The 116146-nt window shown below is 40.4% G+C and overlaps 3 protein-coding genes across 11 annotated transcripts; all 3 read left to right on the top strand.

Annotated features, from left to right (window-relative positions):
- The first annotated feature begins 1147 nt into the window (after nt 1-1147).
- txndc15 (thioredoxin domain containing 15) lies at nt 1148-20418 on the top strand. The gene is made up of 5 exons (XM_059990432.1): nt 1148-1321; nt 6487-7001; nt 13248-13411; nt 14883-15013; nt 17013-20418. Exons 1-5 carry the CDS (start codon nt 1252-1254, stop codon nt 17207-17209), a joined length of 1077 nt encoding a protein of 358 aa, XP_059846415.1. The 5' UTR covers nt 1148-1251; the 3' UTR covers nt 17210-20418.
- Nucleotides 20419-25191: 4773 nt separating this feature from the next.
- LOC132405537 (pterin-4-alpha-carbinolamine dehydratase 2-like) lies at nt 25192-68239 on the top strand. 4 transcript variants are annotated; one of them, XM_059990429.1, is made up of 5 exons: nt 25192-25622; nt 37164-37295; nt 62109-62205; nt 64900-64980; nt 67568-68239. In XM_059990429.1, the coding sequence occupies exons 1-4, from the start codon at nt 25521-25523 to the stop codon at nt 64956-64958; spliced, it is 390 nt and encodes a 129-aa protein (XP_059846412.1). In that variant the 5' UTR covers nt 25192-25520; the 3' UTR covers nt 64959-64980; nt 67568-68239. The 4 variants fall into 4 exon arrangements, with proteins under 4 accessions (XP_059846412.1, XP_059846413.1, XP_059846410.1 ...); XM_059990427.1 differs by lacking the exon at nt 62109-62205 and having other exon boundaries at nt 25308-25622; XM_059990430.1 differs by lacking the exons at nt 37164-37295; nt 62109-62205 and having other exon boundaries at nt 25211-25622.
- A 15061-nt stretch (nt 68240-83300) lies between these two features.
- LOC132405535 (cation channel sperm-associated protein 3-like) lies at nt 83301-113622 on the top strand. Of its 6 annotated transcripts, none has more exons than XM_059990422.1 (8): nt 83301-83831; nt 94621-97323; nt 99477-99707; nt 99877-100059; nt 105270-105410; nt 105493-105612; nt 106967-107124; nt 113291-113622. In XM_059990422.1, exons 2-8 carry the CDS (start codon nt 97270-97272, stop codon nt 113418-113420), a joined length of 1017 nt encoding a protein of 338 aa, XP_059846405.1. In that variant the 5' UTR covers nt 83301-83831; nt 94621-97269; the 3' UTR covers nt 113421-113622. The 6 variants fall into 6 exon arrangements, with proteins under 6 accessions (XP_059846405.1, XP_059846406.1, XP_059846407.1 ...); XM_059990423.1 differs by lacking the exon at nt 83301-83831 and adding an exon at nt 89577-89747 and having other exon boundaries at nt 94642-97323; XM_059990421.1 differs by lacking the exon at nt 83301-83831 and having other exon boundaries at nt 91703-97323.
- Nucleotides 113623-116146: the final 2524 nt, after the last annotated feature.

Genomic DNA, 116146 nt, shown 5'->3' with positions numbered 1-116146 from the left:
ATATGATTTAAAGAGTCCCTGAAAGTGAGCGTAGAAGATGGAATCAGTTCGAAGTTATGGTCAGTGAAGTGACTGACGCCGGTTCAGGAGCCTGATGGTTGTCGGCTAGTGGCGTGGACTCTGCATCTTCTGTTTGATGGCGGAAGTGAGAAGAGAGCATCGGCATGATGGTGAGAGTCTTTGATGATGGATGCTTTTTACTTTTGGCAGCGCTCTACGTAAATGCACTCAATGGTGGGGTGGACAATGCTGAATCCATTACATTATTTTCCTGTACCTGGGCACTGGTGTTTCCATACCAGACCATGATGCAACCAATGTGCATCTATAAAAGTTTGTCAAAGCTTTAGATGACACGCCGAATCTGCGCAAACGTCGGAGAAGGTAGAGGCGCCGTCTTCATGTGCTGTTCATTCGCTTTAAACTTGTGCGGTATCCCGACTCGGAAATAAATCACCGCCCTTCCTTTATCACCGGGTCCAAATCCCGGAGCTGCCGTCCAGACAGGTATTGAGGAAGACAGCTCTCTGAAGGTCACAAATTGTTTCAGAACTTGTCTCAAGCAAAGCAAAAAAAAGCTTAAGTAGGACACGTTGCAGATGGATGAGAATGATGGACTAACGTTTGATTGACATGGATGCGGTGAGCCGAACGGCTTGTTTCTGTGCTGTCCACCTTTATTGTTTGAATGGTGCTCATGCTGCTAACCGTCGGAGGACCTTTATTTGTAAAATAAACGTTATTCATTATAAAATGAACAAAAACACGGTGCAAAAACTTTACATTCTTAATGTTATTTGATCAATGTGTTCAGTGGTGCTAACAATTGTATTTTTCCAACCTTCACCACGTTTCCTAGCAACCAGCTACAGGTCAAACAAATTTAATGAACCGGATTTTAATTGTCATCTACACAAGAAATTTTGCAGATGCTGGTAATCCGGAGCAACAAACAAACAAACAAACAAACACTCACTCACTCACTCACTCACTCAGCGCTGGAGGAATTTGTCATCGATGGAAATAAATAGACCGTCGACGTTTCACTCTTCTGTATGGCGATTGGCTAGAACCGCCCCTGCGGAAAAGGCTGTCTGGTCGGGAACGCTGATTAGCTAACAACGCTGTCAATCAGAGGTCGTGCCGGGTGAGTGAACATCAACATCCGTTCCCAGGTGTCAGGTTGGTGCCGCAGTCAGCATGGCCGCTCGGAGCTTCGGAAGTTAGTCTCATTTGGCGTCGGGAGACAGAATGGGCGCCAGTGTGCAGGGAGTGGGTGTATTCACGCTGATGCTGATTCTCGCAGAGGTGGCCGCACAAGGTGAGTGTACGGCGGGCTGTCAGGGGAGGGAGGCCGCAGAAGGAGTTCGTGCCCTGGGCATTCTATTGCGGAAGCGCACTTCCGTTGTGGGTTCACACATCATCCAGGTTAATATAAAACGCAATTGTTCTGGAGGTATCACTCAGGACTGTGCTTCTGGTGAGTTCTGATGAGGTGTTTTAACATGGGAGCAGAATTAGGCCATTCGATTATAACCGATTTATTGTTCTCTGTTCCACTCTCCCGCCTTCTTCCCGTGATCAAGAACCTAGCAACCTCCGCTTTCAATATGCCCAACGACCTCCACAGCCTTCTGTGGGAATGAATGCCACAGACTCACCACCCTTGACTAAAAAAACTCCTCGTCTTAAAGGGACATCCTTCTATTCTGAGGATGTGCCCTTTGGTCCTAGACTCTCCCGCTATTGGTGTCTTTGTTAATTCTTTTTCGGAGATGCCGCTGCTTGATCAACTGAGTGTTTCTAATTGTTTCAGATTTCCAAAAGCAACACTTCAGATTATTTTAAAAAAATTGTGTGTTGGAGTTGCCTTCTTTTGGATCAAACATTGAATTAAGTCCTCATCTCCTTGAAAAAAAGAGCAGCGCAGTACTCCCTGATTTCCCAGCTAGTATTCCTGTTAATCTGATTACCATCTCTTTGTTTTGTGTGCAATTTTAACTGGCAGATTTTACAATTCAGCAGCCTCTAAAACGACTTCCATAGCTATCAATACTCGGGGACATAAAAGTCTGTATTTTAATGGGTCCACGCCTGTTTCAAAATTTCAATAATTCTTGAGTTCCCAGTTCAGATTTGGCATTTGGATATCCTGTGCACTCCAATGACCAGGTTTTGAATTGTTGAGAGAAATACAAAGCAATTTAAGGAACATGTCATAACAAGAAAAAAATCTTTTTAACTAATTAAATATTTTGAAGCTTAAATAATTATGTATTCAGACTGCTCAATTCTCAACTTTGACCTGAAGGACAACGTTAAGTCAAGACCAATCTATAGAATATCCTATAGAAACTGGTATTGAAAATTTAAAAGTCAGTGTAATTTAAAGGCAGAGGTAATGAGATCATGCAAATAGGCTTTCACAGGAAGTGGTAATCAACAATCCAGCTATGAGCTGAAAAAAACACAGAAATAAGCAGAATATGTGAATTGAGGCTCAATTGCAGCATTTCTGTTGCTTTGTTTATTTTGAACTCAGCTGTTAATTTTTCTTTGCTAATTGTGATCTTTAAACTGGGAGCTGATAGTCTCATAACATACTGTATGTATCACGACATTCACCCCATACTCATTTAAAAAATATTTTTAACTGGCCCAGTGGCATCATTTTGTGCTCTAACAGTGGTGTAGCCCCAAAACTAATTCAAAGTCAACACAAAACAATTGCCACTTGCCTGCGACCATATGGACTGTTATACCTGCATGATGCACCCACAGCTCCAATGATTGCTTCAAAAGTTGGACCCTTTATTTGGTCTTATATTAGCAATTAGCAAACACTGAGCATTATCTCAGTCGTCAGCAAAAGATATGACCTCTGTCAGTCCTAAGCTACGAACTGCAACGAATTAAGCAAGAGTATGTCACAAAGCTTTTGCTACAGCACCCCCCACTCATGTGACTGGTTATCATCACAAACATGGTAAACGTGCAACACAGAATACAAAGCGATAGAGAACGGATACATGGCTCCTACATTCCTTCCTCTTAATCATTATACTATAATAATTACGACTACATGGTACTAAGACATAGCAGACATGAAATCTCAACAATGTCCTCTTTTGGTAAGCAATCTGACTGGGATTGTGATCTTCTTCTAACAAACCCAAGTCTTGATTGCTTTCAGGAATATCTGTCTTGAATCGCTGCTGCCAAAGTTCACTCAAGCGCAAAACTAAAGCCCCATTAATACTGCTCTGGCTGAGCATAGTGTCTTCCATCACCGTGGTCTCCTTTCAATGGTTATAGGTTTGATTGCATAGGGTTCATCATTAAAACCGTGAATCACTTGCAATAGCTCCAGTGCCATAGGCACATTTGACCCTATCATCAGCTCACTTTCTGGTAAGTAAACATGCTTCAGGTGAGATCATTCCTGAAGATCTCTTGATGAGCAATGTTCCCTTTGTAGACAGGCATGTGTCTACATATGTGTCTGCATAGTAGGCAGTTCACGATGGTTTTCACTATTTAAGCCAGCCACCTCCAACCCTGAAAAGACAGAGCTACTCACAATCTTCTCTTGATCCATAGTGTGTAAGACAGTACGTTTTCCTTTTCCTGTCAGGTTGAGCTTGTTCATGAGCCTCACTGTGCAAAACACATCTTTGATTTTGGAAAGCATATGTAAAGAGGGTTTCTTCTTTTTGTTAACTAGCAGGAATGCAAATTTACTGATAACGAGAATGGTATTCCTTTGTAAACCAAATGGGGATTAATGTTCTTTCTTCTGAGCCTGTAAGCTTTTGTTGACGGGCTTTTGGGCAGATCGGCGCGAGGGGGTCGAGAGAGAGGACGCAATGCTCTAAGCTGGGTGAGGATCGGACCCCAAAGGGGGGTCCGAGGCCGGGAGATTCTCCGAGGAGGGGGGGATGAAGCTCGATGTGCTTGGTTGACCACTCGGAGGGTCCTGAGCTGTTTGGAGAGTTGAGGAGTTCGGAGGGTCCTGAGCTGCGAGTTGAGGAGTTCGGAGGGAATCGAATAGTGGCCAGAAGACTTCAGTAATTGAGCTCCAACGGCTGTGCACGAAGTGGTTTGGACTTTGATAAGTTTGGCGCCTTTTCTTTAATTTTCTCTTCATATATACTGTATCGTTATTAATCACTTAGTTATAGTAACCTTTATAAATTGTACTCATTTAATCGCATATGGTGTACTGTCTGTTTTTGGATGAGGTGGGGACATCACACAGCATCCACACCAGCTGATTACCCAGTTTGGCGGGGCCGAAGGCTGCTCCCCCTAGACGAGAACGAGCTGAGCGAGCCTGAGGCGACCCAGGGGGTTACACATAAGTAAACACTGTCTTGTTACCCTTCTTAGACTTCACCTGAACTGGAATTATAGGAAGTTTACAATCATGGTCACCAGCCCCAGTAAGACCATTAGGCACCAGGGCAGTACTCACTGCAGTATTCGATTCATTCATGGCTTGTCCTGAATCTTCACCCTTTTCATCAGCTCCAGGCTGAGTTTCACTTTCCGCAGAGCCACAGTAGCGGCAAAGCTGCTTCGTGTAGTTTGAGAATGAATTTGTGACCCAGTTTTGTTCACACCTTTGCTTACTGTTGACGATGTAGCATTGTATTTCCTTCCAAACACTGGGTGTGTAGCAGTCTTTATTTGCCTTTCAATAAAATCAACAATGTCAGTGAGAGTAACCTTATGGTTGTGCCTCTCTTGCAGTTTATACACCATCAATTTCCATTCTTTCCAAAATTTATTGGACAAATTATGTGCAGTAATCTTCATATTAGCAGGCATGTTCAACTCATACACGGCCTGCAGGCCTTCCTTAGCATTGCAACAACTTCTAAGAATAAAGACTGTAGTCTTGAAGAGTTTTCACGTTTTCTAGTTTGATATGTGGCCAAGAAAGAGCCCTATACATGTAAGCCGTAGCAGTTTTGTGCTCATCACCAGAATGTTCCTGTAGTAAAGTTTAGGCCTTTGGATATGCTTTCTCTGGGCCGGTCCACTGTCAACTTTTGACAAGCTCTCTAGGATAACCTCCAGTGGACTGTTTGGGAAAATACAAATGGTCATTATAATTATTGATCACACCCTGAACTACCCTTTGGGGTTCAAAACCGTGTCTCATAGACATTTGTTTCATAAATGTATCCATATTGACATTAAGTATGCTGGATTTTCTGTGTTCCATATCAACATTGGAACTCTCACCATAGAACTGCTCTGCTGGAGCACATTTAGCACACACAACACTTGGCATTTTAACTCTGGACATCTTGGCTGCAATTCCTCCTGTAACATAAGCTGCTCCATTTTTCTTTAGAGTTGATCTGCCTTTTCCCCCAAGACATGTTTGTCCCTCAATATTTGTCGTCTTGCATGTAACTCCTTTAAATCCCATTCTATTGCATATATAAACTCATAACAATACAGTATGTATCATTGCATTCACATAATTCTTTTTTAATGATTTTCACTGGCCTAGTGGTCTAACACTTCCTGTGCTGTAACAAAGGTGTAATCCAAAATCAAAACAAAACAATTGCCACTTGCCTGCGAGCATAGCGAATGTTATACTTGCATGACGTGCCCACTGCTCCAGTGATTACTCCAAAAGTTGAATCCTTTATTCGATCCTTCATTAGCAATGGGCAAACATACAATTAAGCATTATTGAGCATTATCTCAGTGGTTAGCAAGAGATACGATCTCTGCCGGTCCCAAGCTACAAACTGCAACAAAGTAAGTGAATTAATCCTTCTGCTTTTACCACGACTCCACTCATGTGACTAGTTACCATAATAATCATAGTTAACTGCACAATACAGAGTACAAAGCAGATAGAGAGATGGATAGGTGGCTCCTACAAGTGACATGATTTAAAGGTTGAATATAGTGACTCATACATTCTTTTATCTTCTGGAATTAAGTTTTGAATAACCATAGATGTAGGTAGGAAGCTTTGTAGTGGAGTTTGGTTATCGATATCGCATTAATAAAAATTTATATGATGTTGGATGCCGTTGTGTACGAGATAGTTTGTTACCTTCCACCCCAAACATGATCCGAAGACAAATCTTTCAAAACATTATTATTTCACAGGCATTGGTGGCATTCATTGTTAATTCCTGAATTGAGTGAACTGTTAAAAGTCTACCAGATAAATGGGTGTTGAATCACAGACCATACGTTCGTTAGTTTAATGGGTGTCTTTATTGAGATTATGTTTATTTAATTCCAAAACTTATTAAATTACTTGAAATCAAAGTTCTCAGCTGCTTTCAGTAGCATTAAACACAGTTCTGCATCATTGATGTAGAGCTCTAGCTGTTGTTCTAAAAAACCTAATTACATTTCCCACAGGTTGAATATTAACTACATAAAAATATTGATGTATTGTTTATTTTTGAGCCCAATTTCTAATCAAAAGAATTTTTATATTTATAGCTGCAGTCCAAAGAGATGCTGATGCTTCAAAACTTTTGACTACTGAGGGGAATGAAGTAATTTCTAATTCAGTCAGTGATGCACAACTTGAAGAAACAGATGGACAGACTAAAAGGAAAGCACACTTTCCAACAGCAGAAATGGCTGATGCAGTCCTGGGAAGTGGAATTACCTCAAATGAAAAGGCTTTACTGACTCTAATGCAGAATATTAGAAGTGAACACCCTGCATTTGAAGGCAGAGACGCTCTCTGTACTGGCCCAAGTGGAGAAAAGGGCGAATGTAGTGTTCCAAAGGAAATGTTTCCTTCGTTTTCATATATCTCGTCCAGTAGTCAGGAGGGAGAGCTACTTGAAAAGAAAGCCACAAATGTCATGGAACCAGCAAAGACTGAAAGCACAGCAGTGGAAGAGTCAAATGTCACTGGAACAGCCAAAGCACCAAAAGTAAACTGTGAAGAAAGAAATATCACTGGATTAGATCGCTCTATCGTACAAATCCTTAATGGCTCACAAGTAAGGCAGATTGTCATTTAATTATATTTGGTGTATTTGCTGTTAGACAAATTCAGCACAGGCAGCTGCATAACACCCACAGGGTTGTGTGATTTCTTTGCCATGTATGTAATAGCATTCAGCCTATACATTTACTTTGTAAATAAGTTATTTTAACTTTTACACTTTAAAATCTAGAAATGTGTCTCTGCTAGTTTCTCTGTTCTGCACATATTCTCTGCCAAACAAAATAACAGGGTGGAAATTTGGATTTTTAACTGTTTTTATTTTGCCCTTTTCTGTTTGCAAGCATTTGGTCCCAGCTTAGCTATGCTGTAAGGCTGGAAATTACAGACACTTGTACTACTTTGGTGTAGTTAGTTGAAGCTTAACATTTTAAATTTCTGATTTATTTGCATAGCTTTTGCCCGTGTGCACATATATTTGATACCATTACACAATAGTTTACCATACTTGTTCTCCCCAGTGAATCTGTGTCATTGGTAGTGTCACTGAAGACATCAAAGTAAAGTGCAGTGGTTTTTCAGTAGCTAGGGACTTTTAATTGAAGTTATCTAGTGTGTTTTGAAAATATTATTGGCAGAAGGAAATTCCCTACTAAGCTATTTGACAAAGGAAACTGTGCTACAGTGCTGCTTGGATCAGAGAATGAGGGTGCAACGTAACTGGGGTTAGCAGTAAACTAGACTTGGATGTTGTGCAAAACTATCCAAATTTGAAGAACTGAACACTTTCTTTCTTCGGAAATTGTGCTCCAAAATGTTCTTTGTGGGGAATTTAGTATAGTAATTAGTAGGTTACCTGATTTGTAGTAAATTAGACTTTTAAAATTGCCTGGTTTATTGGCCCATTGATTTTGACTTTGAAGTTTTACTGCTGACAGAAATAAAAGAGCAGATTTTGTGCTTCAGATTCTGGCGGCCCCTCCAGCTTTTCAATTGCCCCAGATTCACTGCTTTTATGCAAGTTGTTGCTTGAATATTTGAAATACTCCCTACTGTTTAATTAGTGGAAACTGGAGCTGTTGTATTAAGCAATAAAAAAACTTATTATTCCTCATTGATCTTGAGGAATTAATCTGCATTACGTTTCTATTCATCTCTGTACCTTTTTGTGGAATTATTTCCTAAATTAATTGGGAAAGTTTATAAAAAGAGGAAAAATATTGGTGAAGAATTTTGTATTGCCGAGGGAGGATGTATTCATATTCTTTGATATTCAAGGTCCCTATTGAAGTCTGGTCTTACCTGTGTGGCCATGGACTGGTTCGCCAGTGTTTTCTCTCAGAGGGCTAAAAAGCAAATCATCCAGTGTTCATGCTTTCTGAATTCTTTTCCTTTAGGAGTTTTATATTGTACAGATGGATCCTAAAAATTATTTGTTTCTAAATTGTAAGCAAATCTTATGACTCATCTTGATAAGTTTTCATGATGTTTCCTTCTTAATAAAAGTAATTAAAATATGATGATGTTGAAGTACAAATACGTAAAGCGTCAGAATCTGGTATTTTCTTTATTAGGAATGTGCTATACTAATATGTTGAAATTTATGGACTGTATCGATTTTCTCAGATTATTTGAAGTTTACTGCCACATCAGAATCTTAAAATCAGCTTTTATGAGCTTGTGTTACAAGAGCTCATTGGTGAATTAATAAAGACTACCTGCTTAACATAGTGAATACAGGCATCAAAGTGCTGTAGTATTGAGTAATGTAGAATTTTAAAAAAGTGCTTTTCATTTAACTTCTCTTTGTACTGATAGCTGATTATCACAAGTGCAAGGTATTCAGAATGCTAAGTATGATGTACATGTATGAGCGCTTGTAAAGTCAGAATTTGAGCAGCTGTAATATCCTCTTACTCAGTGTCCTTCATTTGCTTACTGGGCTCAAATTAAGAACAGCCATTTTCCCACCTACAATAGGGATACCAGGTTACAACAGATCGAAAAGGCTCAGATAGGAGCAGGGATCATGATTCATCAATGCTGTTGCTTCTGATATATTAACTTGCCAACTTGTACCTGCTAATTTCTGTGACTGGTTTGATTAACTTGCAGTAGAAGTGTTGTAGGGTGAAATCAAAACAAAAAGTGCTGGAGAAACTCAGCATGTCTGGTAGCACCTGTGGAAAGAGTTGTGTCAGGAAGCAACTCTTTCCACTGCTGCTGCTTGACATGCTGAGGTTTTCCAGCATACCCTGCTTTAATTTCTGATTTCCAGCAGTTGCAGTACTGTAGAGTAGCTGGTGTAACTCAGTGAGAGATCAACATTGTAAGATGCTAAGACTATGTAATGTACCTGTAAAACCAGCCTATCTTTCTTAAAAGGAAAGGTTAATTGAATCTTTGTTGTACATAAGAATTATGATTATCATAAACTTCTACAGCATCCACTCTTCCTGTCATTTGCGAATTTACTATCCAATCTTTGTACATTTATATTCAAATTGTTTACTTACAGTGCCTATAAATGGTATTCACTCCCCTTAGAAATTTTCTTTTTTATTGTTTTACAACATTGAATCACAGTGGATTTAATTTGGCTTTTTTGACACTGATCAACAGATTAAAACAACTCTTCTGTGTCAAAGTGAAAACAGATCTCTACAAAGTGATCTAAGATAATTACAAATATAAAGCACGAGATAATTGTTTAAGTATTCCCTCCCACCCCCCCCCCCCCTTTAATATGACGCACCAAATCATCACTGCTGCAGCCATTTGTGTGTCAATTGATTGTGGTAAAAATACACCTGTATCTGGAAGGTCCAACTGCAGGTGAGTCAGTATCCTAGCAAAAACTACAGCATGAAAACAAAAGAACACTCCTAGCAATTCCATGTAAAGCACAAGTCAGGAGATGGATACAAGAAAATTTCCAAGTTACAGAATATCCCATAGAGTACAGTTAAATCAATCATCAGGAAATGGAAAGAATACAGCACAAGTGTAAATCTGCCTGGAGCAGGCCGTCCTCAAAAACTGAGTGAATATGCAAGAAGGAGACTAGTGAGGGAGACCTATGACAGCTCTGGAGGACTGTTGCCCAGGTGCTTCACCAGTTGCAACTTTATGGGAGAGTGGTGAAGAGAAAGCCTCTGTTGGAAAAAAACTCATGAAATCTCAACTAGAGTTTGCCAAAAGGCACGTGGTAGACTCTGGAGTCAGCGGGTAGAAGGGTCTATAGTCTGATGAAACCAAACTTGAGCTTTCTGGCCATCAGATCAAATGCTGTGTTTGGCCAAACACCACACATCATCAAAAACACACCATCCCTACCGTGAAGCATGGTGGTGGCTGCGTTGTGATGTGGGGATGCTTCACTGCTGCAGGCCCTGGAAGGCTTTTGAAGGTAGAGGGTAAAATGACTGCAGCACAATACAGGGAAATCCTGGAGGAAAACCTGATGCAGTCTGCAAGAGAACTGCGACTTGGAAGATTTGTTTTCCAGCAAGGTATTGCCCCCAAGCATAAAGCCTAAAGCTGCACAGGAATGGTTTAAAACAACAAATTTAATAACCTGGAGTGGCCAATTCAGAGTCCAGACCTCAATCCGATTGAAAATTTGTGGCTGGACTTGAAAAGGGCTGTTCACTCACGATCCCCATGCAATCTGACAGAGCTTGAGCAGTTTTGTAAAGAAGAATGGGGAAAAATTGCTGTGTCCAAATGTGCAAAGTTGATAGAGATTTATCCACACAGACTCAAGGCTGTAATTCCTACCGAAGGTCCATCTACTAAATACTGAGTTGAAGGGGGTGAATATTTATGCAATCAATTATTTTGTGTTTTATATTTGTAATTAATTTAGATCACTTTGTAGAGATCTGTTTTCACTTTGACATGAAAGAGTCTTTTTCTCTTGATCAGTGTCAAAGATGCCAAGTTAAACCCATTGTGTATTAATATTGTAAAATAATGAAACATGAAAACTTCCAAGGGCGATGCATATTTTTTATAGGCACTGTAAATTGCAAACTACAAAGGTCCCAGAGCTGACCCCGTCCACATCTCTACAGTAAGGCCTCCAGTCTGAGAAAGAATACTTCAACATTATCCTCTGCTTCCCAGTACTAAGCCGATTTGAATTCAATCCACTACCTTCCCTTGGATCCTATGCAATCAATGATCCTGCCATGAGGGACCTTGTCAAATGGCTTGTTAAAGTCCATATGGACTGCCACTCAGGCTGAAAGAACCTCTTACAAGCCTCTGACATCATCACCATTATCCTGAGGATATCTGGTCCGTGTCTTCAACCTGGAATGAAGGGCACTCCAGCCCAATTTTACACCACCTGAGTAGTGTCAGTAAATACAAGTATGAAATTATCTTTCAGCATCCTCCACAACCACCTGGTCAGTTGACGTTTCTTGGCTATCTGATGATAGGGTGAGAGAAGAGGCATGGTTGTGGGAAGAAGTGCAATTCAGAGAAATAACATGGTCATGAGAGAACACCAACATCCTGAAGTCCATTCATGACTGTGTCCTTGGCAACAGGCACACTGTGCTCTTTCCTAGGATAGTAAGATGAGTGCTCTTTCCTTGGGTAGCATGATAAGCCAGCTATACCTATCACTCACCAATTAACAGCTCTATGCCTATTTTATTTGTACTGAGGGAACTGTGTCAAGGTGTGCCACAGGGTGATTGGATTACACATGGATAGTGCGAACTGTAAAGTGCAAATGTGAGAACTATAATGGCATTAGATGCACAAAGGAGATGATGACCTACGAATGTTGGTTCCTTACCTTGATTAACAGTGATTGGTGACAGCCTGGTGATCAAGGGGTTGTGGATCGCATGGGTGGCCTCAAGCATTTTAAAGATTGCACTCACTGAACTTAACTACACTGAAATTATTGATCTTCTTGATGCATTGCTTTCAGCTTTATGGGACTTGACCCCAGGGTCTGTCTATTATGGCTATCCAAACTCATTGGATTCTAAAAGGTAGTGCGGGGATCCCTGGTCCCTTGTTAATAAAAGACAACTCTCCTCCTCATTACCAATAACTTCAATGTCGTGCTTGAAAATCTCAGAGTCAGCTGTCCCCAACATTACGTCATGCATCAAAATGTCCCAGTTAATGCAGAGACATCTGATTAATGTCATTCTGCATGGCATGAGAAGTCATGTCTGACAAATTTCAGAAATCTTTGAAGAAGTAACTAAAAGAGTAAATGAAGTTAGGTAGTGAATTTTGCCCGTGTGGACTTTAACAAGACATATGACAAGGTCCCTCATGGCAGGATCATGGATTGCATGGGATCTAAGGGAAAGATAGCAGATTGGATTCATACTTGGCTCAGTAGAGGATGATGTTTGAGGGTTGTTTTTCAGACTGTAGGCCTTATTCTAGTGGTGTGGATAGGGGTCAGCGCTGAGACCTTTGTAGTTTGCAATTTATATAAACAATTTGGATGTAAATATATAAAGAATGGTTAGTAAATTTTCAGATGACTCAAAGAACAGATGCTGTAGAAGTTTATGATAATTGTAATTCTTATGTACAATATAAATTCAACAAACCTTTCCCTTTTTTTGCAAATAGTTTCTGTTTGAAATGAGTTTTATGGCTACAGTTTTCTTTTTAGACACTTATAGTACAACATTTACACTTGCTTCAGACAGAAGGTGACTTCAGTGCCAGATTCCAGTGATGGGTCCTTTCTAAAGTGTAGAATTATATTGAAGTTTAGAATTTCACTGTGCCTTCAGAAATCCCAGTAACATTCAGTGAATATGACTGCACTTTTCTTCTCGTTCTGTCTTGTACCCGTTTGGAGAGATAAAGACTGAGAAAAACTCCCAGTCATGCTGGATTATTGGTGGATTGCCTCTTGATGTTTCTGTGTCTGTGGTTAGCCATTTTGGAGATGAGGCTTGATGTCAAGGCAGAGTCCTCGGTTGTCACACCACTTCCTGTGGTCTTCAGGAATCAATTCAGTATTGGTGAATTTACTGTATTTCCATCAGCTGTGGATTGATCCCTTAAGTAGATATTATAGATTTCATCTTTCCTTATGCTTGGGTATGCACTTCAAATGATAGTTAGCCAGAGCATGAATTAGTTTGTAAATGAAGTACTATATTTTCTTACTCATTGAGTATTTCAAAAAGCCCCTGAAGGTATACAAGTATTAATGCCGAATGTAATCTTTTCAAACAGAATGTTCTATCTTCTGATTAGTCTGATATTGCATTATGGCCAGTAAAATGTATATATGTAATTACAGGACCTCATGGAATTTCTGAGTGCCAACGGCAGTGACTGTTCTGTAGTCCTGTTCTACACACCGTGGTGTCGATTCTCTGCAGACCTTGGTCCACATTTCAATGCATTACCACGTGCTTTTCCTTCCCTACAATTTCTGGCACTGGATGCATCTCAGCACAGCAGGTATAAACAGCACCATGTTTTGTTGGAGATGGACAGAATTTTATAAAATTGATTAAGATACAGTAATCTTAATTCTTCTGTATAACGTTGCATTGTATACAATTTAAGTCAGTAATAGTTTATAATATACAGATTTTTATTTTTCATGCTTCTAAATGCTCTTTGAACATAAAATATGTAAAACACAGAATTATTTGTTACTTGGCCATTTATGTTTAGCCTGATTTTTTTGAACACTTCAGGAAAATCATGTTTATTTTTTCATTTCAATGTGTCCTGGAATGAGGCCAGTTTTTTTTTTGTTCAGTGTTGGGATATAGTTGGGAATGTGTTTCAAGGCTATAACTGTGTTTCAAAATGTGACAAAGTAGGTTCAACTAGATTTTACTTGAGGGCTCAATTGTTGTCTAAACTGTATAATTCTAATGAGGCATAACCTGAAGGAAAAATACAAATTTAAAGATCTGACATGCTCTCGGTCCACTATTTTCCATTTCCTCATGGGTACAGGTACACTATAAAAAAAGTGTATAGAATAGGTTGGTTAATTCCTGAACCCATCTGACATATAACACAAAAGGAAAAACAGAGATAATTTGTTATATTTTCAGAGAAGTACAGGAAATCTAGTAAACTCACTGAGGAGTTTAAATCATAAGAGTAAAATTATCAGTTTTGTTTCTCAATTTTGCTGAGGACTTTGACTTTGATTTCCAGCCTTGTCTTCATATTATTCATTCTGACTTTTTCCTTACCTGTTTAACTTCTGTTCTGGGATTGTAGATAAATATCCACCACAAGCCCTCAGCTATCTTGACCACACAAATATTGCCTCCCCACTAATTGTTTCCAGATTTCCTATGTCTGCGGTATTTTGACCACATGTCACCCATCTCTCTTCTGACAAGGACTGTATTCAATTTGCTCAGTTCTTTCATCTCTGTCATCTGTTCTGATGATCACATAATCTTTTCCCACGCTTGCTATGTGTTCTCCTTTTTCCTCAGCCTGGAATTTCCCTTCAGTTGTGCCCTTGCTATGTTTTTTCTTCCCAGATATTACTAGGATTCCTCTTGTTTTCCACTTGCCAGCGTCACATTTAGTGGACCATCTTTTGCCAGAAGCAAGCACAATAATTCCTCCCTTTTCGTGTTCTGCGAGGATCATTTCTTCCTCACAATGTGCTCTGTCCATCAGTCTATTCCTCCCATTTTATGGGATAGCAAACAAAATATAATTCATTTTATCTCCTTTCTCATTAACAGAGGCTCCAGGCAAAGTTTTACTTGTACTACTTTACAATTAGGGTACTTGCTCTTTTCAGTTTCTCCTGTATTTTGTAGAAATTAAATGCAGATGGATGACTGTTTTTTTGCTCTAGGTGTACTCTATGTGAATATAACACATACACTTTGATACTCAAAAATGGATTTACACCTTTGGATTAATTATTGCATTTCTTGCTTTTAAGTCTCTCTACTAGGTTTGGTACAGTTGCTGTTCCTAACATCCTGCTGTTTCAAGGTGTCAAGCCAATGGCAAGGTTTAACCATACAGACAGAACTCTTTCAACCCTGAGGGCATTCATCTTTAATCAAACGGGTTTGTATAATTATGACTGTTATAAATCATGCATGGGTATTTACAGGTTATAATTTCAATGTAAATTTTGTATAAGAGCATATTTTAGAATATGGATGTGGTTATGTCAAATAGTTTAAAGTATTATTGTAACTTCTAGGTTCAGAAGTGTCTTCGTTAATGAGCTGATGCATTGTATGAATCTTCTTCTCCAAGACCTTTTCAGGCACTAGCCTCACCCAAGTTTGTTACAAAGTACAGCAAATGGGAGATCCTTTATGAAGAATTAAAGGATCCTTTAAGAACAAGTAATTTTTTCCCCCATCCTTCTCAGTCAAGAATGTTGTTCCCACATAATAACTTTCCTGTTACAAAGCACTAAACTGATGGTTGGTAAACTGCTCCTTAGTGGACAGCGAGGAAGGGAGGAAGGTCATCAGAGCTCGTGGTGGGATCTGGACCGGCTGGAATAATGGGCTAAAAAGTGGCAGATGGAATTTAATCAGACAAGTGCGTGGTTTTGCACTTCGGTGAGAGCAACCAGGGTAGGTTTTACACAGTGAATAGTAGGGCTCTGAGGAATGCGGTAGAAAAATGGGATCAGGGAATGTTGTTATTTTTCAGTCGTTAAGCAGAATCTGACACTTCATGACCTCATGGACTCCTGCATACTAAGCCTTCTTGTTAGAAACTGCCTCTCTAGGATCCCTCAAGGTCATACACATTGTCTAAGTGATATTATCTATCCATCATAGCCTCTGTTGTCCTCTCCTTCTTTTACCTTCTGTGTTACCTAACATGAGAGTCTTCTCCAAGGAATCCTGTCTTCTCATGATGTGGCTGAAATATGTGAGCTTTTGTCTCATAATAAAGCCTGACTGTTTCTTCAAGTACTGACTTGTTGGATCTTCTTGCTGTCCAATGAACTTTAACACTTTCCTCCAGCATCCAAGTTCAAAGGCATTGATTCTTTTGTATTCAGCCTTACTAACAGTCCAGCTGTCAGAGCCATACATCACAACTGGAGATACCTTAGACTTGACTATACGGATCTTCGTAGGCAATGTTATGTCTCTGCCCTTCAGTATTTAATCTAAATTTGCCATTGCTGCCCTCCCCAGAAATAAGTGTTCATAATTCATTGGAAGTGGTGTCACAGGTTGATAGGGTCATAAAGGAAGGTTTTGGCATATTGCCGTCATAAATCAATGTACTGAGTACAGGAGACGGGATGTTATGTTGAATTTGCATAAGATGTGGGTGAGTCCTAATTTGGAGTATTGTTTGCAGTTTCCTACAGGAAAGATATAAATAAGGTTAAAAGAGCACAGAAAAAATTACAAGAATGTTGCTTGAACTGGAGGATCTGAGTTGTAAGAAAGATCATAAGGTTGGGACTTTATTCCTTGGACCGTAGAAGATTGAGGAGAGATTTGATAGAGGTATACAAAATTATGAAGGTTAATGATAGGGTAAATGCAAGGAGACTTAAGGTTGGGTGGGACTACAACTAGAGGTCATGAGTTAAGGTTGAAAGGTGAAAAGTTTAAGAGGAACACAAGGGGAAGCTTCTTCACTCAAAGAGGGTTGTGAGAATGTGGAATGAGTTGCCAGCGCAAGTGGTGCATACGAACCCAATTTCAACATTTAAGAGAAGTTTGGATGGGAACGGTATGGAGGGCTCTGGTCCCAGTGCAGGTCGATAGGACTAGGCAGTTTAAATGATTCGCCAAGGACTAGATTAGCCAAAAGGCCTGTTTCTGTGCTGTACTTTTCTATGACTGTGACTTCCTTTGTACTGCCTGTTCATACAATGACTTCTTCCTTAAACCAATTACCGTGTTAATGTTTAATTCCATTTACTGGTTTCTATAGTAAATTGGTAACAGAAATTAGCTTTGTACTCCTGAGAAGTAAAAAAGAACATGTGGTACAGTTTACAAATTCTCAGTTAAAGAATGTCTGTTATGCAAATATGCTGTAGAAATCTACATTACAACAAATATGACCTCCTTTTCAGGTATTGAAGCAAATGGCACAGTTGAAGTAACAGAAGAAGATCTTATTGGTCCACTTCCCAGTGTTGCAGTGAGAGGCATTGACTGGCTTCTTGTCTTCTCCATAATGTTTGTCTGTAGTTTTCTAATTTATGGTACAGTTCAGTCAGATAGTATCAAATGGTTAATCCCAGGACAAGAGCATGAACACCAGGAATGAACTCTTACAACGAGCTAGTTACAACCCGGAGCAAAGAGCAGCTACACTGGTGCTCCACACTATTTATGAATAAATGAGTTAGCTTTTTATCACATGTTGCTGCTTTGTGTGGGAATTTATGTAAGTATTTGTCACTATGAATAAGCTTAGTGTTTATCAAATGACCAATAGTTTGGCGAGTCATACTTCCATATGGTTAATTTTTGTATGACAAATTTATTTAAGTGCAGCATATAGAATGAATACCTAATGCCAGTTTTAACTTGAAGTGTTTCAGATGAGATACAAGTTAGTAATAAGTATATTTGAAATTAATTATATTGAGGATGGAAAATTGAATCCTATTTAAAGCTGTACAATGGGCACTATCACATTTAATCTTGCAGTTAAGAATAGAACTAAATCCATTGGATTCTCAAAATCAAGATCAGTTGAGTTCCTCACACTTAAGAATTAGAATCAGTTTTAATATTACTGACATATGTTGTGAAATATGGTGTTTTTGGCAACAGTACATTGCAATACATAATAAAAAACCTATACATTAAGAATTATACTGTATTTATGTGTATGTTGTTATGAATGTACCACAGCTCTGAGGGGCCGAAGGGTGCAGGGTAGCCCCCTCCTTTGTGAGAATCGCAAGATCACTATTGAGTCAGTTCAGGAGATCCAGGACCCAGGAGAGAAAGACATGCAGAATTCACAAAGATTGGAATGTGACCTGGCCTCCCAGAGGGGACCCATTGATACCGGCTATTGTCTCTTGGAGACGGACTTGTGTATTGCATCCTGTGCGATGCATTGAAGCCCCAGGCAATGAACCGAGGGGGAGGTTGGTGGAGAGATTGCATCATCTCAACCTGATTGACATCTGAGACCCTTTGAGTCAGGATAAAAGAGGGTCTGGGGAACAGCCCCTTCAGACGCACCAGAAGAAACGCTAGCGATCCCGTAATAGCGGAAGCCGGTGGGGAGGCCACGTGCGTTCGGTTCCATTTGCCCCGGAACCGGTGTCCTTTACCACGGAAGAACGGCTTTTAGCTAACAACGGGGAAACCAACTCCCAACGACTCTCGAAGGATTGACATCATAAAAGCACTGGGCAAGTTTTAACCCGTCTTTCTCTCAAACCAAAACGCTGCAGCTTGAACGAACTAACAGTGACTTTGATATTTCCATCGGACAATACATTATCCCCTAGACAACGATAGAGCTATTTCTTATTGATTATTATTATACCCGCGCTTTTAGATTTAGTATTGACGACGTATATTTGTATGTTTGCATTGATATTATTTTGTGTATTTTTATCAATCAATACTGTTAAAATAGTACCATCAGACTTCAACGGACCTCTCTATCTTTGCTGGTAAGTGACCCAGTTACGGGGTTTGTAACAATGCATATATAACAATATATCTTATTGTCACTTATAGTTTCTTTAATATATATATAAATAAGTACTGCAAAAAGAAAAAAAAATAGTGAGTGTCCATTTAGAAATCTGATGGCAGTGGAGAAGAAGCTGTTCCTAAAGCATTGAGTATGTATCCACAGGCTCTTGTACCTCCTCTTTGATGGTAGTAGTGTGTAAAGGGCATGTCCTGGGTGATAGGGGTCCTTAATGATGGTGCTGTCTTTTTAAAGGCATCACCTTTCGAAGTTGTCCTCAATGCTGGGGAGGCCAGTGTCCATGACAGAGCTGAGTTTACAATTTTCTGATCTTGTGCAGTGGCGACCAGTCAGAATGCTCTCCACAGTACATTTGTAGAAGTTTTTGATTGTTTTAGTTGACAAACCAAGTCTGCTCAAACTCTTAATGAAATATAGCCACTGTTGTGCCTTCTTAGTAATTGCAACAATACGCTGAACCCAGAGATGTTGACAGCCAGGAACTTGAAACTGCTTACCCTTTCCACAGCTGATCCCTCGATGAGGATTGGTGTGTGTTCCTTCGACTTTTCCTTCCTGAAATCCACTATCAATTCCTTGGTCTTACTGAGATTGAGTGCAAGGTTGTTGTTGTGATGCCACTCAACTAGCTGATGTATCTCACTCCTATACTCCTCGTCACCACCTTGCCAACAATAATTGTGTCATTGATAAATTTATAGAGCCATTTGAGCTTTGTCTAGCCACATAATCATGGTTGTGGAGGGAGTAGAGCAGTGGCCTAAGCACACATCCTTGAGGTGCACCAGTGTTGATAGTCAATGAGGAGAAGGTGTTATTTCTGATCTGCACTGACTGTGGTCTCTCAGTAAGGAAGTCAGAGATCCAGTTGCAGAGGAACATGCAGAGACCAGGTTTAGGAGATTATTACTGAGGGTATGATAGTGTTGAATGCTGAGCTGTAATCAACAAGCAGCAGCCTGACATGGATATTGCTCTTGTGTGGAGAGCCAGTGAGATTGCATCCATTGTAGATCTGCAGATCGGCAAATTGGAATGGGTTGAGTTCCTTGTGTTATGAATGTACCACAGCTCTGAGGGGCCGAAGGGTGTGGGGTAGTCCTCTCCTTTGTGAGAATCGCAAGATCACTGTTGGGTTGGGTCAAGGGGCCCAGGAAATGAGAGAGGGACGTGCAGAATGTCTTGTTTCCCCGGCAATGTAAAGCTAGGGGACATGGCCATTGTCTTTTGGAGACAAATTTGTGGATTGAGATACTATGCTACGTGAACGCCCTCAGGCAAAGTGGGCTGGTTGAGGGAGAGATTGCATCACCCCCAACCTGATTGACATCTACGACCCTGTGAGTCAGGATAAAAGAGGGTCTGTAGGAACAGCCCCTCAGGTGCACCAGAAGAAACGTTAAGTGACCACGTAACAGCAGGAAGTCATCTGAAGGAGGCCACGTGCATTCAGTTCCGTTGCTGGAACTGGTGGCGGGAACCACGGAAAACGGCTTTTAGATAACAATGGGGAAAGCCACTCCCCTGACTCAACGGATTGGCATCATAAAAGACTGGGCAAGTTTAAACCGCCTCTCTCTTAAACCCAAAACGCTGCAGCGTGAACAAACCAACAGTGACTGTTATATTTCCATCGGACAATACATTAGCCCCTAGACAACGATAGAGCTATTTCTTATTGGTTATTATTATACCCGCGCTTTAGATGTAGTATTGACAACGTATATTATCTGTATGTTTGCATTAATCTTATTTTTGTGCCCCTTTATCAATAAATACTTTAAAAAATAGTACCATCAGACTTCAACAGACCTCTCTATCTTTGCTGGTAAGTGACCCAGTTACGGGGTTTCGTAACTCTTGCTTGGGCAGGAGTTGATTCTAGCTATGATCAAACTCTTAAAACACTTCATCACAGTAGCTGTGAATGCAAGTGGGCGATAGTCATTGATGCAGTTCACCCTGCTCTTCTTGGGTCGCACTTTTGAACCAGGTGGGAATACAATGCTTTGGTCTCCATAAATAGTTGTGTCTGTTCCCTGCTGGAGAGTGAGAGAGGGAGTAAAAGATAAATAATTCTAGAATTGTTTGAAGAATGCCATGCACAGATCAGAACATTGATAAGAATGCAAAATGTGAGAGTAATCTAGTGAAAAATATAAAAGCAGTTTGTGAAAAGGAAAAAAATAATTGGCAAAGTTAGTATGAGTCCTTTAAAGATTGAGAACAGGGAAATTGCATTAGGAGATAAAGACGTTGCAGAGAAACAAGTATTTTGTGCTTATCTTCATAGAAGGAAGTGCAGAGCAAATGAGCTTTGTAACATTAGTATTAGAGAAATTAATGGGACTGGAAAATGATATACACTCAAAACCTGAAGAACTGCCTTTCAAGTAAAATGCTGTAAGATGGTGCCCAGCTGCGTTCTCTGTGGAGACCTTGACTCGGACTTAGTTGTTTTTTAAGTTTGGTTTTGGGGACAGAAATGCAAGTTGGGATCAGATTTGGGTTTAGAGACAGGAATATGTGAGAGTCAGAGACTTGGCCTCTGGTCCACGCTCTGCATTCAAGTTCTGCAATGTGGACATGGTGAAGAAGGATATCAGAGTCCAGGCCTCCACACTGTGCTCAATAGCAAGCAATGTGGATTGTTGATGAAGGACATCCCTCCACAGTGTGCCTAAAGGCAAGCAATAAGGATGGGTGATATAAGACTTCCATGGCTGTTGGGCTGTCCCAGGCTGGTGGGTCCTTGGAGCAGATATCCATGCAAGCAGGAGGCACTAGGTGCATCCAGAGTTTGATCCTGGAGTTCAGGGTCCTGTTTTCCTTCTATCACCTCATAATTATGACCCCTCTAATACTTTGGTGATTGTGTAGACTCGGTCACTGAACATCATCAAGAAAGGAAAAGGGTGCAGGTAATTATTGCTGAGATAAAATATCAGCCATAATTTTATTGAATGGTAGAACATACATGCCTACTGCTATATTTTTTGGTTCCTTAGGCTTTTTTTTTTGAAAAGTAAAACTATCTTTCCAGAATCTTAAAGTTTACAGAAGACATAAAATGAGGAAATTTAGTGAGTAGCAGCATGGGAAGGTGTGCAAAGATGACATTGGTGAAATATGTGGCAGAATGAGCAGAGGCATTATGGACTAATCAGCATAATTTTTGAGCCCAAAGAATCTCAAATTATGTTCCAGAGGAGGCATAACTGCAGATGCAGGGAAGGGTGGCACCACTATTGTTAGGGTACTGGTAGGGTCAGGGACATATGAGACACTGGTGAGCCTACTAGCACCACAAACTATGAATGAAGTACATAAGAACATGAGGAACGAGCAGAAGTAGGCTGCCTGGCCAGTCAAGCCTGCTCCACCATTCAATAAATCATGGCTGATCTAGCCATAGACTCATCCCCACCTACCTACCTACCTTTTCCCCAAAACCCTTAATTCTCCTACTATGCAAAAATTATGGGGACAAAGTGAAAAACTTGAAGGGATGTTTGAATCCAGTACATCAGTGACTACAAGCTCCACTCATCCAATCAAAAACTAGGGGGAGTGATTCCCATCCTGCTAAAGACTGGTAAAGAGATGCAATTTCTGGGCTTCTTGGGATGTTGTTGGATCACCCAGTGCAAGAATGGCTGATGGGAGAGTTCAGGTGACATTCAAGCAATTGAGCTATTACTGTTTGGGGTATAATTGCTGAGTTCAGGCATTGGGCCAACACAAGAGGTTTTTCATGGTGGCGTCCTTCTCTTCCTCTACAATATTTGTCATCTGATCACTGAAGGGTAAATTCCTGGGTTTCATGGCCAGAAGTATGAGAATAACCGAGTGAACTGTGAGGTACTCCAGAGGATGGGGTGATGCAAGAACATAGAATTAATAGTATTTACTGCATGTTGGTGTTTAAATGGTTTTCCAGTGAAAATGATAATTGTTGCAATTAAAGGGGCACAACTTGAATGAGCATTTGTGCAGTGCAGCTCCATTTGTGGGTTGCAATACCATTCTGAAAGTATGTCAAGGAAAGGAATTTCAGATTCTCAGTGAAATATTATACCTAGTCCAGTATAAGGAGGTAGAATCACAGGTACCACTGATCAAAGTTCAAAGTAGATTTATTATTGAACTACATATATGTCACTATATACAACCCTGAGACTTGTTTTCTTGCAGACATACTCAATAAATCCATAAAAGAATAACCATAATAGAATCAATGAGAGACCACACCAACTTAGCATTCAACTCGTGTGCAAAAGACAACAAGCTGTGCAAATACAAAAAGAAATAATAATAATAATAATAATCAAACAAGCAATAGATATTGAGAACATGAGATGAAGAGTCCTTGAAAGTGAGTCCATAGGTTGTTGAAACATTTCAGTGATGGGGCAACTGAAGTTGAGTGGAATTATCCCCTTTGGTTCAAGAGCCGAATAGTTGAGGGGTAATAACTGCTCCTGAACCTGAACCAGAGCTAATTGCACAAAATTTATTTATTTATTTAATGAGATACAGCACGGAATAGGTCCTTCTGGCCCTTCTAACCATGCCACTCAGCAACCCCCAATTTAACTGTAGCCTAATCATGGGACAATTTATTATGAACAGTTTACCTACTAACTGGTGTGCCTTTGGAATACGGGAGAAAACCTGAGGAAAGCCATGCATTTCATGGGGAAGGCATACAGACTCCATGTAGATGATGCCAGAATTGAACTCCGAACTCTGATGCCCCAAACTGTAATAACATTGCATTAACCATTATGCTACCATGGTGCCCTGATACTGATGGGAAGAACAAGCTATGGGCATTCATTTCAGCAATTCATTATTCTGATGCAGCATTTGTGGCCCTACAAGAGCTTTTAGGGCAGTGCAAATATCTTTTCTCTTACTTGTTTCTTCCCCCAAGCTATCAGACTCCTCAATACCCAAAGCCTGGACTGACACCTTACTGCCCTATTGTCTTGTTTATTATTTATTGTAACACCTGCACTGTTTTGTGCACTTTATGCAGTCATGGGTAGGTCTGTAGTCTAGTTTTTTTTCTCTCTGTTGTTTTTTATGTAGTTCAGTTTAGTTTTCATACTGTGTCATGTAACACCATGGTCCTGAAAAAACGTCATCTCATTTTTACTATGTACTGTACCAGCAGTTATGGTCGAAATCACAGTAAAAGTGACTTGACTTGCCCAGTAGCACGATTGGATGCAAGGCAAATGTTTGTTTGGGAGGCAAATGCATCTGTCATTATCTGAAAAAAGGTTCCCACTTCCTTTAAACCACAGCTGGAGGAAGAGCTTTGTCTGTTAGAAGTTAATAGGATGTTGTTAAATACTGGGCAATCCCCTCATTAATGATCCCAAAGGGAGATATGATATTATATCTATGTGGACAACAACATGTTTTACTGCCCACCATACAATATCGTATTTTGTCTTGGTGGGTCCCCTGATTGATGGTGATGACAGAGGGAGGTAGGCTCTGTACCAAGTGATTGTTGTGGAATACAATTCCACAGCTGCTGATGATCATAACTGTATCAATGTAATGCCAACAGAATTATTCTGGAGCAATGTCAATTAGCAGGGCTGAAGGGCAACAAAGGAAAGGAAATAATGAAGTATGAACATCTTCATAAAGACTTTATAAGACCATAAGATATAGGAGCAGCAGTAGGCCATTCAGCCCATCGAGTCTGCTCCAGTAGTCAATCATAAGCTGATCCAATTCTTCTGGTTATCTCCACTTCCCATACATAGTGGACAATAGATCTATGATGAAGCATTGATTGAATAGGACAAGGGTCAGAAGGAGATGGAAGACCTAGAACCAAGTGGACAACACACAGTCTTCAGAGGTGAAGCAAATGAATCCAGGAAACTTGGAATGGACACCAGGGATGATTGACAGTTGATGAGATGTCAGAGGTCAAGAAAACCAATCTGATTGAGTGAATTTGAAATTGGTTGAATTTTTAACTATATACTTTAATGAATAATTTCATGTTTCCTTTTAAAGGGAAAAGGGAGAGCAAGTATATTGTATGTCTGTAAGAAATAATTGTAGATATTTATAATAAATTCGATGACATTAAAATATTCACTCCTCATAGCTCTATTTTCAATAGCCACATTTGTAGCAATGAGGACATTCATAAATACTATTATACTACTGCCAGATTGTTGTCAAGGTAGGTATCTTAACCAGGGAAGGGTAATAACGCTAAAGCTGTTTTGGCAAATTGAAATAAGCACATGGAAAATTACATGAATTGCCTTGTTTTGCACTAAGATACATATTGGGAGATTAGTAAGCAAGTATTGAAACCATGCACCTGCCTTTTTACATACCTGTGAAGGTTTAATATGCAGTTTCAGTGCCAAATCAGAATTTGTTACATTCCCACATTAGGACTAAGTAATTTTCAATTCTTGCTAAATCAAATTATATCCCTTTCGGTTACTGAGAGTAGTGCAATTATAAATGCCTACTTGCTGCTTATTAATAACCTGACCCGATTACCCAGTTTACTTTTGGACTGCTGATGTACGCCGGAGATTCTCGGTTTGTTATAGGTGGAATTTAAAGTGCAATTTAAGCGATCCACGCTTGGCTCAGGGACGAAATGTACGTTCCAATTATTCCTTGCACAGGGACGAAAATATGGCACATCGCACTTATAAAATTAAATCGGTTTTCAACTTTTAACGCACTCTTACGCGCAATGGTAAATATAGGCTGGCTTTATGCTCTTGCAAAAGGAATTGAGCGTTCCGCCGCGGACCGGCCCGGCCCGTGACGGGACTTTGCTCGGTAGAGGCGGTAAGCGGAAGGAGTAACCCAGAGGCCGTAGGTTATTTCAGGAGTGATGAGTTGGTTAATGTTCAGTCGCTCGGCGGGGCCCAAGGTGTTTCCTGCTCTCTTCTCCGTGCACCCTTATATTGTCGTCCTCACGCCGTCTTCAAATATGGTACGTACCATAATAAACCGAAGTGCACGCACAATGAAAGCGGGGAGTGGAGTCCAGCACTGGAAAAGCTAGTAAGGGCCTCACATAGCGACTGTTGCAAATGAACTTTAGAAGGAATTGCCCGTATAGGTCGGTGAAAATGTCACAACAGCGTCCTCTCTGTTTTTCCTTTGTAGCCTTGATTTTACTCGTAATTCGGACTGTAGAGCCACATTGCATTCAGCCGCCGGGTGAACGTAACGGGCGTTAGAGGGCCCTTTTAGACGCTTCTATGGCTGGTATCCTTAAGACATTGAGCGAGAGAGTTCAGGGAAAGTGTCGGGTTTGATTCCCCTTCCAGTCAACTGATCGATCAGAGAAGGGCTGGAATCGGGCAATTACAACTCCAGGTTATGCGACCACTGATGCCCGGCAGACAATCTCTGAGGAGCATTGATAATGGCTGTGGTCGCTCGTCTTGTAAAAACACTGCCCAGAAGAAGGAAATGACAAACCACTTTTGTAGAAAAAATTGCCAAGAACAATCATGTTCATGGGGAGACCACACCATACGACACGACACATAACAAACGAGTGAATTTCACCTGACTCCTTGGTGCTTCCAAGGCTGTTTATAGCTTTTGCTGTCTTTTTGCCTAGAGCTGAGTTTAATTTCTGTCTTCTCATTGCTATAATGTGGGCTGCAGAGCTGACGGAACATCCTGCTTTTGCCCCTTCCAGACTATACTGCTATACACTTCCATTGTAGCCTCTTATTTACAACTATGTTCTGTATCTCTCTGCTTATGGAGTGACTGCTCTTCCCAAACTACAAACCCCATTTCCAGAAAAGTTAGGATATTTTCCAAAATGCAATAAAAACAAAAATCTGTGATATGTTAATTCACGTGAGCCTTTATTTAACTGACAAAGTACAAAGAAAAGATTTTCAATGGTTTTACTGACCAACTTAATTGTATTTTGTAAATATACAGAAATTTAGAATTTGATGGCTGCAACACTCAACAAAAGTTGGGAGAGAGGCATGTTTACCATTGTGTTACATCACCTTTCCTTTTAATAACACTTTCTGAACGTCTTGGAACTGAGGATACTAATTGTAGTAGATTTGCAATTGGAAATGTTGTCCATTCTTGCTTGATATAAGACTTCAGCTGCTCAACAGTCCGTGGTCTCTGTTGTCTGATTCTCCTCTTCATGATGCGCCATACATTTTCAATAGGAGATAGATCTGGACTGGCAGCAGGCCAGTCTACAAAGTCACGCTGTTGTAGCCCGTGCAGAATGTGGTCTGGCATTGTTCTGCTGAAATACGCATGGACGTCCTGGGAAGAGACGTTGCCTTGATGGCAACATATGTCTCTCTAAAATCCTAATATACACCTCAATGGAGTCAATGGTACCTTCACATACATGCAACTCACCCATGCCGTGGGCATTGATGCACCCCCATACCATCACAGATGCTGGCTTTTGCTCCTTTCGCTGATAACAATCGGGATGGTCATTTTCATCCTTGGCATGGAGAACTCGACGCCAGTTTTTTCCGAAAACTAGCTGAAATGTGGACTCATCTGACCACAGCACACAGTTCCACAGTCTTTTGGTCTATCTGAGATGAGCTCAGGCCCAGAGAACTCGCCAGCATTTCTGCAAAGAGTTAATGTATGGCTTCCTCCTTGCGTAATACAGTTTCAAGTTGCATTTCTGGACGCAGTGATGGACTGTGTTAAGTGACAATGGTTTTCCAAAGTACTCCCGAGCCCAGGTGGCTATAATTGTCACAGTAGCATGACGGTTTCTTAGGCAGTGCTGCCTGAGGGCTCGAAAATCATGCGCATTCAACAGTGGTTTCCCACCTTGCCCTTTACGCACTGAGATGTCTCTGAATTCTCTGAATCTTTTCACAATATTATGTACCGTAGATGTTGAAAGACCTAAATTCTCTGCAATCTTGCATTGGGAAATGTTCCTTTTGAACTGACTAACAATTCTCTCACGAATTTTGGCACAAAGGGGTGAGCCAAGACCCATCCTTGCTTGCAAAGACTGAGCCTTTGATGGAGCTACTTTTATACCCAGTCATGATACCTCACCTGCTACCAATAAGCCTGCTTAATGTGGAGTCTTCCAAATCGGTGTTAACTTGAATATTCTGTGCACTTTTCAATCTTATTTTAACTCTGTCCCAACTTTTGTTGAGTGTGTTGCAGCCATCAAATTCTAAATTTGTGTATATTTACAAAATACAATTAAGTTGGTCAGTAAAACTATTGAAAATCTTTTCTTTGTACTTTTGTCAGTTAAATAAGGGTTCACGTGAATTAACATATCACAGATTTTTGTTTTTATTGCATTTTGGAACATATCCCAACTTTTCTGGAAATGGGGTTTGTAGTTTCTGATTCTCTAAGGCAGGAGTTCTGAGACCCCTTGGTTGGTGGTAAGGCTCTGTGCCAGGCTGGGAATACCTGCTCTAAGGTCATGCATTTAGAATTTTCATTTCACTTCTAATCTTCACCTTGCCAACTATTTTTGTACTCTGATAGCTTACACATCACCAGTTGCTCCTTTTGCTCTAGATTGTTGCGGTTATGGATCCCTGAAACCCTTGCTCTCGAGTTACCACAACAATCCTTTTTATGGTATCTTTGCCAAGTGCATCTTCAACCTAATCTTAAATCTGCCAGCTTTCAGTATTTTCTTTTGACGATGCCTTTGAAGGTGGGTTCCAATAATTACTGTAGGAGAGGATTAGCTGCTATTAGCATCTTCCCTCCAGCAGTTTGCTTATTTGAAATTTGAGGTCATAGGGAGAGGGCAGGGAAGTTGGAAGTGGATCATTCACTTCTCAGTGAGAGCCAGAAGTATTTCAGAAGCTTGCCTTTTCAGTGTATATTGCTTTAGATACTGGATTTGTGTATCTAAAGGCTTGCCAAATAATTCAGATTGTAGAATTCTTTTTCAAAGATTATATTGGAAATGATTTACACAATAACCAGATTGTACAATGTACTTTTGTAGTATCATTGCAGCCATTTATATTTATGAAATACTTGATTAATTCAAAAGTAGTTTTTAAGCTTACATTGAATTGTTATAAGCATGTAATCATTACATTTCGTAATCAGTTCCTATGTTTTGCTTTGCACATCTTTTGCTCGATTAGCACTGTGACAACAATTGGAGTCCAAGTGTATAATTTTAGATGGCATGAGTATTGTTTACTATGCTTGAAGATGAAACTGGATAAGCAAAAAGAGTGTTGAGTTCCCTGTCTTCCTTTAATTTATGCCCCACAAATTAAGAAAAAAGACCCAAAATGCTTTAATTATCTGCTGGAACAAATTTATTTTGAAATTCAATATGGAAGTCTGGAGCTTGCTAGTGTCATACTGGGTGCACCTGACTCTTTTAATAAAGAAAATAAAGATTACGGTAAGCATAATCTTTAACTGGAATCATCTTTTATTTGGAATTGATTTTAGATTTCTTTCCCATTAATAATGCAGACTGTATTCTTCTGTAAATGTCCTATAATATTTGGTATTGATATGGCTTGACGTCAGAAATTTCCTGAAGTTTAGTAGAATTAGCCATTCCAGCACATAGAATTTGCACCCTACCTACCTTCATTTCCGTCATATCTTGCTAAATGGACAGAGCAGAATATGCTATTCTTGTATATGGATATCTATCAAAACAAAGACTAGTTTGAAACAGTGGTTTTCTTTTTAAATGTAATATACATTATGGACAATAAAGCACATCCTCTCCGTGACCTACTGAATAAGCAGCAGAACACCCTTTTGAACAAACTCATTCAGCTCCACTATCACAAGGATCACTACAGGAAATCTTTCCTACCAAATGCAATAAGCATATACCACGGGTGATTGATAAGTTCATGGCCAAAGGTGGAGGGTGTCAAATTTAGAAAACGCAGCACATTTATTTTTCAACATAGTCCCCCCTTTCTATATTTACACACTTAGCCCAGCGGTCGTGGAGCGTACGGATCCTGGACCTCCAGAAAATGTCCACAGATGGGTGATTTATAGGTTCATGGACTAAGGTAGACAGAGATGGGTTATACAGCTCTCGTTACAACTCTTTGAGTGATTATGCAGAAAGTTTGAAGTTAACGCATCTCCTTTTACATTAGGCCACAAACTTATCAATCATTCCGATGAGTTATTAACTAGTGAGCTATTAACTTAAAACTTTCTGCATAATCACTGGAAGAGTTGAACTGCATGTGCATGTAACAAGAGCTGTATAACTCATCTCCATCTACTTAGGCCACGAACTTATCAATCACCCCTCAACAACAGTTCATCTCTGTCTGACAGGAGAACACAGCATAGTACACTAGTCTCTGTTTTATTATTTTGTACATTATTATTGTACATCATTGCATATTGGTAAATTATTGTGTATATTATTCTGTACTTTATTAGTTGATATTATTATATTTATTATTGCTAAGTCTGTTTTTAAATGTTGCTGCTGTAATGAAATAATTTCCCAGTCAGAATCAATAAAGTACTTATTGCATACTGTGAAGTCATTTTAGTTTTACAGGGTGGCTAACCACAACGTTTCCCAGCACCCCATAACTTAAAAGTCCTTTGAGGATATCTTATATCAAGGAATATTGAAATAGGTTGTTAGATGTAAATGTCAGAGTAGTATTTGCATATACTTGGTAAATAAACTGGTGACTTAGTAATTGGGAAAAACCTACATAGTTCACAGCCACTGACATTGAGTTGGGGTTCACTTTATGAGTCTGGTCTGACATAGTGATGTAATTACATCAAGTTTGGTTACCTCGCTTTGTGCTCAGGTTTTGGAGTACAATAAATGAATTGTTAGGGTTTTTCTTAAACATAAAACGCCTCATATCTTTTTATTTGCGAAAACCTACAGTGGAGTCAGAGTTAGTTCTGCTGCCACACTGCTTCAGGATTTGATCCAAAACTCTGACTCTGCACTCAGTTGCTCAAGGACAGTTCTCCACCCCTCTGTTATAAGACTATTGACTGGTTCTCTAGTACAATAAGCTGTACTCTTGACCTCACAATCTTATGTTCTTGTGCCTCTTTTGTTTAACTGCACTACACTTCATTCTGCATTGTGATTGCTTTACCTAGTTCTACCTCAATGCACTGTGTAAGGATTTGATTTGTATGGACAGTTTGTAAGATGGGCTTTTCACTGTTACCTCATCAGATGAGACAATAATATTCCAATTCCAATTGCAATTCCTAATTCTGCCACATTGCAGTCAAGTTGGGAGTTAATAGGTGGGTGGCAGGAGCACTTGAAGGAGGTGGGAGGTGGATAAAAGCAGGAAATTAGCACCTGAGAGATCTAAAAAATAGGTTGTAGGGAAATAAACATAGGCGTGTTTGGGGAGATTTGTTGGGAATGCTCTGAGAGCTGATAAGTTGTCACTGGACTGAATGGGCTCATTCTGTTGTAAGAGGGCCACAGGCTGATGAAGTTGCTTGATAAAGCAATCATTTTAACTTCTTTGAAATATAAAACCAATCTCTGCCCAGAGACAAAAATAACAAAGCAATCATTGACTATGAAAGGTATTTTTTAGAGCAATCGCAGAAATAGGAAGCTGTAACTAACCATAATTTTGTAAGACTAGGACCAATAACTCAAATAATTTTTGTTTCCTGTAGTTTCAAGAAGATAATAACAAACCATTTGAGCTGTTGTTTTAAGGTGATGAGGAAGGAAGCCTCTTTCAGTGGCTGTTGTGGTTAAAATGATGAACTTGCTTATATCAAAATAAAATAATTTATTGCATCTGCTAGTTTCATCCACACTGGAGGAATTATATGCAGATTGGGTGACTGCTGAGTGGCATACTAGTGTTCAATGCATGGGGTAGACCTGATCTCCTAGTTGTCTTGAGTTTTCAATTCCTGCCTGTAAAGCAACTTGGATCCGCTTCAATTTGTGTACCAGAGTAACAGGCTGACAGCTCTTCACTCAACCGTGGAACAGCTGGACAGCCAAGATGCATACGCCAGGATGAACTTCGTCGATTACAGCTCAGCATTCAATACCATCATCCCCTCAAAGCCAATCAATATGTTTCACGGCCTTGGCCCAATACCTCCTTGTGCAGATAGATCCTCCGTTTCCTCACCTGCAGACTGCGGTCAGTTCAGATTGGCCACAACGTCTCCTCCACGATCTCTGTCAGCACAGGTGCACCACCAGGATATGTGTTTACCCAGCCCCCTGCCCACCATTCTATTCGCTTTACACATACAACTGTATAGCTAAGCACCACCCCAACACCATATCCAAGTTTGCTGATGACACTGCTGTCATGGGCCGAATCAAAGGTGGTGAATCAGCATATCGGAGGGAGATTGAAAATCTGGCTAAGGGGTACCACAACAACAAATGGCAGCAAGACCAAGGAGCTGATTATTGGCTTCAGGAGGAGAAAGCCAGAGGTCCTGATGGAGGATCTGAGGTGGTGAGGATCATCAACTTCAAATTCCTCGGTACTATCAATTCAGAGGACCTGCTGTGGGCCCAGCAGGTAAGTGCAATTACAAAGAATGCATGGCAGTGCCTCTACTTCCTTAGAAGTTTGTGAAAGTTAGACATCTTGAATTGCTATAGATGTGTAGTGGAGAGTTTATTGACTGGCTGTATCACAGCCTGGTATGGAAACACCAATGCCCTTGAACAGAAAGTCTGACAAAAAGTAGTGGATATGGCCCAGTCCATCATGGGTGAAGCCTTCCCCACCACTGAGCACATCTACATGGAGTGTTGTAGCAGGAAAGCAGCATCCATCATCAGGGCTGCCCGCTACCCAGGTCATGCCTACTTGCTGCTGCCATTAGAGAGAAGGTACAGGAGTCTCAGGACTCACTCCATATTCAGGACATATTAGCCCTCAACCATCAGGTTCTTGAACCAGAGTGGATAGCTTCACTGAAATGTTCCCACAACCTCTGGACTCCCGTTCAAGCACTCTTCACCTCATGTCCTTGATCACTACTGCCTGTTACACCGCTGGTGTTTAGGACAGCAGTGAAGGTCCTTCATCCTGTCAGTAGCTCGTTTTCCCACTGTTGTTCAGTCATGTAAGTTTCGGAGAGAGGCCCAGAAATACCATTGCACTCAGATGTGGAAGGAGTCTTCATTGCTGTTTCTGTAGCAGTTTTGTTTTACCAGTCAGGGTTGTTAGCCCTGAGCTGAACCCCCTGAATCTGGAGGATTGGTGGACCACTCTTGGTCTGTCCTCTACCATTTTGATCTGTTTGGCATGGGTACCTTACCAAGAGTGAAAGCACAAAGCCCTGGCTTCTGCCAACGTAGTGCTCTGGATTATTGAAACATGCAGACTTATAAATCCTACGACAAGGCTGTCATCCTCTTGGAGGCCTTTTCTTGATATTTATTGTCTGTTTGTTTAGTATTTCTTTCTTATTTTGTATTTGCACAGTTTGTTGTCTTTTGCACACTGGTTGAATGCCCAAGTTGGTGTGGTCTCTTATTGATTCTATTGCACTTATTATTCCATTATGGGTTTATTGAGTATGTCTGCAAGAAAATGAATCTCAAGTTTGTTTATGGTGATGTATGTGTACTTTGATAATCAATTTACTTTGAACTTTCAACTGCCCACCCTGACCTTTATTGTCCTCCCCTATACTGTTCCAACAAGACCCTACGTAAGCCTAAGGTATAGCACCATGTCTCTGATCTGGGCTTATTGCAGCCACTGAACTTCAGTGCAGGACCTCCTCAGGTTACGGCAGGACTTGGTTCCTGTGAGCTGTCTATAATCTGAATAGTTCCCATTGGAAATGCAACTGCAGTGCTCCCACACGGCAAAAGATGCCTGCAGTAGCCAGCAAACCCATTCCACCAGTCTCCCAAATATCTATTTGTATGTTTTAGCCTTCATTATGTCAAGCTGTGGGGAGGACCTGTATTGGATCAATTATCTTAAGGGCTTCACTTCTGTATTTATATCTAGCCTATTATTATATTATATTATATCCAGCCTATCCAGTCTCTGCTTACAACTTGGCCAACAGTCCTGGTGACGTACTTTGCTGCGCCCTCTGTAGCTTAGTCACAGCCTTCATGTAGCTGACCAGAGCTTCACACAATACTCTTAAGTGTGATCTCAGCAATCCCTTGACAGCTGCACCTTGATAACCCAAATCATGTACCCCAGCATGCTATAGGCTTTCTTCCCAACTTCTGGGAAACTTTGTACTTGTCCCCAGGGTCTTGCTAATCAATAATATTCTCCAGGGGCCCTGTCATCCTCTACATGTCCTGGTCTGTTTTAACTTTCCAAAACGTATCACTTCACACTTGTCTGAGATAAAGTCCCTCTGCTATTCCTTTGCTCACTTTCTCGAATGATCTAGATAACTTTAGTCATCCTCTTTCACAACCCACTAGACTAGTAATTTTGGTGATCTGTATTCTTATCCAAATCATGAATATAATCATTAGTGCAGCAAAAAGTAACATAATAATGACTAGGGTTATTCTAAACAGTGGAAGTTTGATTGGAGAAAGTGTTCTAAGAAAGATTGTTAAAAGGTGAAACAGACTGGAGGAAGTGCTTTATCATTGAATGTAATCTATCACTAGTGTAATTTTAAATGTTAGTACTTAGGGTAAAGCTAGCCCTTTTGATTCAAGAGCCCAATGGTTGAGGGGTAATAACTGTTCCTGAACCTGGTGGTATAAGTCCTGAGGCTCTTGTGCCACCTTCCTGATGGCAGCATGACCTGGGTGGTGTGAGGGGTTGGTGGCGGGTTGGTAGTCGCTGATGGCAGATGCTGCTTTTCAGCAACAATGCTACGTGTAGATATGCTCAGTGGCGTGGAGGGCTTTATCCATGATGGACTGGGCTGCATCCACTGCTTTTCATAGGATTTTCCATCCAAAGGCACTGGTGTTTCCAGGCTGTGACGCAGACGATCAATATAATCCACCACACATCTATAGAAGCCTATGTCAAACCTTCACAAACTCCTAAGGAAGTAGAGGCACTGCTGTACTTTTCTCATAATTACATTTATGTTCTGCGTCCAGGACAGGTCCTTTGAAATGTTAACACTGAGGCATTTCAACTACACACATGTATACGGCTAAACGAAATGCTGCTTCTCTGGGACCAAGGTGCAAATCACAATGCATATATCACATAAAGCACATAATAAAAAATATTCAGTACATGTCCAAAATGACAAATTACATAACAACATATAGTTAAATAAACAACAGTATGCAGCTACTGGCACTTTCATGAATACTGTGTACTGTGTGGTAGCGGTGTTCAGAAATCTCACAGCCTGGGGCAAGAAACCTTACCCAGCCGAACACTCCTTGTTCTTGTACTGCGATACCTCCTGCCTGATGGTAGGAGATTAAAGACATTTTGGGATGGCTGGGAGGAATCCTTGAAATGCGGTGGGCTCGGGCTCTGTGAATGCAATGCCTCTGGTTTATGTCATGGATAGGTGGGGTGGGTTTGAGAGAGACTCTGATGACTCCCTCAGCAGCCCTCACGATCTGTCACAGGGTCTTGTGGCCAGTTGCCTTGCAATTCGCATACCAGACAGTGATGGAGCTTGTCAGAATACTCTTGGTGTTTTGGCTTAAGAGTGGGTGAGGTATTAAAATTGGTCTCGCAAGTCCTTTACGCTTGTCTGCATTAAATTCTGTTTTCGAGCTTAAAATTTTTTCCAACTTACCTTCATGTAGGTCACCGTATCCTTTGTTATTACAGAATTCGATGCTCCAACATGGTAGCACTATGATGTATCTTGAGTAAAATCTCGTTCTCTACATTAACTCTATTATCTACTTAACACACTCACCAAATTCCCTTCCAGGTGATTTGATTATCTATCACTGTAGGCTTTGCCAAATATCCTTGTAATAAACTATATTTCCAAAGCTGGGCGATTATAGCAAAAATAATATTAGTAGGTAATCATAAAGGAAATAATATTTTGAGCCTACTTGATATTTTCAAATATACAAAGGTGTTATCCAAAGTTAAAGCAATAGATTATGGAGATTTAAAAAAAAACTGAACTTAATTGCGGCTGAATTCTGATTTGAAATGATTTGCCATCTTGTGGTGAAGTTAAGAAATTGTAAGAAGAAAGACCTGCTGCTGGAGCAGTTTAAAATTGATCAAGCCTTCAATGACAAAGTGCAAATAAATTTGTAACTTTTTTAACTGTTCAGGTACAAACATATTTGTATATTTTCCTGATGGAACGTGGGTAACCTGAAATACTTTATTGTAAGTAGTTCTTTCCTGAGCACTGTCGGCTTGCTATCCTAGTAAATTATTTGCTCTTCTCCAGTTTTATGTTTTAAGAAGTCTGGAGTACTGTATATTGCTATTTCCCAAGTACATTCCCAGCTTTCCTACTAAAAGTTGTTTAAATATCTCTAACAGGATTCTGATTCCTGTCATCGCACAGAAATTACCCAAATTATTTGATATTCTCGGTAATCGTGTGATTGTGGTGCGTTATTACCTTCTCCGCTGTATAATAGGGGTACAGTACGTTACATACCTATCTCCAATGTCTGTGTGGTTCTGTTCTTGCCTATCCAGTGATAGGCTGAGCCTCTCTAACAAAGGCTTTTCTGCCACATTCTAATAATCTTTCCCAACCCCCAAAACATATAAACTGTGCCTTTGTCAAAATGAGAGGGGCCAGTCTTCACAAGCACAGCTGGACTTTTTCAGTTGTCTCGATACTGTTTGATTACTTGTCCCTGCTTTACACACAATTTTTTTTTCAGTTAAACATGGGGAGAATCAACCTATTAATCCTCAGCTTTCATTAGCAACTCCACAAGACACACATGTTAGATGGTGACGGTTAGGCCAGTTTGTAATGAGGGTGTGTAATTCGACATGAGTTTAAATCCCTATCCTTTATCACAAAGGTTGCCTGTTCTTCTTGAGTGATACCATGGGGTTGAAGCTGATCACTGGGTTATGAAGGAGTTGATGAGGCCAAGATGGGGCTAGTATACTGTGCATGGGTGTAACAGGGGGTTCTTGACAGGGCAGGTTTGTGCGCAGTTTTGGAGGTGGCACACTTGTCCCGCCACTTATGCTGGGCCTCTCTATGCACCTTCCAAAGGGACTCTGGATTCTCTGTGATTCTGTTAAGTTGGTAGAAATGTTACACACTTCACATTCTGGTCTGCACACAATGGGACGGTTGTGGAGGCTTTGGAGAAAGTGCGGAAGAGGTTCACCAGGATGTTGCCTGGACTGGCTGGCTATAAACTATAGGGAGATGTTGCACCAACTTGAATTGTTTTGTCTTGCATGTTGGGCACCGAGAGGGCAATAAAATATGAAGGATTAATTATGTGGAAAATTATTATAAGATAGATGGTCAGGGTCTTTTTCCATGGTGGAAAATATTTTTGAACTTGTAATGAACCATTCCCAACTTCATGATAGTCTTGTACCTTGTCTTGTTCTAGGCTTCACAGAGCCATTGGTTAACTCCAGAAGAAAGGGAACAACTTCTGCCCGAATTAAAAGCAGCAGGTTGGGAAGATGTTGAAGACAGAGATGCACTTTGTAAAGAATTTTCATTCAAGAATTTTAACCAGGTACATTTTTTAGTATCACATAATAGATATGTGGTTTGGCAGTCATCATTCCAACATAGATTTTGTTTTTTTTCCCACAGTTGCAAAGCTCATATAAACAGGGCTTTTAAAGATGCTTTCTTTAAAAAGAAAGCCATATCCACAACTTGGCTAGTGGGCTGTGAAATAATAATTGGTTAAAAACAAATAAAGTCTAGTGTCTGAAATTACTCCAGATAACTTTATGGAATGAAAGCAAATTGAAAGTGCCTTATTTTCTACTGAAGGGGGACAAGAGTGTCAGAGTTGGATGGATGCATGTTCATTTCCCATTTAATTCGACCATAAGACATAGGAGTAGAATTAGGCCATTCGGCCCATTGAGTCTTCTCTGCCATTTGATCATGGCTGATCCATTTCCCTCTCAACCTTACTCTCCTGCCTTCACACCTTGACTTACCAAGAACCTAGCAACTTCTGCCTGAAATACATTCAATGATCTGGCCTCCACAGCCAACTGTTGCAGTGAATTCCATAGATTCACCACCCTCTGCTGAAGAAAATTCCTCTTTAGCTCCGTTCTAAATGGATTTCCAATTAGTGCATTCTGTTAGAATAAGAATCTAATTCATTGTGTTTCCTATCGATTCTCTGGATCTAAGACATACTTGGGGGTATGTTTGTGTTAGTTGATCTCACCAGTGGCTTTATTTTCCTTAGTGTTTGTTATGCTGGAGATTAGTAACAGCAGAGTCCTGCACCTGACTTATGCTTCATAATGTAAAGAGGAACATTTGCAGAGGATTAAATTTTATATAATATTTCTATGGCACAGGGAAGATTACTTGATTCCACAGGAAAACTGGGCAAAGTATTTGAGGGTTGTTCCTGTCCATGGGACTGCAACCTTTCAGATGAAATCGGAAGCTTCATTTTAAAATATTGAAATAAATTTAAGTAAATCTTAGCTAGCAATTATGTGGCACGAGACATAAAATCTTGTCTCTTGCTAACAGCGTGCTGTAGTTGGATATTGATCACTTAAAGAATTACAGAGGTTTCAAAGGTACATTTAATGTCAGAGAAATGTGTACAATATACATCCTGAAACACTTTTTCTTCACAGACGTCCACAAAAACAGAGGAGTGCCCTCAAAGAATGAATGACAGTTAAATGTTAGAACCTCAAAGTCCCCCCAGCTCCCCCCTCCCACGCATAAGTGGCAGCAAAGCACCGACCCCTCCCTCCACCAGCAAAAATAAAAGCATCGGCACCCACCACTGACTCAAGCCTGAGCAAAACAACAGCAAAGACACAGACTTGTGGTTACCTCAGAGACGGCTTGTTCACCTGATAATTCGACATTTCACAGGCTCTCAGGGAAAAAGAAGTGTCTCCATTTCACAGTGAGAGGCATAACAAACAACAGCTGGTTTACGATGTTGAAAGTCCATTGCGTCGCTTTTTCCGAGCTCTATGCCGAAAGCTCTCGGGTCTCTGGGCACATAACCAAAGATCTTCCAACTCCCACGACACACCGATTTCCTGCCGGGACCCCGACCTTTGATCCGCTCATCTCCAGAGCCACGAGATCCCGCGCCTCCCAAGGTGAGCTGCTCTCTTGGGCTGCAACCTTGGCATGTCGGATAAAGAGCAGTCGTGAAACCCCGAGAGCAGGTCCCATTCCTGCAAAGAACTGTAGTCAGCGTGCAACTCCAGGTCAGGGTCTTCAAAAGAACCCTGAAAAGGAAAAATAGAGATATTAAAGATGGAAATAGAGCTGTTTCTGAAGATGCAAGCAAAGGAGTCGCCGTTCAGTGCCATCTTAACTAAGCTCTGTCCTCTTTTTCAATATCTTATGAGACCAAAAGACATAGGAGCAGAATCAGACCATTTTTCCCATCGCATCTGCTTCATTTCTTCATGGCTGATCCAATTTTGCTCTTGGCCCGAGTCTCCTGCCTTTTCCCGCATCCCTTCATGCCCTGACCAATCAAGAATCTATCAACCTTTGCATTAAATATACATAAAGACCTGGCCTCCACAGCTGCCTTTGGTAAAGAATTCCACAGATTCCCTGCTCTCTGGCTAAAGAAAATCCTCCTCATCTCCTTTCCAAAAGGACGCCCCTCTATTCTGAGGCTGCGGCTTCTGGTCTTATACTCTCTACATGCACTCTGTCGAGGCCTTTCACCATTCAATAGGTCACCTCTCATTCTGAGTTCCAGTGAATACAGGCACAGAGCCATTAAACACTGTTTATGTGACAAGTTGTTTAATCCTGAAATAATTTTTGTGAACCTCTTTTGACCCCTCTCCAGTTTCAGCACATCCTTTTTAAGATAAAGGGTCCAAAACTGCTCACAATACTCCAAGTGAGACCTCACCAGTGCTTTATAAAGCCTCAACATTACATCCTTGCTTTTATATGCTAGTCATCCTTAAATGAGTGCAAACATTGCATTTACATTCCTCACCAAAGACTCAACCTGCAAATTACCCTTCAGGGAATCCTGCACAAGAGCTTCCAAGTCCCTTTGCACCTTGGATTTTTGTGTTTTTTCTCCATTTAGAAGATAGTCAACTCTTTCATTTCTTCCACCAAAGTGCATGACCAGACACTTCCCAACACTGTATTCTACCTGCCACTTCAAAGCCCATTCTCCAAATCTGTCAAAGTCCTCCTGTAGCCTCTCCATTTCCTTAATACTACTCCCCCCACCCCCACCTAGCTTCATAGCATCTGCAAACTTTCCAACAAAGCCATCAATTCCATCATCCAAATCATTGACATTAAAAAAAATTGGACCCAATACAGTCCACTGTGGAACTCCACTAGTCACTGGCAGCCAACCAGAAAAGGCTCCCTTTATTCCCACTCTTTGTTTCCTGCCAATCAGCCACTGCTTTATCCATGCTAGGGTCTTTCCTGTAATACCGTAGGCTTGTAGCTTGTTAAGCAACCTTATGTGTGGCATCTTGTCAACGGCCTTCTGAAAATCCAAGTACACAATATCCACCGATTTCCCCTTTGTCTATCCTGCTCGTTATTTCCTCAAAGAATTCCAACAGATTTGTCAGGCAAGATTTTCCCTTGAGGAAACCATGCTGATTATGGCCTATTTTATCAGATGCCTCCAAGTACCCTGAAACCCACATCCTTAACAATCGACTCCCAACATCTTTCCAACTACTGAGGTCAGACTAACTGGTCTATAGTTTCCTCTCCCTTCCTGAATAATGGGTGACATCTGCAATTTTCTGGTCTTCCAGAACCATTCCTGAATCTAGTGATTATTGAAAGATCATTACTAATGCCTTCACAGTCTCTTCAGCCACCTCTTTCAGAACTCTGGGGTGTAAACCATCTGGTCCAGGTGATGCATCGACCTTCAGACCTTTCCGTTTCCTAAGAATCTTCTCCCTAGAAATAGTAACTTCACACACTTCATGACCCCCGACACCTGGAGTTTCACCATACTGTTCGTGCCTTCCACAGTGAAGACTGATGCAAAACACTTGATCAGTTCATCCACCATTTCCTTGTCCCCTATTACTACCTCTCTAGCATTGTTTTTCAGTGATCCGTTATCAATTCTTGCCTCTCTTTTGCACTCCATGTATCTGAAGAAGCACCATGGAGTTCTGGCCCTTTGAACTTGTGACATCCATCATCAAGTTTATGGTTGATCTTCCATCTCGGCACCATTTTCCTACAGCTTCCCCACGCACCCGATTCTATTCATGCCTTGAAGTCCACCGATTTCTGCTTTGAATTAACTGGGTGCTTTGAGCCCTTGTATCTCTCCATTTCAGAAAATCCCAAAGATTAACCCAAAGGTTTCAGTCTTAAATAGCAGCTCTTTATTCTGAGACCATGAGCCCTGTTCTTGACTCAGCTAAGCATTCTCCTAACAGCCACTCATTCAAGCCCTCTTTTTATTTAAAAAAAAAAGGAAAAATTAAGTTTCAGTGAGGTAACTTCTCATTTTTCTTGATGCTGGCAAGTACTTGCTTTATCTACTCAATCTCACTTAACACAGCAGCCCTCCCATCCTCGGAACAAATCTGGAAAATCGTTTAGATTAGGAGACTGAAACTGTACACAGTACTTTAAGGGTGGTCCTATTATTATGGGCTAAGTCACTTTTACTCCGGTGATCAAATTCTCATGCAGTCAAAACTAACATTGGATTTGTCTTTATGAGTGATTGCTGCAGCCACTTGTTCACTTTCAGAGATTTGTATACAGAGATATGTTAAAACTTCAATGTTTTTCAGCCTTTCACTATTTAAGATGTAACCTGCTTTTCTGCTTAGTGTATATTGTTGCCCACTGATTCAACTGGTTCATATTCCCTACTGTCTGTTTTCTGTCCTCCTCTCCACTCCAAGTGCCCAAGCACTGATCCCTGTAATACCCCATTAGTGTCAGTTTGCCAGCCTGTGAAATAACTGCTCTTTGCTTTAAATTTGCAATCAATACCATTTGTACATTACCTCCAATTCCACGTATTCTGAGCTTAGTGACCATTTTCCTGCATGGAACCTTCAGTAGAAATCCTCTTGTCTACTCTACTAGTTACATCCTCGAAGAACTGTGGTACATGAGTAAATGTGTTTTCATCCATGTTGATTCTTCTCAATCCCATTATTCTTTTTGGGGTAATCCTTTGTTACAACTTTCTTCATAAATTCCAGCATCTTGTTTACCACTCATATTATTTTTACAGGACAATAATTACATTCTGTGTGTGTGTGTGTGTGTGTGTGTGTGTGTGTGTGTGTGTGTGTGTGTGTCTCTCTCTCTCTCTCTCTCCCTGTGTCTCTCTCTGTCTCTGTCTCTTTATATCTCTGTGTGTTTTTCTCTCCCATCTTCTCAAATGATGGAGTCACATTTGCTACCAGCTATTTTGCAGAAAACCTGCTTTTTATTGTCAGCTCAGAAGAATGTAAAGTAGGATAAATCAGTTGATTTAAGATAAGCAACTCCATTGCAAGGTATCCCCTTTATAATATTACAGAAAGACATGACATAACCAGTGGTTCTGTACGACTGGAGCTACAGTACTTACATTCTTTCAAGCTCCGGAAAGAATCCCTCATTGTAATATTACCCCAACAATCTATATCTCTTGCATCTGGGGGAAAAGCATAACAAGAAGGACAGTGGAGGGAGGTGAAGAATCAGAACATTGGCAGTTCCATGGCGCAGCTATTTCTCATATTACCTGCGAATATGGAATTATTATTTTGCCATGGTAGCGTAGCAGTTAGTGTAACACTGTTACAGCTCGGAATGTCGGAGCTCCGAGCTCAATTCCAACACCACCTGCAAGGAATTTGTAAGTTCTCCCTGTGACGGCACGGGTTTCCTCGGGGTGCTCTGGTTTCCTCCCGCAGTCCGAAGGTGTAGGTTAATTGGTCATTGTAAAAATTTGCCCTGTGATTAGGCTAGGGTTACTGGGTGTGCTCGTTGGGTCAGAAGGGCCTGCTACGTGTTATCTCTAAAAAAATAAACAAATAAAAATTTCACTATAATCGCAAAAGAAACGTAACGGTTGGCTCACAAACAAGAGAAAATCTGCAGATGCTAGAAATACTGCTAAAGGGTTTTGGCCCAAAACGTCAACTATACTTTTTTTCCTTAAATGCTGCCTGGCCTGCTGATTTCCTCCAGGGTTTTGTGTGTAATGGCTAGTAATCACAATCATTGAATATTATTTTTGAGGAAGATGGAAGTAAATTTATTGCAAAGAAGTACAAATAAACTGATCAGATAAACATTATGAAATAAAAGTTAGGTATAAATTAACAGAAGTTCTTTTAAATTTCCACTTGTAATTACATTCCAATGATGTGATGCACCAGCTAGTGCACTGGCCAGGTAAATGTGATTTTGTTTTCTTGTAAGTGTCCGTGATTATTTAACTTGGCAGCTTTATAAAATTAAATGAAGATCGTAAACTGGATTAACTCAAAGACTGATAGTGATGGAGTATGTAAATGCAGGACCTTGAGCCTGACCAAACAAAAGGTAGCTGATGCACAATAATTAGGCCAGGACTCTATAGTCATGAATGATCCATGAAAATATGTTGGAATTTGCTGGATCAGATGAATCAGATTGCACAGATGTACACATTCCTGTAAGTTAATTCTATCAAGTTTTCACTTCCTTCTGCCTTCTTGTCCTTCACATAAGTTTTCATTTTGGTTCGGATTTGTACATTTGCCACCCCTCAGTTCGTTGGAACGGGTGAGATTTTTTACAGCCACCTGGGACTCCCCAATTTTCTTAACATGGTGCTTGTCTTTTGGAGTACAATGTGTACACATTTATGTATACACCACTGCTTCGATCAACATATCATAAGCAAATGCTTTTTGCGGGCAAATATTATGCAAACTGTACAGTTACCGTGAAGGTCTACTGTTCTATCAACACTGTTTTCTATGCATTAGTATGGCTGATTATAATTGCAGTCTACCACTGAATCTTAGCTAAAATCAATTATAATTCTTTGAGAAAAGGCGGATTATTAGTGAAGGGGTTGAAGATACTCTGAATTAAAAAAGCTAAAAGTCTACTCTGACAATTTCTAATGGTTGCAAGATTCCAAAGTATGAATGATCATTTAAAGGCTTCTCTTAAGGTGTTTATTTCTCACCTTTAAAACATGACATATCTGATTTTCATATTTTGGCCTTTAGCTCTCATATAGCTAGGAGGGCGCTTTTGTTTAAATGGAAAGATGTTTTTCCTCTAGTCACGGTCAATGGTTATGTGACGTTATGTTATGCTTAGATTTAGAGAAGATTCGTTGTTCAATTTCTGAATCTTGTCAAGACTTTCAAACATTGTGGGGACCTTCTCTGAATTATTTTCGAAAGCTTCAACTCGTTTAAATTCAGATGTTGGCTATTACTGATTTTTTATTATATGAGAAGATATTTTACCTTTTTTCTCTTTAATAAACAGCTTTGGTCTTGGTAGGGGTTAGATTGTTTTCTTTATAATAAATTAGTATATTTCAATATAACTATTGATTAACTTATATGAATACGGGGTAATGAGATTGTTATTATGAACAGATATAATGTAGTTGGTAGTTTTTAAGATCTTTTTTGACCTTTTATATATACTTTCTTGTACTCTGTATTCTTCTATGTAGAAGCTAATAAAAATATTGGAAAGAAACACGTGAAACAATCAGCCATGGAGTATAAAAACGCAAGAACATTCAACCCTGTGAAAGGTCATGCTTGCAGAATAGCTACTCAGTCTTCTTTGTCAGAGGTTCCAGAAAGGGGAGCCATAGGTATAACTTTATCGTACCTACGTTGTAATGATTATTGTACTCCAGCAGAAGGGAAGTTCTAACCTATTGCTCCCTGTACTAGAACCATCGTCAAAGGAGAGAGAGTCAGGTATTTTGCAAGTACGGGTGTTCAGAAGGATTAACGTCCTGGAGTCTTATCCCCATGGCAAATTGTTTCAGGTTTTAGTGATGGGAAATTATGCCTGCAGGATATCACAAAGACACTTTCAGCCACCATAGTAGAAAGCTTGCAGTAGTGTGATGGTGTCAGTGAATAAATCACAAAGTTGCACATCTGTGAAACTCATTGGTTTCTAATGATATGAAAATTTGAGTTTGTTTTGTGAGTTTTTGATCTCCAGCTGGACATGTGACAAGAAAAAAATAATTTCTACGCTGCCTTATTATAAAAATGTAACAAGTAGGCGTCCTTCTCAGTGCCTGTTTCAGCATTCAGTAAGATCATGACTAATCCTACCCCAGTCCCAGTGTCCCAGAACTCTAAATGTACTTGGTGACTGACTGTACACAGCCCTCAGGCAGAGAACCAATAATGTTTCACCCACTGATTGTTCTTAAACTGTGGTTATAGTGGTTGGTGCTGAAGATATAGAATTTACAAGGACCCCAGTTCTAGAATGGTACTCCCTCCATGCTGTTTCACCATGCTTACTGATATGGGATGCTGAGGCAGATGAAGTCTGGAGTTGCTCTCCTCCCAAAGAAGGAATAACATCTGTGTTGGTGATGAGGGAATTGTACAGCGTATAACTTTTCAAAGCTAACAACTTTTGATTGTTTAGTGAGGCTAAGCACTACACACAGGAAAAAGTGTATGGATTTAGATAAAGTTTGCTTATTGCTACCTTGGCCTGTATACCAAGTGCTGATCATTAATCTTAACCCAACAAAGCCATTCCATAGGTTGTCTTCATCCAGCAGACAACAGCTAATGTTATTTGGTTCTGAACCATACAAAATTGGAAGTGCTAAGTTGGGTCCTTGGCTTGTGTTGAATTGCCTGGAAGAAGGTTGCTGCGTTATTGCCTCTAGCAATACTAATGAGCTTTCCTGTAATTGCTAGCTAGTAATTTGTGCTTAAAATTAATCTACACATGCCTCCCTCAGTGACTTGTCTGCTGTCCATCATTCAGCTGAACAGCTGCCTGTGTGGAATATCAGAGGCTATTTATGAATGTTGTAAGACTAACTATAGAGTAGTAAGGACGAATGAGAAACACCATTACCAAGGAATTTTTATTGGAAAATTTTCATTTTGTATCTCTTTCATAGCTCAAAAGGATTGGCAGGACTACAATAGGAAGCCAGCCCATGCGGCTCTCATCTTACACAAATTTGGTCATAGCAAGTGAATCTTTTGCTAATTATCAAAGGCTGGGTGCTGATTGGTTGCAGGTGTAACCTGAGCAAATGGTATTTGACCTCTCACGGTAAACTAAATAAATTCAGAAATTTTAATTAGGTTTGGTTAAATTATGTAGACTAACAGAAGTCTGATAAACTATATGTGAAAGTCTTTTATCTGTACTCAGCTCGACTCGCAAAGAATTGTTCCTTTTAATAAAATGAAACCTTGAAGTTGTTTGCAAACGTACTTGCTGATGGAGTATTGCAAGATGTGTTCTGGGAGTTAACATATGCTTGTTTACAGTTAACCTTTTTGAAGTTATAATCCTCTTTTAACCTTATCACTTTGTCAATGTGCCTGCATACTGTAGATATTTTCAGTGCATTGTGTAAACAAAAGTGATTATTTCTTGGCTGATTACTTGTAGAAGTTGATGGGCCAAGTAAAAGTGAAGAACTTTTATGCTTTTTTTGTTTATGTTAATTAAGGAAAGCATCATCAGATTTTCAAAGTTTATGTTTGAACCTAGCTATCATATCTATAGATAGTTTAATCTCTGAGCTGAACAGTTCGCATTAAGAAAAATAATTAAGTTTAATACTTCGCATTAAGTATTAAGAAAAATACTCAGAAAATCTGTAATCTGCTTATCTAAAATTTGTATTGACTATTTGCATGCTCTTGGAACATAATGATGCCTAAAGCCCTTTTTTATGTGGTTCATAATTACATTATTATTTCTATGGCTGGCATTTGAAGAAAAAAGCCATGGTCTCTATTAGTGCCATGATGAGGCCATCCTCAGGGTGGAGGAGCAACACCTTATATTCCAACTGGGTAGCCTCCAGCCTGACGGCATGAAGATCAATTTCTTCTTCCGGTAAAGAAAACTGTTTCCCTCCCCCTTCTCTCTTCTTCTATTTCCCACTCTGGCCTCTTACCTCTTCTCAGCTGCCTATCACCTCCTCCCCCACGCCCGTGCTCTCCTCCTTCCCTTTCTCCTGTGCTCCACTCTCCTCACCTACCAGGTTCCTCCTTCTCCAGCCTTTAACCTTTCTCACCTACCTGGCTTTGCCTATCACCTTTTAGCTATCCTTCTTCCCCTCCTCACACCTTTTCACTCTGGCATCTTCCCCCTTCCTTTCCAGTCCTGGAGGTGGGTCAACTGTTTACTCATTTCCACAGATGCCGGCTGACCTTTTGAATTCCTCCAGGATTTTACATGTGTTGCCTTGGATTTCTGGCGTTCTTTTTATGAATAGCTGTAAATGTTAATATATGAGGAAATAATTGCCTTGAGCTTGCGCACAGAGAATCTGGGAACAAATCGGTGTCCTATTGTTCCATACTTCCCAAATGGTACACAGCAAAGAGGACATCTTGACAATTAGTCTCTTGTATTGATAAAGGATTTATAATGCTAAAGGAGATCTGTTTTGCAAGTGTCCAACGATCCATGGTGCATGATGGGATTTTCTTATTTAGTTTCGTATCTGTGGCACTTATTGCCTCTATTCTTGTGCATTATTTCCTTCTCTCTCTAATTGGTGTGACATTACATTATTTGTGTATGTTTGTTCAAACTTACTAGAATGTCAGTTCTGTGTTTTTATTACAACTATTTTCTGATGAGAGCTTTATGTGGCCACTCCCTCAAAGACACACTCAGAACAACCAAAAGTGTTACAGTCTTTTTTATTAATGTCTCCTTTCTGATTGTGAGGCAGTGCTGATCATTAAGAACTTCAAATACTGCAAATTTACTCCATCAGTGAGTTGCTCATTGGCAAAGGAGCTGGCCTTCGTGCGGAGCTTGTTGCTGCCCACTAACAAAAATGGGGCTGAGCTGAGGCGCGATGGTGGCATTTAGTCTAACGGCGACTGGTTGTCTTGTGATCACAAGACCCAGTTGGATGCTGGGTAATGTATAATACTGCAAGTAAAGTTCATTGGTGTATGGGTGGGGGAGTTGCGTGACCTTGGTTGTAGTGAGGTCTAGGCCTCGTGCTGTGGGTTGCCGTTCAACAGAAGGGATGCTGGATCGGGGACTGGCCCCTACTGTCAGTGTGCCCTCCAGTGTTCATGTGGTGAAGGACATGCTGGATTGCTTGCATGGGTCTGCTTGTCTGTGGACTGCTGAGAACTGATTGTTCTTGTTGAACATACCGCCAATATACAGGACAGGTTACTTAGGAACTTGGGTTATATATATATATAGTTTTTTGTTTGGCTGCATTCATGTAAGGTTGAATGATAATTCAACTTGAACTCATCTATAAGCTAATGTTTACAGAGAGATTTTTAAGATGCAATATTTTTATATTGCAAAGTTCATTTTGGGGTTAGTAAGCAATTTGGCAGGAATCAGAACTGTTTTGCCTCTGCTTAGCTTTTAGTTTCTCCAGTTGCTGAGTCTCCGCTGTTGCAGCTGAAGAGTCTTTTCTGAAATTAGTGCCAACTGTATTGACAAAACTTGTTTGCACTGTGAGAGTTAAATGGGGCTGAGGACAAGAGATGCCAAAGAACACAGAAACATTGAAATCCAGCCAGTGTAGTATTCTGTGACTAAAAGAGGGCCTTGCTCAGAAGATGTAATCTTTATCGTAGAACAACAGGGCAACATTTGTAAACAAAGCAGAGAGTGGATGCAACCCGAGTAGAGACGAGTAGCATTCACGGTGGATTTGGTCTAGTTGCGTTTGATCAAATCTAATTTTTTGTTAAAGAAACAAGTTGGGGTACAAAGATGTCCTTTATCTAAAAAAAAAGTCCAAGTATTGTCTCTGAAATTGATGTCTGGCTGGAGCTCTGGGTTAGATATGGTTTGATGGGCTGCTTAGCCATAAGATAGAGGACTGACATCAAGATGCTACCTGTCAGTTTGCGGCAGCACTTTGGAAGCTGGATGTAGTTCATGGTGCAAACCTGTCATTAGACAAATGCTTGGGCACACTAACTCAAACGTATTATCCTTGCCACTTATGAAACAATTCACTGATGAAAGAGTGAGACAGGTAGCTTTGCAGTCTCCTTTAACTGATAAAGCAGCGTTGGATATGATTGCAATTTAAGGCCAGCTCAGGCTTTGAAGTTGGTTTTTCACAAGAATAAAATGAGATTGAGTTGTATTTTATTTGTCTTTCTTTTATATCAGCTATGTAGGTTATTTGATAAATCGGAAGATCATACTCAAGCCAGAGAATAAAGTCTGTTGCTTTACCAATACATTGTTTCACTGGAGCCCCATGTTTTAAATCTCAATCTCCAGCTACAGTATTAAGTTATTAAATGCATTCCAGAGGTAACCTGAGATGTTCCTTGTCCCTATGTGCCATATGCACATTCTAATGCATTTTCCATATGGAATGCTGTATTAAATTAAGTTACAGCTGGTCTTAAAGTGGAATCTTATCCTATGTTGTTTTATCTGTTTAAACAATTTGGAAACCCCCTATCTCATTCTACCACCAGTGAATTGTTTCACAAGGGGCAAGAATAATATTTTATTTTCCAATCTATATAATAATGATGTTTTTCTTTTTAAAAAAAAATCTCCAAAGTTGTTACAATTCCTCGGAGAAGGAAATTCGTAATCAAGTTTGAGCATACTTTACTTTGGTAATTTCTGTATGCAAAATTATCGCAGATTATATTTTTCTGTATATAATGGGAATGGCTGCAAGTTTGATTGGCGATGACTTCCTTGTAATGCCTACTATAATGTGCTTTAGTAGGACCAATGGACCAGCCGCTAGAAGTGTAGGTCAGCTTTGGAGTTAACAATAGACCACTCTTTAGCACCTGTAGTTCAGCAGTGGTCACATACAGCTGATCTCTTTCGTCAACGCACACCTTCAAGTAAAGCATGTAAAAAGTGAAGGGATATAACCTTTCCCAGCAAGTCATTTATTTTTACTGAGTAGGTAATCCAGGGTTGGAGTTTTGGAGACTCCTCAATTTTACCTTTAGCTAATATTCCTGCAGTAATTTGGCACAACTACAACTCAAGCCATTGGATTCAGAGAGAGTGAGCAACATAACAGTATGGTCATTTTATAGAAATAGCTCTGAACTAGGCTGACATAGTGGCTGCAGCCCACATCCATTTACTGTATAACAGCAGAGTGGTTAAGTTTAGCCATTATGGTTAGTGGAGTCACTTGATGTCATGAGCCTAGGCACCACAACTGTGTAGAGATATGTATATTAATGAAGGAGATTTCCTTTTCAGGATACTTCCTGAGGGATCAGAATCGGAATCAGGTTTAATATCACCAGCATATGTCATGAAATTTGTTAACTGGGAGTGCTCATGGGTTCAAAGTCCATTTAGGAATCGGATGGCAGAGGGGAAGAAGCTGTTCCTGAATCACTGAGTGTGTGCCTTCAGGCTTCTGTACCTCCTTCTCGATGGTAACAGTGTGAAGAGGGCATGTTCTGGGTGGCGGTGATCCTTAGTGAGGGATCCTGCCTTCCTAAGGCACCATTCTTTGAAGATGTCTAGGATACTACAGAGGTTGGCACCCATGATGGAGCTCACTAATTTAATAAGTTTCTGCAATTAACTTTGATCTTGTGCAGTAGTCCCCCTTCCATACCAGACGGTGATGCAGCCAGTCAGAATGCTCTCCACAGTACATTTGTAGAAGTTTCTGAGTGTTTTAGTTGACAAACCAAATCTCCTCAAACTCCTAATGAAATATAGCTATGGTCTTGCCTTCTTTAGAGCTGCATCGATATGTCGCAGCCTGTTTAGTTCCTCAGAGATATTGACATCTAGGAACTTGTAAGTGCTCACTCTCTCCACTTCTGATCCCTCTATGAGGATTGGTTTGTGTTCCCTCACCTTAGCCTTCCTGAAGTCCACAATCAGCTCTTTGGTCTTACTGACGTTGAGTGAAAGGTTGTTGCTGCAGCAGCTCTCAACTAACTGGTAAATCTCACTCCTGTACACCCTCTCATCTCCATCTGAAGTTCTGCCAGCAATGGTTGTATCATCAGCAAATTTACAGATGGCATTTGAGCTATGCCTAACCACACAGCCATGGGTGTAAAAAGGAGAGCAGTGGGCTAAGCGCACACCCCTGCGGTGTGTCAATGTTGACTGTCAGCAAGGATCTTTGATAAAGATCTTTGCAGGTTTGTTTTCCTGAGCTGTTCAGTGGAGTGAGCTGAAACTGTGACAATCAACTTCACCTCACACTAGTCCAAAAGGCACCAGCTAAACCGGATGTAGTACTGAGCTATAAGAATCCCAGGTTCCCGAGTTCAATTACCAGTGACCGTGAGGGAACCAGTAATCATCTGTCAGATGGGTAGAACATTACAATGAGCATTAATAGCATTGCATCTGGTGCTGATTGTTTCTCTGAAATATCTACTAAAATATATATTCACCTGGACACAATTTAGGCACAGCTGTCTGATGTGGTCAGTAAGCCTGCTGATAGATAGAAACATAGAAAACCTACAGCACAATACAGGCCCTTCGGCCCACAAAGCTGTGCCGAACATGTCCTTACCTGAGAAATTACCTAGGGTTACCTATAGACCTCTGTTTTTCTGAGCTCCATGTACCTATCCAGGAGTCTCTTAAAAGACCCTATCGTATCTGCCTCCACGCTGTCTGCGTAAAAAAAATAAATACCCCTAACATCTCCTCTGTACCTACTTCCAAGCACCTTACAACTGTGCCCTCTTGTGCTAGCCATTTTAGCCCTGGGAAAAAACCTCTGACTATCCACATGATCAATGCCTCTCATCATCTTATATAACTCTATCAGGTTACCTCTCATCCTCCGTCGCTCCAAGAAAAAAAGCTGAGTTCACTCAATCTATTCTCATAAGGCATGCTCCCCAATCCAGGCAACATCCTTGTAAATCTCCTCTGCACCCTTTCTATGATTTCCACGTCCTTCTTGTAGTGAGGCAACCAGAACTGAGCACAGTACTCCATAAGTGGGGTCTGACCAGGGTCCTATATAGCTGCAACATTACCTCTCGGCTTCTAAACTCAATACCACGATTGATGAAGGTTGATCAAGATTGATCAATACACCGTATGCCTTCTTAACCACAGAGTCAACCTGTGCAGCATCTTTGAGCGTCCTATTGACTTGGACCCCAAGATTCCTCTGATCCTCCACACTGCCAAAAGTCTTACCATTAATACTACATTCTGCCATCATACTTGACCTACCTACCAAAATGAACCACCTCACACTTATCTGGGTTGAATTCCATCTGCCTCTTCTTAGCCCAGTTTTGCATCCTATCAATGTCCTGCTGTAACTTCTGACAGCCCTCCACACCATCCACAACACCCCCAACCTTTGTGTCATCAACAAATTTACTAACCCATCCCTCCACTTCCTCATCCAGGTCGTTTATAAAAATCACGAAGAGTAGGGGTCCCAGAACAGATCCCTGAGGCACACCACTGATCACAGATCTCCATGCAGAATATGACCTATTTATAACCATTCTTTGCCTTCTGTGGGCAATCATTTCTGGATCCACAAAGCAATGTCCCCTTGAATCCCATTTCTCCTTACTTTCTCAATAAGCTTTGTATGGGGTACCTTGTCAAATGCCTTGCTGAAATCCATATTCACTACATTGACTGCTCTACCTTCATCAATGTGTTTAGTCACATCCTCAAAAAATTCAATCAGGCTCGTAAGGCACAAACTGCCTTTGACAAAGCCATGCTGACTATTCCTAACCATATTATGCCTCTCCAAATGTTCATAAATCCTGCCTCACAGGATCTTCTCCATCAACTTACCAACTACTGGTCTATAATTTCTGGTCTATCTCTACTCCCTTTCTTGAATAATGGAACAACATCCTCAACCCTCTAATCCTCTGGAACCTCTCCTGTCCCCATTGATGGATGCTGCAAAGATCTTATTGCCTAGATGCACTTTAGCCACTTCAGTTAAATACAGAAAGATTTATTTCTAGTTCTTGAGGAAATAAGTAATAAAAGTATTTCTATCTTTATTGAAATCTTGTAGTATTTAAACCTACCTAGAGAGATAGAATAGAGATTAACTTTGGGATCGAATTGGATGGATTGGAGATTAATGTATATTCAGAGACATGAACAGATTTTTCATTCTACCTGTTGTCATGCTGCAGTTGGGAAATGCTGGTGAAGTACTTGTTTTTGAAGATTTATCATGATCTGGATAGCAGTTGGCAGTCCCTGTAAACTATCCCATCCCTACCACTGGTATGTCAGGTGTAATATAGAAAAAACAATGTCAGTTACAGTAAGTGTATCTATGTATATTAAATAATTAAAATAAAATTAGTGCAATAACAAATAACATTTGTTTATAAAGTTGTGAGATTAGTCAGCTTCGTCATGGGTTCAATGTTCATTTAGGAATCGGATGGCAGAGGGGAAGAAGCTGTTCCTGAATCACTGAGTGTGTGCCTTCAGGCTTCTGTACCTCCTTCCCAATGGTAACAATGAGAAAAGGGCAGGTCCTGGGTGATGGGGGTCCTTAACAATGGACACGCCTTTCCTTGAAGATGTCTTGGATTCTATGGAGGATGTCTATGATGGAGCTGACAAATTTTACAACTTTATGTACTGTGTCTTTCGGTCCTGTGTAGTAGCCCCCATGCCCATACCAGATGGTGATACAGCCTGTCATAATACTTTCCACAGTATATTTATAGAAGTTTTTGGGTGTTTTAAGTGACAATATCCTCAAACTCCAAATGAAATATAGCTGCTGTCTTGCTATGTTGGGACCAGATTGAATCGTCAGAGATCTTGATGCCAGGAACTTGAAATTGCTCACCCTCTCCACTTCTGATCCTTCTGTGAGAACTGGTTCATGCTCCCTCATCTTATCTTTCCTGAAGTCCACAATCAGTTCTTTGGTCTTACTGACGCTGTGTGTAAGATTATTGTTGTGACACCACTCAACTAGCTGGTATATCTCGCTCCTGTGCACCTTGCCTCAATTTGAGATTCTGCCAACAGTGTAAGTCATCAGCAAATTTATAGATGGCATTTTAGGTAAGCCTAGCCACACAGTCACTGGAATAGTGGGCTAAGCACACATCTCTGAGGTGAGCTAGCATTGATGATCAGTGAGAATTAATACCAGTCTGCACAGATTGTGATATTCCAGTTAGGAAGTTGTGGATAGGAATTGCAAAGGTCCAGGTTACGTCAGCTTATTGATCAGGACTGTAGGAATGATGGTTTTAAATGCTGAACTGTAGTCAACGAATAACATCCTAACATAGTTGTTTGTATTGTCTAGGTGATCTTTGGGCTGCGTGAATAGCCATTAAGATTGAGTTTGCCGTAGACCTATTGTGCAATAGGCAAATTGCAGTGGGTCCAGGTCCTTGCTGAGGCAGGAGTTGATTCTGGCCATAACCAACCTCTCAAAGCATTTCATCACTGTAGATGTGTTTGCTACTAGGCGATAGTCATTAAGGCAGCTCACTCTGCTCTTCTTAGCCATTAGTCTAATTGTTGCCCCTTTGAAGCAGGTGGTATCTTCTGACTGTAGCAGACAGAGGTTGAAAATGTCCTTGAATACCCCAGTCAGTTGGTTGTCAAAGGTTAGTTATATCTTGTGAAACTTGCAGTACACACAAAACAATATTTCTGTACCATATATTTGGCTTTATTTTCCCATCTCTTGGGGCCTTTCAGTCCATCTCATTCTGCCAAGGAGAACTGTGCTTCTGAAGTCAAAACAAAGAAGGGGAAATGATCATTAGGTCAGCAGCATTTGTGGGGAATGAACCAAGAGCTAATGTTTCAGGCCTCTGACCTTCTGCTGAAAGGTTATTAACACAAAACATAAACCCTGTTCTTGACCCACAGATGCTGCCTGACTAACTGAGTTGTACCAGCATTCTCTAATGCCTCCCCCCACCTACACACAGATCTCCCACACTCACAATTTGCATCTTTTTGTTTTATTTTGATTAATCCTCTTGGTGCTGTTGTGCATGGTGCTTTGGGGGGCATTTGCAAAAAAAATTATTGGTGTATTATTTCTTTCCATCTTTCTGTTTTTCTTTCTCTGCCCACTACTCCCACTCCTGCTGTGTAGTGTCTGTCGTAAATCAGACAGCACAGCCTCCTTTCCACTGGCAATCATGGACTTGAAATCAATATCCCAACACTTCAGGATGCCCAATGTTAGAATTTCACTGTGGGATATTTGACTATTATTAAAAAGTCCCACAGTGTCGTAGCAAAGCTAAACCAAAATACATCTGCTTGGACTGATTTCCCCCTTGCAATTTTTTGATTATGGTTCTGTTTCTGTAACATTGAATTATTTTGTCTGATTAAAACACCCAAATTGCTTCAATTATATCCAGAAGATTCAATTATATGTGAAAGACTGCATCAGCATTTTTCTTGCTTGGTTGGTGTTTTGATCACAGATCCTTAAGCAACCGGTAGCCAAATTTTGACTCTTCATGATTTAAAATATAGTCCTTCAGACAAAGTTCAGATGAATAATGATGCATCATGACGGAGCATATAATAAAACTTTTTGCAGCTTCTTAAATTTTCATTTAATCAACGTTGAAGAAGTACAGATTCAGGCCAAATTAAGGACAGTTTGGTTGCCGGAATCCTACAATTACTTTAATTGGGTCTCAAGACAGATACCATGCAAAGTAATTATACTTAATGATAGATCACCTGACGAGATGTGAAAAATGTCAAACATCATTAAGTATGAAACTCAAATTTAGGACTGTATCCAAACTTTCCTTTTTATAGGCATCTAAGCTCAATGAAGTTGGTATGTTTGTACACTGCAAATATTTAAAGGATAATAAGACCCACTTAAATAATAGAGTACTAATTTACCTGATTAGTGTTGGAATTTGTCTAGAGCCCATTGGTTGAAAAAAGACCCTTCTTGAGGCATATTAGACCTGAATTAATTAAGATTGCTGCAAGAATTGATTTGGAAAATTAGTCTTTAAATTGCCAGTGCTTATTTTCTTGGTGGGAGATTTTTTTTGGGAGACTTTTTCCATTGAATTCAAATATAAACAAAAATAAAGTAAAACTAATTTTAAGGAGCCGGGAAGATGCATAGCACAATTTCTCACTTCGTGAGGCTGAGGTAAATTTAGTTCAGACTTCCCTAGACAGCAGGTTCTCATATATGAAGAGATGAGGGAGCATCTTACCTAAGTTCACACTTCATTGAAAAGTTTTATGTTTAGAGAACTTGCCATAAAGGACAACTAATGGTTTTGTAATTTGGGTTATGTTATTCATGTTTACAAAGATTCATGCTTTTTAGATTTTTCAAAGCCATTAAAATCCTGGCGGCTCAATGTTCCTGAGTTTCATCATTTTGGATGTAATAGAGAAGTGGGGGGGAGGGGAGGGTAAAAGAGGTGGCGGTGTTACATCACTGATAAGCAAGGATGTCACAGCTATATACATAGGGGACTTACTGGAGGGCTCAACCTCAGAGGCAATTTCGAAGAAGCTCTAAAATAAGAAAGGTGCAGGTGCACTGATGGGATTATACTGTAAGCCAGTAAGCCAAGAGGTGAAGATACAGAGGTGCATGTATTTTGGAAAGGTTGTTAGAGTGGAATATTATACATAAGAACATAAGAAATAGGAACAGGAATAGGCCATCCAGCCCATCGAGCCTGCCCCACCATTCAATAAGATCATGGCTGATCTGTCCCTAAACTCAGCTCCATCTACCTGCCTTCTCCTCATAAGCCTTAACTCCCTTAGTATGTAAAAACCTATCTAACTGTATCTTAAATATATTCAGTGAAAAAGCCTCAACTGCTTTCCTGGGCAGAGAATTCCACAGATTCACCACTCTGGGAAAAACAGTTTCTCCTCATCTCCGTCCTAAACCTTCTCCCCTGAACCTTGAGGCAATGTCCCCTGCTTCAAGTCTCACCTACCGGTGGAAACAACTTTCCTACTATCTTATCTATGCCTTTCAAAATTTTAATTTCCCCCGGAATTGGTTGGAACTTCCTTAATACAAGAAGCTTAAATGGGGCAGGAGGTCTTCAGTATGTCCTTGAGGGGTTCTTGAGACAGTATATAGAGACTTGAACTAAAGGAGAAAAAGGAAAAACACACTGGTCCTGGTTTTGGAAAACGAGCCAGCCCAGTGATATACCTGATAGTGGGATTAGTGGCCACAACTCATTAGGTCAAAGGAAATTTATTTTCAAAGTACACGTATGTCACCATATTCACCCTGTGACTCATTTTCTAATGGGCATTCATCACAGTAAATATAAAGAAATCCAACAGAGTTGATTGAAAAGCTGCACACATACAAAGACAGGATAGCAGCCAATGTGCAAAAGGCAACAAATTGTGTAATTTTAAAAAAAGAAAAAACTGAATAATAGTAAATAATTAATAAATATTGAGAATGTGAGTTATAGAGCCCTTGAAAGTGAGTCCATAGGTTGTGGAGTTAGAACAATGTTGCATGAGTGAAGTTTTATGTTTTAAGATGAACTATCTTAATAAAATTTGATCTTGTGGGAATGTACTAATTTGGGGCAAGGGCAATTTGCACAGAATAAGACCGAAGCTAAGGAGTATTGGACTGTTGGACAAGTTCATGTTTGACATTTGGGAGTTCTTTGAAAACCAATTGATCAGAGTTCAGGATTAGCATATTCCTTTCATTCTTTTCAAATCTTTTTACTGCATTATAATCAGTTAAATGAACATATCAATAATAACAATATCAAGAGAACAGGATTACAATAATAGCTATAACACGTACAAACATAAGTTCCAAATATCATATCCAGACATGTCCACCCGATCTCTTGATAACTGAAGCAGGAAAAAGTTCAAAGGATTTGTTCAGAAGAGAAAAAACAAAAAAAAGAAAGAAAAACTGGGCTGTCATAATTTGATAATTATAATTATTCTGTCCTTGACTCCGTTCCTCCTTCCATAAATGGTTCAGTATTAGGAAAAAGGATTCAAATAAAAAAAAAAATCAATTTCAGTCGTATGTATGGAAATATTGAATAAGAGCCTCCCACATTTCCTCCAACTTAATTGAGGAATTAACCATGCCACTCCTAATTTTTTCTAGGTTTAAACAAGCTTTAGTTTGAGAGAACCATTGAAGTGTAGTAGGGGCATCAAAATCTTTCCATTTAAATAAAATGAATCTTCTGGCCATTAGCGTAACAAATGCTATCAAACATCAAGCTGAAGATGATAAATAACTAGAATCAATCATTGGTAATCCAAAAATTGCAATAATAGGATGGAGTTGTAAATGAATATGTAAAACTGCTGAAACAGGATTGGCATATTCCAGTAAGGATAAGGATAGTAAGGGGAACCCTGTTTAAAAAAATAACTTTAGTCAGAAAGAAAAAAAATGCAGCTAAAATCAGACTGGGCCCTTGTAGAAGATAAAGATTACAGGAAAATGTTCAAGCTGGTGATTACCATGGTCAAAATATGCCATGGTTAAGTCTTTGCTGAGCAGGAGCAAAGGGAATCCCAAGGCATTTTACTTGTACTAAGAAAAAGAAGCTAACTAAGAGGGTAGGTTCACTCAAGAATAAATATTTGTGCATAAAGTTGGAGCAAGTCACTGAAGTATTACATGAGTACCTTGTTTTGGTATTTATTGAGGATTGTGAATGCAGAGTAGGGTATGCTGATGTGCTGCAACACTTTGAGAGTAAAGAGGAAGTAGTACTAGGTTTTCTGAAAAGCATTAAGATGAATCAGTCGCCAGTGGCATAATGTCATATATACCAGAATGCTAAAAGAAGCAAGTGAGGAGGTTGCTGGGTCTTTGACAAAGGTGTTTGTATCCTTACCAACAATAAATGAGGTCCCAGAGGGCAGGAGAGTAGCAAATGCTATGCCTTTGTTCAGCAAGTGCTAATCCTCTGAAATGGGCGTAATCTACATTGGATTTAGTAAAGCATTTGATAAAGTCCATCGTGGTAGTTTGATTCAGAAGATAAATATGTATGGGAGCCAGGGTGGATTGCAATTTTGGATTCAGAACTGGCTTGCCCATAGAACGCAGAGAGCAGAATTGAAAGGTTATTATTCTGTCTGGAGGCTGGAGGTCTATAACCAGTGGTGTTCCCCAAGGTTCAATGTTATGCTAGGACCTTGGCAATATATATATCAGAGCTATCAGTGAAGGTTGGTCAGACTTGGATTGTTCCTCAGAGTGAATCACAAACAAGAAAAAAAATTACAGATGCTGGAAATCAAAGTAATGCACACAAAATGCTGGAGGAACTCAGCTGACCAGGCAGCATCATCGGAGGAAAGGAGACAGTCGACGTTTTGGGTCAAGACCCTTCATCAGGAGCTTAGAGAGTGGGAGGCTGAGGGGAGACTGATAGAACTTTTTTTTAAAGTAAGAGATGTAGATACGGTCAATAGTCAGGATCTTTTCCCAAGGGTAGAAATGTCACATACCAGGGAACATCCTTCGAAGGTTCGGTGGTTGTGGAGGGGGGGGGGGGGGGGAGGAATTTAAAAGCAATGTGAGAGGCAAGGTTTCCTTTACAGAGAGGGTGGTAAGTTCCTGGAATATGTCATTAGGTAGTAGTAGAATCAGGCATTTTGGTAGAGTTTAAGAGGCTTTAAGGTGGGCACCTGTATATGATGGGAACAGAGGGACAAAGGTAATCCACACGAGGAGGATATTTACTATAAATTGGCAACAAGATTGGCAGAACGTCTTGGGCTGACTGGTCTGTTGAGTGCATGTTTATTATTGAATTGTGAATATGAAGCTAATTCTCTTTTGCACAGATATTTAGGATATGAGGAAGAGGTGCAGGATTAGAATATGTGGCACCCTTGAGCTTTCTCAGCCATTTTAATAAGATCCGATCAGATCTTATCTGACTTTGGCTTGGCTCCACTTTTCTGCCTAATTACTCATAGCCCTTGAGTCTCAAATAATCTAAACACTCCTCTATCTTTCCATTTGATATATTCAATGACTGGATCTCCACAGCTCTCTAGGATACATAATTTTAAAGAGCTGCGCGTCTGTGGGAGAGGAAATTCCTTCCATCCATTGCCTAAAATAAGCAACTTACTTTTTTCCTGAGTCTCTGTTCCCTGGTTCTTGATTTCCTCATGAGGTGAAACACGCTATCAACATCCACCTTGTAAAGCCACTACAGTATCTTTTAGTTTTCAATAAGATCATCCTGATACACTTCTATAGTGTAACATGGACTAACCACACTTTTCCTCTAATACAACCTACCTGTCTCAGGAATCAGTGTAATAAGTCTCTGCTTAAAACAACATCTTGTGCAAGTAAATCGCTCTGGGTAATGAGTACTCTCGGTATGGTCTCACCCACTAGTGGAGCTTCCCAGCTTTTATACTCTGTTCTCCTTGCAATACGTTCCAAGTTTCCATTTGCTGTATAAAGTACTTGCCGTTACTGCATGTCAACTTCCTGTTTGTGTATATAAATGTCATGATTCTCTGTACAGCAGAATCCCATAGACTTCCTCCAGTTAAACTCCTTGTTTTCCCATTGTTCCTACTAAAATATAACAATCCATTTCCTACTATGATATTCCATCTACCAAGTTGAGGCCCACTCACTTAACCTACCCATATGTCTTTGCAGACTTAGTGTTCCTCTCAACTATTTTTTTTAATGTCAATCAATTTGATTATAATCTTGCAATTTCTTCATTTTATTTATTAGTATTCATTACATATAGTTGATCCCCACTAATAAAAATATTATTTTATCCTGATTTTATTCTCTATCAATTAGTCTATTTTAATCCATGTTAATGTGCTCCATGGTGCCACAGGTTTTTGGGTCATAGTTACCGAATGTCTTCTGAATTTCTAAATACGCCATCTCTACTAGCACCCCTTTGTTGGCCCTGCTGTTTGCATCCACAAAAACTCAAAGTATTTCCTTTTCATAAACAATATTTGTTCTGAAGAATTGTATTATGAATTTTCTTAACATCTTTTAGTTGCTTACCTTTCCTGTTCTATTTTCTAATGACTTTAGCTTTTCTCAAAGAGAAATATTAAGGTATTAGTCTTTAATTGTCAGCTCTCAGTTTCTACCCTTCTTTTGAATATTAAAGTTGGATTTGCTAAATACAACTACTGTTGTAATCAAGATGAAATATTATATTTATATTTAAAATTAGTTTAAAAAGAGAGACTGCCAGGAGGCATAGAAAAATGTGATCTATCAGATGTGCAAGTTTGGGGCTAGCACATTCTGCCTGATTCAGACCTGAGGCAAGGTGATAAAAATTTTTGAAACCAATTTTAATTTTTGTTGCAGGAAGAAGCATGTTTTCAGTGATTGTGAGGATGTTTCTCTCATGAGTATAAAGAACAGACTATGCTCTATTCTGTGAGAATGGATTACTGGTCTGATGGACGGGATCTTGAAATATTACTATTTTTTAAGCAATAGAGGTGCTTGTTCCAGTATTAATAGAGTAGAAAATACTCATGATTGAATGTTGTGTGTGGGTGAAGAGTGGAGATGAATGGGGGTTTATCTAAAGAATTTTAAATGGAGGTATGTGCAATATTTTTGGTTAAGAATCAGCCACTTTAAAAAAATCACCCCTGTAGTCTTGCAGTTAGAAATTATTTAGGGCAAAATGATTCATTAGAACTCATTGAAGCATTTTTATTGTGAATCAATTTTGATGGAAAACCCTTGTGCACCACATGGGGTGGGTGTATATTTAGTTAACCAGTATAAATCATCTGAAATTGAATGAGGTGAGGGATATGTCTGATTCTGATAATTAGCCTTTGTGTAGTGCTGTACTGGAAGTTAAATGCTGTATTCTTCTTGGAAGTGACCACGAGAGAATATCTGAAGAAGAGCTTGAAATTGTAAATCTGGAGTGAAGTTTTAAAAGGGAACTGTGTGAATGTGAATTCTTACTAAATTAGATTGTTATAAAAAGAGGTTGTGAATTAACTGTTATCATCTCACAGAGTTGTTTAGGACAAATAGAGACAATAAGTTGGATTTTTTTTGTCCAATGGCCACCAATGCATCTTTGTCACTTTGGGCAGAAGCTTTGCCGTTTCTTCAGTTTCTTTGTCTGCTTTTCAGAAGACTCAGTTACTAGCTCGATGCTCAACCCAGCACAGATGGAAAGCAGCAAGGATTTGGCAGGATTCGAACCTGGGACCGCTCTCCTTGAAGTCTGGTACAGATGCCACTACACCACCAGCTGGCTCACCAATGCATTGAAATTTGATCTAAATCTTATAAAGGGAAACTCTTTCAGTAATAGAGAATAGTTTGTGCTGTAAAATGGAAATTGATTCCATGAAACATTTGAAGGCTTCCTGAAGTATGTCTGCATATCAGTGTGTAATTGCTAGAAGCTTCCTTGCTCAGTAATTGCAGAGCAATCACCGCAGAGCTTGTCAGCTAGATTGAGGGGTTGCAACAAAGACAGAGAAAGATCTATTAATATGTAGTCATTTTGTAACTGAAAGAACTCTTTTGAAGACATTTTTATTTTTGGTTGTGATCATTTCATTTCAATGATTATTATAGTCACATAGAAGTGGTTGATCAGACACTTAATAGCAGTATATTGTTTGTATCATGTGTTTTTATTAAAATGTAACATTAAATATTATTTAAATAGTAAAACCTAACAGAATTAGCTTAAGTTTTGTAAAAGAAGGGTTAGGTTAAGTGACTTAAACTAGTTTAATGAAATTCTAAATTGAAACTAGCATCTGTCAAAGAATGCTTGGGCACATGTGAAGTTGATTGTGGACTGGAGGATGGAATTGTGCTGAATTTGAACGGCTGCCCGTGCTCGCTGAATACATAAACTTACCTGGGCTGGAATCAGGTGACTGCACTGACCTCCTTGCTGTATGTGGGATTATCTCATGAGGCCTCAGCAGGATATCAGTAACTGTTATTAGCTGGCACATTTGCGAATGATGCTGTTCTGACATTGAGATGCTTTTGAATTCACTTTCTAAAAATTATAACACATTCAATCTAAGAAACAATTGAAATATTAAAAAGAGTGAAAATAAATGCTTCTCCTAACCCCCTGACTGGGCATCTCCTTCCAAGTGAAACACAGAAGTACAAAACAGTAAATTACAGGAACAGGCCCTTCTGCCCATCATTTCTAGGCTAACCTTCATGCCAAACTAAGCTAATTTCCCCTATTCCCTGTCTGTTGAAAGTCCTAGACAGAGTAGACGTGTAGAGAATATTTCCAATATTTGGAGAGTCTAGTACTTGAGTGCATAACCTCAGAGTACAGAATGACCTTTTAGAACAGAAATGAGAAAAGATTTCTTTAGCTAGAAGGTGGTGAATCTGTGGAATTCATTGCTACAGATGGCTGTAGAGGCTAATTCATTGGGTATATTTAAAGTGGCGTTGATAGGTTCTTGAACAGTAAGGATGTCAAAGGTTATGGGGAGAAAGCAGGAAAATAGGGTTGAGGGGTAAAATAAATAAGTCATGGTCAAATGGTGGAGCAGATTCAATGGGCCAAATGGCCTAATTCTGTTCCTGTGTCTTATGGAAACTGAATCACTCAGGAGATTGATACAGTCACAGTCTAGATAGAACATTGAACATCTTGCTAATTGGAGATGTTTAACAATAAGCTGGGAGAAAATAACCTTGTCTTTCTTATCTGTCTAAAATGTGCTCAGACCCTGATTACTGGTGAAATGACTGATTTCTGCAACAGCTAAAAATATTCTTGTATCACATTGGTTAAATCAGAATCAGGTTTGACGTGAAATTTGTTGTTTTGTGGCAACCAGTGCAATACTTAAGAAAAAAACTGTTACAATAAGAATTTATTGGGGAGGATGTTTCCTGTGGTGGGAAAGTCTAGGACCAGAGGACACAACCTCAGAATAGAGGGGAGTCCTTTAAGAATGAAGATGAGGAGGAATTTCTTTAGCCAGAGAGCAGTGAATCTGTGGAATTCTCTGCACATGTTTTTATGCATATTTAATGCAGAGGTTGATAAATTCTTGATTGGTCACTGCATGAAGGGATACGGGGAGAATGCAGGAGACTGGTGCTGAGAGGAAAATTGGACCAGGGATGATATAGAGCAGACTTGATGGGCCAAATGGCCTAATTCTACTCCTATATCTTATGGTCTTATGGTTATATAAAAATAGTGCCAGTAGAGATTTTCTTCCCCCAAAGATGTTATAGCTGTAGAGTTGGATGTTTTAGGTGCGACGTTGAGAACGGCATGAATTGTTGGTTTTTGTTGAACTGAATTAAGCAGTGAGTTCTGCTGATTGAGCTAATCATTGCACCCCCCCCCCCCCCACACACATGGACAAAACAAAGGTCATGAAATAAAAGAGCAAACATGAGGAAATCTGCAGATGCTGGAAATTCAAACAACTCACGCAAAACACCAGCATTTTGTGTGAGTTGTCATGAAATAAAAGTCCTTTTGGCCTCAGTGCTTTTGCTTTTACTGTATGTATTTCTGTGACCGCTCCATACAATTTCAAAAAGAGCCATGTAAATTTTTTTTAAAAAATGCACTTTTTCATATCATTCAGCAACTTTATTAATTTGCACATTCACTGCATCAATAGTCATTGATTCCTTTTTAATTACGACATATAGATGCTTAAGCAAAGGTTTAATGCAGGAGATACCCCATGAAGGATGGATGTGCTCCAACCAAAAGCATTAGATTTTAAGTAAGATAAGTTTGGGCCCTTTTTTCATTTAGAATGGTAAAAGTCAGGCAGAGTTATTTTTACTGGTACCTATTATGGGTTATTAAAGTGTGCTTTATATTTAACTTTTGATAGTTTATAGAACTGGGTGTTTGTCTTGAAGTTGTTAACTTTGTTTAAACTGAATCTCATTCCAGGCCTTTGGGTTTATGACACGGGTGGCGTTACAAGCAGAGAAAATGAATCACCACCCTGAGTGGTTCAATGTGTATCATAAGGTAATGTGAGTTCTCCCTCTGCAGCAATGTATAACTCGCTACTTTCTAAGCCAGTGGTACTTGTATAGGCTCACCATGTTTCCTCAGCACACAGAAGACGTGCAATCATTATCTGCACATTCAACTTATAAGGTACTGCAAGCCCTTAGTAGTGTATTCTCAGACGTATTGCTATCTTGGTTAATGGGTTACAGCTAGCTGGGTCTCAATCCTCTTGTGCAGTTCCACATAAAAGACATCAGAAGCTTAACCATTAGTAGCACTGCAAGGAATGGCTTTTTGTGAGTCCGATACTGTTTTCAGCTCAATCAGACAACTGGCAAGTTAAACTGAGACCAGGCCAAATGCTGTCGTCGTTACAGCGTCACATACTATAATCCTCTCCCACCAGCGCTCATCCCTCAGAAATTCCTCATTCCCTGCCTCCAGCTGCCACCACAAAGATAACTTCATGCTTCTTCAGCCCTTTACTGGCTTGCACACTGTATTTGTCCATGTGAAGCGGAGAGCCCGTTTGCAAAGGAAGTTGAGAATGGCGAGGGTGGAGTGAAAAGGCAATGAAAGGGAAGTTCTTACACTGATTTAGCATCATGAAGTTTCATTCACATCTTTTTCCTGGGTCTTTTCAGCATTCTATTTTATTTTAGGTTTCCAGTTTCTGATGTTTATTTTTATTTTCCTTTCCCTGGAGAGCACATCAACCAATTTATCCAGAATTACAAACAGCGATGTGCATTGACCAGATAATCTGAAGGGATTGTGTTGTTGAGGGACACACAGTATCTCAGAAACTTGGTATAATGCCCTGCTGTCAGAGATGATGGCACGCAATTTTATGTATTTAGCGTTGGTTTCTTGATTTACTCAACAGAGCAATAATCCATCAAACAGATAACAATTCCTTCACTAACCCCATGAATTGTCAAGTTGTGTCTTGTGCTCGTGTCTCCTAGAATGCGGTGTAAACTACTTGAACTCCGAGGACTCAGTTTTCCTGTCACTGATTCACCTTAACAATAGGGTTTAGTTATAGGACTACTCAACCATGGGTGATTATTGTGATATTGTAGAACTATGTTGAATTATCCTGATGATTTCTATGTGTACACTTTCCGTAGAACTTTAGTTTTTTGTTATAATCTAGGTTGAATGGTTTTGAACTTGCAATAAGGAACATTGAGGGGTGTTACCCTGTGAAGTAAACTGTAAATGCCACTATCTTCAGGTGGAGCGAATACTGAGAGATGCATTGATTCAGATTCAGATTCAGTTTATTGTCATTTAAAAACCACAAATGCATTGCAGTTAAAAACGTTCCTCCAGAATGATATCAACAAAGCACATGACAAAATAGACTGCACCTGTGGCTATCCCTTATAATATTTTGATTGTTATAGTTGTTAAATGAAAATACTTTGCATTTTATTAGCAGAGAAAGCAAAGATCAGTTTGACTTGGATCTATGCTTTCAGTATTAAATGCTGTGGTAAGATGAAACATTATACCAATTATTATGTTTCCTTATTCAGGTTTTGAACCTTAATCAGCATTTTGAAACCATGGTGGGAGAATTAATGATCATTTGTGGTCCTGAGTGGAAAAAATACGGGCTTTAGAGTAATTTTCTTGAAGGCTCCATGATGTTAAGTAATCTGATGCAAAGGAAAATTTCCAAATAAAATTGTATTGGCTAATGAAAAGAAATTGTATCTGTGCATTCACAAATATTGTTAGAAAGAGGCATCTTTCAGAAGCACTTGTAACCACTTCCATGTGAGTCAGGAAAGAGTATTAAGTGACCGTTGGGAGATGCGGACAGAAACTAGGGATCCGGGGTTTGAACTGTCAGGGAACGTTGGAATGAGAAAGGATGGAATGCAGCAGTAAAAGTTGTTTTGTTTTATTAATTAAAGAGCAAATTTTTCAAGAGCATTAGGAGAAATTCCTTGCTGACCTTTTTTTTACATCTGCATGTGCCAAGTGCTCTGCCAAAAACTGGTACCTCTGACAATATGGGAATTCATCAAATCAGTACTGAAATTAATCCAGAACATTTCCGCAAGATTTGAACTGGGATTTAATTGCACAACCTTTTGATTTGTACTGTAGATATTTATGGATGCAAATTGGAGCCAAAAAAGAAGCCTAAAGTCACAAATTGGTATATTTAGAATAAGCAAACTTTTTTTTATCAGGAATGTTGCTGTTTTTGTGAAGAAAATAGTCACATTTTCACAGCAAGTTTTTGCTTAGCTGTCTATTTATTCAGTAGGAAAATAATAAATTATGACCTTTTCTCCTAGAAATTCCCCTGTCACATTGCTTTCTTTTGGAAGAGACTCTTGCAGTCTCTACTTGTAGCAACAACCTCAGTAATGTTTCACCAACTTGCTGTTTTATCGTCTGATGTAATAATTGCATATGATGTGTGAGATTATACAAAGTGTCTGCTCTAGTACGGCAAAAACAAGAGTCTGGGCCAGATTCTGAAATTGATTTGTCTGTATCTTTAATTAAAGTGGAATGGTGACTCAATCTTGGTTTTCTTTCCCCCCCCCCCCCCTCCCCACTCCCTTTTCCCATCCAGGTTCAGATTACTCTTTTAACACATGACTGTGGTGGTCTCTCCAAAAAAGACATCAAACTGGCAAAGTTCATTGAACAAGCTGCTGCTTCAGTAAATTAGCTCCGAATTTTAGGTCTTTTTTTTCTGTTGTTGGAGAAAATAGATTTTGCCTTTAAGCCTTTTAGTGTTGCCTTTAAGCTCAAGGTGAACATATTAAACATTCCAATTGAGACCAATAACGGAATGTGTAATTCCCACTTTAAATCAATATTTCTTCAGGAATGCAAGGTCGTGACTGCTAAAATCAGAAATGCAGAGGATAGTATGTTACTTAAGAACTCTGACCCCTCAAATCACAAGTATTACTTTTAATAAATATGCATTTTGAATTCAGCATGCTCAAATCATGAGACTTGCACCTGGAACGCTGCAGAGGACGTAGTCAAGAGTTATAAAAATTTTAAAAGCTGGAGACATTCAGCATGTTGGTCAGTTTCTCAGGAAAGAAACAGAGTTAATGCTTCATGTCAGGGATTCTTCTTCCAATTTTACTTCTCTTTTCACAGATGCAGTCTGACCTGCTGATTGTTTCCAGCACTTTATATTCTCATTTCAGATTTCCAACGTCTACTTTTGTTTATTTACTTATGTGTATGTACAGTACTGGGAATAATAAAGACTAAATAGAATATCCACTCATGTTGGGTGCATTTCTCTTGACATAAGTAAGATGGTATGAATTGCATGTCTGTACATTTCTTAGTTTTATCACAATTTAGCCATGTTATCCTTGTATAATTAAAAGTTGTGTCATTCAGATTTCTTGTAGCACTTCAGACAGCATCATGGAGTGGGAGAAGATCATTTAGGCCCGGGGCTTTCTCCTCCACTCCTTTAAAACGTGGGTAATTCTTGACCCTGGTTTTGCTTTTCTGTGTGGGCATGATATTGTTGGGTTCTTTGGATTCCATCTATACAATGTTAAATATATAGGCTCAATCCTACAGGGAGGGGGGATTGCAACAAAATCCAGCCCCAGTGATGAACTTTCTGCTCTTCTTCGGCCCATCTAGTTGGCTTTTTGTGTCTTTGCCCAGGTTCTAGATTTTCTGCTTTTGGCAAACATTAGATAGAGGTCTTATCGATAGCTGAGTCAAGGGATATGGGGAGAGGGCAGGAACGGGGTACTGATTGTGTATGATCAGCCATGATCACAGTGAATGGCGGTGCTGGCTAGAAAAGCCGAATGGCCTACTCCTGCACCTACTATCTATTGTCTATTGTCATTCTTTCAGCATCTAACCTTCCAAGACCACTCAGCCTTATTTTTCAATAAAATTGCTTCTCATTCTTTTAAGATCCAATAATTGTTGGCATAATACTCTGTGCGGAACTAAATTTCCATTGGAGTGTCTCCAATGCAAGTGTATCTGTGGGTACGGAGATGAAAATTGCACTCTGCTCTCCAGCTGTGCTCTCAACAAAGCCCTCTTTAATTGCAACGAGCCTACCTTCTGTATAACAACCGTCCTGGAATAAAAGCTTAAATTCAATTTGCTTTCCTGATTACCTAATGTACCTTTCTGTTAACTGTGTTTTATGTACAAATCTTTTTGACCACAGTTTAATAACTCAGCGATTCCATATTTTGATGTATTGTGCATTTTCCATATCTTTAGTCTGTAATGCAGAGGAACTTTTATGGTTTAAACCTCCTATTTTCCCTTCACAAACCACCACTTTTATTAATATTTACAATTTGGTCTCCGTTCTGCGTGCTGTAAAATGGGAACTGAATCGCAGTGTTGTGAAACTCTGTCACCACCTGTTCTTCACACCTTTTGTGCAGCACTGTGACAGATGAAGCATTAAATCAATTTGCCCAGTAGATTAGAGGAGATTGGAATATACCATAAAACAGTGAATAGCAAGCTGATTCTGCCTCCATTTCAAAAAGCCTCCAATTTCCCGACTAACAATTTATAGATGCTACGAAATATTTTAATCGAAAAATTATTGATGAATACTTGATCTTTTGATTCTACTCTGACCAGGTAAGAAAAGATACTTCTTAAACAACATTATGACTCCAGTTCTTCTTAAAATGAAAAAAGTATTGAAAATTCCGAGCATGCATCAGTTGAAAGTACTTTGCTGCTGAGGTTTGTGCTTGCCCAGTGGTACTTGCAGAATGTAAGTGAATCAAATCTCCTTGGTGAAGGCCTGGAAGCGCCCTGAGTGACTTGTTCTGGTGATTCGTATTACAGGATAAAGTCCCACAAACTAAACTACTGCTCCACATAAAGATTGTCAAAATTGTTGCATTTGTTTTTTTAAATGTCCCAGCCAGAAAATTGATGCTGGAACCTGGCTGGCAATTCAGCACTTCTGCTTTTGTGATGAGTTCAAAACTTATAAGTATTTGTTGTGGGTAAATGGTATCTGTTTGCCACTGATTTGTCTGCAGTTTCTTAGTAAGTTATGAGGCAAAGCTCACACACACACACACACACACACACACACACACACACACACACACACACACACACACACACACACACACTCACTCTGTTGGTAGGAGGGTGATAGTTGTTGCCAAAAACCAACAGTGTTCAGCTGCTTTCAGGTAAGAAAGTCCCAAGAATATAGTCATTGGGTCATACACACTGATGGGCATGGCAAATGTATCGCTTGGCTGTTCCACCAGTCTTCACGTTGAAATCCAGCAGTGGGGCTCAATTATGCTGATATTCCCGAGGACTGGAATATTGGAAGTTCCGTTCCATTGTCTGAGGATTAGTAGAAAAACAGTACATTCTTACTTATTCTGATACCTTAAATTATTTGGTAAAGTATTGTTTAAAGTTTTAAACTAACTTTTATAATCATTTTAAGCAAAGTAAATAATTTGTACGTTTTTCTGAGTGTTACAAAGTTTGACAGTTTTGATGTGCTGAATTGCCTACAAAAGACCATAAGATACATCAGCAGTATTTAGCCCACCGAGTCTGTTCCACCGTTTCATCATGACTGATCCAATTTTCCTCTCAGTCCCAATCTCCTGCCTTCTCTCTGTGGCCCTTCATGCCCTGACCAATCAAGAACCTATCAACCTTTGCCTTTAAAGTATACATAAAGACCTGGCCTCCAAAGTTATCTGTGGCAAAGAATTGCACAGATTCAGCACTCTCTGGCAAAAGAAAATCCTCCCCATCTCCATTCAAAAAGAATGCCCCTCTATTCTGAGGCTGTGTTCTCTGGTCTTAGACCACCCCACCACAGGAAACATCCTCCCCACGTCCTCTCTCCCCCACGTCCTCTCTCCCCCACCACAGGAAACATCCTCCCCACGTCCTCTCTCCCCCACGTCCTCTCTCCCCCACCACAGGAATCATCCTCCCCACGTCCACTCTCCCCCACCACAGGAAACATCCTCTCCACATCCACTCTCCCCCACCACAGGAAACATCCTCTCCACGTCCACTCTCCCCCACCACAGGAAACATCCTCTCCACGTCCACTCTCCCCCACCACAGGAATCATCCTCTCCACGTCCACTCTACCCCACCACAGGAAACATCCTCTCCACGTCCACTCTCCCCCACCACAGGAAACATCCTCTCCACATCCACTCTCCCCCACCACAGGAATCATCCTCTCCACATCCACTCTCCCCCACCACAGGAAACATCCTCTCCACGTCCACTCTCCCCCACCACAGGAAACATCCTCTCCACGTCCACTCTCCCCCACCACAGGAAACATCCTCTCCACATCCACTCTCCCCCACCACAGGAAACATCCTCTCCACGTCCACTCTCCCCCACCACAGGAAACATCCTCTCCAAGTCCACTCTCCCCACCACAGGAAACATCCTCCCCACGTCCTCTCTCCCCCACCACAGGAAACATCCTCTCCACGTCCACTCTCCCCCACCACAGGAAACATCCTCTCCACGTCCACTCTCCCCCACCACAGGAAACATCCTCTCCACATCCACTCTCCCCCACCACAGGAAACATCCTCTCCACGTCCACTCTCCCCCACCACAGGAAACATCCTCTCCAAGTCCACTCTCCCCACCACAGGAAACATCCTCCCCACGTCCTCTCTCCCCCACCACAGGAAACATCCTCTCCACGTCCACTCTCCCCCACCACAGGAAACATCCTCTGCACGTCCACTCTCCCCCACCACAGGAAACATCCTCTGCACGTCCACTCTCCCCCACCACAGGAAACATCCTCTGCACGTCCACTCTCCCCCACCACAGGAAACATCCTCTGCACGTCCACTCTCCCCCACCACAGGAAACATCCTCCCCACGTCCACTCTCCCCCACCACAGGAAACATCCTCCCCACGTCCACTCTCCTCCACCACGGAAATCATCCTCCCCACGTCCACTCTCCCCCACCACAGGAAACATCCTCTGCACGTCCACTCTCCCCCACCACAGGAAACATCCTCTCCATGTCCACTCTCCCCCACCACAGGAAACATCCTCCCCACATCCACTGTCCCCCACCACAGGAAACATCCTCTCCACATCCACTCTCCCCCACCACAGGAATCATCCTCCCCACGTCCTCTCTCCCCCACCACAGGAAACATCCTCCCAACGTCCACTCTCCCCCACCCCAGGAAACATCCTCTCCACGTCCACTCTCCCCCACCTCAGGAAACATCCTCCCCACGTCCACTCTCCCCCACCACAGGAATCATCCTCTCCACGTCCACTCTCCCCCACCACAGGAAACATCCTCCCCACGTCCACTCTCCCCCACCACAGGAAACATCCTCTCCACGTCCACTCTCCCCCACCACAGGAAACATCCTCTGCACGTCCACTCTCCCCCACCACAGGAAACATCCTCCCCACGTCCACTCTCCCCCACCACAGGAAACATCCTCCCCACGTCCACTCTCCCCCACCACAGGAAACATCCTCCCCACGTCCACTCTCCTCCACCACGGAAATCATCCTCCCCACGTCCACTCTCCCCCACCACAGGAAACATCCTCCCCACGTCCACTCTCCCCCACCACAGGAAACATCCTCTCCACGTCCACTCTCCCCCACCACAGGAAACATCCTCTGCACGTCCACTCTCCCCCACCACAGGAAACATCCTCTCCATGTCCACTCTCCCCCACCACAGGAAACATCCTCCCCACATCCACTGTCCCCCACCCAGGAAACATCCTCTCCACATCCACTCTCCCCCACCACAGGAATCATCCTCCCCACGTCCTCTCTCCCCCACCACAGGAAACATCCTCCCCACGTCCACTCTCCCCCACCCCAGGAAACATCCTCTCCACGTCCACTCTCCCCCACCTCAGGAAACATCCTCCCCACGTCCACTCTCCCCCACCACAGGAATCATCCTCTCCACGTCCACTCTCCCCCACCACAGGAAACATCCTCTCCACGTCCACTCTCCCGCACCACAGGAAACATCCTCTCCATGTCCACTCTCCCCCACCACAGGAAACATCCTCTCCACGTCCACTCTCCCCCACCACAGGAAACATCCTCTCCACGTCCACTCTCCCCCACCACAGGAAACATCCTCCCCACATCCACTCTCCCCCACCACAGGAAACATCCTCTCCACGTCCACTCTCCCCCACCACAGGAAACATCCTCTCCACGTCCACTCTCCCCCACCACAGGAAACATCCTCTCCACGTCCACTCTCCCCCACCACAGGAAACATCCTCTCCACGTCCACTCTCCCCCACCACAGGAAACATCCTCTGCCCATCCGCTCTATCAAGCCTTTCACCATTTGATAGGATTCAATGACATCACCCCTCAGTCTTCTGAATTTCCGTGAATACAGGCCCAGAGCCATCAAACACTCTTCATATGACACCATTCTATCCTAGAATCATTTTTCTGAAACTCCTTTGAACCCTCTCCAGTTTCAGTACATCCTTTCTAAGATATGGAGCCCCAAACTGCTCACAACACTCCAAGTGAGGCCTCACCAGAGCTTTATGAAGTCTCAACATTACATCCTTGCTTTTATATGTTAGTCATCTTTAAATGAATGCTAACATCACATTTGCCTTCCTCACTGAAGACTCAACCTGAAATTTAACCTTTAGGGAATCCTGCACAAAGACTCCCAAGTCCCTTTGCATTTTAATTTTTTGTATTTTTTCTCCATTTACAAAATAGTCAACCTTTCACTTCTTCTACTGAAGTGCATGACTATACATTTCCTGACAATATTCTATTTGCCATTTCTTTGCCCATTCTCCTACTCTGTCTTAAGTCCTTCTGTAGCCTCTCTACTTCCTCAACACTACCTGCCTCTCCACCTGTCTTCATATCGTCTGCAAACTTTGCAACAAAGCCATCAATTCCATCATCTAAGTCATTGATACATAACGTAAAAACAATCTGTCCTAACAGAAATCCCTGTGGAACACCACTAGTCATCAGCAGCCTGCTAGAAAAGGCTCCCTTTCTTCCCATTCTTTGCCTCCTGCCAATCAGCCACTGCTTTATCCATGCTAGAATCTTTCCTATAATACCACAGGGTTGTAGTCTGTTAAGCAGCCTCTTGTGGCACCTCGTCAAAGGCCTTCTTAAAATCCAAGTACACAACATGAACCAATTCCCCTTTGTCTTTCCTGTTTGTTACTTCTTCAAAGAATTCCAACAGATTTGTCAGGCAAGATTTTCCCTTGAGGAAACCATGTTGACTATGGCCTATTTTATCATGTGCCTTCAAGTACCCTGAGCTCTCATCCATAATAATCGACTCCAACATCTTTGCAACCACTGAGAACAGATTAACTGGCCTATAGTTTTCCTTTCTTCTGTCTCTATCGATGGCTGTCGGGATATTCTTGGGGTGGGTCTTGATGTTGCGTTGACGGAAGTCATCCAGTCACTGAGGTGTCACCATGCTTTGCTGCCTGGTACCTAGGGTGCAGTGAGTTTGTTCGATCAGCCCCCTGCGTCTGATCCAGTTACTTGTGGGCAGGCAGGGATGAAGAGCTTCAAGTATTGGCTCATTGAGTAAGCTAAAAAGAAGGAATTTACTTGAGGGTTCTGATGATTTAAATAGAAAGTAAAAAAAAAGTACTCTGACTGGTTTGAAGGCTGCAGCTGATGTCCCGTGCCAGAGAAACAAAGCTGAGTATTTATTTATAAACCTTTTGGCATATTTGAAAGCTGGTCTAAATCTACTCCCATTGTTTCTCTCTAAACCAGTAATCCATACATTTTTGTTTCATTTAATTTTAGAATGTTTTGTTTGCTGGCTGCATTTTTTTCCCAGTTGACATTTAATACAAAAGAAGGTATTCAACATTAGTGACATCCTTAAAAGGCCCAGTAACCATTTTACACCGGGTTATTGAATAGCAGGAGTTTCTGTCATCTTTGTGTTCTCTGCTGTATTGTGATATTGACCTAATCCCACTGAGCTGTGGGTGGTTCATCTGAAAATTACGACGAAATTTGCTTCTGAATGTGGTAACCAAATTGAGGGAGTTATTTATGCCAGTACTACAGATTGGACTAGACCTCCTCACATACTGCCTTTTTTGTGCAGTGGTTTAAGGAAGGCACTCTGTAGGGAAAAAAAATGCATTAATGAGTTAATGCTAAAAGACTGTTATTGTAAATATCGGGGAAGTGTAGCTTAAATAAGTTGACTTCATTTAGTATACTATTACACTGTTCTCATTAGTGTATAACGTGTTTCTCAATTTTAAAGTTAATTTTAACTCACTTTTAAACTGGCCTATATTTTTTTTGTGCTAATGTTTACTTAAAATTCCCATTAAATTCTCTAAATAATTGATAGGTGCTGCTTTCTTGTGGCAGCATTCCATGTAAACGAACTCACTAGTGGGGAGGGCTTTGTCTGTGACATCCACAACTTTTTGTTCTTGGTGTGTCCACGGTGCAGCCAGTTTGAATCATCTCCACTGTGCATTGATTGGGCGGGTGGGAGGGGATAAAAATGTCAAGAAGGATCTGTAGTTATGAATGCAGCAATAAGCTCATCCTTAATGAATTCAGTTCATTGCTGAGGAAGGAGTGTGACTTTCCTGCTGGATTTGTCTTCCTGCTGAGTTGCCGCCTCCTTTTGTGTCCTTGTGTGCTCTCTTCAAGTTCAAGATTTTTTTTTGTTATTCCAGTGTAGACATGTATATTGCTAAATGAAACAATGTTCCTCTGTGACCAAGGTGCAAAACACAGCGCATAAAATAATATTAACACAACAAAATTAACAGATAACTTAAAAAACTCCAAGTTACCCCAAGTGAGCTGCATTGCAATTAAATATCTATCCATGCTGGGATCAAGGCTGGGAGCAGTCAACATCTGCATTTGAACATAGTTTGATAAGCATCAAGTACTGTAGTATTGTGCCAAAAAGCTCTGCTAGACTGTGACCATTTCCAACAAGAGTCTACCCATTGACTGCAGCAATTCAAGAAGGTGGCCAGGCACCATTTTACTGAGGGTTATCAATGTGATGGTCTTGACAGTGAGACCCAGATAGATGGATTGGAAAAAGGTGGAGTCAATGAACTGCTGGAGAAAATTCCTAGGTATAGGATATTCCAGCATTTGGAAGCCCATGGCTTAATTAGGGAGAGCCAGTGGGGCTTTGTGCAGGGCTGGTTGTGTCTTACCAACGTGATTGAGTTTTTTGACAAGGTGATGAGTGAGATTGATGAGGTTAGGGCAGTGGATGTTGTCTATGTGGATTTTAGTAAAGCATTTGACAAAGTTCCTCATGGGAGACTAATCCACAAGGTCACTGTAAAATGCATGGACTCTGTGGTGAATTGGCAGTTTGGATGCAGAACTGGCTTGCACATAGAAGATACAGGGTAGAGGCTGAAGCTTATTTGAGTTGGACTGTAATTAGTGGCATTCTGCAGGGATCTGTGCTGGGACCTTTGCTGTTTGTGATGTTTATAAATGACCTGGCTGACAATATAGAGTGGGTTTGTAAGATTGTGCATGATAACAAGATTGTTGGAGATGTGGATAGTGCAGAAGACTGGCAAAGAATACAGTGAGATATAGATCAGTTATAGATAGGGGCTGAAAATGGCAGATAGAGTTTAACCCAGATAGATGTGTTGCATCTTGGTAAGGCAAATGCAAGGAAACAGTGCACTGTTAAATGGCAAGATCTTTAACAGTGTTGCTGAGCAGAGAGATCTTGGGATCTAAGTTTATAGCTCCTTGAAAGTGGTTATGCAGGTCGATAGGGTTAATGGAATGCTTGCTGTTATTAGTTGAATCATTGATTCAAATGTCAGGAGTATGTTGTAACTTTATCAACTCTGGTTAGGCTACATCTGGAGTATTGCACACAGTTCTGGTCACCCCACTACAGGAAGGATGTTGAGGCTTTGGAGAAGGTGCAGAAGAGGTTCACTGGGATGTTGCCTGGGTAGGAGGGCATGTGCTATCACAGGCTGAATGAACTTGAGTTGTTTTCTCTGGAGCGCTGAAGGCTGAGGGGAGATTGGCTAGAGGCCTATAAGATTATGAGAGGCATTGACAGAGAGTATCTGTTTCCCAGGCTGAAATGTCTAATACCAGAGGGCATGCATTGAAGGTGAGAGGGGGGTAGGTTCAAGGGCGATGTGAAGGTTAATTTTTTTATTCAGACACTGATGCCTGCAATGTGCTGCCTGGTATGGTGGTACAGGCAAATATATTAGAGGCTTCTAGGAGATGTTTGAATAAGCACATGGATGTAAGGAAGATGGAGGGATATGGACATGGAGTAGGTAGGAGTGATTGGTGTTTTTGATTTGCTTTTTAGCAACATTGTGGGCCAAATGGCCTGTTCCTTGGCTGTATTGTTCTGAGCAGAACATATACACACAAACGAGAAGCCTGTGAGGCAACCAAGGTGCAAGTGCAAAAATAAACAAGTAATGCTACTTAACACTGGGAATGTAAGTTCTGGAGTCTGTGAAAGTGAGTCCATAGGTCCTTGTGGTCTCAATCTTGACATTGATTGCCACATCTGTGTTCTTCCTGTTTTCATAATGCATGGCTTGACAGCCTCAGTCTAACCCTGGAAATAGCACATCTCTCCACTTTTTCAACATCTCTGCCCTTCTCCAAGATCTCCAATGTGTCAGAAAATGACAGACTGCTCCCATGAGGAACTGTTCTGGGTCAGACTTAACTTAAGAACAAGTAAGAGGTACTAATTCCACCTGAAATGGTGCAAGCTGGATATTGGTAATATGGGCTTCTTTTAAATGTGCTAGCAACTCTCAAAAATCAGTCTCCTACTGGGACAATATGCCAGTGAACAGTGCAATTTTGTGTTGGTAGATGACAGCAACCACACAATTGAGCTGGCTGCGATGAAGGTAGCAAGCCACGTCCCTTAAACATTGTGATCTCTATGCCTATTATGGGAGCTATTCAACTTAATCCCAGGAGACCTTATCCATCTAAAAAGGCAATTTAATATTTTTTTGGTAAATGAGATATTTCTGATGTCATTTCTGGTTGAATGCAAATGCTTTGCATTTAGTATATCTTTTCACTGTACCCCACTATGCTGAATAAGTCTGTACTAATTTATTTATTCATTTGTAACTGTCAGATAGCTTCTCAGCTATCATTAAACAGTTATCCCTTTCCTGTGTGCTCAGTGTATTTGATAGATAAAAGTCCAAATGACTTTTATTACATGTGGGGATGAAGTATTTTAAGAATTGGAATGAGCCATGCATCATAGTTTTAATTGCTTTGCCTTTTCCTTCGCATTGGATTTTTACCATTTTTATTCTTCCTCCAGTTCTATTAAACCATCTGCCCTAACAGGTAGTCATGTTAATTGGATCTCATCACGACCTAGCAGAATGTATTCATTACCACCTCGGTTTGGCAGTATGACTCAGTGAAGCAGAGCTCCTCAATCTTGATGGTATTTGTGAATTACTTTCTCCAATCCAGTTTGAAAATGGATGAATACAACTTGATATCAAATGGTAGCAACCTGAAATATTAACAGTTTCTCTCTCTTCTGTTAGCACTCAGCCCACTGATAATTCCAGCAGTTTCTGTTTTTATTATTGATGATGTCTAGTATTTTTATTGTAATATAATTAACAATTGTATAAATAACAATTGTAATATAATTATAGAAACATTTTGAATTTAAGTCTGCTGTAGATATTTAATAGAGTTTGCTTGTGGAATTTTACTGCTGCTAGTGATCTCGTTGTTAATTTCCTGTCCTCCTCATGTTCAGATCCACTTAGTGGCCAATCCCATTCAGTCTGCTGAAGCTTGACTATGTGATTTCTTCTTAAGAACCTTTATTTTAGGATTTTTTTTTTTTGATTCGGAGCAAGAAGGCTGTGAGTGGAATGGCTAAGGATTTCTGGAGTGAAGGCAGTTTTACTACTCGGGGTAAAAGAGAGGCAAGACTGCGCAGGCGCGTGACCTCAGCCAGTAGAGCGGGAAAGGTTTAAAAAGAAGACCGCCATATCCAGCAGACAGCGGAGGGAGAGGGTAGCAGAGTGATAGGGCTTTGACTCAATGGGCTTTGACGGTAACGAGGTGAGGTAGATTTACCTGTGCTAATTGCGGAAAGGAAGTATGTGTGTGAGGCCGATTTTCTGTGCTCAGTTTCAGATGTGGGAAATCCTGGAGTCTCCCAGCCTCCCGGACGGCCATATTTGCACCCGGTGTGTCGAGCTGCAGCTCCTAAGGGACCGCGTTAGAAAACCGAGTTGCAGTTCGATGACCTTCGGCTGGTCAGGGAGAGCAAGGAAGTGATAGAAAGGAGTTATAGGCAGGTAGTCACACCAGGGACATGGGAGACAGACAGACAGACAAGTGGGTAACAGTCAGGAGAGGGAAGGGGAAGAGTCAGGTACTAGAGAGTACCGCTGTGATTGTACTCTTTGACAATATGTACTCCTGTTTGAATACTGTTGGGGAGGGACAGCCTACCTGGGGGAAGCAACAGTAGCCATGCCTCTGGCACAGAGTCTGGCCCTGTGGTTCAGAAGGGTAGGGAAAGGAAGAGGAAGGCAGCAGTGATAGGGGACTCTATGTTAGGGGGTCAGACAGACGATTCTATGGATGCAGAAAAGAAACTCGGATGGTAGTTTGCCTCCCAGGTGCCAGGGTCCAGGATGTTTCAGATCATGTCCAAGATATCCTGCAGTGGGAGGCAGAACAGCCAGAGTTCGTGGTACATATTGGTACTAATGACATAGGTAGGAAAGGGAAGAGGTCCTGAAAAAAGACTACAGGGAATTAGGAAGGAAGTTGAGAAGCAGGACCGCAAAGGTAGTGATCTCAGGATTACTGCCTGTGCCACGTGACAGTGAGTATAGGAATAGAATGAGGTGGAGGATAAATGCGTGGCTGAGGGATTGGAGCAGGGTGTAGGGATTCAGATTTCTGGATCATTGGGACCTCTTTTGGGGCAGGTGCGACCCGTGGAAAAAGGATGGGTTGCACTTGAATCCCAGGGGGCCAACATCAATTTCTCCAAGTTCAGGTAATTCCCCCCCCCCCCACCTTTTTCAATTCCCCACTGTGACGTCTTGCCTCTCCAACTACCTATCACCTTGTAGGTTGTCGCAAGTAAAAGTGTGAGAGGTGTTTTATGTTTAAGAAAAATGGCAACAACTCACTTATTGTCCTTCCAACGCTGAACATCACATAATACTTCATCACGTTGGACCGGTCTCTTACAGTGAACCCCAACTCAGTGCTGGTGGATGTAAATTATGTAGGTTTCCACCAATTACTTTACACATCCCCCCAGAATTGTGAGTCTGTTTGGAGCTTGGACGAGCCGCCTGGGTGGAGGAACAACAAGCGCCTCTGGCTCATCCCAGAGGCATGTTGACACAGTCGTGGCCATGTGATAGCTGGGACATGGTAGTGGAGGCCTCTAAGTCTTGGTGGGCCAGTTTAAGCTGATCTACTAAAACACGTTTGGGTTTACCCCTCTTATGGATGATAAAAGTTGTTTCTCTGCATTCCAAAACATGGAACGGGCCATCGGAAGGGTGCCTAAAGGGATGTTGGTGTGCATCATGGTGGACGAAAATAAACGAGGTGGGATGCAGATCAACGGGAACCCAAGAGTGCTGTATGCCATGATGGGAGGTAAGAATAGGTACAAAGGAATAGAATTTGCTGAGGAGGGTGGAACGCTATTGAGAGGCCAACCAGGCGGTTATGGCATCAGGAATAAGATCACCTAGCACCCTTAACAGCTGCCCTTATACTAACTCAGCTGCAGATGACTGCAAGTTCTCTTTGGAGCAATTCTGAGCCTCATGGGGAGACGATCATACTAACACTCATCAGGCAGAGAAGCACTCAGAGCAGACTTTAAGGGACGGTGAAACCACTCACATACGCCATTGGACTGTGGGTGATATGCCGTGGGGTGTAGTAGCCTAACGCCGAGGTTCTGGGCCATCGCAGCCCAGAGGTCTGATATGGAATGGGACCACGGTCAGAGGAAATATCAGACTGGGTGCCAAACTGAGTAACCCAGGTGCTGATGAATGTCCAAGCCACGTCTGTGCTGGAGGCTGAGCTCTGGCCACCTGGTGGCACAGTCCACTATGGTAAGGCAGTGAGTGAAACCACAGGAGGGGAAAGAGGACTAACAAGGTCCACATTGACACAGTCAAACCGTTGCTCAGGGACCTCAAAAGGTGCCAATGGTGCCGGCACATGATGGTTAAGTTTTGCTTGCTGGCACTCCACACAGGTTGCCATCCAATCATGCTCATCCTTTCTAATGCTGTGCCACACAACCTTTAGCGCAGCCAGTCTGTGTGAGGCCTTCCAGCCCGGATGCAATAGGCCATGTAAGGAGTCAAAAATAGTCTGTCTCCAGTTTGCGGGCACCATCGGGTGAGGGCAACCAGTTGAGACATTGCACAGGAGAGAAACCCCTGCTTCTCTGAACTTAATGTCAGCTAACCACAGGCCTGTGACCGCTGTTCAATAGGCCTGGACCTCTGGGTCAGTGGCTCAGTCGACTGCCATACTGGCATAGTCAACCCCTATTTGAGAGGCAATCAGCCATGGCATTATTTTTTCCGCTTGTTATGTTGTATATCAATTGTGAACGTGGATATGTAGGCCAGGTGGTGTTGCTGCTGTGGAGACCAAGGGTCTGATGTTTTGGCCATCACGTGCACGAGGGGTTTGTGGTCAATAAACTCTGTGAAATGGCAACCGTCTGGAAGAAAACAAACATGGCGGACAGCTAGATACAGACTGAGAAGCTCATTATCAATGTGCTGCACTTCCTTTAATGGGGACGGAGCTGCGGCTGAAGGAGGCGAGTGGCTGCCACCGCTTCCGACGAACTTTTAGTGCACAGCGCCCACAACGTAGTCTGAAGCATCAGTAGCAACAGCTATGGGTGCATTTGGGAGCAGGTGCGCAGTAGGACCATATTGAAAAGAGTTTGTTTGGTATCATCATGTGCTCTGGTCATGTCTGTGGACTAGTCAAACACATGATTAGGGCTCCAATCACAAACAGGAGACAATCTGCAGATGCCGGAAATGCAAACAACACAGACAAAAACGCTGGAGGGACTCAGCAGGCCAGGCAGCATCTATGGAAAAGAGTACAGCCATATTTCGGGCCGTCCTGCTGAAGAATCTCACCCTGAAACCTCCACTGTACTCTTTTCCATAGATGCTGCCTGGCCTGCTGAGTCCCTCCAGCGTTTTTGTGTGTGTTACGTGTGATGCACCATCAATAACTCTCAGAGATGGGAGGCGAACGATAGGCTTTTATTAGCAGCAACAGACCATGACTAGCAGCAAGAGACCACCACACAATATCCTGGAGACTGAGGGAGGAGCAGTGCCTCCAATCGCCTTCATACAGGGGTCTGTGGGAGGAGCCACAGGAGCAGTCAGCAGAGGGCCGTGTCCAGACAGGTATATGTAGTTTACCACAATGTGATTAGGGGTGTTGCCTGTAAGCATACTATACAGGGAGAGAACAAGTTCAGCAGCTTGCGGAATGAAGTGGTGATAGAAATTAACCGCATCTAAAAGCTCCTGTATTTTTTTCAGTAATGTGGGGCAGTGAGAAACCCATAATAGTGGCTACTTTTGATGGGAGGGGTTTTGCACCATTTGCAGAGATGCGATGACTGAGGAAGTCAATGGTTGACAACCCAAACTAGCATTTAGCAGGGTTGATAATCAACCTGTGTTGGTTTAAGTGGAAGGAAAATGTGCCGAGATGAGATATATGTTCAGATTTGGATGCACTGGTGACAAGTATGTCATCCAGGTAAACAAAAAGAAAGTGCAAGCCTTTTAATAGAGTCCATCAGCTGCTGAACAGTCTGTGCTGCATTTTTCAGGCCAAATGACATGTGCAGAAGCTCAAAAAGGCCAAGTGGGGCTATCACAGCTGATTTTGGGAATGACCTCCAAGCACACAGGCACCTGATAAAAATGAATTTTATGGCTAAACCTACCAAGAAGTCTTGGATGTGTGGGACTGGGTAATGATTGGGGGTGGTGACCTCATTAAGGCGTCAGTAATTACCACATGGACAGCAACCATATGCAAGCCGGAAGCCCAGGGGCTATTCGACTGGCATACAATGCCCAGTCTTCCTACGTTGGCACATTCAGCTTCCTTGGTTAAAGGCCTTTCTGGGTCCAGGCTACACACACTCTGGCATGGGCTGGCAGGCCAGTTGTGGAAATGTGGTGCTCGACCCCATGTTTTGTGACTATAGTGGAGACTGTGGGCTTGGTGAGGTTTGGGAATTCGCCCAGCAGTCGAGTAAACTCACATGCAGTGGTGCATGCGCTTGCCAACGTCATTGTGAAGTGTTTACTGAGGGAACAGATCCGGGCATCCACAAGCCAGCAGCTCTTAAAATTGACCAACAGTCCGTGGACACGCAGGAAATCTGCGCTGAGCAGAGGTCTAGACACTTAAGCCAGGACAAAGTCCCACGTGTAACGTCACCCAGTGAAGCAGAGCGTCACCCATTGTGTCCCGTATGTCTGAATCCCGCTGCCGTTCGCGGCCTCCAGCGAGCTTTCATTGTTCTTCAATAGGCGATGCTGGCAGCAGAGTCACTTGAGCATTCGTGTCACACGAGAAGCATCGCCCCGAAAGGGTGTCCAGAATGAACTGTAGACGACCCTGGCAACTGGAACCCAGAGTGTTCACGGTCTTCTGATGTCCCGGTGCGCTAGCGCTGTCAAAACTGCAAAGCGAAGACTTAATTATATTGTAACTATTGCTTGTGTATCCTTTCATGTTTAGTATAAATTTGTAAGTTTGTAATCCCAATATATATATTGATAATAATAATAAAAAGATTGAAAAAAAAGAAAGAAAAAACTGCAGAGGTCGGCACTTCCCAGCATTTGTACCAAAGAGAATGTGGTTAAAGACACAGGCCTGGTGTTGTCTGCTTTGCAGCCGCGGGTGTCCTTGTGCTGGGGTTATCAGTGATCGGTATTTATCATGTTTTAGTAGGCTCAACACTCACGGTGCTGTGGAGTTGCTGAGCGACACTACCTCATTGAAATATTTGCTGTTGTCGGCAGTGATTTCTCACTGCACGAATTGGGCATTGGCTTGTACAAGCCAAGCAACAGCATTTTACTCCCAAAACTCTGGCAGTTTCAAAGCGACTGCATTGGACAACATATTCAATAACTCTGGAATTGCCTGAGAGCATCAGGGTTACCAATGTAGGTTTTCGCAAATAAAACTGTGTGAAGCATGTTATGTTTAAGAAAAACCATAACAACTCATTTATTGTATTGAACACAAAAAGCACACTAACAGAATTTTTTTTTTCATTTTTAGAATCCTTTTATTGGTACATAATCTTCTACAGCTATAAAATGATACAAAACTTCAACAATGTATACAATTAATAAAGCTGAAGAAAAAAAGATGATCATAATAATTAAAATGAAAGAAAAAATGTTACATAAAAGGAAAAAAAGGAAAAAAAAACAGAACCCCATCTAACTAAGAAAAAACCCCCACTAACTACAAAAAAAGGGGAAAAAAGCCATTAGGAATCAACCCCCGGAGCAATACATCTTACCATCATCTATATATATATATATATATATAAAGAAAAAGAATCGTCAAACGACAATTCATATTTATATAGAATACAATTGGAAGGAAACCATATAAAATAATTCAAATTAAATGATATTATTTGGCAAAAGAGCCCCATCTTCTCTCAAAATCGAACCGGGGATCAAAAGTTCTACTAATTTTTTCCAAACCGAGACATAACATTACTTGAGAAAACCATTCAATTAGTGTAGGGACAGAGGTATCTTTCCATTTTAATAAAATAGCCCTTCTTGCCAATAATGTAACAAATGCAATTACATGTTGATCTGAAGATGAAATACCCTGAATATGATGCGGAACTATTCCAAATAGAACAGTCAATCTATTAGGTTGTAAATTGATTTTCAGAGCTTTAGAAATTGTAGAAAATAAAGATTTCCAAAATGATTTTAATGAAGAACATGACCAAAACATATGTGACAAAGTAGCTACTTCAGTTTTACACCTATTGTAATAGTTGTCTATACTACAAAATATTTTAGGTAGTCTCTCCTTTGTTAAATAATAACAGTGAACAATTTTAAACTGAATTAAACATTGATTAGCGCATATAGAAGAAGAATTTATGTTTTTCAAAGCTCGCAGCCAATCTTCATTAACGAAGGTCATATTAAGTTCTCTCTCCTAATCTTGTTTAATCTTTAGTGAGAGGTTCTCTTTTTGTAACAAAATAAATTATAAATTCTGCTAATGGTACTTCTCACTAAAGGATTCAACTTCAAAATGGTATCCAACAAATCAGATTCTTGCAAATATGGAAACTTAGATAAATATTGTTGTAAAAAATGTCTAACCTGAAGATACTGCAGAAAATGTGTATGAGTGAGAGAATATTTGTTAATTAACTCTTCAAATGTCACCAATCGACCATCACAAAATAAATCTGTAAAAGAATGGATCCCTTTATTTCTCCATAGGAGTAAAATGGGATCAGTTATTGAAGGTTTAAATAATAAGTTTCGATATAAAAAACTATACAACTTAAGTTGTTTATAATTTAAAAAATTATGAAACTGAAACCAAATCTGTATGGACTGTTTAATAACAGGGTAAAGATTTAAATTTGGAATTTTAGAGAGTTGTAAAGGTAATGGAGCTCCTAATATTGAAGTTAAAAATGAAATTGTTTAACAGCTTTTAATTCCAAATCAACTCATAGTGGTTTTTGGCTCTTGTCAAGCCAATATAGCCAAAAACATAATTGTCTGATATTAACAGCCCAATAATACAGTCTTAAATTAGGAAGTGCAAGTCCACCATCTTTTTTAGATTTTTGTAAATGATACTTATTAATCTTGGTCTCTTATTGTTCCAAATAACAATATTGTTCCAGCATCGGCCTAAACTAGCCTCGCTTCGCTGGCCTAGCATGCCGAAAAAAAGGTCCTGAAATTATTAGTAATAACAGTGGCAATAGGATTCTTATAAATCATTTGAATCCACCTCTTGAAATTATTACCAAATCCAAATTTTTCTAATACTTTAAACAAATATGGCCACTCAACTCTATCAAATGCCTTTTCTGTGTCAAGCGAGATAATACATTGAGGTTGCTTAGATAATGGTGAATATATAATGTTCATCAATCTCTGAACATTAGAGAAAGAGTAAGGGCCTTTAATAAAGCCCGTTTGATCCATAGAGATGATTTTAGTTAAAATATTTTCCAAGTGGTTAGCCATTATCTTAGGGAGAATTTTTGCATCCACATTTAATAGCAAAATAGGTCTATATGATGAATGTTCAGTAGGGTCTTTATCTTTCTTAAGGATTAAGGAAATAGATGCTTCATAAAAAGAAGGTAAGTTACCCTTCTCAAAGGATTCATGAAATATTTCCAAAAGATATGGAGAAAGTAATCTTTCAAATTTTTTGCAAAATCCTACCGAATAACCATCAAGTCCAGGAGCTTTACCTGATTGCATTAATAAAATAGCTTTTTATTAATGACTTTTAATGAAATTTAGGACTCTGCCTTCCGCTCACGGACATGTAAGACATAGTTTCTTTCTGTCCGTCTGTAATCTCTCTTTTCAGACTTAAACTTTGAAATTTCAACATTATTCAGTTGGATTTGTAGAGCAACAGTTATAATTATGGCTACTCTAAGAAGCACCAAAAAGAACCCAGACCCAGGCAATGGAAATCCTAAAAAAGCTGGCAAGTTCTCGGAGGAACCCCCTTGGGTGAAGAGATTAGAGACTCAAATCAGCAGTATCCAGCACTAGAAGAGAAATAGCTAGAAGAGAAATTTGAAGAAAAAATTGAGTCCCTGAGCCTCGATCTTAAAGAAGTTAGTCGAAATGCGGCTGATCTTTCTTCTCATTTGGAAAAGGCTCAACAACGAATCGTCAATCTGGAAGCTCGGTCACGTCGGAATAATATTCAAATTTTTGGATTAAAAGAGAAATCAGAATCTGCCGACACACTGGATTATTTTGCTAAAATGTTTCAGTCTTTATTTCTGGAGCTTTGTTCACAACCTCCGAATATTGAAATGGCTCACAGAACTGGTGCTTTAGAACTTTTGGATTGAGGTAAAAACAGGCATATTGTTGTGCGTTTTCTCCATTTTAGAGACAAAGGCCGTATTATTGAGCTTGCAAGAAAACAAAGGTTGTTTCAATTTCAAGGTTCAGAGATTCGCTTTTTTGAGTATTTCCCATGCGAAATTGTTAAGAAGCGTGCTGGATTTGCCTCGGCCATGAGATTAACTTACCAAAAAAAGCTTTTCCCATCACTTCGATATCCAGCTAAATTAAGGCTTTTTGTCAAAAATCCTGGGGCTCGTATTTTTGATGACCCAGCCGAAGCATTGCATTTTATTAACTCTTTGCCTGACGAGTCTGAGCCTAAAGTTTGATTGTCTTGCGGCATAAAGAATGATGAAATTGGAAGATCTGATGGCTATAGAAAGTGTTTACCTTAAAATGTATTTTTATCTCTGAAAAAGACTGGTTTGGATGGTTTTAACCTCAGAAGACTTAATGGGAGAACTGTTGAAAGACTGTAGATAATTTTGAACCATCTAGAATTTTTTCTCCACAGCATTTAAATGAACTAATTGTCTTTTTTTGTTCCGTATGCTTTTGTAAAGATCTTTTAAGTAATTATTTGGATTTCCTTATGTTTTAAAGATAGATTGGATAATTTAAAGATGGCAATTGTTTTTCTTTTGTGCAAATATTTCAAAAATTGTTTTGGATGTGTTTTTCTTCCCTTATCTAATAATATGAAGGTTACTTTCAAAATTGAAGTTCGTTTTGTTTTACAAAAAAAACCATTTCCTTCCAATTTAATTATATTGAGATATATGTCGACTGTAACAAGTTTTATGTTCAATAGAGGGAGACAGAGATTACTTTTTTTCATTTTTTTTATTCAGGTAGGTGGAGTTTATATTTGCTTTCTATGCTTTTCTTGGGGCTTGTGTCGATTGATATCAACTTATTTCCGGGCTTTGTAGTTTGAGTGTTTTTTTTTCTTCTTTTTTAAATCTCCATTATGGAATCCCGGAACATATGCAAATTATTATTATTGTTGTTCATCTCCGTCATTTTCGACTACTTTATCCTGACATGCGTCTAACTACTCTTTTTAGATACAAAGTCTCATGACGATATCTAAACAGTTAAATGTTTTAAGTTAAAATGCCTTTGGTTGGAATCATCCTATTAAGCGTAAGAGAACATTTAAAATTATTAACTGATTCCAACCTAATATAATCTTTGCTCAAGAGACACATATCAGGTTATATGATAAAAATCGATTTTTTAAATCTTAGAAGGATACTCAGTTTCATGCAAACTCTCAGAGTAAAATTAGAGGTGTTTCTATTTTTATTGATTCCAATATCCCTTTTAATCAGGAGGATATTATAGTCAATATTAATGGCAGATTTTTGATTGTTAAAGGAATAATTTATAATAGGAGAATGGTTTTGGTTAATATTTATGGACCAAATGTTGATCATCCCTCATTTTTTAAAGCTGTCTTTGCTCTATTACCTGATTTAAATGAATATATGTTATTAATGGGTGGTGATTTGAATACTTGCTTAAATCCTTTCATGGATAAGTCATCATCCAAACATTAATTCCCTAATCGTTCTGCATCACTTATTAATTCCATTTTAATTGATTATGGTTTAATTGAAATTTGGAGGCATATGCATCCTAGTGTTAGAGAATACTCTTTTTTCTCAGATGTTCATAATAAATATTCGAGAATCGCCCATTTTATAGTCAACCCTTGACTTCTATTTAATGATCAGAAATGTGAATATGATGCAAATGTTATCTCTGATCATGCTCCTTTAAACCTAATATTTGAACTGAAAGATGTTGCTTTTACCAGACCATTTTGGCAGTTTCCAGAACACTTGTTACAAAGTTCAGAATTTGTTGAGTTTATTGAAACTCAGATAAAAAAGTTTTTTCTCTTTAATAATACAGGAAATATCTCAAAGTTAGTAATTTGGGATACATTAAAAGCCTATTTATGTGGTCAGATTATTTTGTATATAGCTAAACTGAAGGAACAAACAAGAATGGAATTAGATAAAATCTCTAAGCAAATTAAAGAATTAGATAACATCAATGCAATCTCTCCAAATGTTGTTTCATTTAAAAGAAGAGGAGAATTACAATCACAATATAATTTATTATTAGCATATCCTATTGAAGGATATTTGTTTAAATTGAAAAGTTAATTTTAAGTTTTTGGGGATAAAAATAATAAGCTCTTAGCTTCCGAATTAAGAGCAGCTAGAGCGAAAAGACAAATTTTAAAGATTTGTAAAAATAATAGAGATATAGCAAGTAACCATGAAGACATTAATAACATTATTCAAGATTTTTATAGGTCTCAATTTCCTGCAGATTCCTCCAAAATGAAGGCTTTTTTACATAAGATTAAATTTCCTCAAATTTCTGTTGAAGATCAACAGATGCTTGATGCTCCATTTACTGAGCATGAAATTCAGAATTTCACATAATACATCATCACATCAGACCAGCCTCTTAAAGTGAACCCCAACTCAAGGTTGGTAGCTGTGAATTATGTAACCCTTCCAATTACATTACCCTACAATCTCCCTCCTTCCCTTTCTCCCATTGTCCACTCTTCTGTCCTATCAGATTCCTCTTCCAGCCCTTTGTCTTTTCCACCTATCACCTCCCGGCTTCTTACTTCATCCACCCTCTCCCACCCACCTAGCTCGTCCTCCTTTCACTTCCCCCAACATCTTATTCAACCATCCTCTCCATTCTTTTCCAGCCCCGATGGAGGGTCTTTGTCTAAAAAGCCGACTGTTTATTCATTTCCTTAGACATGACCTGACCTGCATTTTGTGTATGTTACTCATCTGTTTAAACTCCTCCTGCAGACCAATCCTTCCAATATTATACAAGCTTTTCTTTTATGACTTTCTGTTATGTCATGTTCATGCAGCAAGAAACTACTCAACTGACATCATTGTTTTAATACTAATGTGACAAGTTTAAATACACACTTAGCTTAAATCTTGTAAATGTAATAATTAGCATGAAACTTTGTCATCTGTTGAACCCAATGCAAAAGTTTCCCAAGTGTCCCATTAAGGAACATATTAAAATTATAGTATCAAGGAGGATTTTTCACACACCTGTATAAATCCTAATAGAATTGTCTTGAACATATCTTCTGGTTCCATATGTGAGACTTCCCACAATCTTCAAAAGTTCTATTCCTCATTGTAGAATCTTTTGCCTTACTGGCTCCACAAGTTCTGCTAAAATATCTTAGCTATTTGAGCCCAACACTATCAAGACTTCTTCCTTACACATACAAATCCCTTCATTTTGAACAAGTTCAACAATATTGTATGCTTTGAAGAACATCTCCATCAACTCCACTAACTCGAGGACTTAGATACTTGCTCATAAATGTCAGGGTTCGTATTATGGTCAGGTTGGATCTGAGCTGCTACCTTAAACCATACCTGCTCAAATAATGATCGGCAAATATTTATTCCTCATCCTCAGCTCTTACCTCAGGTGCCCTTATTTCATGTCTGCATGCTGAAGTTACCTTACCACCATGGGAACACTGTCACTCAGTGTGTTTGATTACTTTGCTATTTCACGCAGCTTCAGTTCTTTTACCTCTATTCTAGCATCACCACCACCATAATGAAAATGCCTGAAGTTTCCTCACCTCCAGTGGAGAAATGTGCAGAGTAAAGAAACATTGAAACCAAGCTCCAATTCATTCAAAGTTCACCTCAGAGTGTGTATGTGTGCACAGGTTCACAAGATCAGGTTCCTCAAATGCTTATGTCACACTCATTAAGTCATCCCACACTGATGATTAATTATTTAGAAACAAATTATTTTCACTGTTAGAAAGAGGAAGAATTTGCTGTGCCTCAAATGACCTGGAACAAAATAATCTGCAAAGTCACCACCATGGCTCCTATCAGGCAAGGCCAAGACAAGATAGTATCTGAAGACTCTGTGATCATAATTTTAGGATTCAGTCGTCAGGCAAATTTACATGAACATTTTCCTCCTTGCGATAGATATGGGATTTGTTGGAAGAGTCAGCATCAACTGTCAATCCCCAGTTGTCCTGAAGGTAGCAGTGATGAGTTGTTTTGTTAACTTGCTCTAGGCCCATGGGTGATGCTCGATAACAGACTTCAGAGTTTTTATCCAGGAATATTGAATTTCCATATCAAGTTGGCACATGAGATAGAGCAGAAATTATGGCAATTTTACACTTGCTGCACTTATTGTAGTGGAGGTCAAAATTCGCTATTGAAGAAGCCTTGTAAATCTTTGAAATATTTCTTGAGGACCACACAAACTGAAAGTACAGCACTGTCTCGAGGGTTAAGTCTCCACCATGGTTGATTGCATATCATTCAGTTGGGTTGCTTTGTCTTGGATGCTGTTAAGCTTTTTGGTCCTTACAGTCAGGAGGAGGTTTTCTTCCTTTGTTTGACTGAGGCCCACTTCATGAGGAGTAATGCTGACTTGGAGACTCCCAGCATCACTTTTCCCCAAGTGTATACCATTGGGTTGCGATGCATTGAGGGTCTCTCTGCCAGTATAGAATCATAGAAACGTTCAGCACTGAAGTCATTCCCCATTACCTACATGGTATTTAGTTTACTTCCATTTGCTAGACTTGGTTTCTGATTGTGTACGTTAAGGCTCTTTAAGTACTTATCCAGATAAATGTGTTGAGGGTTTCTCTCTTCACCCTTTTAAGATGAGAGTTCTAGGCCCACACATAACCTAATTAAATTTCTGCACTGTCTCCGTTCTTCTAAAGAAAGTAACATCAGACTGGACAGTTTCTACTCATAATTATAATTCCCAATTCTGATAACATCTTGTAATTCTTCCCTGCAGCTTCTGTAATGCTAGCACATCTTTCTGAAGGAATGGTGACCTGAACTGTATACTGTAATCTCCCACTGATTGGAAGCAACATTCAAGGAACTAATTGGAAGAAATGTTAGATAACTTTCTGTCATCTCATCCAAGACAACCATGGCCTTGTCGGGTTTGGAGGCTTGTGTGCCTCAAAGACCCAGAGAGCTATGTTGGCTGGAGTCAGGGTTTATACTTTTGCTTTTGGTAGGGTGACCCATGGCAAACAGGTCAAAGGGTAGAGGCCAGACTAAGAGTGGTCCATCAGTTCTCCGGGTTTGGGGATTCACTCAGGGCTAACAACCCTGACTGGTAAAACAAAATTGTGCAGGAACAGCAATGAAGACTCCTTCTACATCAGATTGTGACAGTATTCCTGAGTCACCACTCATGGCTGACTGTATTGGAAATGGAGAGGAAGCTACTGACGCAGTGAAGGAAGCCCTGTTGCCCACCAGAAATGGAAGACCTTCACTGCTGCCAGCGGTGTAATGGGCAGAAAGTATGCTTCTGTCATCTAACCAGTACTGTAGACTTGCGGTTTTTCTTGCTCTTACTGTATACTATGTACCTTAGCTAAAAAAAGTTCTGCTTCATCCACTAAAAGTGGAATTTTCTGGTGGCCAAACATTTAAATTCCTATCCCCATTCCCGTCTGACATGTTGGTCCATGGCCTCCTCTTTTGCCAGAATGAGGCCTCCTTCAGGGTGAACTTGCTCATATTCTGTTTAGGTAGCCTCCAACATGATGGTGTGAACATTGATTTCTCCTTCCACTAATTTTTCCCCTCCCCTTCCCTTTTCTTCAATTCCCCCACTCTGAACTCTTATCTCGTCTCCTCATCTGCCTATCACTTCCTCCTGTTGCCTCTCCCCTTTCTCCCATGGTCCACCCTCCTCTCCGATCAGACACCTTTCTCTCCAGCCCTTAACCTTTCCCACCTACCTGGCTTCACCTATCACCTTCTGGCTAGTCCTGCTTCTGCTGTCCCCACCTTCTTATTCTGGCATCTTTCCCCTTCATTTCCAGTCCTGAAGAAGAGTCTTGGCCTGAAGATTTAACTGATTTTTCATTTCCATGCATGCTGGTGACCTGCTGAGTTCAGCAATTTTTGTGTGTGTTACTTAATATTGCTAACTCATTTATTGACATGTATTCAAAGATCATGCTTCTTCTTCACTTAGAATATTTTAATTTATCATATTTTCCCTTGATATATTATCCTTCCTTACATGCATTATTTACTGGATGCTTATTATTCTGAGCTTAGAAGAATGTAAGGGAGGTGATCTCATTGAAATGTATTAATTTGTACATGTGGGAGAAGTGGGTGTGAAGTTTCTCCTTGTTCTGATGCCTGCAACTGGGGACACTGTCTCAAGTTATGAAGTTGTCCATTGAGGATGGAGAACAGAAAAAATGCCATCTTTAACTTGAATTTTTAGAAAATTCTCTGACATCAGTTGCTGAGGGTACTCGAGACAAAAATCAACAGATTTTTAGATCACAAGAGGGTCACGGTATTTATGATAGTGCAGAGCTAAAAGAATAAGCTTACTCTTACTGAATGGCAGTGTAAATCTGAAGGGTCAATTGAGTCCTGTTTCTGTTTCTTATGTTCTTTACAATTTGCCCAGGTTCGAGCTCTACAACACAGTCCTGTACCATGCCCTCACTTTTTGATCTTGCTGATTACAAAGATCTATTCAATTAGTTTTTTCAAGAATCTAGATATCTGCACTATTTGCCCTACTACTGTCACTGTTAAGGGGACGATAGTCATAACTTCCTACTATTGCTGCCTTGTTATTTTTGTACGACTTAGAAACTTGTCTGGTCATTGTTTTTAAACAGCTTGGGCAATAGTACCTTCTCAACAATGTGATCGCTTCTTCCTTGTTCCTCACTTCAACCCCATGTGGCTGATGCTTTTATCTTATCATCCCTTCTCAGCACTGTAATTGTTTTCTTGTAGTTATATACCTCTATATTTTAACTCACTCCAAATCCTGAACTAGGATCAACAAGATGCTGTTTCTGTCTATCTTTAAGATGTATTTCATTCATGATTGTGATATAAAATTCCTTCACTCTTTTCTCTACTCTCAGTTCATTGCCTTTCTTTCCTCACCCCTTTGCACCAAAGTATGTACATTACACAACCCTATCATCTCTCAGCTTCTAACATTATTTCCATTCTCTTCTTTGCCTATTAATCTTGATCCACCTATCATCTGCCATCTCTATTCCTTCCCCCTCTTTCTTTCCTTTCCAGATAAAAGATCTTGATCTGAAACGCTGGCTGTTCATTTCCAACCATTAATGTTGCCTGGCCTACTGAGTTCCTCCTGTGCCTTTGTGCATATACATTTTCTTAATTTTCCAGCCTTTGTTTCCCAGTCCTTTAAAATTCTTTCCTTAGATCCCCACCTTCTGGATGTAATTATAACTTTCTTTCTTCTGAAATAGCCAAACTTGTTTTGACCCTCCTCAACAGTTGCTGCAAACTTCCTCGCAGGACATGGCTCACATACCAATCCTCACAGAGGGATCAGAAGTGAAGAGAGTGAGCAGTCTCAAGTTTCTTGGTGTCAAGATCTCTGAGGATCTAACCTGGTCCAAGCATATTGATGCAGTTATAAAGAAGGTAAAACAGCAGCTATACTTCATTAGGAGTTGGAAGAGATTTGGTATGTCAACAAATACATAGAAACATGGAAAATCTACAGCATAATACAAGCCCTTCTGCCCACGATGCTGTGCGGAACATGTCCTTACCTTAGAAATTACCTAGTATTACCCATAGCCCTCTATTTTTCTAAGCTCCAGGTACCTATCCAGGTGTTTCTTAAAAGACCCTATTGTATCGGCTTCCATCACTGTCGCCGGCAGCCTATTCCACGCACTTACTACTCTCTGTGTAAAAAAGCTTACCCCTGACATCTCCTCTATACCTACTTCTAAACACTTTAAAACTGTGCCCTCTCATGCTAGCCATGCTAGCTACTGCACAGGACTGAAAAAAGCTGCAGAAGGTTGTAAATCTAGTCAGCTTCATCTTGGGTGCTAGCCAACAAAGTACGTAGGACATCTTCAGGAAGCAGTGTCTCAGAAAGACAGCGTCCATTATTAGGGACCTCCAGCACCCAGGGCATGCCCTTTACTCACTGTTACCATCAGGTAGGAGGTACAGAAGCCTGAAGGCACACACTCAGCGATTCAGGAACAGCTTCTTCCCCTCTGCCATCTGATTACTAAATGGACATTGAACCCTTGAACACTACCTCACTTTTTTAAATATATAGTATTTATGATTTTTGCACTATTTTTAATCTATTCAATATATGCATCCTGTATAAAGTATACTGAATAAGATTTACTTATTTATCATTATTATTATTATTTCTTCAATTTTATGTATTGCATTGAACTGCTGCTGCTAAGTTAACAAATTTCATGTCACATGCTGGTGATAATAAACCTGATTCTGATCCTGGTAAGCTCCCACCTCTCCTAGACCAATCTCAAAGCCTTCCAGCCTGCAACAGCTCTTCAGACATGCATTCATTTTCACATTACTATTATGTCTGATGTTAAAATACAACCCCTTCCCTCCGTACCACCCCCACCTTGTTTTCCCTGTAGCCTACCTGCACTTCCTCTCTTTCTTAGTACTGATTTGGACCACAGCTTCAGGCTGTTCACCCTACCTCTTAAGATGTCCTTTGATTTGTGACATCATTTACCCTGGCATCACCCACACAGCTCACTTACCTGGGCTGAAAAATGTTAGAACTTGAGGATCTTTCCCCCATAGCACCCTTGACAACAAATGGCCCTTTGACAGCTTGGATTGCCAGCTTTGAATGGCTCTTTGTCTATCTTTGATTCTAATGTACAGAGATATTTAACAATATTAAAATTTAAAGAAGCAATTAAACATTAAAATGATTATATTTCATTGAAAAGTAAAAGCTAACTAAAATATATTCATCTGTTAAAATTAAAAACAATAAACTTAAACAACTGGTTTTAAAAGTTCATCTCTTGTTAGCCTTCGAATCCCTGTGGAAATCATCGCATTCAGTCTGACGGTATACAATCGAGTGATAAATTCACCAAAGTGATGCTGCAAAAATCCCAGTAAGACTGGGCTTGGCAGCTAAAATCTCCATGAACAAACTGTCAGATTCACAGCGGATCACCTGTTAACACCCAGAATGATCTAGCCCTTTGCGAATTTGGTGGAACTTCACTACAACTGAATAGTGTTCTAGGTTATTTCGGAGAACAGTTAACAGCATTATAAGGTAATTTGTGGTAGAGTAAAACCCTATGGGTTTTCTTCCTTGAAGGACATAAGTTAATCAGGTAGATCTTCATGACAATCTAGTATTTTCATGGTCAACTTTATTGACAATAGCTTTCTTAAAATTCTGAAATATGTAACTAACTTTATATTTTTATCCAGTGAATGAACCAATATGCAATGTCTCAGAAATTCATATGTTCTAGCTAATATTGATCTCATCTGCTCTGTGAAAACAACATTGAGGGTATTATTATTTTTTGTGGATAATTGATATGCACTACATTGTTACAAGATGTTCTCTTTCCCTTTTGTCTATCCATTCTGGAATGCCTGTACATCATAATTGATTTCACAGTTTCTCAATGTAATATTCTGTGACATATGCTATATTCTATAACTGCCTTAAACATAATGCACATTATTCTTCTTTTGTAATGCTGAGTGATCATTTTGTTGCAAATGAAATTTAATTTTACATAAGGTTTAAGAAAACATTTAACTTTTGGAGTGAAATACATTAACAAATTAAAGTAAGAACTAGTTCATCATAATTACCAGTTTTTTGAGCAAGGAAGCACACTGTTAGCTGAGCGATGGCTTTAGGCACTCGAATACATACCTCAGCAAGGAACAACAGATATTCCCACAAAAGGCGGTAAGTAAATGCAAGATTCAGAGCTTTACATACTCTGTGCAAATAGACTATTCTTACATTTTGTCTGATTTTCTTTTGCTAGGAGAGACTTTGTGTTTCATAATTATGTCAAAAAGCTTCTGAAGACTTGGATTTTCAAATGCGGCATCTTCACAGTAATTGTCACAAATTCCCTTTTCATGGCATTGGAGACTGATCACAAAGTGGATTTTGAATTTTTTGCTTTCTTTGATGTGAGAAAAACAGTATTTTAAAAGCATCTTTAAACATTTGAATATGCTATTGTTTTAGTAGTTTGGATCCAGGGGTTACCATAGGTTATGATCAGTTGATGCAATCCTTAGCCAATCATGCCGAAGGGATCCAGCCTGGAACGTCGACTGTACATTTTTTTCCATGGATGCTGCCTGGCTTCTGTGTTCCCCAGCATTTTGTGTGTGTTGCTCAGATTTCCAGCATCTGCAGACTTCCTCCTGCCTTAGTTAGCTGTTGAGTTAGGTTGCTAATATCACCCTGAACCAGTCAAAAATGTTTGAATACAGATAATTACATTCTTCAGTTGATTAACATTTAATACCATCTAATAATAAATTCTCATGAATGCTGGGACCACATAAGTGAAGCCTGACAGCACCCAATTCCTTTGAAACACTATGCCTGTTCAGCTCCTAAAATTCCAGGTTGAGGTAAGAATGAGGGTGAGTTATGGATATCCTAAATAACTATATATAGTTTTCACATTGTTCATAAGTAGCAAAAAGCAGACTGAGCAAAATGGTGAGAGATTGAAAATGAGTGGAGTAAAGTGAGATTAAGTTGTCCTAGTGCATTAAACACAAAGTTAAAATGCAGATTCAGCAAGTATTTAGGACAGCAAATGCCATATTGGCCTTTGTTGCAGGAGTGATTGGGGTTGTTGAAGTTTAGAAATAGAGAAATATTGTGACAATATATAGAATATTGGTGAGGCCTTGTCTGCAGCACTGTGTAAATTCTCACACAAAACTGACTTGACTGTTTGCTCTAAGTACACTGTAGTGTTGAACAGACACACGAGTGCACGTGTCTAATCATCTCCTCCAGCAGAGTGTCCCAAACAGACAAAGAGAATTCTGGCTATTTTCTCCATTTGTTCTTGCTCTATAAGAGTTTTCCCAAATAAATGGCTGCCTCGATTAACTAATGACCCAATTAACCAGAATCCACGGTACCAGAACTGGAGGCAGTACAGAAGAAATTGATTAGGCTATTTCCTGGGATGAATGACTGACAAAAAAATTCCAACATCTTTGAAGTTTGGAAGAATGGAGGGTGATCTGATTAAAACGTGTAAGATCATAAGGGGATAGAATGATTATGAGAAGTTGCCACCAGAGAGTAGGGCTTCAACAAGGGGTATAGCTAAACGAAAAGGGGAGAGTACAGTCATTCAAAACTGATATCCACAGGAGTTCCCCCTCACAGAGAAGGAGTGTGTTTGTGTTATGTGGAAACAGATGACTGGAGTTGTTCAAAACTGAGTTAATGAAAAACTGAGGAATGGAGGGTTTTGTGGAACTAGCACAGATTAGGAACTGTAATCTGGGCATATTAATGGGCAACACATGGAATTGTAGGACAGTTTGAAGGGCCAGAAGGTTTCATCCCACTCTTATATTCTAGTGCATTCTTATATAGAGGGAATGAAATGCAAGTGAAATTATAATTAGCATTAAATAAACCAAGCCATTACTTCCCCAAAATAGATTGCAACAAATATAAATATAGAGGCACTGGGATTTTCAAATTCTTATTCTCATGTTCAAATGCTTCATCCCTCCCCAGCATAGTTTGTCTCTAAAACATTCTCCTGCAGTTCCTTACTTCCAACCCTTTGTGCATTCCTCACACCCGTCACTCTACCAATGATATCTGAATCAATACCCATCAAGAATTCACAACCTGAACATCTCCACATTTTCAGGACCCACTTTTAACACCGCCAGTTTTTTGACTGATTAATTTATTATTTTAGCTTGCTTCTGAGCGTCTTATTCATTTAAATGTAGCTTGAACTTGGTGATCATTGACTGAATTTTAAATATCATCAGGGCAGCAGTGTTGACTGTAATTGGGTTTGACTAGAAATCAGCTCATGTCAAAAGTTACATTAACTACTATAGTGTTGAAAAGTTATCATGTCATACTGGGATTAATGCAACTGAATCCATGATAAACACTTAAATGAAGAAAGAAAAATACACACTAATTATGAAAGAGTATAGGGTACTCCCATATTTGAAAATATTTGTCTTTGGTGCTCAAATGCTAGATGGATAGTGTGAGTCTTTTTTTCTAGTTATTTTTCAATCTCATTTAATTTATTTTCTATGTTTCTCTTGGTTAGGTGGCTGAACAGCTGTTCTTAGCAGTTTACACTGTGGAGTTCATAGCAAAGATTTATGTTGATCCAATCAGATACTGGAAGACGGGTTTCAATGTATTTGACTTCATCGTATTGATGTTATCTTATATTCAGCGCATCTTCATGCATAGAAATTCACACATTATGTCCTGGTTTCATGTAGTGCGGCCCCTTAGAATACTCAGGGCGATCTCACTTATTCGTGGCTTGCAGGTAAATTATATTAGATGCATTATGCAGAATAATGCTATAGGTTGAGCAAATCTATAAGTGGAAGTTAATCATAACAATGTAGTTCAAATGATGTTCAGAACTTAAATTTCTCAGCTGCCTTTTTTTTTACTGGATTGACTTATCGGCTTTTATCTTCCATTACTTGTAGGTTCTGGTCAGTGCCTTGGTGAAGACGATCAAAAATGCTATTTTTGTCCTGTTTCTCCTTTTCCTGCTGATGACCGCGTTTGCACTGATTGCCTATAATTTCTATGGAGATTCAAAAACTGGTGACTTTAAAAACTGGGGTAGCCTTAAAGCTGCATACTTCACACTCTTCAGTTTAGTGACGGTACTGGAATATTTCAGCTTTATTTAATTAAAAGAATAGTCAAATTAACAATTAGTTCTCTCAATGTTCATAAAACTAAGTAATAGATATTTTTAAAAAGGCTGATATATTGTCTTGGATTGAGATACTGTCTATTTTCCACATAAGTTGCAAAGATGGCTTCGTTGGTTACTGACTTTGTTTCTGCATCTAACAGTATTGGGTTGTAGCTCTTCTCCAGCGATGATTGCAATCTCCCGAGGCTGACACTCCACTACTGCATAAACGGAGAGTTGCATTTCCTAATATACAATTGTCTGAGAAATCATTAAAAGTTGCAATCCCTTCAAGATAGATGTAAAAGATTCCATTGCAGAGACATTAAAGATGAGCATAGAGGTTCTCACAGCTGGAGATTGGATTGGCAAAAACATCTCCTTCACAATCTGCATCAGCACAGGTGCATCACAAGGCAGTGTGCTCAGTCCCCTACTCTACTCGCTTTACACCTACTGTGTGGCTGAGCACAGCTCCAAATGCCATATTTAAGTATGCTGATGTGGTTGGTCAAATTAAGGATGGTGATGAATCAGCATATAGGAAGGAGCTTAAAAATCTGGCTGAGTGGTGCCTGACCAATGAATGTCAGCAAGACCAAGGAGCTGATTATTGACTGCAGGAGAAGGAAACTGGAGGTCAGGGGAGCAGAGGTGGAGAGTGTCAGCAACTTTAAATTCCTCGCTGTTATCATTTCAAAGGACCTGTTGTGGACCCAGCACGTAAGTGCAATTATGAAGAAAGCATGGTAGCACCTTTACTTCCTTAAAAGCTTGCGAAGACTTGGCAAGACATCTAAAACTTTGACAGATTTCTATAGACGTCTGGTGGAGAGTATATTGATGGGCTGCATCACAGCCCTTGAACAGAAAATCTTACAAAAGTAGTGGATATGGCCCAATCCATCAGAGCATGGCTACACGGAACTCTGTCACAGGAAAGCAGCATTCATCATCAGGGACCTCCACAACTCAGACCATACTCACATTTGCCAAGAGGAAGAAGGTACAGGACCCTCAGCACTCACACTGCCAGGCTATTACCCCCGGAACCATCAAGCTCTTGAACCAGTTGGGTTAACTTCACTCACTTTTACTTGCCTCATCACTGAAATGTTCCCACAACCTTTCAAGCACTCTTTATCTCATATTCTCAATATTTATTGCTTGTTTATTATTATTATTATTATTATTATTTATTTTTTCTTTTCTACTTGCACAGATTGTTGTCTTTTGCACATTGGTTCTTTGTCCGCCATGTTGGATGCAGTCTTCCATTGATTCTATCTACCTTGAACTTTTGAACTTTGAAGAGACTGCAGACCCTGGTGGAACAATATACATAATGAAATTTGCTTCTATATGATGTTCTTGAGCTGAAACATCAACTGTCCATTTCCTCCATAGACACTGGCTGAATTGTTGAGTTCCTGCAGATTCTTCCAGTTTTCTGGATTCTTTGTACCTACCCCCTTAGTAAAACAGATAACCTGTTTATAGTACGTAATTGCTTCTCATGAGTCTTGCTGGGTGTGAATTAGGCGTTACTTTACAATGTGTTCTAACCTTGATCTTGCAGTACATTACCTTAAATGAACTAAGGTTATGAAAAGCGTTATGTGAAGGTTATTTTTTTCTTCCCATGATGTATCCCTTAGGCCTTTGTCTTTGAACATAAATATGGGATTCGAGCTGCTGATGGCTCTGACAGTTAACAGATAACAAATTTAAAGCTCTCTCGTTTGTGAACCAAATGTCACAACCAGAAGGCCTCTAGCTATCATAAGAAATGTCCTTATTTTTCAGATTCTGTATTGCACCTTAGAAGTCTCTCACTTTGTTCACATGAAATTACTTTGCTCAACCTGATTTTGGTATAATTGTTCATTTCCCTGGCTCTATAGGGGACCACTGGGAAATCTTTGGAGATTAAGAAAGGGGACAGAAACCTCTTAATGGGCTTCAGACTCTTATTGGTGTGCTTTGCAACATGAAATACGTGTACATAACTGGGGAAACTGGCCTTCTCAGTTTCAAGATGTAACAGAGATCAAAGCAGAAATTATTAGTTCACAGGAAATCTGATTGTAACACCAATAACTGAGCACAGACCGACAACTGAACTTGTAATTTTCCTGGTCTTTTTGGCTCAGATTCAACCACTCACAAGGCTATAATGAAAGCCGAAGGATTTTGTTTGAAGATCGTGAGCTGACTTACTAATTAAACAACATGAATAAAGGCTTGTTTTTGTACAGCTGTCCACAAAATCCTGCCCAAAATTTGAATTATCAAAATTCTTAGTAGTCATTCCTTATTAATAAACACTAAAGGAAATAATTACCTTAACCTGTAGGCTTTATGTGACAAATTCTCAGGAGATTTGTTTTGTTGTTGAAAGATAATCCAATTAAATATTTTAACTGTGCTTAGGTAATTGGAGAACTTCAGTCAGCTTTCAAGTCTGAGAAATGTTATTGTTAATTTAGATGTAAAAAGACTAGGGTGTATATTTTCACTTACTAAGATAAAAAATGCTTAATTATTAGACATAAGAATATAGAATTTAGATTGTACTGTGCCTGTTTTAATAATGTAATTATGGTGTGTATGAGCTTCTCCTGTTTTCGAAACACAAGCAGACCATATCAGATCTGTTATTCTGCAGCAACCTGGAGCATGTTGCAGTAATGATAAATATCCCATTCGAGATTCCAAATAAAAGCCCAGTACTCACTACAAAATCCTCTTGTGTAGTTGATCATCTGCCCCATTATCTGAATGGAATCTCAAACCAGATCACAGTCAGAGCTTGCTTATAATATCTGTGGCGAAGTACATCATTATGTATGAAGTAACTTTGTTGACCTTTAGAACATCTAACCTGTTTAATGAGGAACACTTGCATCTCCTTCCTAAAGAAAAAAAATCATTCTAGATTATGTAGAGTGGACAGTGTGATGCAGTAATATTAGAAAACTGACGGGGAGAAGGATAAGGACCTCATGAATAACTGAGTGTGTGAGCCAAGAAGTAAGATTCTTATCTATATCATTCTATTAAGATCATTGATCTTTGTTTTGGATTGCCCTGGGTGTGACTTTTACGGTTTAACCTCCTTCATACTGGAATGAAGGTGTCTATTGCAGAAATTTATGCCAAATAAAAGAAAATACCTTTCTCTGACTTGAATACCCAGAAACGGCTTTGCAAAAGATGGTTAGGTAGGATTTTGTGAATGAAACATGTGAGAGTCATTTTATGTGCTTAACAAAAACCGCAGCCCTTTATTTCCATTATGACTAAACCAAAACCCGTTGTTTTACCCTGATGTCATTACGTCAGATACCGTCTCTTAAAGTGAACACAACAACTCAATAACGGTGTTTGTGAATTATGTAGAACAGTTTCTATAATGAACAACATCTGTCATCTGTCACTCATTACATTACCCTACAATCGTACTTCCTGATCCTTTTAAACACTCTTCTCTATTAAATGAATTATTTCTTCGTCAATGATAAATGCTGTCTTTCTTAAAATGATGTAAGTTTGTTCCGCTTTTTAAATTCTGCACCCATTCATCAAACAGAAGATAGGTCTGGGAGCACAATAGCTTACAAAATGGTCTTCTAACTTCAACCTTATGAAGTGAACAGACAAGTCACAGGTACTAAGGCCAATGAGATTATTTGGGATTTGATTGTCCTTCTAGGTCCATAGCTCACTGGCTCCTCCTCACTGTACTGATAGGAACATTCAAAATGTCTGGTGACAAGATTGGAAAAGCAATAATATCAGATGCTGGCTGTCTAACACGTGTTGAGTCTGCTTGTTGGGGAGCAGGGATTCTGCTCTTCATAAACACAGTCATTAATGTAAGATGGCTGACAGTAGGGCTTCCATTCTGCCCTAATGACTGAGTGGCACTTGTCAGATGTGGAATGCTTCCCCAGTAACTGGCTCCCGTGGAACAATTTCAGAGGTTCTAATTTACTTTGAGTTGTATATCCACGAGGGAAACAAAGCATCTATTTGGCTAAGGCAGAAAGATTTCTGAAGTTCTCACAGCAACTCTCCTAATAATTTCAATTGGAATTTTCAGCTTTGCTTGTATGACTGGTGCTCCTGATGTGCTCCTATTGACTTAGAAACACAGAAAACCCACAGCACAATACAGGCCCTTCGGCCCACAAAGTTGTGCTGAACATGTCTTTACCTTAGAAATTACTAGGCTTACTTATAGCCCTCTATTTTACTAGGCTCCATGTACCTATCTAAAAATCTCTTAAAAGACCCAATTGTATCTGCCTCCACCACTGTTGCTAGCAGCCCATTCCACGCATTCACCACTCTCTGAGTAAAAAAAACTTACCCCTGACATCTCCTCTGTGCCTACTCCCCAGCACCTTAACCCTGTGTCCTCTTGTGGCAGCCATTTCAGCCCTGGGAAAAAGCCTCTGACTATCCACACGATCAATGCCTCTCATCATCTTATACACCTCTATCAGGTCACCTCTCATCCTCCGTCGCTCCAAGGAGAAAAGGCTGAGTTCACTCAACCTATTCTCGTAAGGCATGCTCCCTAATCCAGGCAACATCCTTGTAAATCTCCTCTGCACCCTTTCTATAGTTTCCACATCCTTCCTGTAGTGAGGCGACCAGAACTGAGCACAGTACTCCAAGTGGGGTCTGACCAGGGTCCTATATAGCTGCAACATTACCTCTCGGCTCCTAAATTCAATTCCACGATTGATGAAGGCTAATACACTGTACGCCTTCCTAACCACAGAGCCAACCTGCTCAGCTGCTTTGAGTGTCCTATGGATGCAGACCCCCAAGATCCCTCTGATCCTCCACACTGTCAAGAGTCTTACCATTAATACTTGCTAATGCCATTGATTAGCCTGGAGGTTTCAGAGGGCTAGCCTTTGACCTTCCCCAGTATTTATGTAAATCTGCACATGCTGCATATTCTAGGGGTCCATGGCTGTATCTTCACTTACCAGTAAAAGATGCTCTCTGTACAGAGAGGATAAAAGATTCAACATTGCTTGGAGAATGATACAAATAATTTTGGTTGTGAAATGTAATGAACTGCTATGTAGAAAACTGAGCAACTTTTGAAAAGTTTTTATGTAAAGATCTGTTTAACAGTCTTCTGTTTTCTTGCAGTTGGATGGCTGGAGCGACCTTGAGGAAGAAACACATCAATTTGGTTTCAAATCAAGTCGACTTTTCGTCATGTGTTTCATTTTGCTGGGAGTCTTTCTCTTTGTCAACCTCTTCATCGGAGTTATCATTATAAATATACGGGTATGCCCGCACTTGGTTACACCACTGCACATTACAGCAGTTTTGATAAGACTGTTAAAATAAATTATATGTTTATTCTTAGGAAACAGCTAGAGAGTTTAATAAAGGGATCCAAGCTGAAAGAGAATCAACACTGATGGAAAAGAAGCAAGCTATATTACAAAGGCAACAAATTCATATCATAGAGATAATGGAAAAACAGGTACAGAGTTCCTCAGATTCAGATTTAAGATGTAGTGGAAGGAGGTTTAATGCCTTGAAAACTCTTAAAATTAAGGCCAGATCTTTCAGTGTGAAGTTAAAAAAATCATGTAAAGGATTAAAAAATTGGATATCTTTGTTAATGGCAGTTGCTGCTTACTCTTAATTTTATACAGATTAATAATTTCTCGAAGAAAGGTGGTAAAATAAGCAATGACAGTTGTGCAACTATGAGACATAGTTCAGACACGATCCCATTGAATGATGGAACAGGCTCGTAGGTCTACTGCTGTTGCTGTGTTTCTGATTTGTGTTCACAATGAAAAGATTTAAACTCAAGTTGAAAGTTTCTTCATTCTCCTGATGGCTATTAACCCTGTTTTCTCTTGTTGCCTTTCTCAAAAGAACAAAGTTGTTATAATTAGGTTTATTAATGTAACAAAATGAAGAGTGTGGCTGGAGAACTACCTACCAGATTTCTGCCTCATTGCATAGACTACAGAGCTGACCGTAGGAAGATGCTCACTAAATGAACCAGCAAAAGCTCATTTTAGGCTTCCATAAGAAACTTCTCTCAAACTATGTAATACATCAGTACAGTACTGGAATAAGCCTTTTTTGCTCATGATATCCATGCTGAACATGACATTAAAATAATCTAAATCTTTTCTGCCAGCACAAATTTCTCACTCTCCATTCCAGCATACTCATGTCTAAAAGTCTCTGAAATGCCACTAACATATCCGTTCCCATCACCACCCCAGCAGATCATTTTGGGTATCCATTACTCAATACGCACAAATAAAACTTGCCCTTCACATCTCATTTAAACTTTCTTCCTCTCACCGTAATTGAATGTTCTCGAGTATGTGATATTTTTCCTCGCTGGGGTAAACATTCTGACTCTCTACCCTATCGATAAACTTTATAAACTTCTATTATGTCTCCCCTCAGTCTCTGACGTTCCAGGAAAAACAACCCAAGTTTGTCCTTATAGCTCATGCAGTGAACATTTTTTTAAACCTGTTCTGTAACTTCTCTACTACTTCCACGTCCATCCTATGTTGGATGATCAGAATACTCCCAAGTGAGTACTACCCAAAGTTTTACATAGCTGCTGTATTTCCAACTTGACTAATTATTAATTATTGAAAGCTGGGACAGATTATGGATACTGGACATTGGAACCTTTGTGAACGATGGGAATATCTTTAGTCAGGTGACTGGATGTACCCTTGGATCAAATTAAGAACATCAATGACCCTTTCACTCAATATTAGAAGAAAAAGAGTAAATATATTAAAGTTATACTGCAGTGGGATTGAATGAAACTGAGCCTATTTTCTACATTCCAGAAAACCAGTCAATTTGAAACCTTCAGTGAAATGATTGGGAAGTTCAAACAGACCCTTCGTCATGATGATTTTGTTATGTTGGATGATATATGTTCAAGTCTGACATTCATAGATATTTACCTTTCGAGCCTAGATGAACAGGACGATACATTGTACAAGTGAGTAAGAAGTGACCTTACAATACTAAGGTGCCTGTTGAGGCTCAGCGTACATGCATAAAACAACATTTTCAGGTTTCAGGCTGAGACCCTTCATCAGGACCTGATTAGTTATGATTAGTTCTGATGAACCTCCAAGTGGACCACAACCTTGTTGTGGTTTGGAGGCTTGAGTGTGTCAATGACCCGGAGAGCGATGCTGGCTGGATTCAGGGCTTTATGCTTTGGCTCTTGGTAGGGTCACCCATGCCAAACAGATCAAAGGGTAGAGGCCAGACTAAGAGTGGTCCATTGGTCTGCAAATATTAATCCAGTGACAAAGAATAAAGACACTGTAGATTATTCCGGGTATATACTGGTTATTCCTCTCCATAGTCGCCACCTGTCCTATTGAGTTCTTCTAGTATTTTGTGTGTGTTCTGGATTTCCAGCATCTGCAGACTTGTGTGCCTATAAAGGTACTTCATTTTCATTGGAGAGGAAGTTTGTATACAAATATTGGATCAGACTGATGACCTCCTGCTATTCACTTTCTCAGGTTGAGCCACCTAGTGACTTGGTCTTTGTTTATACCACACAGATATGGAAAGCCCCAATTTTCCTCTCCATTTGTGCACAGCCTCCCCAAGGCTGCTTCTGACTCTGTAGGGAAAGGCGTTCTTACTTTCTTGTAACAATATACAGAAATTAATTTAGAGAAAGAGGAAATAATGGGAGAAGTCTGATATAAAACAAAGTAGAAACAAATGAACAAAAATTATATTGACTGAGTGTGGAGGCACCATATCCGTTCTTTCTTTCCTATAAAAAGAGATAGAACTGAGAACAGTTATCAATGATAATTATTACATGGGCTTAAGTACAAATTGATTCAATATTTATGTATTTAATGGAACTGGGGTTTATCCTTCAACCACAGGGAAAATTATCTATCACTTTTGATATTTAACTTCAAATTTAGCTCCCTTTGAGCGATCTCCCTTGTAAGCTGTAGGTATCTTATGTGAAATGAATTTGGAGAGACTCAATTCAGCTCCATAAACTATAACACCAATCTCATCAGTGTTCAAGGGAGGGCAGGAATTTTTCAATGTTTTGTTTCAAAACCCTGCATCAGCACTGAGAGAGGAGATGCAAGATGGCAAGTTTAAGGGAGATAAGGAGATAGTGAGAGAGGTGTCCAAGGTTATTAGTGGACGGAGGGGTATAAGATGAAAAGTGGGTTGCCCAAGTAGGGGAGAAAAGTGTGGGTGGAGTTGGGAGCACCTTCAGTCAATCACTTCAAGCAAGAGACAAAAGGGGTCTGCAGATGTTGGAAATCTGTGGACAAAGACTTCTGGAGGAATTTAGCAGGCCAGGGCACATTTATAGAGGGAAATGAACAGTCAACATTTCAGACTGAGACCCTTCATTAGAACTTCAAACTGGCCAGTCAATGGTAGAAGAACTGGGAGAGACAGAGAGCGAAGGCACGTTGTCAATTAAAAACAGGATGCTGAAAGAACTCAGTGAGTTCTGTGGAGGCAAAGGGTGTCAGTCAATGTTTGGAGTCAAGAATCTACATGAGGACTCTCAGATGCTACTTGACCCATAGAGTTCTTCCAGTGTTCTGTTCATGTTCTAAATTCCAGCATCTGTAGTGTCTTTATCTAACATTACTGGATTTTATATTTGCAGTTACTGCATTGTGTTCTTCAATTCACACAGGATAACACTGAGAACTTTGACGCCATGCATCAGAAATCCAGTGTATATGACAGAAGGAACACATTACCTCACAATCTCCCCATCTGCGGAAGAGAGGGATAACAAGGTAGAGTTGATGGGTTCATGGATCATTCAGAAATCTGATGGTGGAGGGGAGAAGCTGTTCCTAAAACACTGAGTGTGGTTCTTCAGGCTCTTGTACCTCCTCACTGATGGGAGTAAGGCATGTCGCAAATGGTGAGAGTGCTTAATGCTGCTTTCTTGAGGTTCCACTTTTTGAAGATGTTCTCAATGTTGGGGAGGTTTCTGCCATGATGGAGCTGGCTGAGTCCACAACACTCTCCATCCCTGTGCATTGAAGACTCCAGTGGTCACCCTTGCATCCGTAAAACTGGAATGGCAACAGGTGAGAGGGTGCCTAAGAAGAAAGGCAGCCATAAGATCAGGTGCGTGCCATCTTGTAACTTAGAGGTTAGCAGTGAGGTGGGATTTGCGCATGGTAACAGAATGGGTGTGAATGACCTACACCCAGCAAAGGGGGAGAGGGTAATGCAAGTGCCAGCAGGTCGGAGGACAGGGTTAAATTCAATGAAAATCAATGGAAACTTCATTTGTGGAAACCTGAAAGAAAAACTAGATAATGATGGAAAAGCTCAACAAATCAGGCAACAATGGTTGACTGAGAAATGGTCAATGTACCAGGTCCGCGATGCTTCATCAGAAGAGCAAAAGTAGGTTTTCAGTTGGAGGAAAGGTGGGGCAAGGGTGTGTAGAACAAGGGGATTGTCTGTGATAAGGAAGGCTGAAATTAATAACTGGGAACTGTTATCAGTGCAGTTTAGCTGCTTGATCCGTGTACTGTTGGTGGGAAGGGAAAACAGAGAATGGGAAATGCCAGAAAAACTATGCAGGTCAGCTTGTATCTGCGGAAATAGAAACAGCTAATGTTTCAAGTGAGGGGCACTTCATCCGAACTAAGGAAGGATGAAACCTCCTGGACCGTGACCCCACAAAACAAACACCAGGCCACCATCTCTCACATCATCACAGAGCTAATCACATCGGATGATCTCCCCGCAACAACCTCCAAAATAATAGTGCACCAACCCCATGTTTCTCACTTCTATCTGTTACCCATGGTCCACAAAACAAAGTTGTCCTGGTAGGCCCATCAGTCCTGCCTGCTCTTGCCCTATCTCCTCACACTTTACTTTATCTTGTCTCCCTTTGTCTAGTCTCTTCCTACCTACTACATCCCCAACACTTCTTGTCTTCCACCAACCTGGAACTTCCAATACCACAACCTTCATTACGGAGATCCTGTCTTTCTAGCTCGCCATCCCCATCTGGAAGGTCTTAAAGCCATTTGTGGATTTCAGGAAGGGGATGTTGGGAGAACACTCACCAGTCCTCATTGAAGGGCTAGCAGGAGAAAGTGTGAGCAGCTTTAAGATCCTGGGTGTCAAAATCTTGGAGGATCTGTCTAGGCCCAAACACATTGATGTAATCATGAAGGAGGCATGCTAGCAGCTCTATTTTGTTAGGTGTTTGAGGAGATTGGGTATGTCACCAAAGCCTCTTGCTAATTTCTATAGATGTATGTTGGAGTGCATTCTGATTGCTTGCTTCTCAGATTGACATGGAGCCTCCAATGCCCAGGGTGATGAGAGGCTGCAGATGGTTGTAGACTCAGCCAGCACAATCATCCACACCACTGAAGGCATCTTCAAAACACAGTACCTAAGCAAGGCAACATCAATCATCGAGGAACCTCACCATCTGAGACCTGACTTCATTTGGTACTGCCCTCAGGGAGCAGGTACTGGAACCTGAAGACACAGACTTGATGTTTCAGGAACAGGTTTCCCCTCCACCATCAGATTTGCGAATGGTCCATGACCCCGTGAACATACCTCGTTATTCCACTTTTCACTATTTATTTATCTTGTAATTTAATAGTAATGTCTTTGCATTGTCCTGCTGCTACAAAACAAGTTTCACATCATCAAAGACAGTGATACTAAACAAGATGCTGATTCTTTTTTCTGCAAGGTCTCCCAGTCCTTCTTTGAGGAAGAGTGAAACAAGTTAGTATGGGTATTAGTATTGGTTTATTATTGTCGCAATAAGACTGTAAGATATAGGAGCAGAAGTAGGCCATTCAGCCAATCGAGTCTTCTCTGCCATTTGGCTGATGCCTGACCTCACACAACCTCACACACCTACCTGCTCGCCATATCCTTTGATGCCCTGACCGATCAGGAAACTATCAACTTCCATCTTAAATATACCCATGGACTTGGCCTCCACCAGAGTCTGTGGCAGAGCATTCCATAGATTCACTGCTCTCTGGCTAAAAAAATTCCTCCTTACCTCTGTTCTAAAAGGTCGCCCCTCAATTTTGAGGCCGTGCCCTGTGGTTCTGGATACCCCACCACAGGAAACATCCTCTCCACATCCACAATATCTAACCCTTTCACATTCGGTAGGTTTCAATGAGATCCCCTTGCATTCTTCTAAATTCCAGTGAGTACAGGCCCAAAGCTGTCAAACACTCCTCATATGTTAACCCCTTCATTCCCAGAATCTTCCTTGTGAACCTCCTCTGGACTCTGTCCAAAGCACATCCTTTCTGATACAATGAAAAGCTTGTTTTACATACTGTTTACACAAATCAAACTATTACACAATGCACTGAAGTTGGGCAAGGTAAAACAATAACAATGCAGAATGAAGTATAAGACCAACATAACTTGCAGGGCTGGTAAACGATAAAGTTCAAGATCATTATGAGTTAGATTGTGAGGCCAAGAGTCCAGCTTATCGTACCAGTGATCCAATCAAACATGATAACAGTGTCCTTGAGCTTGGTGGTACATGCTTTCATAGCTTCTGCCCAATACAAGCAGGGAGAAGTGAGCATGTCTGGGGTGGACAGGGTCTTTGATTCTGCTTGCTGCTTTACTGAAGCAGTGAGATGTATCAGGAGAATGTGGGTGGAACGAAGGGAATTTCTCTGATGAAGGCATGCGACAGATGGGATGAGGCTGTGTACCTTATGATTGATGTGGTTCTGACATACTGAGACATGTTCAGAAGGCCGGACTATACAAAGAGAAGAAAGAAAAATAAGAAAGGCATGTGGAAATGATTCTTGCAGAACAGGAAGAAAGAGCATGTTATCCAAAATTAGAGAACCTGGGGTTAAGACTAGATGGCAATGTGCCCAGATAGAAGATGAGTTGTTCCTCAAGTTTGAGTTGGGTCTTGTTGTAACAGTGAAGAAGGCCACAGACAGAGAGATTAGAGTTGCACATAGCTTTAGATGCAGTGAATTCATATTAGAGTTTTGACAGATCAAGCTGGAGGAAAAGGATGAACTGTATGCAAAAATAAAATGCTAGCTCCATTAGCAAGCCTGCTTTAAGGTGTATGATGTAAAAGAGCATGGAGCAACACCAATCTTGCACAGGATTATGGAGAACTTGGAAATATCCTTCCCACCTCAGGTTTGAAATTTCAAAAGCACACCCAGGGACACAATTGACAAAAGGCATTTGACAATTCATTGTAGCACATCCTGAAGCACTCAATAATAGGATGTTGTAAAAGTTCAAATAGCTGCAGTCTTAGACTACTGTCATCATGATTGCAATTACCAGTATGCAGTAGTGCCCAAGGGTGACACAAATGGTCCAACAATCTGTTCAATGACAGATGACAATGATTCCGCTCTGGGTGAGTGACAGTGGGAAGGAAGGTTCTGCCATCCAGCTGGAAAATGACCAATGTTGTACACGTGATTATGGTGTCAGAGTGCAGTGAAAGGTTATGTTCATTGGAGTATCCTGCAGAAGGCCGGTTTTGCTGAATGAGGTAGAGTATTCATTCTTCAGTATCTTAGGAGCTGCAGTTCTAGAGAAAAGTGTAAGTGAAAGTGAAGCAATTCCATGAGAGAAAGATGATTATAAACAGAAGAAGGCTACTTAAGAAGAAGGTAGATTGAGGAAGGAAAAGGATTATGGCACTGAGATAAAGAGTCAGTCATGATTGTGTTGAATGGTGGAGCAAGCTCAAAGTGCTGAGGTCCAGATCACTCAACTGCAAATTAATGATCTACAGTATTTAAGTAATGTGTTTGCAGAACTTGTCCCTATGATTCCAGTGTCTGAGGCAGGCTTCAATGACTGTTAGTTGCAAATACTTGTATCAGTTATATAGCAGAGAATGCGAGCGGCAAGTGAGCATTGCAGACGGAGTAATGTCAGCCCTGCATTTGGGCACAGATGTATAATGCAATGGAATGGTGTAAAAAAAAGTGTTGCATTGCACTCTATCTGTGCTGTTGTGTAACCAAGCTTTGGCATCTGTTCAATGATATGCTAGGCAACTGAATTTCTGAGCCATTATGTTTTCTTTAAAGATCGACAGTATTTTCTTTATGCTCTCCACCCTCTAGATTACAACAGCTTTACTTTGAAATTTCATACGTACTGGGCAATGTGTTGAGAAATGTTCATCAAAATGGAAGGGACTCCGAAGTAAACTCCTCTCTAATGGAAATGGAAACACATGCAGTGAAAAATTAATTTCTTGTTTCAGCATTTAATATGAAATTTTAAAAAGATTGATAAAAGCACAATATCAAGTTGTTGGGATTTTCAGTAACTGTCTCCAATGTATATTTGTTCACTTTATCTGAGGGTAACATTCCAGTCCCTAATTTACTCCCTTTCTGAAGTTGATAAAATGAAGTTCTTTCACGTTGGTTCTCCTACCAATAAAAGAAGCCCTGTATGTTTTGGTGAGTATATATATATATCACAATGGAAACCTATGATGTAGAAGTATGAAGATACCCAGCACGTGGGAGTGCCACATATTCAAGTTGCCTAAAAGTCACCAGCTTTCCTAATTCTGACAAAAACTACTCTTCCTCTGTCGTTGCTGGTACTTTCAAGCACATGGAATAATTAATCCCAAATAGTTTCGATATATTGAAGAGTCATAGAGCGCTACAGCAGAAACAGGCCCTTTGGCCCATCTAGTGCACTGCAAACTGTTATTCAGCCTAGTCCCTTTGACCTCCACCTGGACCATAACCCTCCATACCCCTCCCATTCACATACTTATCCAAGCTGTCTTAAACATCGCAGTTAAACTGGCATTCACCACTTCCCCTGGCAGCTTGTTCCACACTCGCACCACCGCCTGAAGCAGTTCCTCTTAAACATTTCACCTTTTACCCTTGCTGTAGATACACCAACTCAGTAGAAATAAAGCCTGCTTGCATATATTTATCTATATCCCTCATAATTTTATTTCCCCTCATTCTTCTGTGCTCCAGGAAGATGTCCTAACCTATCTATCCTTTCCTTATAGCACAGGTCCTCAAGTACTAGCAACATTAATGTAAACTTTCTCTGTACTCTTTAAATTTTATTGATATATTTCCAATAGTTAGTTTGACAGGAGTTCAGTGATGGCCCAGGTGCACTGAGAGAGACACAGACTTGGAATGAACAGTTCACTCAGTTTTAATAAGAACTGTACAGAACAGAGGAAAACAATAAATGATAGGCCTGCAGGGTCATTAACTAAAATCTAAGACCATCACTGTGATTCAAAAGCATTAAACTTGAACTAAATTAATACTTTCCTTTAACAGTGTTTATCCAAATCACAAATCTCCTTGGGCTAAGGTAAGCTGGGAGCACTGTCTTTGCTGTACTTTTGTAAAGGCTAGATAAGACCGACACTGACAGTGAGTTAAATACAATTATCAGAAATCCTAATTGGCTCGAGTGGGTTCATTATCACATGCATGATTGTCGTTCTCTTTCAATTGAGCGTCCAGTCTCTGTGGTGGTGTCTGTGGCTGTGTTCCCTCCCTAGCTGCAGCTCCCAGAGGGCTATGCCCGCTGGAAGTCCCAGGTGAGAGACTTGTCCAGGATGTATTGAGCCAGAACCCAAGAACGTTCTTCTGAATCATACCCCTCCCAATCAATGAGGTACTGGACCCTGCACTACACAGAATAGACCAGGGATCCATCTGTCAAGTGTTGGGGTGGGGGGGGGGGGGGTGGTGACTAGAGCAATTGGGAAGGATGTCACTAGCATGAGCTGGAGGCATGGAATTCTGGGTGAATCTTAATGGATGGTGGTAGGTGCAGCCTACAGGAGGGTTGTAAAGCTTCTCCTCAACAAGTGGTCCCATGCAGCAAAGGATCAAAGACTCATTTTATTATTAAAGTATGTATGTAAAATATGACTGAGATTTACTTCTCCAGATAGCCATAAAATACAGAAAACCCATAGTAGTTGAAAGATACACTTAACCCCCCCCCACACACACACAAAAAGAAGAAGAAACAAAAACTTGCAGACCCCAAACCCCCAAACCTTCCATTGCACAAAAACTAACAGATCACCCGAGCCCCCAGCTTGCCAATTGCAACAAGAAAGAATGGGCGTGAACACGAGAAAAACATGGAATTGAAAGAGACCAATAGGAACTACAGTCCAATCTGGAAATCTCAGAATTTCGATAACCTCTCCGATAGCATCGGGACCCAGCGGCCCCTCCAAATGAAGCAACTCAAACCGGTGTCCTCTCAAGGGCAGCGACACGAACCAGCGGCTCCTCCAAGGGTAGCAACACTAATGAGCGTGGGTCCAATTTGTGGCTCTCTACTCTCAATGGAAGATCTCTAGATGCCAGCCAGACTCTTACTTCTGGTTTGAGAGGTCTCACCTGTCAGCGGAGCCAATCAGTCTGCTGGGCATATTGTTTCTAGGTGTGCAGCAGGGAAATCCTGGCCCATCTCTATTTGTGCTTGTAGTGTTGGACCAATTGTCCAGCAGGAAGGACCTACACGTCAATCTCTTGGTCAGAAAGAGTGGTGACTGGAATCCATTTTGACATTCAAAGGATGCCATGCCAGTAGAATTTATTGTGGGCAATCTCTGTCCAAACCAGTTGGGAACTCCAGGTTCGTAGAGGCAAGGAAGAACAGGGTTGTCTCCAATTCTTTTCTCACTCTCTCAAATTGTGGGTGGACACCTGATGAGAGGCTGGTTTCGGCCTCCAAAGGAGAACAGAAAGCCTTCCAAAAATGAGATGTGAACTGCAGCCCTCGATCAGATATTATGTCCTGAGGGAAGCCATGAAGCCTGAGCATGTGCTGAACCATAAAGGTGGCCATCTGACGAGCTGATAGAAGCTTGGGGAGAGCAATAAACAGGGCTGCTTTAGAGAACTGCTCCACAACTACCAGAATGGTAGTGTTCCCATCTGATGGAGGCAGACCAGTGA

This window comes from Hypanus sabinus, chromosome 15 (genome assembly GCF_030144855.1).
Source record: "Hypanus sabinus isolate sHypSab1 chromosome 15, sHypSab1.hap1, whole genome shotgun sequence".
Taxonomy (NCBI): domain Eukaryota; kingdom Metazoa; phylum Chordata; class Chondrichthyes; order Myliobatiformes; family Dasyatidae; genus Hypanus; species Hypanus sabinus.
This window is presented reverse-complemented; position numbering and strand designations above follow the sequence as displayed.

Coding starts and splice junctions, on each gene's coding strand:
- txndc15 (XM_059990432.1), top strand. CDS start 1,252: ATGGGCGCCAGTGTGCAGGGAGTGGGTGTATTCACGCTGATGCTGATT. Junction 13,412..14,882: donor GATGCATCTCAGCACAGCAG/GTATAAACAGCA, acceptor CTTGCTTTTAAG/TCTCTCTACTAGGTTTGGTA. Junction 15,014..17,012: donor ATTCATCTTTAATCAAACGG/GTTTGTATAATT, acceptor CCTCCTTTTCAG/GTATTGAAGCAAATGGCACA.
- LOC132405537 (XM_059990427.1), top strand. CDS start 25,521: ATGAGTTGGTTAATGTTCAGTCGCTCGGCGGGGCCCAAGGTGTTTCCT. Junction 25,623..37,163: donor TCACGCCGTCTTCAAATATG/GTACGTACCATA, acceptor GTCTTGTTCTAG/GCTTCACAGAGCCATTGGTT. Junction 37,296..64,899: donor CATTCAAGAATTTTAACCAG/GTACATTTTTTA, acceptor ATCTCATTCCAG/GCCTTTGGGTTTATGACACG.
- LOC132405535 (XM_059990422.1), top strand. CDS start 97,270: ATGGCATTGGAGACTGATCACAAAGTGGATTTTGAATTTTTTGCTTTC. Junction 105,613..106,966: donor TAGAGATAATGGAAAAACAG/GTACAGAGTTCC, acceptor TCTACATTCCAG/AAAACCAGTCAATTTGAAAC. Junction 107,125..113,290: donor CAGGACGATACATTGTACAA/GTGAGTAAGAAG, acceptor TCCACCCTCTAG/ATTACAACAGCTTTACTTTG.